At 45.1% G+C, this 144,179-nt stretch overlaps 1 long non-coding RNA gene across 1 annotated transcript; it reads right to left on the minus strand.

Moving 5' to 3' along the window:
- Positions 1-7,207: 7,207 nt before the first annotated feature.
- LOC307218136 lies at positions 7,208-115,444 on the minus strand. Its single transcript, XR_013839812.1, has 3 exons — positions 111,889-115,444; positions 16,083-16,180; positions 7,208-7,528 (listed from the first exon to the last, which is right to left on the minus strand). It is a non-coding gene; the product is annotated as an uncharacterized lncRNA (long non-coding RNA).
- Between the last annotated feature and the right edge of the window lie 28,735 nt (positions 115,445-144,179).

Here is a 144,179-nt window from a genome sequence, read left to right on the forward strand (position 1 = left end):
AAGCAGACACAAGAGTTTATGCAAACATTCTTTCAGCCAAACCAGAAACAATCCCTACAATTTTTATTTATTTATTTGCTGCATTTGCTGTTGTTGTTTTAAAAACAAATCAGTGGACATTGATTTTCAGTGGTTAGTGTGAGCATCAAGAGATTCTGCAGACTTAAATTTTCAAACAAGAGTGAGAAGCATGAAAGTAATTTGAGCCTAATATATGGAAACATTGGGGCGAAATAACTGTTTAGAGGATACACTGAGACACAGAATATCTGCAAATAATAATGTAGTAGTGGTGGTGGTGGAGGAGGAAGAAAATTCTGGTTCTGGATATGGATTTCTAGCCAAGATGAATTGGGTTGTCTAGTTCACACATTCATGACCATCACTTGACTTCTCAGAATCTGTTAACTCAATACCTGGGCCAGATTCCCACATGGATGCCTCTTATTTGATGACTCCAGCCTTCATTAGCTGTTTCAGTAGGCCACCACAGATCTAACATCACAGATGTGAAACCAGTGAAGTTGGTCAATGGGCAATGAAGTTGGTGATGAAGTTGGGAAGATCATTTCTCTGAACTTTTCAAGGGATGGAGAAAGATGGGGGTCTGCTCACGTGTAGCAGTGAAGTGAGAAGATTCAGTTTTTCAAATGAAAACCGAACCGAATTTCCCCTCCAACCAAAGTATCCCCATATTTTTCATCTTGGAATGCCCTGGTTGCAGCACCATTTTAGGGCTTGAGAGAGAGAGAGAGAGAGAGAGAGAGAGAGAGAGAGAGCGCTGTTTCCACAAAGCATTGGAGATCCCCACTGGTCTCTTAATTTAGAAGAAGAAGAAGAAGAAGAAGAAGAAGAAGAAGAAGAAGAAGAAGAAGAAGAATAGTTTGGATTTGATATCCCACCTTTCACTCCCCTTCAGGAGTCTCAAAGCGGCTAACAATCTCCTTTCCCTTCCTCCCCCACAACAAACACTCTGTGAGGTGAGTGGGGCTGAGAGACTTCAAAGAAGTGTGACTGGCCCAAGGTCACCCAGCAGCTGCATGTGGAGGAGCAGGGAAGCGAACCCGGTTCCCCAGATTACGAGGCTACCGCTCTTAACCGCTACACCACACTGGCTCTATTTAGGTTTAGTTTATGAGGTTCACTTTCCTTTTGCATCCTCTAGTCCACTTGCCTCCCTGAATATATCTTCAATCAGATATCAGGGGTGGACTTTCGTCTTTCAGACTTCAGCAGTGCCCTCTGGGAGGCCAAAATTTGGCACCCCTCCCGCCTCTCACCTTCCATTCTGCTCAATTCACTATGTCATAGCTGCAGCACCCTGCGGCTCCCCTTAGGCTCAATTCCCAGTGTGACGGAACTGGTTGCACTGCCCTAAATCTGCCTCTGCAGATATCTTGGCTTAGATTGCCCCCGATAAATAACTTGGTTGTATAACAATAATCCATCAGTTGAAGGCCAGTGTACTAAATTGCTATGATCTCATTTCTTTGGGAGAAATTTCTAGAAGATCTTTGGAAGATTTCAGAACATGTTTTTGTTTTGCTTGTTTGTTTTGTTTTTAAAAGGGTGGGATTATCATGGAACACATAACTGAGTGCTTATTGCTGAGACAAGCTTCAGAACAGAAGTTTTGTGGCACTTGATAGTAAGCAACTATCCAATCAACACACATTCCCTGTTTGCCACTCTTAGGTATCTATCTCCACAATTTTGCCATTTTGCCCATAATTAATTTTATGGCATACTGAGTACCCTGACAATGTTGTACTGCTTGCAGCCAATTAATTGGGGAATGATCTGCAAATTAGTAACGATTAACAGAAATTACAAGGTGAACCATCTTAACAGAACATCAGGCTAATAAGCCTCTGATGGGCAATTTCCATTCAGGTGGAAGCTGTGAGTTTCTTTTGTTTATCACAAATGACTTATTTATTCATTAGCACTGTTATTTATAAAGCTGGTCAAAAATTCCTGCCCTAGTTTCCTCAAAACATTCTCCCCTTCCTGCAAAACATCAGATTGACTTTCTGCTATTTTCTTCAGGACGGAAAAATAAATTTCTCAGGATTTTCAAAAGTGAGTTGGTAGTTTTCACTCAGGAGTGCAACCAGTACTGGAGTCTTGTACCATCAACCCTTATTGGAATGTACTGGGAAAGATGCAATTCAGTGTCATATGGCACCACTCCCAAGGCATTCCACCTCAGTCTACCCTCAACCCACCCAAGTGTCAGGGACTGGCTAGATGGTGAGGAGTGGTGGGAAGGGACGCCTCAGAGGAGGAAGGACCAGAGCCAGCAGATTGGTGGTGGGACACTGAAGACAGGTCAGAGGATGAAGATGGGGCAGAGTGGTTGGATGCTGGACAAGCAACAGGCTTAAGTGAGAGAGAGGAAGAAGAGGCAGAAAGCACTGCAGATGCAGAACAGGCAGCTAAGGAGGAGGAGGGGACAGAGATTGCAGCAGAGTCACAGGAGCCATCCAGTCCTACTGCATCAAACTATTCTCCTCCCTTGTCTCCAAAGGGATGGAGGACCTTGCATGTAGCAGAACAAAGAGCACAGGGGCCCCCTCCTCGATGGAATTTAAAGCTGCTTGGAAAACACCTGGATGAGGAGGACATGTAGAAGGACATGGGAGGCACAGATCATCAGTTCTGGCAACTGCTTTACTGGGAGCCAGCCTTGCTGGTAGGTTTTGCTGTTTGTATTCTGTTTCCTTGAATAAAGAATTAACTCGTCTCTGAGAATCTGTGCTGACCTGCAGCTGAACAAGCCCTATCAGCCTGCCTTCTTATATTCAGCCAACCCAGGGGTTGTCAACATCTTCCTCCTCCTTAGTCTCAGGGTTGCCCTTGTAGAACTCAGCAGGGAAGAGAATGGGGACAAAACTAGAATTAGTTGGCTATTGGCTCTGGCTATTGGCTCCGGCTCCACTGTTGGTCTCCCTCCTTCTACCCTGCCCACGGAGTCCACCTGTTGGACGCAAGCCCCACACTGCCGTTTTGGGCAGCGAGGGGGTCCCAAGCCACCACATCACTCCCAGGAGAGACTAGTGGTTTGGGCATGCTGCAGGACAGGCCCCTCAGTAAGTGCCGCCCCCCGCGGTGTGCCATTTTGTCACCCTCTCAGGGATGACACCCAGGGCGGACTGCACCCCTGCACCCCCCTTCCTACTCCCCTGCCTGCTAGTCCCAATGGGTTAAAGTGGCCACTGGCTGTTGGGAAGCTGTGGAGCCAGCCATCTACTAATGTGAGCAGAATTTTTTAAAGGTTTTCAAAGCAAGCGGGGAGGGAATCAGGAAAAAAACCTTGGCCACTTTGTGTGGTCAAGGAAGGTAAGTGTGATGGCCTGGGACTTGGGCTCGGGCTCGGGCTCGGAACCAGAGGAGACTCAGTCTGCAATGGGTCCTTTGCCTCAGGCATCACTTGAACCAAGTCTGGGGCCTGATCCTGAAGAGTCCTAGTCTGCACAGGTTCTCCTGCAACAAACACCAGCTGGGCCGAGTCAGGGGCTGGAGCCTGCCCTGGCTCCAGATGTGGGGATTACCTCATTGCCTTCAGCTGAGCTATCACTTACAGCTGCTCCACTACCGGTTTGGTTGGGGAGGCTGAGGCGGCCCCTGGGTCTAGTAGCCTACTGACGTCTCCCTAGCTGCAGAGACTAAGGTCTGAGAGAAGGAGAGACCTGAGTACTTGCAGGAGGAGTGCTCGCCTTTGGGCAAAACAGGGAAGTGAGTCACCGAGGATCAGGACAGGCCACTACCCCAACAAAGATAATAGGCTGTCGGACTCCGCCCCAGGTTGGGGGAGCAACATTGCTGTATGCTAGATCCTGCCTGAGATCCTGTACCTGTCCTTGCCTTGTGTCCTGCCTTGGCTCTGTCGGACTGACTCCTAGCAGAATCTTCAGATTCTGGACCAGTCCTGGACTGCGTTTCATGGGTTACCCCTGGGCCCAGCACCTTAAGCAATAACCCTCTACTGAAATTTTCCAAAAAATTATTTTCCATCTGCCTGATTTTCCAGGAGGGTTTCATTCTCCACTACTCCACCCCCCCCCAAAAAAAAAACCACCCCTGAATGGTTGAAAAAGACCATCTCTAGTTATTTAGAACTGGGACAGGAACTGGATTATTCAGTGTTAGTGGTGCATGAGTAAGTCCCTCTGCCCTACAACACTTCACATCCAGTAGTAATGCAGCATTTAAAAATAACACATAAACATCCCACAACCTCTAAGGTCCCTTTATTAGGAAAAAATGACTGGATAAAGGCAGTGGGTTATTTCCATTTCAGCTGACCACAGCAGTTTACAGACCGATCTCCTCTATTACGAAAGCAAAATCAACAAGAAAACTGGGACACTTTCCATCCAAGATGGCGTCTTCATGGTTTCCATTCAAATCATTTGAGTTTCCATGGGGATCCAGCACAAGCCCCGTTGAAATGAATGAAATATGTGCAGTGCTTAATGGAATATTCCTTTGCTGAGTAACCCACCTGATAATACACTTGCAGATAAAAACAAAGCAGTTTGTTTTCAGAAAATGGGCTTAAGCTAGTGCTTTGTTGGCCTTGGTCCCAGTTTTAAGGTCAGCGACTGGGACAAGCTGAAGCCTTCAAACACCCCTCAGCATCTTTAAATAGTCCATCTCTGTCCTGCACCTGAAACATCACTGGTCTTGTTTTGCTGCCATTTGCTTTCCCCCCTCACGTCGCCATCCAGTGATATATTCCTCCCTTAATGGTGCAATGCTCATAAACCGCCTTGCCCCCATCCGCCAAGCAATGTTTTCGACGGGGATTACAAATTACATATTGCCTTTTGCATTAAAACCAAATGAGTTCATCACCGTTTTTAAATAAGGATGTCATTTGTAAATGCTTTATTCATAATTAATGGAATTATTACTGGATGCAGACACATTTTTCATCTCTCTAATATCGGATACGTTGTAAAACGCATTAGTAGAAAGTTTTACTGACTCGTGCTAGCACAACTCTGCTGCAAGATGCATTATGCAACGTTCTGACATTGATCCTATTCTTAGGACAATGTACATGCACGGATGTAAAGTTATCATTCTGGCAATGAAGTGATAATTGGTGCCAAAGGTATTAACAGTTGGACAATGCTGGAAATGTACAAGTCAGCATTTCGAAAAAATAATATGGAGTCTTCTTGAATCATTCAAGGTAAGCTTGCTCTTCAGTGCCAATTCCTGTGTGTGTGTGTGTGTCTTTAAACCTCTTTTGTTGACCACCAGCATTATGCTTTCCATTTTTAAGTTCAGAAAAGAGTAGTTGCTTTGGAAGACGATAATCAGGTACCCGCACAACATGAGCAGTCCAACGAAGGGTCAACTCCCACCCCGAAACCAATGTCCCCACTGTGGAAGGACGTGTGGATCCAGAATTGGCCTCCACTGTCACTTGCGGACTCATTGTAAAAACTGTGTTTATGGAAGACCGTCTTACCCAGCAATGAGTGATCACCAAAGACTAAAAAGAAGTGTGTGTGTGTGTGTGTGTGCGTGTGTGTGTAGGTGCTTAGATGGTTGGAAATAGCATAGAGGACATTATATTCTGCCCCTCCAGCCTGCCAAATCAGGCCACAAAAATTACCCCTCCCAGGCACCATCTTAAATATGGAAACATTCAAGTTGCTCTCTAGAAGGTCCTCTGTGTGGATTTGCATCTCAGATGGTGCTTCAAATATGGAAGACGGAATGAGGCAGGAGGAGCGACCCCATTGTTTTTGTGACACTCTCTTAGTAGCTACTGTTTTGAGAAGACAATGACTAAAACTAGCGGGACTCAATGGATAGGGATAGGGATTAACCCTTATCTTTCCCCCCATGATTTGAGCCTTTCAGAAGATGCAGATCCAAGATGGTGCTGCATGTAAGGGGTAAGGCTTTTAAGGAGCAATTTGAATGGTCCCATTATCTTGACCACTTCCACAATGTTTTTTCCCTCTTAGAAATCCATGCATAGATTTGATAGAAGCCTGTGATGGTTGATGATCAGGCACCATCTTGAATTTGGATCCATAAGGTGGGCAGACTTTCAGGTTTGTGCAATCTACTTCATTTTTTGCTAGAATCCCAAGATCCACCAACCAGGGCCAGGTGCAAAGACATAGAACTAAAGTGTCTGAGCCCAACACTTTGTTCTGAATACCAGAACTGGTATTCCACTTCCATGCAAAAATCCATTCCTGGCTACCCCAAACCTTCTTAATTTCAACAGTATAATTTAGAGCAGAGGGGTCATTTTGCTCCTGCCCTTTTCAATTTTTTGGGAAACATTAATCCATGGATAGGCAAACTAAGGCCCGGGGGCAGAATCTGCCTTCTCAATCTGGCCCATGGACGGTCCGAGAATCAGTATGTTTTTACATGAGTAGAATGTGTGCTTTGATTTAAAATGCATCTCTGGGTTATTTGTGGGGCATAGGAATTGGTTCTTTTTCTCTCTCCAAAATATAGACCATCCCACCAAAAGGTCTGAGGGATGGTGGACCGGACCCCTGCTGAAAAAGTTTGCTGACCCCTGCATTAATCAATCAAATATCTACCAGTGGATCCCAGTCTCACCAGCACTGTTCTAGGAAACTTAATTAAAATGGTACAAAGCACCAGATAACTTGTTGCTGTAACTCCGCAATACCTTCCCTTCCAGAGGAAACCTGAAATTATCCCACATATCTTTAAGGGGAGAAAAACATGGTTGACTTGACCCAGCCTTGTTATTAGAACCAGGACAATTATGGGGATTCAGAATCAGACCTGGAGTGTCCATTATCCAGTGGAGCAGCTCTGTAAGAAGTTGCTAAGCAAAGATGCGGGTGGTACTGTGGGTTAAACCACAGAGCCGAGGGCTTGCCGATCAGAACGCCGGCAGTTCAAATCCCCGCAACGGGGTGAGCTCCTGTTGCTCGGTCCCACCTCCTGCCAACCTAGCAGTTTGAAAGCATGTCAAAGTGCAAGTAGATAAATAGGTACCGCTCCGGTGGGAAGGTAAACGGCATTTCCGTGCGCTGCTCTGGTTTGCCAGAAGCAGCTTAGTCATGCTGGCCACATGACCTGGAAGCTGTACGTCGTCTCTCTCGGCCAGTAAAGCGAGATGAGTGCCGCAACCCGAGTTGGTCACGACTGGACCTAATGGTCAGGGGTCCCTTTACCTTTACCTATGCCATTCCAGAAGTTCATCTGGAATATCTGCCAATTGTAGTGGCCAGCAGTGCCCAAATCTATTTACCTTTTTTTTTTGACCTTGTTCATTGTTTCCTCTGTCTGAAGCTTATTTGGCACTTCCTCTCCTCCATGACATCTTCTTCTTTCTCTTTCCCAGATTATTTGCACGAGGGATTTCACCTCCATCAGGAATCACCTAGCGAACAGGACAGCACCACAGTGCTAAATGGCCAATCAGATTTGATTGTGCAATGACTTCAGTGAGGGTGAATCAAGGCGATGGAGAGTGAGAGCAATTTCAACAAACAAATGTTTGTTCAGACTGCTGAAAAAAACATTTAGAAAATGAGGTTTTGGTTTTCTTGTCCTGGTGAGAATCTTCACGAAAAGCAATCAGCTGGTTTGGGTCAGCCCATATGAACACAATTTGTAACTAGGTGTCTGTGAATCTGTCAATTACAGTTTCTCAATAAATTATCCCCATTTCTACAATGTGTGATTTTTTTAATAATAAAAAGTCCACATGAAAATTCAGAGTTTACTACAAATTCCTTGTAACATACAACTTTTGCATGCAATTTTACCGAGTATACTTTTTTTGGCAGAGCAAATTTCCTTAATATAATGCATCTGTTGTAGTTATTTTTACCAATATATACATTTTTATGTAAACACTACTTGGCTGGAGGACCACACTGCCACATTCCAAAAAATGTGAATTTTGAGAGATGGCTGTGCTTTGGTCTGTGGAGTCTTTAGGATAGTGTGCATTAGCTAGGCTCTCCTTTAAATATAATGGTTGCCTTCTGTTTCAACTTTTTAATTCCTGCTGAAAACTTTCCTATTCCTTCAGGCTTTTGCAGGCAATTAAGAATGCACCTTTCCATAATCGTCAGTTGATTTTCACATTCTTACATCGTTTCTGTTGTATGGTTTTACATATAATTGTTGTAAACATGCCGATACTTTTATGATATAAAATAATTATATATATATATATATATATATATATATATATATATATATACATACAGTGGTGCCCCGCAAGACAAATGCCTCGCAAGACGGAAAACTCGCTAGACGAAAGAGTTTTCCATTTTGGAGGTGCTTCGCAAAATGAATTTCCTATGGGCTTGCTTCGCAAGACGAAAATGTCTTGTGAGTTCCTGCGGGGGGTTTTTTCCTTTCCCCCCTGTCAGGGAACTGCCATCGGAGCCAAGGGCGGAGGTAAGGCTCCCCAGTGATGCAGGGGAAGGACCCAGTAGAGGGAGAGAGAGAGAGAGAGCACTTCCTCTGGGGAAGGAAATCAGAGCCACACCAGGAAGAAAGGGGAACATGAGAGGGCTTCGGAGGAAGGGCTCCGAGACTCTTCCACCGAGACCAGCGGGGAGAGCGCAGGACCTCCACTAGGCATGCCCACTCTGTGCAGAAAGCTTCCGCGCAGAGAAGCCAGGCGGAGACTTGGGGTCAAGGAGCTTTTATGTTGGAAGAAGTTCAGGAAACGCCCACTGACGGATTCTGCCAGCGACTGACACAGCCACGGAGTAAGGGCTGTGCAGCCAGGGAAAAGTTAGCCGGACAACGCTGTCTGGAGCAGTGGCTACATACGCACAAGCAACCATAATTCCCATTACAGCAGGGCGGTGGGGGGCAGTCCAGTGTTCTTTGTGGACAAAAAGGACTCCAAACAGCCCAGATTAGTCGTGGATTTTGGGGCCCTCAACTTGGTATCGGAACCAGTGACCTTCCCAATGCCCAGGACCTTCCCAATGACCAGGGTAAGGAAGGGGAAAATTTTCACCAAGTTGGACCTTTGGGGGGCGTACAATTTGATTAGGATGAGGGAGGGGGGTGAATGGAAAACCACAATGTTCACCCCTCTGGGAGCCTTTGAGTACTTGGTTATGCCTTTTGGATTACAATCAGGCTTTGCCTGTTTTCAATCTTTCATGCACCACGTGTTGGGATCCCTACTGTACAAGAATTGCGTGGCCTTTTTAGATGACGTGTTGATCTATTCGGAGAACGAGGAACAACATGTCAGAGACGTCCGGGAAGTGTTAAAGAGGCTACAGGAGCACCAGTTGTGGGTCAAACTGGAGAAGTGCCAGTTCCATGCCCGAGAGGTCGAGTTCCTGGGATACAGGTTGTCGAACAAGGGCTTAGCCATGGACCCAAGCAAGGTGCAGGCAGTGCTGGAATGGAAGACCCCCAAGACCCGGAAGGACGTGCAGAGGTTCCTGGGGTTTGGGAACTTTTATAGGAAGTTCATTAAGAATTTCGCCCACTTAACTGCACCCATCACAGATTGTCTCAGTAGCAAAAGGAAATTCATATGGACAGAAGAGGCACAGCAATCTTTTGAAGCGCTAAAGAGGGCGTTTGCTTCGGAAGAGCAGCTCTTGCACGTGGATCTGCAGAAGCCAATGAGGCTGGAGACAGACGCGTCAGACAGAGCGGTGGGGGCCGTACTGCTCCAGCCAGGAGACCAGTCCGACTGGAGGCCGTGCGCCTTTTTCTCGAGGAAGCTGAGCAAATCAGAACAGAACTACACGGTGTATGATCGGGAATTGCTTGCAATTTATGAATCATTCCAATGCTGGAGACATTTGTTGATAGGGGCGCAGCACAAGATCCAGGTGTGCACGGACCATAAGAACCTGGAATACTGGAGGACTGCACGGGTCCTCAACCAGAGACAGGTGCGATGGGCTCAGGAGTTTTCCAAGTTTTTTTTTTTTTTTGAGATTAGGTACGTACCGGGAGAGGAAAACGTCAGAGCAGACGCCCTCTCCCAGAAGCCGGAGTACATGGAGGGAGAGGGAGCGCCGGAAGCCCGACATGTGATACCCGAGGACCGATGGGTGTGTGGAGGAGTGTTGGTAGGGAAACGAGAACTAGCAGGGTTGACGAGGGACGACGAGTACGCCCAAACCAAAATCAGGGAGCTCGGGGGAGGAGAAAACCATGGGGATTTTGAGGAGGAGGGGTACTGTATTACCGGGGGGCCCTGTACATACCAGAGGGGGACTTGAGGAGAAGAGTGCTCAAACAACTACATGACAACCCGATAGCGGGGCATTTTGGTCAACACAAAACCATGTTGCTGGTCACCCGGGAGTTCTGGTGGCCCAGAGTGAGGGAAGATGTATGGGAATACGTATGGGGGTGCGACCGCTGCCAGCGGGCTAAGGGGGAGAGGGCAGCTCCTGCGGGGCTACTGGAACCCTTACCCACACCAGGAAAACCATGGGACGTGGTATCCATAGATTTTATGACCGATTTGCCCAAGTCCAGGGGGAAAACAGCCATCATGGTGGTAGTCGACTTGTTAACCAAAATGTGCCATTTCATCACGTGCTCGCATGCGGTAACGGCAGAGGAAACTGCCAGGCTGTTTGTAGATCACATCTTCCGGTTGCATGGCGCCCCCTTGAGGGTTTTGTCCGACAGAGGAAAGCAATTTACTTCCAGGTTCTGGAGGAAGCTCATGAGCTTGCTGCAAGTTGAGGTGAGCTTCTCGACGGCCCGACACCCGGAGACCAACGGGCAAGCAGAAAGAGCTAATAGCATACTACTACAATACCTACGCTGCTATGTCAGCGAGAGGGAGAACGATTGGGTGGAGAAACTAGCGCTGGCCAAATTTGCTTACAATAACGCAGACCATGTGTCCATGGGAATGAGTCCGTTCATGGCTAATTATGGGTGTCACCCCAGGGCTTTCCCAGGGGAAGGGGAGGAGAGGTGGAGTGTACCGGCGGCAGAGCAGTTTGTGGAAGAAATGGAGGCCTTACACCAACAACTTAAGATGAACCTGGAAAGGGCCAAGGAAGTGTACAAGAGGCAAGCAGACAAGCACCGTAGGGAAGGGGAAACCATAAGGTTTGGGGACCGGGTGTGGTTGTCAACCCAAGGGTTACCGTTCAAAGGAGGTTGTAAGAAATTACGGCCAAGGCGACTGGGACCCTTCGAGGTAATACAGCAGGTGAACCCCATGGCCTTTAGGCTCAAGTTGCCGACCAACATGAAGCTACACCCGGTGTTCCATAGGTCCTTACTCTCACCATACCGGGAGGGAAGGGAATTTCGGGGTGAGAGAGAGAGATCCCCATACACCCACAGGTGGAGGAGAGGGAACTCAGCGGTCAAGCCACGGAAATTCTTGATTCAAGGTGGAGGGGGAGACAGGTGGAATATTTGGTGTCTTGGGAGGGGGAGCCAGAGTCGGAAAACACGTGGGTTCCTGCGGAAACTATCAGAGACGAGTATCTTCGGGAGGAGTTTCACAGCAGGTACCCAAGGAAGCCCAAACCATTAGCGAGGTACTGGGAGGAGCAATTTGGCACCACGGATGAGGAAGAAGACTTTTTGGGGTATCCGACCTCCGAAGAGGAGGGAGGGGAGGTATCCGAGAGAGAGGAATCGGACTGGGAGGATTATCCAGTGGGAAGAGATAGCAGCAGGTGAAGAGCTATGTTTGAATCATCTGAGGAGGGGGATAGCTCTTTCCGGGGATTTCCCGCATCACCACCAAGGGAATGGGCCGGGGGTGAGGAGGGCCCTGGGGGGGAGGTGGATGTCAGGGAACTGCCATCGGAGCCAAGGGCGGAGGTAAGGCTCCCCAGCGATGCAGGGGAAGGACCCAGTAGAGGGAGAGAGAGAGAGAGAGAGAGAGAGAGCGCACTTCCTCTGGGGAAGGAAATCAGAGCCACACCAGGAAGAAAGGGGAACATGAGAGGGCTTCGGAGGAAGGGCTCCGAGACTCTTCCACCGAGACCAGCGGGGAGAGCGCAGGACCTCCACTAGGCACGCACACTATGCGCAGAAAGCTTCCGCGCAGAGAAGCTAGGCGGAGACTTGGGGTCAAGGAGCTTTTATGTTGGAAGAAGTTCAGGAAACGCCCACTGACGGATTCTGCCAGCGACTGACACAGCCACGGAGTAAGGGCTGTGCAGCCAGGGAAAGGTTAGCCGGACAACGCTGTCTGGAGCAGTGGCTACTTACGCACAAGCAACCATAATTCCCATTACACCCCCCTTTTTCTAAGCCGCTAAGCCGCTTATCCGCTTATCCGCTAAGCCGATAAGCCGCTAAAAGCCGCTAAACCGCTAATAGCGCTAATCCGCTAAGCCGTCAATGGGCTTGCTTCGCAAGATGAAAAAAACGCTAGACGAAGAGACTCGCGGAACGGATTCTTTTCGTCTTGCGAGGCACCACTGTATATGGGACGGGGGTGGCGCTGTGGGTTAAACCACAGAGCCTAGGACTTGCTGATCAGAACGTTGGTGGTTCAAATCCCCACGACGGGGTGAGCTCCCATTGCTTGGTCCCTGCTCCTGCAAACCTAGCAGTTTGAAAGTGCAAGAAGATAAATAGGTACCGCTCTGGCGGGAAGGTAAATGGCGTTTCTGTGCACTGCTCTGGTTCGCCAGAAGCGGCTTAGTCATGCTGGCCACATGACCCGGAAGCTGTACGCTGGCTCCCTCGGCCAATAAAGCGAGATGAGCGCTGCAACCCCAGAGTTGGCCACAACTGGACCTAATGGTCGGGGGTCCCTTTACCTTTATTATGTAATTTTTTTATATAAATAAAATAAAATGTGAACTAAATGCTTTCCCTCCCCCATCACGATTTGTGACTATGAATCCCTCAATGCCAAGCAGTTCACAGCCGCGAGGAACTGAGTTTTATGGCCAAACACACATACTTCTTCCTACTGGACTGGAGAATAAAGTGAACCCCAGTCCCTGATCTACCCTTCTGATTTAATGATTGCATGGGAGAATAGCTGGGACTTTTTCCTATATATATACACAGTATATTAAATCTGGAAATGTGGAAAATACACCCCTCTCAGACTACTGCCTTGCCGTCGCAATGCCATCTTCTCCTCCACATTCACAAATGCATTTCTTTCCCTTTCCCGGCCTTGCATGTAAGATCAGCTGGTTCGATGGCTCTCAGATCCCAGCTCCATGCTTTCTGCTGCATTTCCTCCCTTCCAAGAGGAAAGATTGAGAAAGAAGCCTGCAGATGCTGATTGATGTTGGTTCAGAGGCTTATATATTATTATGAGAACACTGACAAGTCGTTTGACTGGGGGAACATGAATTAGTCAGATTTGTCATCCTCACTATGGACTGTGACAAGAAACCAATGCACTGAAGTGGCCTCCACGAGGAAATGCCTTAAACGCAGAAATTGCCTTCATACATTTTATTGGCAGCCTGCCGCAGTCATTGGTTCCCACTCCCCCCCCCCATTTCTTGTACCTCTGAAAAAAGAACAGCTTCTCATCCTTATATAACTATTTGCAAGAGTAAAGGGACGATTCAGTGATCCTCCTGCACTTACGGAGCTTTAAGGGCAATCAATTCCTTTTCCAAGGGAACTCTGGGAATTGTAGTTCTGTGAGGGGAATGGGGAAAGGTCTCCTGACAACTCTCAGCACTCTTAACAAACTACCGTTCCCAGGATTCCTTGGAAGAAGCCATGGCTTTTTGAAAGTGGTGTGATACTGCTTCAGGGGACAGTGCAGATGGAGTCCTGGTCATGCAAAAGCCAGGTGTTTCTAAGAGCCTCACTACACACACACCCAGCTTTCTCCAGCCAGGCAAGTAAGCAGCATTACCACAGCTCAAGGACACCTTCCACCCAGGAAAATGCATTTGAGATGCGGGTTGAGAAGAATCAGTGATGGAGGTGGTGTGGAGAGAGGGTCAGATGTCCTGGGGAAGGGTGCAGCTAGGAGACAGTCCCGAGGACCAGAGAGAGAGGTTTGGAGGGCTGTATTCTGTCCCTGAGAGCTGGACCATAAAGAAGGCTGATCGCCCAAGAATTGATGCTTTCGAATTATGGTGCTGGAGGAGACTCTTGAGAGTCCCATGGACTGCAAGAAGATCAAACCTATCCATTCTGAAGGAAATCAGCCCTGAGTGCTCAGTGGAAGGACAGATCCTGAAGCTGAGGCTCCAATACTTTGGCCACCTCATGAGACGAGAAGACTCCCTGGAAAAGACCCTGATGTTGGGAAAGATGGAGGGCACAAGGAGAAGGGGACGAGAGAGGACGAGATGGTTGGACGGTGTTCTCGAAGCTACCAGCATGAGTTTGACCAAACTGTGGGAGACAGAGGAAGACAGGAGTGCCTGGTGTGAACTGGTCCATGGGGTCACGAAGAGTCAGACACGACTAAACAGCAACAACATTTTGTCCCTGGACCTGAGGTTCCCCACCTCTTGCTTCAGAATAAACTAAGGACGGACACACACACACACACACAGAGAGAGAGAGAGAGAGAGAGAGAGAGATGTACACAGATTTCTGTCCACAAGGAGCTGACAATCTAAATGTCATTTGAGGGGGAAACACAAGGAGAAGACAGGCAGACATACGAGGAACAGATAAAGGATATGTGGAAATGGGCCTAGGCTCAGCTTCAGAAGGCGAATAGGACAAACTTGCCTTTCACCGAGGGCAAACGTTTCTGTCAAAACAGAAAACTGGCAAGGAGTTCAGAGGTTGAAGCAACAGTTCACAAGAACCTCCATTCCAGCGACTCCCTAGAGCCCGGGCAGCAAGGCAGCCTTGCAGTTAACAGAAATGAGAGGATGATTTTGTGACATCTCCAGACAATGCCAAGATCAGTGGTCTATGAATCACTTCCTAAGTACCGGCGGGAGGGAGAGAATAAGCAAGAGGGAGAGGGAGCAAGCTCTTTAAAAGACAGTGTGTCCTTTTAAAACAAGACAATGTTTTCAGAATTTTCAGCTGACATTACACTTTCTGTGATTTGATATATGGCGCTGCATCTCTCCAGCCATTACATGATGTTGAGTGAAATGCACGTACATTTGCCCTTGGGTCTACGCAGCTGCCTTGCAGGAACAAGTGGCTGCATTTGAATGCAGCCTCCCGGACTTCATGCATCAATGGGGGAAAGCAATGGCGTAATGCTAACGAAGCGCTGCGTCGTTAAACGGTGGCTTCTGCAGGAGGCAGTAATGGCCACCAACACGGATGGCTTTAAAAGAGAATTGGACAAATTCATGGACGGAAAGGCAATTAGTGGCTACTAGCCACAGTAGGTATACTCTGCCTCTGCAGTTGGAGGCATCAAAGCTTCTGAAAACCTCTTGCAAGATTGAATGTATTGCCCTCGGCTGTACTTGAGGGACGATTCCTACAGATTCCACATGAAAAACGCTTATGTCCCTGTGGAGATAGCAGTACCGAATCAGTGGCACATACCCTTCTGGCTTGCACTCTTTATAAAGACTTGAGGAATGAGATTATCACTCCTCTCTTATTGTCTATTCTGGGTCGCCCAACCACTGCCGCAGTGTCCTTTCTTCTGGCAGATCAAGAGGAGCAGATGACAGCAAAGGTTGCAAGGTTTTTAGCTGGGGCAATCAGAATAAGGTCCACTATTTGACTGCTGACCCTAAAGTGTGTTTTATATAATTGACTTTTTATTTCTGTTCTTTGTATACTGCATTGCTGTTTTGTTGCCATGGCCAATGGCTGATGCAAATAAAGATTCATTCATTCATTCATTCGTCTGAAAACCAGTTGCTGGAAGCCATAGGAGGGCAGAGGGTTCTCATGTTTGGGTCCCACAGACATCTGATTGGTTGCTAAGAGAACAGGATGCTGGACTAGGTGGACCACTGACCTGATCCATCCTGCTCTTCTTACATTCTTAATATGGAAAGCGGTGCTTTCTTATGTATAAGGGATACCTTTGAAGGAGACTCAGGAACTACAGCTAATCCAGACGGTCCCAGGTTCAATCCCTGGTATCTCCAGGTAGGTTTGGGAGGAACTCATCCCTGAAACCCTGCAGAACTTCTGCCAGTCACCACAGACAATACTGACCTCAGTATAAGGCAGCCTCATGTGTTCCTGGTCTTGGAACTTGGTATATATTGCAGCAGAGTGCAGAAAACAAATAGTCTAGTAAGACTGCTGGCTGAAAAAAACCAAAGAAATTTAGAGTTTACTACTCCTGGGAAACAAATCCATTCTGATTATTACCTTATATGTGGTCATCATGGAGTCAGGAGGTTAACGAAAGATCAAACATGAACCAACTGGAGGAGGAGGGAGGCAGTAAAACCTGAGATAAAACAATCTACAGGTATCTACAACCTGTCTTTCTCTCTCTGCCTAATCCCCTTTCAAAGCCATCTACAGTGCTAGCTATTATCTTCATTGAGGGGGGAGCCCCTTCCCTTTTTGTGCCCTCCCTCCTGCGTAGCATCTAGTTTGGCTCTCAGTCACCTGCATGAATAATACTTAGCATTTACAAGGTGCGTTTCTGACATTCAAAGTGTTTCATGCAGATTAGCCAAAGGAAAAAGAAAAGGATCCTGTTTGACTCCAGACAGGAAGTTGAGGTTGCAATATAACACACACACACACACACACACAGAGAGAGAGAGAGAGAGAGAGAGAGAGTTTTCATTTGTGACAAATAAACAATTCAAACAAAAACAAAATGGTCATTACATATCATAATTCGACTTCCCTGCCCCTCTTTCTGCCGTTCCTTATATTTACTCTTTCCCCCCTGCATTTCCATATTTTTCCCATCTGTTTCATAATTTTTTTAAAAAACTGCATGTTTTTACATTAATCCTGCTAATGTCTTGATTTGTTTACAATAAGTTTGTAAATATTCAGTAAACGATTTCTATTCCCTATTAAAGACTTTGTTGTCTTGAGTTTTAGTAAGTTTCGCCATTTCTGCATAGTCCATTAATTTCTGTAATCAATCTTCTCTCGTTGGGACTTCTTCTTCCTTCCATCTTTGGGCAAATACCATTTTTGCGGTCATGATTGCATACATAAATAAGTTTTTATATTGTTTAGGTAACTTTGATCCCACAATTCCCCAAAGAAAAGCTTCTGGGGTTTTTTTATATAAAAATATTTCCCAGTAATCTTTTGCCTTATTATAAATCCAGCGTTGGCCAGTGTATTCTCAACACGTCTAAGCACTGGCATAAAAACTTGCAAGCATTATATATGTGTGTGTGTGTGTGTGTGTGTGTGTGTGTGTGTGTGTATCTGAGGTCTGCCCAGGAAAATTCTTCTTGGTGATGACAGAGGTATGAGGAGAAGCAAATAAAGGAAAGGAAGGTAAAGTAGATGAAGGCAAATTTTAGTGGTGAACCTCATATCATCCTAACTCCTTATTTTCTCCATAAAACCAATGGGATGAATGAACTCAAGGTCTGTGTTTCCAACCACAGCTAGGATGCTAATAAAATAGCAGAGATTCAACCTTAAATATTATCTAGCACAAAAAATACGGTAGATGACTGAGGGCCAGTTTTCTAGTTACTAGAACTGCTGTAGCCTGGGTTCCTTCTGTGCTGTTGGGGCAATAGCATTGTCCTTTCCACATCTGTTCTCCTGAAAATGGGGCAATGGTAAAGCTGGGTCAAAAAGTTCTGCTGGATCTTTTGGGGAAAAATTGAAGTTGGTGGCAGAAAACTGGGATGGGAAGTTTTCCTAAAACACCTCTTGGCTTAGCAATTTCACTGCTACTACATGTTTCAATGTCTTACCAGAGGCAGCTATGGTGCTTCCAAGAATCTTGGTCTCTGGCACTACTCTTTCCTTCCCCAGAGTCCCCTAAGTTAAGAACACTAGAAGGACTCTGCTGGGTGAGGCCAAAAGCCCTTCTAGCCCAGCACTCTGTTATCTTTGTGGTCAACCTGATGCCTATGGGAAGCCTGACAGCAGAACCTGAACACAATTTAAGATTCCCAATAACTGGCATTCAGAGGCATTGGCTCCAACAGTGGCAGTGGAAAATAGCTCTCTCCAGAGACGCTTTCCTGAATTTTGGGTCTCTGGGGATTATTGGACCATATGTCTCATTAGTTCTGCTGGCTTAGGATGATGGGTGGAGGGTGGGATGAGCAGCTAATTTTGTCCTATTTCAGTATCATTGGTACTTAGTCATGGGCCCAACAGCTTATAGGAATCCAAGGTTGGAGAATGCTGCCCTACACTGAGGGCAGGAGGCATTGCCCTCATTCTATGATTGACTTTGTGATGATGCTACATTACCATGCGGCAACACCATCTATAGCTTTAGCACGAAGCCAATCGAGAGTGAGGGCAACATTTCCTATCCTAATTTAAACCAGGGGATCTGTGAGTTGCCAGCCAGCCAGCCTCTAGGGAACATGGCCAGTGGCAATAAGTCCTTGGCTCCCAAACTTTTCAAAATGCTCCACTGCAGGTGGTGCTGTGATCTAAACCACTGAGCCTAGGGCTTGCTGATCAGAAGGTCAGCAGTTCGAATCCCCACAACAGGGTGAGCTCCAGTTGCTCAGTCCCAGCTCCTGCCAACCTAGCAGTTTGAAAGCACGTCAAAGTGCAAGTAGATAAATAGGTACCACTCCGGCGGGAAGGTAAACAGCATTTTCTTGCACTGCTCTGGTTTTGCCAGAAGTGGCTTAGTCATGCTGGCCACATGACCCGGAAAAACTGTCTGTGGACAAACATCAGCTTCTTCGACCAATAAAGTGAGATGAGTGCTGCAACCCCAGAGTCGTTCGCAACTGGACTTAATTGTCAGGGGTCCTTTACCTTTACCTTTAGCATGGGAAGAAGTTTCATGTGTGGACTTCTTTTACCTGCTTTAGTGCTTATGATATTATTCCAGGGAGTGTGCAGGAGCTGCTCTGCAGCAAACTCCAGTCAAAACTTTGCAGGAATGAGAGATCGTCTTGTTTTCATTCTCTGCCAAATACTGCAGATCTCAGGTGACTTATTTCAGAGCAGTCGATGGGGCTGTTCTAAAATAAGTGCTCTAAAGATTGCCTCCAAAGTCCTATAGGTCAATCCTTTGCATTTTTTAAGGCTTATAGCCAGACAGCTTGAGGAGAAAGAGATGCAGGTGTCTTTCAAACATTTACCCTCAGCTGGGGTGGATGAGACTGGCAAAGGCTGAAATCCTATCCACATTTAGTAGTAGTAGTAGTAGTAGTAGTTTGGATTTGATATCCCGCCTTTCACTCCCCTTCAGGAGTCTCAAAGCGGCTAACATTCTCCTTTCCCTTCCTCCCCCACAACAAACACTCTGTGAGGTGAGTGGGGCTGAGAGACTTCAAAGAAGTGTGACTGGCCCAAGGTCACCCAGCAGCTGCATGTGGAGGAGCGGAGACGCGAACCCGGTTCCCCAGGATTACGAGCCTACTGCTCTTAACCACTACACCACACTTGAGAGTCTAAATCAATACATGTTTACATAGAAATAAGTTTAACTGAATCTAATAGGATGTACTCCATTTAAACTCAGTTGAACATATTTCTATGTAAACAGGCATCAGTTCAGACTGTAAGAGCATTTTTGTACATGAGACTCATGGAGCAATCATATGCATGTATATATCATTGAGTTCAATGGAGCTTACCGGTACTTCCTGATAAGAGTGCATGGGATTGCATCCTTAGACCGGAGACAGCTTGTAGAGTTGAAAAGGGTTGACTTGAGAGAGTCTCTGTTTCCTACGATATACAATATAAAAGGTAAAGGGATCCCTGACCATTAGGTCCAGTCGTGGCTGACTCTGGGGTTGCGGCACTCATCTTGCTTTATTGGCCAAGAGAGCCGGCGTACAGCTTCCGGGTCATGTGGCCAGCATGACTAAGCCACTTCTGGAGAACCAGAGCACTGCACAGAAACGCCATTTACCTTCCCGTTGGAGCGGTACCTATTTATCAGCTTGCACTTTGATGTGCTTTCGAACTGCTAGGTTGGCAGGAGCAGGAACCAAGCAACAGGAGCTCACCCCGTCACAGGGATTCAAACCACCGACCTTCTGATCGGCAAGTCCTAGGCTCTGTGGTTTAACCCACAGTGCCACCCATGTCCCTCGATATACAATATACATACCTGTTTATTTGTCATGTTGCTTCCAGTTAAACAGGTTTTTCAGGCTTTGGAAACAATATAGAAACCTGAAACACCTGTTTTCTAGAGAGAAAACTTGGATGACTGTATACGACACCAGCAATGATTCTTCTTTCAAATTCCTTCAACTCTGAAGAAAATATGGTCAGTCTCCATCTTTAAATTGCCTCTGAGGTTTCAGATGATGATATGTGAACAGTGGTTGTTCATGCAGAAAAGTGCAAATCTGTAATGCAAATAAGCATTGCAACCAGCATGTTCCATTCACATTGCACTGAATGAAGCAAGACATAAACCTTTGAACCACATATGTATGTGAGAAGACCTGGCAGCACTGCCAACAGATGTATTCTCAGACATTACATAGAACATTGTCCAAGTTGAAATTCATGTCTAGATTTATTTCTTGCATTTATATCCCACATTTTTCTCCAAGGAGCTCAAGATGGCATACATGGTTGTCCCCCTTCTCATTTAATCCCCACAACAGCTCTGTAGGGTAGGTTAGACTAGAAAGCAGTGACTGGTCCAAGATCACCCAGTGAGCTCCATGGCTGAGTGGGGATTGAAACCTGGTCTCCCAGGTCCCAGTCTGACACTCAAACCACAACACCACACTGGCTCCCAGTGGTGGATGGGAGAAAGGGGGAGAAAAAAGATGGGGAAGAAAAGGAGGGGTGAAATTAGATAGATTCATAAGTTACACAAAGGATCCAAGAGTTACACACACACTGAATGTTGTTCTGTTGGGTGGGTGGTGGGGAATCCCAAAGACATTATGTTAATATAGTGGTACTTTGGGTTAAGGACTTAATTCGTTCTGGAGGTCCGTACTTAACCTGAAACTGTTCTTAACCTGAAGCACCACTTTAGCTAATGGGGCCTCCTGCTGCTGCTGCACCGCTGGAGCACGATTTCTGTTCTCATCCTGAAGCAAAGTTCTTAACCTGAAGCACTATTTCTGGGTTAGCGGAGTCTGTAACCTGAAGCGTATGTAACCTTAAGCATATGTAACCCGAGGTACCACTGTACTTTTATTAGGCTCAAAAAGACACAAAGCCATGCACAAGTTTTCAATTTCCCCAGAACTTCTCATCAAGCTGGATGTTAAACAAAATTTGGAATGGGGTGGGGAGAGAAAGCATGACATGTTTCTGTCTGTAATTGATAATAGTCTTGTGATAGAATTTAGAACTTAACTGTGATGGAATATAGGACATTACTGGATTGACCTCACTAGGTGCAACACATTATGGTCCCTGTCCTGGGTCCTGAAATGATGAAGCTTGGATTAGAAAATGGAAATTTAGGAAGCTGCCTTATACCTAGTCAGATCACTGGTCCATTTTGCTCAGCAATGCCAACACTGATTGGCAGCGGCTCTCCAGAGTCTCTGACAGGAGTCTTTCCCTGCTCTACCCAGACACACAGAGACACCAGGGATTAAATCTGGGACCTTCTGCATGCAAAGCATGTGTTCCAACACATAGAGCCCTTGCCCTCTGTTGGCTTTAAATATTAACTTCCCAAAAGGAGGACTTATGGTGCCAGCTACAAACAAGCACCTTATATAGCTCAATATGAAGGTTTTCTCTCTCTCTTAATGATGCTTATTAATATAAGAGAGACAAGGGTTCACATCTCCTCATATTGCTGCTATTTTTACAACATACTGTTCACCAGTATTGTTTATACACTGTTAGTACCTCTGGAGGGGTCATGTTTGCTGGAGAAATTCAAAGCAATTCCCCCCCCCCCAAGGAAGTCTAGATTTGCATCAATCAAAAAACAGTTTCATTCCAAGGCACTGATTTGCTCCTTTTCCATATTTCCCCTGCATAGTCCAGCACATCATTAAACAACCCTATTGCTTCTTGGTCCAGCTACGTCAGCCTCTTTCACCTCTCCTTGCTTTGGCCAAAATCTACGAAGCATGCTAATATGTGTTTTTTTTAACAATGCCTGGCACAGTCTCTTGAGAACAGGTATTGGTTTGCTCATGTCCTGCTTTCAGCATCTCCACCTTCAAATGGAAGCATCAAATCCAGATCCCATATGGCCTTTAAAACAAATATTTGTACAGTGCAACCCTTTTCTTCTCTCTGAGTCATTCAAAGAGATGTATGGTCACAGACAGCATACGAGAAGGTCAAATCTTCTCATGCTCTTCAGACAGAACTGATTGAGGGTGCTCTGAGCCCAGCTTCGGCTGGGGAGGGCGGGATATAAATAATCTATTATTATTATTATTATTATTATTATTATTATTATTCCAGACTCTTGCTATTTTGGGGTGGGAGTCAGTCACATACTGGCAAATTATGGTTGCACAATCTTAGTTGATTGTCTATAACAAACCTATTTTCCCTGAAGGAAAGTGATGGGTAAATGAGCTGGAAACTGTGGGATAATGCATCTTAGGAGACCGGTCCATTTGATAATCATATCTGATAATGCCTCAGAATGGGTGGAACCTAAACAGAACTCTAAAGAAAAGTAACACAAGAGATACAAGCTTTCTGCATGGAAAAGGTAGGAGCTGGAAAACATAGGAATGAGGCAGGCAACCATGACTGCTTCAGATATTAGAAGTGTATTTTATTGTGTATGCTTGACAGTGACACTTTGTATGTGAGTTGTAGTATTGTTGGGTATCTGTGGTTGATAGAGGTAATGTTTGAGGTAGTGAATTATAGTAGTGGCTGTGTGAAATGAGTGAGACTGGTTGGATGACCGTATGTTGTGGTGCTTGAAATTTTATATCACACTGCTGATTTCTCAGTGATGGCTCCGACCAGGTGGAAAGCTCTGTCCCATGAGACCAGGGCCCTGCAGGATTTAACTTCCTTCCGCAGGGCCTGTAAGACAGAACTATTCTGCCTGGCTTTCAATTTGAACTTAGGCTGATCTTTTATTCCCCTTCCTTCCCTCCCCCTCCTCTTTTTATGAAGATTACCCGCTCTGGGATCCCACAGCTAATTCTCCCCTGGTCTCCTCGCTGGCCCAAATAGGACCAATTTAGCCAGCTAGCCCTGGTGATCATCTAACGTTTATTGGATGGATTTCCCCCCTAAATTGATTATTGGATTCTGAATTTATTGTTATTCATGTTTATTTTATGCTGTTTTTTGTTGCATCAGTTAAGAGTTTTAAATTTGTTGTTAGCCACCCTGACCCCGGTTTTCTGAACCAGGAAGGGTGGGGTATAAATAAAAAAATATTATTATTATTATTATATTCATTTTATATTATGTGTATGAGCCGCCCTGGGAACCACCCTGAAACCTGCAGGTATAGGGCGGTATATAAATTCAATCAATAAATCAATTTTTGGATATGGATATTGGCTATGTGTTTTGTTATGTGAATAATATGATGTGGGGTTTCTTTTGTTTTTGTTTTTTGGTACTTACTGTGTATGTGAACAGCTTCAAGATCTTTTAGTCTATAAATAGAATTTAAAATTTAAAAAGCAAATTTTAAAAAAATAACTTCTGGATTTGCAAGTACAGATGTGTTGTGCGTGACTTCATACAGTTTCGCAGCAGAACCTAGCCTTGATATCTCAAATGAACAATTCACCCCATTCCTGCAATTATTGCTGGGATTATTGTTATGCCATATGAGAGTACCATCGTGAAAGTCTGAAACCACTAACTGCACAGAGCACCTTCTACTGGAATTAATAGGGTTTTGTATCTCATAAACAAGGTGCACTCCTTGAAGCCCACTTCTGCTCTCTTGTTTAAATAAATGGACTTGGCCGTCACGGCAGTGATTTAATGCTCTGGGAGACGCAGGATGTGAATGAGTGTTTGCGTGCAAGCTTTCCATTAAAAACAGCAATGTGCAAAACAAATAAAAGGCTTCCTTAATTAAACAGCAAAGTGTTTCCATAAAGTCTGTTGTTATGAAGGGCTGCATCAGCCTTCCCCAGCCTGGCATCTTCTAGATGCCTTAGACTACAAGTCCCATCAGCCCCAGATAGCATGGCTATGCTGGCTAGGGCTGATGGGAGTTTTAGTACAAAAAAAAATTCAAGAGCCCCAGGTTTGGGGAAAACTGGTCTGTAATGAAAATAGGCTTGATGCTGCATATGTTAAGTACATTTTTAAACCTCATTGATTTCAGTACTAAAGAGTTAAAGGTAAAGGTAAAGGGACCCCTGACCATTAGGTCCAGTTGTGACCAACTCTGGGGTTGCAGCACTCATCTCGCTTTATTGGCCAAGGGAGCTGGTGTACAGCTTCCGGGTCCTGTGGCCAGCATGACTAAGCCGCTTCTGGTGAACCAGAGCAGTGCACGGAAACGCCGTTTACCTTCCCGCCGGAGCAGTACCTATTTATCTACTTGCACTTTGACGTGCTTTCGAACTGCTAGGTTGGCAGGAGCAGGGACCGAGCAATGGGAGCTCACCCCATTGCAGGGATTCGAACTGCCGACCTTCTGATTGGCAATTCCAAGGCTCTGTGGTTTAACCCACAGCATCACCCACGTCCTGGCTGCTAAAGAGTTAGGTAAATGCTTATTTATCCCATTGAATTATTTGTGATGTAAGAACCATGAACCAATCTTGCTGACCATGGTGCAGTTAGGTAATTCTGGACCCTGGATTTAATGGTCCTACTGTGGAGATTGGGAGAGCTCTTTGGTGGTAATGCATATTCAGAATATGGCAAGACAGCTGTCTTTTCTTCATTTGGGGATCCTTCAAGGCAGCCTGAGGCTGTGGATGACCAGTGAACCAGTTGACCCACATAACCCTGTGGCAGCCTTCACCAACATGGTGACTTCCAGATATTTTGGACTACAACTCCCCTCATCTGCACGTGGCTGAGGGTGATGAGAGCTCTGGTCCAAAACATCTGGAGGGCACTAAGTTGGAGTACCTAAGAAAGAAGGCCTCCTGAGATATCTCTTGAAGCAGCAGGGCCATTGTAAGGTAATGAGGCCTATGATTCTATGACTGACACACAAGAGAAGCTCTACCATAGCACTGTTCAGTCAGTTATGTTTTTGTCTGCTGAGATCAAAGCATTAGGTAGCTTTCTTCATGAATTAGCAACCCATTTGAGGGGTATGGAGCTTTGAAAACATCTCGTCTCCTTACCTTTGGCACAGTGTGGTGCCCGATGCCCTTTTCAATAATGTACAAAGACTTTGGGGGCATGTACAGTTTCCTTGTTTGTAAACTGGATTGCTCTCCAGCTGGGGCCTTAAGGCTACCCATGATCTGTAGAGCGTATACCAAGGCCTGGAAGGAACTGGTCACGTGATAATGTCTTACTTTCTTTCCTGCCCCCCACCAACTCAATACAGTTCGCTTTCTAAGTTGCATAAACTGTGCCTTCAGCTCCCTTCTCCAATATTGTTGCCCAGCCAGCAAAGAGGTCTTGTGAAGTCAAAACTCTTCATGGGAAGATGGGGCCGTTACGTCGAAAGATAAAAGCCATACAATGGAGCTCAGTGGCTTGGGGGGATTCCATGACCTCAGAAGGAGGACAAGCTCTGATGGGGGTGGGGAGTTTCGCTTTCAGCTGGTTGCATGTGTTGCAGGTGATGTGATTTAATAAAGACATGGTTTTGGTGCAATGCATGAAACGGAGGCGTAAGGAAACTCGAGCACGGGGACTGAATGTGGCCCTCCAGACCTTTCTATCTGGCCCTTGAAACTCTTTACAGGACATGTCCCCACTTCCAAGACAACAATGCTCTCCTGCCCTGCTCAATGTCTCATACTCTCCAGCATTTCTCTGATGAAAGTATGGACGTCATTAATAATAATAATATGGGACGCGGGTGGCGCTGTGGGTAAAACCTCAGTGCCTAGGACTTGCCGATCGTATGGTTGGCGGTTTGAATCCCGCGGCGGGGTGAGCTCCTGTCTTTCGGTCCCAGCTCCTGCCCACCTAGGAGTTCGAAAGCACCCCTAAGTGCAAGTAGATAAATAGGTACCGCTTTATAGCAGGAAGGTAAACGGTGTTTCCATGTGCTGCGCTGGTGCTGGCTTGCCAGAGCATCTTCGTCATGCTGGCCACATGACCCGGAAGTGTCTCCGGACAGTGCTGGCCCCCGGCCTCTTAAGTGAGATGGGCGCACAACCCTAGAGTCGGACACGACTGGCCTGTACGGGCAGGGGTACCTTTACCTTTACCTTTAATACTACTACTACTACTACTAATAATAATAATAATAATTTGTACTATTTATACCCCAGCCATTTGACTGGGGTGTCCCAGCCACTCTGGGCAGCTTCCAACATTTATTATTATTATTACTATTATTATTTTACAAATAATGGCTGGAGAGTTGGAGAGTTGGATAAATCCATACCCTCCAAAATTTCTCTGTTCAAAATAGGGATATCCTAAGGAAAAAATGGACATTCTGGGATCAAGTCAGAAACAAAGATGGCTTCTGTAAATCCGGGACTGTCCCTGGAAAATGGGGACACTTGGAGGGTCTAATGCTTCCCTTGAGTGTATTGGTCTGGCTGGAATGTATCATTGAAGTATGATAATGCTTGGATGGATGATGAAGTGGAGTGAGCCACTGTATGCAGATTTGCATCCACTACTCTGGTTCCCCAGCACCATCACCAATGTCCTGTGACCCTCAGAAGGTTGCACATTAGGGAATGCAACCCTTGGGCTGAAGGGGGTTGTTTAATTCTGTTTCGGCACATCTTGTTCCTTCATTCCTCATTAGAGGGACAAAAAAGTCTGTGTCTAGAACCTTAATCCAGAACCTGTTGCAGGTCACACCAGTCTTGGAGGGAGAGTTTGAGAAGAAACGAGTGCTTGGTTTTTGAATGAAATGGATTTGTGCCTTTGTGAATCCAGCCTTCCGACACCAGGTTTCAATGACCCCCTCACTGGATCCCTCAGAACTGACTGCCTCTCATTTTGTCCAGTCTCTTTGACTCCCTTTCCCTCATGTACATGAAAAATATCAAGGGGAAAGACCATAGCTTAATGGTAGAGCATCTATTGTGCATGCAAAAAGGTCATTGGTTCAATTCCTGGTGCCTTTGGCTAGGGATGGGACTCTAGCTGTATGGAGCATTGGTAATGGAGAAATTCATTTCAATGTGGATTTTAATGTGAAACTACATAATTGGCAGTTTCTGAAGCAATATGCAAATGGAAACACAGGTATCCTTCTAAAATCTGTACAGTGGAACCTTGGTTCTTGCACACCTTGGTACTGGAACATTTTGGCTCCCAAACACAGAAAACCCAAAAATAAGTTTTCCAGTTTTTGAACGTTTTTTGAAAGGTGAACGTCTGATGCGGCTGTCGGCTATTGTTTCCGGGATGCCTGCCCCAATCATAGCTGTCAAACTTCCCCCTTTTTTGCGGGAAATTCTCTTATTCCAGGGCTGTTTCCCGCTGCTTCCCACGGCTATCTCGGATTGCTAGATATCCTGTAGACTGTCCCCAGGACAGGTGAGGCTGCTGATCCCTTATTTTCAAATCTGAAAGTTGACAGCTATGGCCCCAATAGGAAACCACGCCTTGTTTTTCAAATGTTTCGGAAGTCAAATGGACTTCCAGAACAGGTTATGTTTGAGAACCAAGGTACCACTGTACTTCTTTAAATTTTGCTGTCAGTTCTCAAAGCAAATAATGTGTGCATTAGGGGAAAGTCTGCATAAAAATCCATACATTAGTGAACATAACATATAAAATACATTACATTAAGGAAAACTCCTTGTGGAAATGTGTATATTAGGAGAAAATTGGTGGTGAATTTTAATGAGGACATTTTTTAAAAAAACACACTCGTGCACAAATGTTCACAAATCTAAGATGGAAAAAGGAGAAATCAACACTGACAAATCCATTCATCCCAAACCATTGATCTTACTTTGGATAAGGCGGCTTGTATCTTGGGCTGGCCTTAATGTTTGTAGTTACTAAATGCTGATGTTTGCCCTCACTTTATCCTCAAATCTCATTTTTAATTTAAAGCTTTCTCCCTCTCTCCCCATCCCTTTAAGAACAAAAACATTTTTTTTTATTTCATTACTTGGCATTTAAAATATATTTGGCCTCACCTGAGAGAGCTTTCGGCAACTGTGTCATCAATTTTTCTGCAAGCACCGAAGTAGCTCTTGTCTGTCATACCTGGCACCATGACAGAAAAACACTTTAACTATTGTAACTTTGGCTGAATCAAAGGGGAGGGGGTTGTCACAAAGACTGGTCTCAGAATTGAAAAGCACATCACTTTCAGTGATTTTTCTGGAATTGCTTTGCTGCAAAAAGGATTAAAGTGCTGGCCTATTCACAAAGCTGTGCTTCCTCTCATGTTCCTGGTTGGCTAGTATCACTTGTGTGACCTGTTCAGGAAATATTGCCCTCACTCTAAATTAGCTAAATTAGCTCCAGCGATCTGCGCCCTCACTCTAAGCTAGCTTAATTTAACCTACTGCGAACTCAGGCGGTAGCCAAAGTGTTTGTCCACAGACAGCTGCACACGATAGCTCAGCTGGTTAGAGTGTGGTGCTGATGATGCCAAGGTTGCAGGTTCGACAGCTACATATTCCATATTGGACTAAATGAACCTAAGAGTCCCTTCAAATTCTACAATTCTGTCATTGGGTTTTGGCATCTCCAGTGAGGTTTGATCATCCTATGAAGGAGAATGAAGTCCTACTCAGGGCTGAAAGTGCCACCAAAGAAACAACAGAGTAGTTGGGGGGAGGGGGGGAGAAAATGGCAATAGAAGCCTGAACGTTCTCAGCAGTACGAAGTTATTCTCAGGAAAAAGCACTGCTGAGCAGATTTCTTTTTAACCTGAAAAGCAAAACAAGTGAATAATCAAAGCATCCCTAATTGTAACCTGGTTGCGATATCATGAGCAAATTGGAAATTAATCAGTGCTTTCCAATGCCGCAATGACGAAACTTCAGATTCGATGCTTTAAAAAATGCATGAGTGGATTCTAACTTTAATTCTCCATATTGTCTCCTTCTCTCAGTCGTGTGTCACTAAAGGTAAAGGACCCCTGGATGGTTAAGTCCAGTCAAAGGCGACTATGGGGTTGCGGCGCTCATCTCGCTTGCAGCTTTCTGGGTCATGTGGCTAGCATGACTAAACTGCTTCTGGTGCAACGGAACAATGTGACGGAAACCAGAGTGCCTGGAAACGCTGCTTACCTTCCCCGCTACAGTGGTACCTATTTATCTACTTGCACTAGCATGCTTTCGAACTGTTAAGTTGGCAGGATCTGGGACAGAGCAATGGGAACTCACCCTCTTGTGGGGATTCGAACTGCCGACCTTCCGATTGGCAAGCCCAAGAGGCTCAGTGGTTTAGACCACAGTGCCACCTGCGTCCCACTATGTGTCACTAGCAGACTCTGAGTGGCAGGAAAATTGGAACGCCACTCCTGACTCCCAATGGTACCTATCAGTGGTGTTTGAACAATCCATCGCTGAACCTCTTTGGATGAACAGACTGCAATTTCCACTGAATGAAACATTTGTAAAGAGAAGGAGGGTTGTCTGAATCCACGCTGAGCCAGGCTTAGAAAGAAAAGCCCCCAACAAGTGGTCTTGAAGGCCACCCTAAAACATGACTGGCTCCTTTAATAGGCTTCAAAGTTTTATTTATATCCACTTTGAATAAGTGCAGCTGAGACTTAAGATCGACAGATTTAATGACAGCAAGCTGGCACTCGTCCAAATCTGCAAATAGAGCCACTAAAACTCTTTGCAGCTATAAAATTTGTTTAATGCAAGAAATCATAACCTGCCTCTCTTCCCCCACCCTTCCAAGCCTGGCATTTTTATAATTAGCATGAGGAGAAATCTCCGTTTCATCCCTCCAGAGCAGCCAGTGTTTTATGGATCATTCAATGAAAAATGGAAGTAAAGATTTAATTTAATTTAATTTTTTCTTTTTTCTTTTCTTTTTTAAAAGGGAGTTTTAAAAGCCGCAACTTTGGGTGACATTTAAATCAGATATAGGACTTTTATTTCTTATGTACTTATTGCATTTTCTACCCCATCCTTCCTCCAAGGAGCTCAATATGGTGCATACTTCTCTACATCCTCACAACAACTCTGAGGTTGTGAGACAGCAACTGGCTCAAGGTCACCCAGTGGGCTTCATGACTGAGCTGGGATTTGAACCCAAGTCCCAGTCCAACACTCTAGCTCCTAAACTACAAACCACCTCCCGCCAACATTGTATCAGATTATGTACACTCATAAATGGGGGTATACAATTATTCCTCTCTCCACTTAGATACATGGGTTTGGGTACTGCAAACCTTGCTATCTTCCCCAGAACAGTTGAACCACCACTTCTTGAAACATCCATGTCATTGTGGTATGCATTTGCCTTTTCATGTGACTAAGAGCCAAAGATGTGAGGTGGAGGTAGGGCAAAGCACAGCAAACCAATGCCATGTGTGTTCTGCACGAGGCTGTGAGAAAATGGTGATGGGAGGCGAGTTATATCTTTTATTTTATTTGTAAATCTTTATCGAGCACTCAGTCAGAAAACTCTTAACAGGTACTGTAGCATCTTAGTCAGAATTCCCCAAGGCCAACTGATGCAATGGGGCAGCCACTTGGATTTTATCCAGGTGGAACTCAGCTACAGTACATTAATAAAAAAAAACCCAATGTTTTGAATGCATTATAAACATGCAACACCAGATGGCACTGGAGAGAGAGAGAAAATTGATGCAATTTTTACATAGTGTTTTTTTCTCTCTTTTGTTCCTGTGTACAGATCCACCTGTGGTTGCCCCATTGAAATATAAACCTGGGATGGAACATGAACTGTTTGGGGCAGTGGCCAGCCAGATCACCATGGGAAGCCCACGAGAAGGACATGAGCACAATAGCAACTCTTGTCTCCCCACTTGTGATTTTCAGCAACTGGTATTCAGAGGCACGCTGTCTCCAGCAGTGAAGGTAGAACACAGCTGTCTTGGTTAGGAAGTCATCAAGTCTTCCAGGCCAGAGCAAAGTGGTGAGCTGGAAGTAGGGATAGAGGAGAAATTTGATTCTGTTCATATTTAAAGGCATACCTACCTCGTTTGTGCTTTCCGACACAACACACAAACCTAAGCACAGACATCCTTTGAAATTTTGAAGCACAGTTCTCTAGCTAAGTAACGTGTACAAAAATGCATATATTGGGGTAAAGTGTGCATTGAAATGCATGTATTAGTTTTTTAAAAAGTGCAAAAACTTCAGGGAATATTGCATGCAAAAATGTATATATTTGGAGAAACTGGCACTAAAATCCTGATGAAATTTCATGAACAAAAAAACAGCAAGGAGATGTGGAAATTTGCTGAAGTGAGCTTAAGACTGGAAACATGAGAAACAAGAGAGCAACCAAAATTGACAGATTTCCCATCCTTGATTGCAAGCATTTTTTTTAAAAAAAATCCACTTCCAAGTCAGACTAAGTTTTGATTATTAGGGCTCTTGCTTGAATAACAGTTGATGGCTCTTGTTTCTTTGGCTGATGGAGGTCAGTGCAGTGCAAATACACCAGCAAGGTTGGCTCTGCCAGTGCTTTTGCACCTTGCTACCCTTCCTCCTAAAGGTTCGTATAGTTGAGCTATGGTTTTCCCAGTAGTGATGTATGGAAGTGAGAGCTGGGCCATAAAGAAGGCTGATCGCCGAAGAAGTGATGCTTTTGAATTATGGTGTTGGAGGAGACTCTTGAGAGTCCCATGGACTGCAAGAAGATCAAACCTATCCATTCTGAAGGAAATCAGCCCTGAGTGCTCACTGGAAGGACAGATCGTGAAGCTGAGGCTCCAATACTTTGGCCACCTCATGAGAAGAGAAGACTCCCTGGAAAAGACCCTGATGTTGGGAAAGATGGAGGGCACAAGGAGAAGGGACGACAGAGGACGAGATGGTGGGATAGTGTTCTTGAAGCTACCAGCATGAGTTTGGCCAAACTGTGGGAGGCAGTGGAAGACAGGAGTGCCTGGCATGCTATGGTCCATGGGGTCACAAAGAATCGGACACGACTAAACACCTAAACAACAACAAGGAGGAGATTTCACCCCTCCCATATCCAAGAATCTCCTGACGAGTCTGCTGATTCTCCAGAGAGGAGGAGCAGTGTTCTGCTTTCTACTTATTCAGCTCCAGCACCAAGTCAGTCAGTTAGTGTGTTGGAGAGAGAGAGAGACTGAGTGTTAGAGATCGTGTGTAGAGATAAGGTTGCTGCTAAGAGCAGCTGCAGACACTCAGTGCAGCATTCATTTATGCTTAGACCTATTTAGCTCTGTATATAGTTTTGTATTATAGTTGTAGTTATAGAATACAAGAAGATATTCTACAGAGCTGCTCTCCGAGTTGTTTATACACTGCCAGACTCTGCTATACTCTGCTGTGCGACGACTGTATTGTGGAAGTGAATCCGGTGCTCACAACTCTAAGCTGTGAGTCCACAGCACTTTGACCTGGTGGTCTCTGGAAGTGCTACCCAGCTCGCCTAGCCCAGTCGGGGTTGAAGTGCATGAGTCCAGTTGGTGACACTGGCTCAAGGGCAATGCTGACACAACAACCTTCCTCTTACTACTGGTGCTGCTCCCTCCCAGTAAGCAACAGAGAACTAACTGCCAGGAAAGTGGCAGAGCAGGTCTATCCTACCCAGCAACTCACTTCTGTGTATGCCTCACTACATCCACTGAGCCTGAAGGCTATATGATAAATATTGCAATTTAGGCTGTATTCCCAATCCCATTCACCTGGGATCAAGGTGCATTGAATTCAGTGAGACTTACTATGTAGACATAATTAAATTGCAGGTTTAAGAAACAAAACAAAAATCACCATAGAATCATGGAGCTGGAAGGGACCATGAGGATCATCTAGACCAACCCCTGCAATGCAGGAATCTTTTGTCCAATGAGGGGCTCAAACCCACAACCCTGAGATTAACAGTCTCATGTTCTGAGCAATCTCTCATTTTAAGAAAAAATGGCTGTGTGTGTTACAATCCTAACACACTTACTTTCCAGTGAGCTAAATTAAATTAAGTGGAGCTGACTTTTGAGTTGCCATGCATAGGATTGGGCCTTTAGAGTAACATACTGGTGCCAAAAGAGCCTTGGAAAAAATCAGTGTATTCTCAGCTGTCAGTCTTGCTGATTAAAATTGGCTTTAGCTGATTCATCTACTGATTAAACCGATTAAAGCTTCTAGCCCTACTTAAATACTCAACACTAGATATAAGAGCCCTGCTGAAACAAGAATTAAATTCACAGCGTCTCATCAAGCGGCAGCAGCAGAGTAACCAAAAGGGGGGGATGGGAAAGGAATATAACTGGATTATGATAAGCAAAGGGAAAATGCTGACTCTGTTTTTTCCCCTCTCTCTTATTCTTTTAACTCCTAGGTTTATTTCCTATGCTTTGAACTCTTTCCCCCAAAGAGGCATGAAAAATTGAGAAGTGTGGGGAATACACAGGATCTCCTCTTCAGATGCAGGTGAAAAATACATATGTAGTCATTTATTTACTGAAACCAGGAATAATCGTAATGAGACGAGGGAGCTGGTCTCGTTCAATTGCCTCTGTCTACAAATGAAGGTGGGAAGACGCAGGGAAGGTAAAACCTTCTGTACCAGGTTGTTGAAAGCTGTGTCTGATGCATGAATGGGATGGGGTGTTGGAAAGGCAACCAGATATAGGGGTGCCTACTTTTTCTGCCAGTCCCTGTCATGAACAACGGCTTGATCTGCAGATATTCAGAACGTAAGAAGTAAAGTCACTCAGAGAAGATTTGCACTGAAGGACAGCCTTGCAAATTCATCAGTTAAGAAGATCGCTGCTAGATTGGGTCACCAATTACATATCTCCCCAAAAAGAGGACGCACCGTGCCAGAAGAAAGGACGCAGATTTGCAAAAACTCTGCACGTGTTAATTTATATGCAAAGCTGTAAATTTAGAAATAATGGCTAACAGAAATTCGTATTGCCATTGTGGGGAAGACTGCAACCAGGGGTGCTTCCAGACAGTCTGCTATTTTCAGGTGGAATTCAATCACTAACTGACAAATCAAGATTCCATAAATATACTTGATTGGGTGGTCTTGTGCAAGAAACCCAATTCCTCGAGAGGCCATACTTCTTGCAGTATAGAAACTGATGGGAAAATCCAGTGGAAAGTGTGGGATAACATTTGGTTTGACGTGCCATCTAGCCTCCCCATGAACAAATCCTCACTAAGTATCCAATGTTGTCTAATTGCACTGTAAACTTATCAGGATGAATGTTCAAGAAGTAGCTTGTCGAGAAGAATCCCAGGTGACCCGTGCTCTTACTCACTCTGGTTTGCAAGTGTGAACAGCTGGCTTGAGGCCTCAAGACTCACCCATCTTAGGGATCTTTATCTTTAAAGTGGAATTGGGTCAAATGACTCTTTTGAACAGAGGACGGTTGTCCGACAGCCCTTCAAATAGAGGACTGGCCTCCACAACATAGGACATCTTGTCACCCGACAGCTGGCTCAGACCAAAGTCCAGCTTCAGTGAAAGTCCAGCTACAGTGAAATTTTCTTCCCTGATTTTTTTTTTTAATCAAGCATTCTCCATCAATTAATAAAACTGCAATGGAAAATGATTCAAAGAGAAGGGTGAACAGCAATGGTGAAATTCTCATCGGCGGGATGCAGAGTTTGGTTTGAACTCCCCTTACTTTTGAGGTGGCTAAGGAGCATTGTGAATGCCAGTTCTTCCATTCTGCAAATAATGGAGCCCTGCACTCTGCAACCTTCCTGAGTGCCACACATCCTGAAAACTTGTGATGTTCCTTGGCTGTGCTTTCCTGTCAGCACAGTAAGGTGGGGAGACTGCGCACTGTATGCCTGGCAGCTGTTAGTTGGAAAGAGACATATTTGTTACTTTTAAAGAACTGGGCACATTTCTTCTTCTTCCTTTTTTAAGTAAAAGAATCATAGAATCATAGAATCATAGAGTTGTAAGAGACCACAAGGGCCATTGAGTCCAACCCCCTGCCAAGCAGGAAACACCATCAGAACACTCCTGACATATGGTTGTCAAGCCTCTGCTTAAAGACCTCCAAAGAAGGAGACTCCACCACACTCCTTGGCAGCAAATTCCACTGTCGAACAGCTCTTACTGTCAGGAAGTTCTTCCTAATGTTTAGGTGGAATCTTCTTTCTTGTAGTTTGGAGCCATTGCTCCGTGTCCGCTTCTCTGGAGCAGCAGAAAACAACCTTTCTCCCTCCTCTATGTGACATCCTTTTATATATTTGAACATGGCTATCATATCACCCCTTAACCTCCTCTTCTCCAGGCTAAACATGCCCAGCTCCCTTAGCCGTTCCTCATAAGGCATCGTTTCCAGGCCTTTGACCATTTTGGTTGCCCTCCTCTGGACACGTTCCAGTTTGTCAGTGTCCTTCTTGAACTGTGGTTTAAGGGAGGACTTCTTCTAAGCCCAAGTTCAGCTGCCATCTCAGGCACTTGGAATTGGCCCTCCCAGTGCATCACTGATAGCCCAGGAAAGACATAATAAAGAAACATAACCCATGAGGCTTCTTCATATCAGGAAGGACAGGCAGCCAGGGAGGCTGCAAGCACAGGAGAAATGTTGAATGGAAACGAAAGCACATACACCACCCTCAGCCACCTGGAAATGCTAAGGTTTGCATAACCTCACTCAATGAAATGCTAAAGAAATCCTGTAAAGGTAAAGAGACCCCTGACCATTAGGTCCAGTCGTGAACAACTCTGGGGTTGGGCGCTCATCTCGCTTTATTGGCCAAGGGAGCTAGTGTACAGCTTCCGGGTCATGTGTCCAGCGTGACTAAACCGCTTCTGGCGAACCAGAGCAGTGCACGGAAACGCCGTTTACCTTCCCGCTGGAGTGGTACCTGTTTATCTACTTGCACTTTGATGTGCTTTCGAACTGCTAGGTTGGCAGGAGCAGGGACCAAGCAACGGGAGCTCACCCTGTTGCGAGGATTCGAACCTCTGACCTTCTGATCGGCAAGTCCTAGGCTCTTTGGTTTAGCCCACTGCGCCACCCGCGTCCCTTAAGAAATCCTGCAGTTCTCTATAAATGAAGAAGAAAGATGGAAGCCTGCTTCACAGGGGAAGAACTCATGGCTGGCAGGTTTTGACAGCTCTGTCCTCCCTGAATTTGCCTAAACCTTTTTCAAGCCAGCTAAGCTAGTTGCTGCCAACACAACTTGCGGCAGTGAATTCCAGGCTTGACCTCATCATAGTATGTCCTCCAAACGGATGGGAAAATCTGTCAATATTAGCTTCTCCCAACCTCTCACTTTTTCCATTCTAAAGTTCATTCTCCCCATTTCGACATCAGTTTGCAATGGGGTTGTATATGCGCTGCCACTGAACCAACTCTGACCCAGCCTCGAATTAATTGGGGTGGCAGTGCAGCTAATGTTTAATTAGGGTTTAAGCATATGATCAGGAGGGGGCGAGTGGCAAGTGCAGTCCTTATGGGGTCTGCTTCCCCCAGCATATTCCCCCCTGGGAAATGCAACCAGGATAATTGCACCCTCTGCTCATCAGCTGGAAACAGCTCTCTGCATTTACCAGATCACCTTACCTCTGAACAGATTCCTGGGAAGAGATACACACAGCTTGAGTGCAGTGTGGGGCTGTTTAACTTCAGTTGTAGGGCAGGTGTAGGGGCTGGCTTGGCTGAAATGGCCTCATGGGACAAATGGGGATGACTGTTAGACCAGATTAGGCAAATGGGCTGGAGGTGCCTGACTACTGGTGTATAAGATTGTAAAAGGTAAAGGTAAAGGGACCCCTGACCATTGGGTCCAGTCGTGACCGACTCTGGGGTTGCAGTGCTCATCTCGCTTTATTGGCCGAGGGAGCCAGCATACAGCTTCCGGGTCATGTGGCCAGTATGACTAAGCCGCTTCTGGCGAAACAGAGCAGTACATGGAGACACTGTTTACCTTCCCACTGGAGCGGTACCTATTTATCTACTTGCACTTTGATGTGCTTTCAAACTGCTAGGTTGGCAGGAGCAGGGACCGAGCAACGGGAGCTCACCCCGTGGCAGGGATTCGAACCACTGAGCTTCTGATCGGCAAGTCCTAGGCTCTGTGGTTTAACCCACAGTGCCACCCGCGTCCCTGTATAGGATTGTAGCCTTTATTTATTAGATGGCCCATATATATGCAGCAGGCACCACTTTACAATAAGTGAGATTTCAGTGAAGGGAAAATACATCTTCTAAAAATCTACCATCTGCAAATCTATCTATCATCTATCTATCTATCTATCTATCTATCTATCTATCTATCTATCTCTATCTATCTATCTATCTATCTATCTATCATCTATCTATCTATCTATCTATCTATCTATCTATCTATCTAATCTATCTATCATCTATCTATCTATCTATCTATCTATCTATCTATCTATCTCTCTCTCTCTCTCTATCTATCTATCTATCTATCTATCTATCATCTATTGTTAAGTGTGTCATGCTATTCATCAGCTGGATGCTGTTTTAATTGATTAACCCAGGTAAGCAATCTATTTGATTGTTGCAGACTTTATTTTCTGCAACTCTAAATCCAGGGCATCTGGTATTACCTATACTGCAAAAGAAGGAGCCAGCCTGCAGTGGCTCCCATGCCATAAACGCTCCATAGGAAGGTGAGCCTGAGCTTCTGCAAAACAGTAGGCAAAATGCCAGGCCAGAAGGATGCTGCGATTTCCAAGAGCAGAGAGGAAAATGATGACTGCACCTTTAAAGGCAATAGTTGCCACTTGTCCCCTTCCAGGGTAATCACCAGTTCATGTGGAAAAAGAAGCACCTTGTTTGCAATATACGCATATAGACATAAATTTCACACTTCGTTAGCCTTAGGGTTCCCAGAAGGCTCCTTTGCATTGCTGGGGTGAGAGAAAGGAGAGGGGGGGGGGAGAGAAGGATATGACCTTGCAGAAGCTTTGTTGGTGTCTGTCCGGGGATGAGGCTGAGAGGATCCATCTTCTATTTCTTGTTCTGCACAAGAGATTATTGTCTGCAGCTGCACCGAGCAGCCCACAGGGACATCTTGACACTGTTTGTGATCTCACGAGGAATGCTAGGGTCAAGCGTAAAATGGCTGTCAGGGAAGGTTAGAGCTATGTCAACACAGAGAGCATTTGGCTGTACCCAAGGAATGCATCCCCCAAAGGTGGGTGGTTTCCGCAGCCCCGTGTAAGCCTGTGTACTACAAAACAACATTTCCCTAGTCTTAAGTGTCATTGCAACAATCCTTTTGCAGAAGCTCTTGTTTCTAGGGTGAGAACTTCAAGCCTGCTGAGAAATCACACTTTTGCCCAGAGAAACTAGTGAAGGGACAGGTCATGCCCTGCCCATGCCTTGTCTTCGGCTTGGCAAATCTGGTTATTTTCCATAAATACAGGAGGATAGGTCGGTTCATTCTAAGACCACATATGACCTCAAATTGGACGACATCATGCTCTTGATGACATCCTCAAGTTTCATGATGTAAGAGCTGCTTAATAGTGGAATAAAGGTAAAGGTAAAGGTACCCCTGCCCGTATGAGCCAGTCGTGTCCGACTCTAGGGTTGTGCGCCCATCTCACTTAAGAGGCCGGGGGCCAGCACTGTCCGGAGACACTTCTGGGTCACATGGCCAGTGTGACGAAGCTGCTCTGGCGAGCCAGCACCAGCGCAGCACACGGAAACACCGTTTACCTTCCCACTATAAAGCGGTACCTATTTATCTACTTGCACTTAAAGGTGCTTTCGAACTGCTAGGTGGGCAGGAGCTGGGACCGAAAGACGGGAGCTCACCCCGCCGCGGGGATTCCATAATAGTGGAATAGACTCTCACAAAAGGTGGTGGACTCTCCTTCCTTGGAGGTGTTAAAGCAGAGGTTGCGTGGTCATCTGCCAGGTATGACCTAGCTGAGATTCCTGCATTGTAGGGGGCTGGATTAGATGACCCTTGGGGTCCCTTCCAATTCTACAATTCTCTGATTCTATGATGGCATCTCTTCTCATGAGCTCACAACCCACCTTGCCTGGCTGCTGCATTAGTAGATACATTGGTCACAAGGAGGAAATCTGGATGGGTTTTTTCAACCTCTCTGCAGTGTAGGTTTTGGTTGCCCTGGGAAAATGGACCACAGCTTGGATTACAATACTTACTGGAGAAGGGCTGTGAGGAAGTAGATTGTGTCAGTCTGTGGGTACAGTGCTGAACTAAAGCCAAGCTCCGATTCGAAGTGGCCTTTTTGTTATTAAGAGAGAGGCAAATTCTCTGCTTACCTCATATTTTAAAAGTAAGAACTCTGAATTTACTTAGTTTGCCCACCCCACTACCCAAGTTACCAAATACCGTATTTTTTGCTCTTTAAGACTCACTTTTTCCCTCCTAAAAAGTAAGGGGAAATGTGTGTGCGTCTTATGGAGCGAATGCAGGCTGCGCAGCTATCCCAGAAGCCAGAACAGCAAGAGGGATTGCTGCTTTCACTGCGCAGCGATCCCTCTTGCTGTTCCGGCTTCTGAGATTCAGAATATTTTTTTCTTGTTTTCCTCCTCCAAAAACTAGGTGCGCCTTGCGGTCTGGTGCGCTTTATAGAGCGAAAAATACAGTACTTCCCCAACCTTTAGAGGGAGTCAATGGTTTCACCTAGTGAGATGTGTTTTCGAATATGCAGATAAATCTGAATTTCCATGTGGGTGTTTTTTTATTTAAAAAATCAGAGTGATGCACTACAGACTTACTTGTGATCACTTTCGAAACTGTCATTGGCCAGGAATAGACTGATTACCTATATCTATACCTAAGCATTCACCTCACTCAGGTGAAACAGTATTGACCAATCAAGTGCATCCTTGGGTCCAATGGAGAGAGCCATGTTTCCTCTGCAATTTCTCTTCCTCTGATACTAGTAATGTGTCATAAAATAAAACATGGGGCATTCTCTGTCCCTTCACTTTATTGCCTGCTATTTACGGTGGTGTGGAAATTCGGGACATAATGGTATTGCTCTAATTGTTTTATTTCATGCTACTGGGAGACTTCAGGTGGCAGATTTTAAATTTTGTTTTATTTGCTTTTGACATCAGCAACAGCTCCTGTAATGACGTTTCATTCCATCCTCAGTCCCTGTGTTCAACGGGACAGAAAGTAGGTGTGCAAAGGGTTTCAGGCTGCATTATAATCTTATCATCTTTGGCTGGGAAAGGAATCCTAGAGCCCAAAATGGGTTGTGATAAGTCGGGGTCTTATCATTATACTGTCATCCCTTCTGAGTGAGAATGTTTTGCTTAACGTATCCTGACAGGCTGGGTGGAGGGGGGATACCTCCCCAAAACAACAATGTAAATCCGAAAGGGAATTGCAAGCAGGATGCAAATGGTCGAAGGATGAATAGGGCAAAGTCAAGAGCAGTGGTGGTTACCTGATCTTGCACTTTATTTGCTGGTAAATGGCAGTAGCGGGCTAATGGCATACCCTCTATGAAGCATTTTTAACAGGTGGGTGGGGCGACACGCCACTCACACTTCAAATGAAGCATTGGGAGCACACTCAGAATGGTGAGAGCCATGACTGCAGAAGAAGAGCTTTCTACCACTCACCCTGCCAAAAGCAGGGCTTGCATTCTGTGACTCATTCAGTGCAGAAAGTGGCAAGGATTTGTGCAACCAGGAACTCCCAAGGTGAGCTCCTGAATGGGAACTCCCCAATGCAGCCAGTCCTGGCAGGAAGGAGGGGAGGGTTGCATTCAGGACGGAATTCAGTGCCAAAAGCAAGCCCCACTTATGATAGGGGTCAGGGGCTCTCAGTCGAGAACTTCTGTGTGTAGCCAATCCCATGACAGGTTTGCATTTGGAAGTAAATTTAATTTCACCATAGAATGCAAGCAAGCCCTGCTCACATCAGGAACTGGCTGCTAGGTAAGATCTCCCAAGTAGAAAACAATGGTGCCCAATTTAAAAGAGGCTGAATGCAAGCCCAGCTTGCAGAGGAACAATTGAGTGTACACTGTAAGGATAGCTGACATTGTACCTGCCCCACAGCTGATGTCAAATGATATTAGGTGTGGAGCAGATGGAAAGGACTAGAGATAAATGGCTTCATGGGTGCAACTGGGAATCCTCATATGAGCCAGAGGTTCCCCACTTATGGTACCTTTGAAGATACTCTCTCTCTCTCTCTCTCTCTCTCTCTCTCTCTTTCTCTCTCTCTCCCTCCCTCCACAAGGCTGGCTCCAGGTGTGTGTGGCTTTTTTTGGCAAGGGAGACTGTCAGCAAAGTGTCTTCCATTGGCCCCACATATTTGCATGCGTTGCTGGGAGGCTAACCTTGTAGAGTGGCAAAACAATGGCCTGTTTTTTTCTTCTTAAAATGGATGCAAAGAACTACAGAGCATCTTCTCCCCTCCTGTGCTCCAAACACCTTCCCCAAATCTGCTCCAGAGGGTTGAGGAAGAAAGTGCTGAACACGTTTAGGGGGTGCACGGTGGAAGAAGTGTGTGTGGGGGGGGGGAGAAGTCCTACTGAACAGGTATAAATCCTGGCATTGACATGGAGTTTGCAGGAATGACAAGATGGTTACAGAATGAGGACAGAAAGGGCAAATTCAAAAGATGGGTGTGCTTGTTCCCACTCACCTCTGATTGGCCTAGAAATAAAGTGAGCTTGCTGTTGAGGGGTTTGGAGGGGATGGCAATTATTTTCTGAGCCAAACGGAGGCCCTTCTCATCAGCTTTCCTTGACTATGAAGTACCCTCCCCTTCCTCTTTAAGTCTTACCTGGTTGTGCAGCGATGGCAGGAGCAAGGTCAGCATTCAATTGCAGTAGTCCTCATGAGAATCCCATCTCCAACAGATCACCAGGCATTCAGGGTGTACTATCTATTAGCACACTCAGGATGCCAGGACACCAGGAAAGGGAGGCAAGGGCAAGGGGAACAGACCTCACTCCACAGGTACACCTATACAGTGGTACCTCAGGTTAAGAACTTAATTCGTTCTGGAGGTCCGTTCTTAACCTGAAACTGTTCTTAACCTGAGGTACCACTTTAGCTAATGGGGCCACATGATATCTGTTCTCACCCTGAAGCAAAGTTCTTAACCCAAGGTACTATTTCTGGGTTAGAGGAGTCTGTAACCTGAAGCGTCTGTAACCCAAGGTACCACTGTATAACTATCTGCCAAATCTTGGCCAAGGGCAACTTTAAGGCGGAGGTCATCAGCATTTTGTCTTGGGAACCACCCTGAGATCTTCGGATGCAGGGGGGTATTTAAATATAATAAATAATAATAATAATAATAATAATAATAATAATAATAATAATAATACATAACATTTGAGGTCTATAGGCACATTTGGGTTTTTGAATGAGTGCTGTGGATGCCACCTTCACTGGTCATTTCTCTCCTTCTTCCCTCGATCACCCCCTGCTCCCATGTGACAAAAGAGAGAAAGCACACATGTATGTACACCTCATTTTTCCAAGGGATATGGGTAAAAATTGGATCCAATAGAATTGAGCTGAGCTTTGAATAGGACATAGAGCTACAAGAGGAAATAGGGAACACCCACTCTTCCAACTTCCTACTTCAGCTCTATGTACATTTTAAGGGAGATAAAGACAAACATTCTCACCCTTTCTTGACTAAGGAGTGAGTAAGGGGAAGGGATCTCAGAGGCTTCATGGGCACCAAGGAAAGACCTCAAGGGCACAATTCTACCCACAGGTGAAATGTTGGTGGTACCTGTCTTAAGGGTAGGAGGAGGAGGCTGTCCAACAACTCAGGTTCAGGTTCTCTGGTTCAGATTTCAACCCAATACAAAGAATCTCAGTTCCTCTCTCATTCATGATGGGTTTTATACAGCTCCCAATGTTTGTTTCTGATCCTCAGCTCAAAAAGAACTTCACCCGCATCATGTTCTGTGGTCCAATCAAAGATACTGTATGATATGCGCTCTTCTGAAAGTAACTTTTAGGAGGCTTGGTCAAAATGAACCTGAGCAGGCATCCTATCACAAAAGGAAACTCATTCTGCCTCGGATCTCCAAATACGAGCCGCTGCACACTGCCCTACAAACCATCTGACTGAAGGCATTGCCAGATTTAGAATAGTGTTGCGGTGGGACATTCAGGGAGCTTGTTTCAGGTCTGGTAAAAGGAGAAGATAAAGGATAAAAGAGGAGAAAGCTGGCTGAGTTTAAAAGCCATTAGTCAGATTGCACCTGATGTTCTTAAGTGCTAGTCCCCTTACACTTCAGCAGATATAACACTGTGTTCTGAGCACGCCAGCCAAGTTTGCATTGCCACAAGCAAAAACTGGATCAGTCACCGAAAAGGTAGCATTTCCGACTCATCCACCTTGCTGTGCTTTCTGTCGTCAGTTCAGCTGCTAGAAGTCTCTGCAGAAAGAAGCATTAACCGAGATGCAATTTTATTGTGTCCTCAGAAGGAGAAAGGAATCTATTTTTTTTTATAAAAAAAACCCGAAACCCACAAATAAACCATCTCAGGGTCAGGAAAGATTTATCCCAGCCAAGAGTTTAATCCAAAAGCTCTGACTTCAAAGCCCGGCAGATGCATGATGTGGACAAGGCAGGCAGACTGCCTGATGGTCGAATCATCAAGTTGTGCCTGGGCAGAATCCTTAATAGTTTAGCTGCATGGCAAGAAAAGGGCTTAAATAACATGGAATAGGAAACGAGAGGAGAAAAAAGTGCAGATTTAAAAGGGTGAGTAGCAGTGGACTTGGAGGAATGGCAGAAGGGATTCTGTGAACGCTTGGAGGTAGGTTTCACACTCACCATTTCACCTAGTGGTAGGGATTTCCAGGGCAGACTTTTACAGGATCATTTTGCTTGTCAGGAGAGAGAGAGGGGGGGCAGTGTGTTGGTAGTTTTTGTAAAGGTAAAGGTAAAGGGACCCCTGACCATTCGGTCCAGTCGTTGCGGGGTTGCGGCGCTCATCTCGCTCTATAGGCATGACTAAGCTGCTTCTGGCGAACCAGAGCAGCACACGGAAACATCGTTTACCTTCCCACCGGAGCAGTACCTATTATCTACTTGCACTTTGACATGCTTTCAAACTGCTAGGTTGGCAGGAAGAAGGACCGAGCAACGGGAGCTCACCCCGGTGCCGGGATTCGAACCACCAACCTTCTGATCGGCAAGTCCTAGGCTCTGTGGTTTAACCCACAGCACCACCCGCGTCCCCGGTAGTTTTTGTAATAAGCATTTAATCCACAAATATATAAATTGAATAAATGATGAAAATTCACTGCAAAAATGCATTATATTAGACAAAGCTGCTTTGCAAAAATGAGTATTCTAGGACAAATTAACACTCAAATGCTGATGAACTTTCATGATCTTTTTTTATTATTTAAACAAAGAGTGCAAACAGATCTGGAAATGTGGAGAACTCAAGTGTGGGAAAAATGAGAAACTGAAATTGACATCTTTGCCCATCTCTCTTCTCATGACTTAAACAGAAGGAAGTAAAGACGTGTGCTCTGGTGTATCATTGGCGTGGAAGGTAAAACCCTGCTGTTAAAGGGAACAATTTAAAAAGTAACATCACAAAGACAGACCCTGCTCAAGAAATGCAGGATTAGCAATTAGACTGTAATTTTGTCAACCACTGACCCTTACCAGATTCCTTTTCTTGGTCAGCCCCCTAGATTAACCTTCACCAACTTGGTGTAATTCAGATGTTTTGTGCCGGCAGAGACTGATGGGAGATGTAGTCTGAAACATCTGGAAGGCATTGGGTTAGCAGATGCTGGTCTAGACTCTAGAAAAGTTAGCAGCTGCCTTATCTCTACAGAGAACTGGTTGTGTGTTGTCTTTCTAACGTACATGAAACTGTGCTAAACTGCGGAGCACAGCTGAGAATCAGAAATGGCAATCTTGCCAGAAGTTTCACGTGTGACTTATATAGGGCTGGTGCCATGGTTCAATATGCAAGGGTGAACTTCTCTCGATTCTCACAGTGTTAGGCAGTTTACGGTGCCATACGCATTTTATGCATTTCTTCTCGGAAGGGAATATATATATATATCGGCGCGCAGTTAATCAGTTCTCCATCAATAAGTGATGCTTCTGGAAATGTAACTTTACTGCAGATTTCAGGGAGCTGTGGGGCAGCCTCAGATCATAAACCAATGGGATCTGTTCACACACACACACACACACACACACACACACAGTATAGCTCAGTCTGCATTCAACAGGCACTGTTGCATGCTGATCATGTCAGTCAGGGTTCATTTGCATATTTGGCCCTTCCCACATGAGCAGGGTGCCTTGGTTTGCTAAGCAGTCTGCTTCTTCCAGACAAATTCCAGTGTGCTATTTTTTGACCTTTGGGGTTTTAATTTAGATCTGCTGTCCTCACCTGGCATTTGTTATTAAACCGCTTGAAGATCAAGCAAAGGTCATGGCCATCCTATCGCTTGTGTTTTTCCGCCTTCCAGGATAGTGCTGAATCAAACTTATGGGTCTGTTGTTCTCCCCCTTGCTTTTTTTTATTTTTTTAAAGAAGGAAGCATTATCATATTCTGAGGCTGTACAGAGCCGCTGACAATAAATCCAAGGGAAGTAGGTCCCGAATTTTTAAAGAGGTTTCCCTCCGGGAATGTCAATTACTTTTCTCTCCCAACACTGCAGCCATTGTCTCTGCCATGAAATGCAGCTGCTGTTTGAAAAATGCAACTGCTTTGATATCATCGTTCATTTTGCACTCAGAGCTTGACATGGAGGGAGGGGGAGCCTTTGGAAAATGACTTTTAAGCACAGATCCTGGCTCCTCAAGCTTGCATAATGCACGTTCTGATCACAGGTCGGCAAGAGCTGATTCACATATCGGGAAGGCTGAGGGGGAGGAGGAAAACTAAAGGAGAGTGGCTCATTTGCACAGTCAGTTTAATGCATCATGGAACTCAGGATATTAGATACATGAAATCTGCAATCCAATATTTGTGGGGCCACCCTTGAAGACAGTTCAGAAGCTGAATGTTGCTGGCAGGTTGTTCAGTAGCTGGTCAGAATCCCATCACACTGGTTCTGAAGGATCTGCACTGGTTGAATATGTGTTACTGAGTCCAATTCAAGGTGCTGAAGTCCTAAATTACACCTGAGGGAGTGACTTGAGGGATGCATAAGTGGCCACCCCCACAGACCGACATAATTGGGCTGGTGGAATGCCACCAGGCAGAGCAATCCTAAGCCAGTCGAACTTACACTAGGTTACATGAAGCTAGTGTAAAGTTATCCCTATTCCAGACTCCATTCAGGAGTGGGGTATGCAATCCACTGGGTGGCCTTGGTCATACCACCTTCTCTACCTCCCAGGGTGGTTGTGATGCTATAGTGACTATTTCTCAAAGTCTTCAATGCTGATTATCAAATTCAAAAGGTGTATCAGGAACATTTTTGGCCATCTAGGGGCTATTTGTCATCAAAACACACAGGGTAGAGTTGAAGAAGGACTCAAACTTGCTATATCCCTAGGATACAAATAGCAGGAATGGGATATATATGTTATGATGTGGACTAGGCTCATAGTCTTGATTTGGCCAGACCACACCTGGAATACGGGTGTCCAAATCTGGAGACCACAATTTAAGAAGGATGTTGAGAAGCTGGAATGTGTGCAGAGGAGGGCAACCAAGATGATCAAGGATCTGGAAACCAAGCCTGATGAGGAACGCTTGAAGGAGTTGGGTATGTTTAGCCTGGAAAAGAGGAGACTGAGGGGAGATAGGGTAGCCATCTTCAAATACGCTCAGATTAGAGAAGTCTTTAAAAATGACAAAAAGTTAGGGTTCCAGGTGGAGAAATCGAAGTTGGAAACAGAACTGTTAGAGCCTAAGACTAAGGTACTTTCAAGAATGTATAACTTGCTGTTAAAATGGAATACACAAGACGAAATGGTTAAATCGGTTATGATAAAGTGGGCTCAGGATATTGGGCATAATATTATGTTTGAGGACTGGGAAAGGTTGTGGACCACTGGGCTGAACTTCACTGCATGTAATGCTTTGAAGGAAAATGTAATGAAAATGATATATAGATGGTACATGACCCCAGTTAAACTTGCCAAAATATACCATTTGTCTGATAATAAATGTTGGAAATGTAAAGAACACGAAGGAACATTCTTTCACCTCTGGTGGACTTGCCCTAGAGTGAAGGCCTTTTGGGAAATGATATATAATGAGTTGAAAAAGGTATTTAAGTATACCTTTACTAAGAAACCAGAGGCCTTCCTTCTGGGCATTGTCGGCCAGAAGGTGTTAAAGAACGACCGAACATTTTTTATGTATGCAACAACGGCAGCAAGGATACTCATCGCTAAGAGCTGGAAAACTCAAGATCTACCCACACTGGAAGAGTGGCAGATGCAGCTGATGGACTATATGCAACTGGCCGAGATGACTGGCAGAATTCGAGACCTGGGAGAAGAGAGGGTTGAAGAAGATTGGAAGAAATTCAAGATCTATCTACAAAAGTATTGTAATTTGGTTGAATGCTAAGAAGGATGCTAGATCATAAATAATTGCCTACCATTGAATTAGATTTGAATTTGATGATAAGTGAGATTGAGGGAAACACAAAATCTTTGGAGACTAGATTAAACTAACTGAACAAGATTTAAGAATATAAATAAGATGCTAAATTGCTGGAAAAAATTTATAATGATGTAAGCGGGAGTGGGAGACGTGAGGGAGTCCAAAGAAGTTCTGAAAAATGTGTTATGATCCATGTTATATTGTTTATTATTTTTGCATTTGGTATTTAAAAAAAAATCTCAATAAATATTTATAAAAAAAAAACAAATATCTTAAGGGCTGACACACTGAAGAGGGAGCAAGCTTGTTTTCTCATGCTCTTGAGGGTAGGGAGTGGATTCAAGCTACAAAAAAGGGGATTCCAACCAAACTTTTGGAAAACACTTTCTGACAGTAAGAGCTATCTGGCAGTGGAACAGACTCCCATGGTGGACTCTCCTTCCATGGAGGTTTTTAAGCAGAGGTTGGATGGCCATCTGTCATGGATGCTTTAGCTGAGATTCCTACATGTGGGGGGTTGGATTAGATAAGCCATGGGCCCCTTCCAACTCTAAGATTCTATGATTTTATCCTTGTAGTACCTGCACAAGAATATTCAGCAGACTGATATTGGGATTCAGATGTCAACAGAAACAGCACCTAGTGCCCGTGATATATGGCCCAAGGAAACACACTTCAATGTACATGCATCACATTTGTTACCCTGAGTAAACAGAGTTGTCTAAGGCACATTACAATTGCGCTCTTATGTATAATTTAAAGTAGCAGAGCTGTCTTAATTTCTCTAAATTGCAGTGACAATCAGAACGCTCGCAGGGATATTGCTAATCTTTTTTTTTTTTTTTTTTTGGCCCTGTTGTTGATCAACAATGAAACACTTTAATTACCTGTTCAGAAACAGCATTGTGTTGATGGATTAACAATAGACGGGCATATTTAAAAATGCAAAGGCAATCTATCTGTGTGTATTAACACTGGTTAGACAGTATGGTTGAGAACGAGACCGGGCTCCTATTGGATGTCTTCTGTGCGATGGTTTTTTTAAAAAACCCAACCAGGGCAACAAGCTTGAATTGATTTAGTAGTTGGCAGGAAATTGCATGATACCCTGCAGTCTATCAAAAAGGGGGAGAAGAAATAAGTGCAAGGCTATCTTCTCTCACCTATGTGTTTATTTCCGTATTCCTTTAAAAAAATAGTATATCAACTGCCTTGTATTGCCCATTGAACAGATTTGTTCTCTCTACAGGGTTTCTATCAGGGGCTTGAGCTTGTAGAAACATAAGAGCCTGAAGGATCAGACCAATGGCCAACCTAGTCCAGGTTCAAGCCCTGGCATCTCCAGTTAGATTGCCCCTACCTGAAAGCCCAAAAAGTCACTGGCAGGAAGTAGATAGTACTAAGCTGGATATACCAATCGTCTGGCTCGGGACGGTTATGTTCCCATGGTATATTGACACTGGAGGCCCAGACCTTTCCCAAGGTATCTCACCCAATCTTCCTGTCTACCTTTAGTTTGCCAGTAACCTCATCTGTCCTCCTGCAACCATCCTATTCCAACCCCTCTGTGGACTGTTGCGATGTACGAGAGCCCCACAGGAAGCATTCAGGAGTCAAGCTGGGTTTTCGGTAACGCTTTATTCGGCTGCAGTCAAAGCAGTCTTGTTACATTCAGGATACACAGCATACAGGTGGAATTACATTCGGGGAGAAGCCGTCATCTCTTCCAGCCCCTACCAACTGAAGCGGGAAGTCAAGCATGCCTCTTTATACCAGCTGGCAATGGATCAGTTAGGCAACGCCCCATGTCTCTTGATGCCTAGTCATCACGTGCTGCTGAGTTAGCATTCCTAATTAGCACAGAGCGTTTAACTCTTTGATACCCACAACACTCCCAACATGGGCTTCATGGTTCTGAAAAACTACAGCTCTGTCTCTAGCCACCTTTGGAGTTCTGCCCTTGGTCCAGGAACACAGTGGTGTTGCATCCTTTATTGGCACCCAGGGCATAAAGGTAAAGGGACCCCTGACCATTAGGTCCAGTCGTGACCGACTCTGGGGTTGCGGCACTCATCTCGCTTTATTGGCCAAGGGAGCCAGTGTACAGATTCCGGGTCATGTGGCCAGCATGACTAAGCCACTTCTGGTGAACCAGAGCAGCGCACAGAAACACCGTTTACCTTCCCACCTATTTATCTACTTGCACTGGTGTGCTTTTGAACTGCTAGGCTGGCAGGAGCAGGGACCGAGCAACGGGAGCTCACCCTGTCATGGGGAATCGAACCGCCGACCTTCTGATCGGCAAGTCCTAGGCTCTGTGGTTTAACCCACAATAGGCGGGACCAAGGGCTGAATGAAGAGGGTGAACAACATCCGCCATGCCAGCTGAGCCCTCGCTGCCACGACTGCCAAGTAGGCACAGGGCATGGGTCACACTGTGCCACCTGCCCACCCGCCCGTGCAGGGGGGAGCCTGGCCGACTGATGCGGCCCTCGGCGAGCGCACCCCCCCCCCAGTGCTGGCCAGGCAGTCATTCAACAAGGGGGCTAGGGGTGCGGCGGCAAGGCCAAGCCAGGCTCTGGGGCCCAGAGACCTCCGGTGGCAGGCAGGATGGGGATACCTTTATTGGGGACACCTAGTTTGCACCCCTCCCTGGGAAAGATGGAGGGCACAAGGAGAAGGGGATGACAGAGGACGAGATGGTTGGATAGTGTTCTTGAAGCTACCAGCATGAATTTGACCAAACTGTGGGAGGCAGTGGAAGACAGAAGTCCCTGGCGTGCTCTGGTCCATGGGTCACGAAGAGTTGGACATGACTAAATGACTAAACAACAACAACAACAGTTTGCACCCCCTCAAAATCATGCACTACGGGCCCCCTCGCCCTCCCCACACTATGCCCCTGTCCTGACAGGAATCACAACTGATGGTGTGCTTTGCTGACTCTGGCCCAGTGTTCATATTTGCAAATATCCCACCTCCCCCACCACCCATAGGCCGGGCGCCAAGTCTGACTGTGCTTTACCACTCAGCAATGGCCCCTCTCTAAATGAGCCCAACAAACAAGGTGATAAATGAGAGGAGTGCCGTGGTGGATTCAGAAACTAACTAATGAGACCTCTGCTTGATACATAAGACCAGAGGGAGCATCTGTAAAGAGAATACAAGGAATAAGGCTGTGTTTGCTTTTGTAGATTTCAGGAGTTGATAGTCAGAAGGAACGGACTGCTGAGGCTGCAGTGAAATTCAACATGCCAAGATGTATTTTTGCTCATTCTAAGCACAGGAGGACATGATGATTTGCTTGTGTCTTTCCAAATGGAAGAAAGCAAGCCTCACCTTTGATTTACTGTACTATGGGGTGGGTGGATGGGTGGATGTGTGCGTGCACACACACACGCACGTGCACACACACACACTACATCTTGAGAAAGAAGTTCACAAGAGTCCTCATTTCATTTTAGGGGAATTTGGGGTTCATTTCACTCATGGACAATTTCCTACACTGGGAAAATGGCCCAAACCTTCTCCTTCCGGCTGCTTTTCACCAGAAACTTCTCCTTGACCACTTCCCCTCCCTTCTGCAGGGTTGTGGGCTTGTTTGTGAGGCAAACTCAGTTCCGGAACACTGATGGGATAAGATGCAGCTGAAGGGAGGGAAAAGCAGCTGGCAGCAGAAGGGTTAAGCACCCGAGTGTTCCCCCCTCCCCCCCTCAACTGCAAAGTGATCCCTCCTGAGGGTGCTTTTCAACAGGAAACAGGCTAATGTTGCATATGGCCGCAATATAACATTGCTGTGCAATTCATCATGAAAGCAAACAGCAGAGATTCTATCTCCTCTCCCTGTCTCTAGCCATATGCTGTTACCCACTTGCCACTTCCTGATTCTGCCTCCCATTAATAGAATTTGCTTGACTTGGTGGATGGTTTGAGGGGGATAGACAAGACCAGGATGGAAGTATCTGAGCAAATCAATTTCCTTGTACTAAGACTTCATGTTGGTTGGGGGGTAAGGAATGGGAGTCAAGGAAAGATTTGCAGGATGAACGAGAGGTGTTGAGCTGAAAGTTTACCCACAAACTTCATATCTGAAATTTCTAATGGAACTTGGCCATCACAGTTTGAAGATCAACAGTCACAAAATACAGAATCAAGGTTCAAGATGGCTTCATAACAGATTGGAGAACTGGGCCAAAACTAACAAAATGAATTTCAATAGGGACAAATGTATGGTTCTGCACTTAGGCAGGAAAAGCCAGCTGCACAAATATAAAATGGGTGACACCTAGATTGCCAGGAGTACATGTGAAAAGGACCTACAAGCTTAACGTGAGTCAACAGTGTGAAGCAGCAGCAACGAAAGCTATTCTAGGCTTGATCAACAAAAGTATAGTATCCAGATCAATGGAAATCATAGTACCTCTCTATTCTGCCTTGGTCAGACCACACCTGGATTACTGTGTCTAGTTCTGGGCACCACAATTTAAGAAGGGTATTGACAAGCTGGAATGTGTGCAGAGGAGGGCGATCAAGATTATCAAGGGTCTGGAAACCAAGCCTTATCAGGAACTGTTGAGGGAGATGGGTATGTTTAGCCTGGAAAAGAGGAGACTGAGAGGAGATATGCTAGCCAGCTTCAAATATCTCAAGGGTTGTCAGATGGAAGATGGAGTCAGCTTGTTTTCTCCTGCTCTGAAAAGTAGGACCGGAACCAATGGATTCAAGTTACAAGAAAGGAGATTCCAACTAAATATCGGGAAGAACTTTCTGATGATAAGAGCTGCTCAAGAGTGGAACAGATTCCCATGGGAGGTGGTGGACTTTCCTTCACTGGAGGTTTTTAAGCAGAGGTTGGGTAGCCATCTGTCATGTATGATCTAGTTGCACAGCTGGGGGTTAGACCAGATGACCCTCTTCCAACTCTACAATTTTATGGTTGTATGATTTGCATGGTTTCTATCTATTCAATGGGATGCATTCAATGGGTTATACAAATGAATACAGTTAGTACAAAAATTATTAAACGCTACTGCATGCCAGTTGTCAGACATCACCAAACACCAATTACTTGCTGTTCTGTGTGCTCACATGTCACCAAATGCTGATTGCCGCATATCCAGTGCCATCAAAGATGGAAATAACTGGATGTCAATTGCTGATGCTGAATATTGAATTTCCACCCAATACTGGGAAATATTCACGCCTTCAGAGAATATCTGGTCAGAATTCACAGAAGGTAACTAGCTGAAGATTTCCATTCTAGAGAAATGGCTCCACATATGTGTTGGGATGGGGTTTGTTCCAAGAATATGGATCTGCTCTAATGATAGCATTGGATTTGAGATAAGATTGCCGCTGGAAATATACTGAAGAAGACCCATAGCTCAATGGTATAGCATTTGCTTTCCATGTAGAAGGTCCAAGGTTCAATCCCCCACATCTCCAGTAGGGCTGGGAATGACCCATTGCTGAGACCTTGGAGAGTTTCTGCTACTCAGTGTAGGAAACATTGAGTCAAATGAACCCATGGCCGTATAAGAGAGCTTCCTATGTTCCAGCGTCAAGTACAAATCCCACACTTTGAAAAGTTGTTCCAGTTAAAGAATAATAATGATGATCCAGGAATAGAAGAATTGTGGCAGTGCTTCCCCCAGTAAAATGAAGGGGAAATTGGCAAGTCTCTCAGTAAAATTCCTTCAATTTGAAAGACAATGATTTGCAAATGATCCTGTGATCTCTAATGGCAGTTTCTGCAGTGGTTTTATTCACTCGATCAGTGCAAAGCATAATCATTGCTGGAAACATCTGCAGAAGCGTGTGCATAATGGAGAGGCATCAAATCAATGAGTCAAAACATTAGAAAATAAAAAGCCGGCTGAACAAAGCATACCAAAATTGTATCGTCTATCACCTAATACTAGTTTTCCATCCTCCTTATTGAAATAATATATCTGCTGGCTGCTTAGTACGCTTCTGCCTGCTTCTTTTCATGTTCTCAAAGTGTTTTTAGGGAAGCAGTCGGAATATAGCCATAGAAACACATCTTTGAAGTGGCCAGCCATCAGTCCTGGGATGGAATGACAGGTGTCAAAACAGCCACTGCAAAAAGAACAAAAGGGGGGTTGCAAGAAAAATAATAATCCTTGCGTCAAGCTTCTCTTTCCACCATATCTAGATGAGTCTACCCTACAACATGATAGCACTACAATGCATGCTTTTCAACACCTGCTAGTTCTTCTTCTTCTTACATTTATATCTCACCTTTCCTCCAAGAAGCTGAAGGTGGGGCACATCATTTTGCTCCTCTTCATTTTATCCTCACAACAACCTTGTGGGGTAGGTTAGGCTAAGAAAGAGTGACTGGCCCAAGGCCACCCAGTAAGCTTCAAGGTTTTTGGGGGTTTTGAATCCTGGTCACCCAAGTCCTAGTCCAACAATCTAATCACCACACTGACTATCGTATCACTGGAAGCTGCTGGCAGGGGTGTGGAAATTTCAGGAAGACTTAGGACAAATTGAGTAGGACATTATGGGGACCGAGAGTGCAGGAACACCACACCCGCACACCCACACTCCATAATGGTTGGTTCTCCCCTAATCTAAAGCAGCCTACCCCAGCAAGTTGTCCTCTAACCGCTTTGGACAACAACTCCCATAAGCTCCAGCTAGCATGGAGAAAATGGTCAGATAAATGTTTTTCTCCCTCTCTCATAATACCCATAATTGGGTACAACCAATGAAGCTGTTGGAAGATTCAGGACAGAGAAGAGAATGAACTTCTTCACATAGCGCATAGTGAAATCATGGAATTTGCAACCCACAAGAGGTAATGATGGCCAGCAACTTGGATGGCTTTAATAGTGGACTAGATAAATCTACGGAGGCCATCAGCAGTTACCAACCTCGATGGCTAAGTTCTACCTCCACCATCAGAGACAATGTGCTTTTGATTTTCAGTTGCTGGAAACCACAAGAGAGGGAGAGCGATGTTGCATACTGGCTTCCCAAAGGCAACTGGTTGGCAACAGTTAGAAGAGGATGTTGGACTAGGTGGGCCTCTGGGCTGATCCACCAGGGGTCTTCTTAAGATGATACAGTGGCAAATGACAGGGAGGGAGAAGGTGTGGAGGTGGGAGAAGATCAGGGTGCTGGGGTGGCACTTGGGAGTGGCTGCGATGGCAGCAGAACATATTGTGCTTGCATCTCTTGAGCACCCTGGATTTCTGCCTGACCATGTCCCAGATATTGGCACCCCACCAGGAGGTATCTATATTTCTCATTTCCTCCTGTTTTGCTTTTTTTTAACCTGCACCATTGGGGGAAAATGATTGCTGGCTTCTGGAAATAGAAAGAGTGGCAGGAGGCTTGATGAAAAAAGTGATACCTTCATCCCGATGACACATAATGCATTCTTCCCCTCTCAGGAATGTGTAACACCTACATTCTCTCCCCTCCCCCAATGGCTCAGCTATTGAGTTGGGCTTTTTGAAAACAGAAATCTGACTCCAGGAGAAGAGACATCTGAAGCTGTCTTTCCCACCCCGCCCTTGCATTTTCAATAGCTCGCCCTCATTTTTACATACCATTTCGCTATCGATTCAATATTTTTATACACCATAAGGGGCACTTTGCAACCAAAGACTGAATTAGCAGATGAAGTATTCTTTATTAGTGGCTATCTGATGGAAAATCATGTCAGTTTTCCATTTAAGAGATGGATCATCGTTATTCGGCAACTGACTCAATTTCGTCATGATTAAATATCGCCAGCGTGAGGCCTGCTCTCAGTAGCTGCGATCCGGAACTCAGCTGCAGCTGACAAGGCTGCTGGGTATAAACCACAGAATATACCAGGTGAATGACTTGGTACCTATTGAGCATCTGCCTCTTGGCAAAGCTGGATTTGCCTGTACACAATGTGGGAAATGGATTTGACCTCTCTGCTAATCCCAGTCAAAATGCATTCTTTGAGAATTTGTTTCAGCTTGTCTGGAATAAAATATGGGTGACATAGGATTGGATTGCCTTTACGATTTGTTTTGTTTTGTGCTTCTTGCTTGTATTATGTAGAAAGCCACGTAATACGTGGCAAAAAGAAAAAGCTGAAACCCTCCACAAATGTGCCGTCCTGGGCAGGGCGGCACCAGTGTGAGAGTTTTCTCAGTAGGAAAGGACTTTGAGTGTCCCACCAGATGGTCTGTATATTACGCATTCATCATCACTTGTCTTCTTGATGGTTGTTGGCATCTATCTATCTTGGGAGACAATGGAGTGGCCTTCAGGAGTGAAATCAAACCACTGTGTTAGCAGCACCAAAGTGACAAACTACCTCAGAAGGAGTATGATGTGTCCCCCACCAGAGGTACTACCCCTCCCCGAACACCCCATATGCCCCTCATGATGGTATTGGGTCAGTTATACAGGACAGTGATGATATGCATGGGTTAATTAAGTAGGAGTGGCTTGCCTGTATGTGTGTGCATGGGGAAGAGTGTGTGGTGTGGCCTCATCCACGTCTGGCTGGTGTCCAATTATGAATACTACTGTCAAACTGATAAGTGTTAGCCACCTTGCTTTAGAGCAGCATGGGAACAAGGAAAGGAAGTGGTCACAACCAGGCCATTCTATTTAATATGTAGACAGCGCCGTAATCCCAATTGCTGCAAAGGAATTTGGAATTCAGCCTCGCGTCCCGGAAAATTAATAATGCTGAGAACATCCTGATGGCCGAATGAAGTCAATGGACGGCTCAAGTCTTCAGCTTTTCTTCGAGTCCATTCCTGAGCACCAGCTGCTTGCTAATGCAACCACGCAATGCTTTATGACAAGATGTCAGCTGTGCACATTAAATGGAATATCTGGCAAGGTGACTCCTGAGCAGAGTCCCGGACACTGGGCACATTCCGCAACAGGACTGCATGGCAATCGATAGGAGAAATTCAGCCATACTTATGAGCGATTGGGTCTGATGCAAACTGAACTCTCAATGATGCCGTTGGGGTTTTTTTGTTTGCTGGCAGAACATCTGCAACACCAGCACACTCAACTGAACCAAGCACTATGTTTCAAGGAAGCATCAGTTGGCAATTAAGTGCGGGTCTCAGCCATCCCATCGTTTTAAGAAATATTTCAAATTTGGCACTTTGCACTCTGGCATCTGCTAAAAATATCGTTTTTTTTCCTGGCCCAGCTTTCTGAGCAGAATGAGGCTGTTCTACCTAGCTAGCTAGCGTTTTTTATTATTATTATTTCTGTCCATGTGCCTGAGCCATCATTACTCTGAGGTAGGGCTGGGGAATATCTAGTTTTCAACATCATGAAACACTGTGATATACCAATATATCATGGTATCTGAAATGAGGGTGGGGCATTAGCTGGCTTCTCATGGTTTTTCCCACATTGTGATTTTTGCATCACACACATATCATGATTCACAAGCCAAGTCAGAAATTATGAAACCAATATTACGAGATGGACTTCAAACTGGTTTTGGTCAATATATCTATATATCCCCCAGGCGTACTCTGGAGAATTGTAGGAAATTAAGAAGGTGCCTAGACTGAGCTGCCCAGTGTTACTTGGGGCAATGTCACTAAATCAAGCCCACCACAGCCGGTTAACAGAAGAGGGGACCCACTAGAGAATACTTTGATCAGGGCTACCTGTCTGCATTTGAGTCCTTATTCCGGTAAACCTGAAGAATTTTAGATACTACCAACCTGGAAAAACATTTCAACTTAGGATTTGCTTTACATGTTCAGTTGTGAATGAGAGGTTGAATTTAGATCGGGGGCAGGGAACCTCTTTCATCTTAAGGGCCACATTTCCTTCTGAGCAATCTCCCAGGGGTCACATGTCAATGGTGGGTTGGGCCAGAGGCAAAATGGGTGGAGCAATTAATATGTGGGATCTCCCTTGGGAGGTTGTGGACTCTCCTTCCTTGGAGGTTTTTAAGCAGAGGTTGGATGGCCATTGTAATGGATGCTTTAGGTTAGATTCCTGCGTTGCAGGGGGTTCAACTAGATGTGCAGGGGAGGGCAACCAAGATGCTTACGGGTCTTATGAGGAACAGCTGAGGGAGCTGGGTATGTTTAGCCTGGAAAAGAGGAGAGGAGATAGGCATCTTCAAATATCTCAAGGGCTGTCACATGGAAGCGTGAATACGCTTGTTTTCTTCTGCTCTAGAGGGTAGGACTGAAACCAAAGGATTCCAGTTACAAGAAAAGAGATTCTGACTAAACATCAGGAAGAACTTTCTGACAGTAAAAGCTGTTTGACAGTGGAATGGTCTTCCTTGGGAGGTTGTGGAGTCCTTCCTTGGAAGTTTATAAGCAGTGGTTGGATGGCTGTCCATCATGGATGCTTCAGTTGAGATTCCTGAATTACAGAGGGTTGGACTAGATTGATCCTTGGAGGTAACTTCCAACTCTACAATTCTATGATTCTATGTATTTTTACCTTTGTACAGTAAGAGACATCACCTTGCCAACAAAGGTCCGTATAGTTAAAGCTATGGTTTTCCCAGTAGTGATGTATGGAAGTGAGAGCTGGACCATCAAGAAGGCTGATCGCCGAAGAATTGATGCTTTTCAATTATGGTGCTGGAGGAGACTCTTGAGAGTCCCATGGACTGCAAGAAGATCACCCTATCTATTCTGAAGGAAATCAGCCCTGAGTGCTCACTGGAAGGACAGATTGTGAAGCTGAGGCTCCAGTACTTTGGCCACCTCATGAGAAGAGAAGACTCCCTGGAGAAGACCCTGATGTTGGGAAAGATGGAGGGCACAAGGAGAAGGGGGCGACAGAGGACGAGATGGTTGGATAGTGTTTTCGAGGTTACCAGCATGAGTCTGACCAAGCTGCAGGGGGCAGTGGAGGACAGGAGTGCCTGGCGTTCTCTGGTCCATGGGGTCACGAAGAGTCGGACAGGACTAAACAACACAGTAAGCTAGTACCCACTCACACACACTTCTCTATTCTCCATCAAGGCAAGCAGAAGCCATTCTCAGAGATCAAAGACAAATTCCATGCAGGCAAAGACCTGTAAAGATGATGTGTCTGGGTAGGGTGTGTGGCCTGAGTATCAAGGTCCAGAGAGAGAAGCTGGTGGGCCACATTCAATTCCCAGACCATCCCTGGTTTAGTTGAAGGAAGGGATCAATAACTCCTTACAAGGTCAGGGACACTTGATTCAGTTGTGGTGTGTGTAATATATATGTTTCCACGGCAGCTCACAAAATTTGTGTAATCAGCATGAATAAAACATTTCGATTAACTGTTTAAAAAATGCAGGCCATTTCTTTTTAAGGGCAGATGAAAGCAGCAGGCTAAAAACTAAAATATAAGAAAACCGACCCGCAATTTAATCTGGCAATCCAGATCAAGGCAGGCATTTTTGGGCAGCGTCTAAAAGCACCTCCCTTTGGAGTAATTTTCGGTGATTGCTTTGAAAGGGGTCAGCAGCGCCTGGTTATTCAGGCAGAGCTGCCATCACTCTGAATAGCTTTGTTTATCTCCAGTGACATCAGCACTTAGCCAAATTGAGGTGTCATCACATTCATCGCATGATCCCTAATTGGCTGGGATCGTTTGTGTGACTAATTGAAAAACTGATGCAGGAATGACACACACAATATAATAATAATAATAATAATAATAATAATAATAATGGTATTGAAGCAAGTGTGGATAGGTGAAGTAGTAACAGAAAATGTGGGTATGAGTATTCAACTAAGTCCTATTCAGAGTAGACCTACTGAAATTAATGGGTGTGATTCAATGTTGCACTTTTCCTATTGTTTCATTGTGGCTTCTCAGATGGATTGATCCCTCTTTCTTCACCCTGTGTACTTTTCTGGGGGTTATCCCAACCCCCTCCTGAGCCAATTTCAGGGGTGCAGAGGAGGAAAGGCAGCCAAAGCCCCATTCTGCCCATGGAAGCCCTTGTGCTGGGCTTTTGCTGACAAGGCTGATTAGATGAATGAAGGTTGGTGGTTCAAATCCCCGCAACGGGGTGAGCTCCCGTTGCTTGGTCCCTGCTCCTGCCAACCTAGCAGTTCAAAAGCACGTCAGTGCGAGTTAATAAATAGGTACCACTCTGGCGGGAAGGTAAATGGTGTTTCCGTGCACTGCTTTGGTTCGCCAGAAGCAACTTAGTCATGCTGGCCACATGAACGGAAGCTATATGCCGGCTCCCTCAGCCAATAAAGCGAGATGAGCGCCGCAACCCCAGAGTCAGCCACGACTGCACCTAATGGTCAGGGGCCCCTTTACCTTACCCAATGAATCTAAGTTAGTCATATCCATTAACTTCAGCAGGACTACTTTGGGTATGACTAGTACTGAATAACACCCTATGATGCAAAAAGTATATATATATATATATATATATATATATATATATATATATAATGTAAGAGGTGTTGTTGTTTATCCCACCTTCACCCAAAGATCCCAAGACAGGCTGTGACAATGTAAAATGCGACATTAAGAAACGTCTCTGGAAATTACAAAAAGCGCAATCACAAAACATAGGGGAGGCCTCAAAAATATACATCTCAGGCGTCAAAGGTGTGGAAAGAGTGTAAAGTCGCATGTTTTCAGGGTTCACTGAAAACTGTATAATGAAGCTGCCAGGTTCACCTCTGTGGGGAGGGAATTCCACAACTCTGGGCTTCCAGAGAGAATGTCCTGGACAGGGGCATAGGAAGGGGGGTGCAGGGGGTGCAGCACGCCCCAGGTGTCATCCTTGAGGGGGGTGAGAAAATGGCACACCGCGGGGGGGGGGGCGGCACTTACCGTGGGGCCTGGCCTGCAGTGCGCCTGAGCCACGCGTCTCTCCTGGGAGTGATGCGATGGCTCGGGGCCCTGCGATGCCCAAAACAGCAGTGTGGGGCTTGTGTCCACCAGGCGGACTCTGTGGACAGCTTGCCACGCCACCCCCTAGATGGATCACCACAGTGCCCCCTTGGGTGGCTCGCCCCGCCCCTGCCGCCCCAGGTGTCGGAGCAGCTAGCTATGCCCCTGGACCTGGGTGGTCATGAAAGTATTTAGAAGTGTTTTGTAAAAATCTATCAGAGTCCCTCTTTACCAACTACCACTGATACCATGGTAGATTATTTGTACATCTGGTCCAAAGTTGTTTACTTTGACTGGAAACAGCTCTCCAGGGTCTCAGGTCTTTCCACATGACTTCTTTACCACATGACTTCTTAAGCTTGAGATGCCTGGAACTGAACCTCGGACCTTCTGTACCCAAACAGGTCCTTGACCACAACACTAACATACCCTCCAACATCTCTCCTATGAAAATAGGGACGTCCCGTTCCAGAATGATAATTTGACTATTTATACCCCACACATCTTATTGGGTTGCCCCAGCACTCTGGGAAGCTTCCAACATATAAAAGTAAAGATAAAGGACCCCTGACAGTTATGTCCAGTCACGAACGACTCTGGGGTTGTGGTGCTCATCTCACTTTACTGGCCATGGGAGCTGCCGTTTGTCTGCAGACAGTTTTTCCGGGTCATGTAGAAAGCATGACTAAACCACTTCTGGCGAAACCAGAGCAGCGCTTGGAAACACCATTTACCTTCCCGCCAGAGTGGTACCTGTTTATCTACTTGCACTTTGACGTGCTTTCGAACTGCTAGGTTGGCAGGAGCTGAGACCGAGCAACGGGAACTCACCCCATCACGGGGATTCGAACCGCCAACCTTTTGATCGGCAAGCCCTGGGCTCAGTGGTTTAGACCACAGTGCCACCCACGCCCCTTCCAACACATACAAAAACATAATAAAACATAAAACATTGGGGGGGGGGAACCTTCCCTATGCAGGATTGCCTTCAGATGGCTCTGGGGTTGGATAACTCCATACCCTCCAACATTTCTCCAACATGCCTTAGGGACAGCCTAAGGCAAAGTGGGACATTCCGGGATCAAATCTGAAACCGGGACAGCTTCTCTAAATCAGGGACGTCCCTGGAAAATAAGGACACTTGGAGGATCTGTACCTGGGACCTTCTGCACCCAAGCAGGTCCTTGACCACAACATTACAGGCCCACCCCTTGAAGTTATGTGCTGTCGCTACACCATTATTTCCTGCAAGGGCTGTGTGACATGCAGGCGATACACACTAGTTCCCCAGAAATCACACCTTGGGAAACTGTGTCCATTTGAGGCTTGTCAGAGTATGAACATGTCCATTCATTTATCTTTTCTTTTCCTAATAGGAACACTGGTGTTACACCAGTATTCCGCTGCAACCACAATTGCCGCTTGAAGCATGAAGCAGTTCTCAGAAAGGTTGCTATTACCATATCCTTGAAGACATGTGAAAAATTACATCTACCAGGAAGTGGTGAATAATGATCTTTACCACATGACAGGCCATTCCCGAGACCATTTGCAATGTAAAAGCAGCTGTGGCCAGTGAGGTGGTGTGCTAGGACACAAGAGACTGCCATCACTGTGCATAGACTGACCATGAATAGGGCTGGCAGCTCCTGGTCCATGGCACTTTTGCATACTTTTACCCTTACTTCCCTTCCCTTCCATTTCTGCATTGATCTTTTTTAAAAAAAACCCAAAACAAAACACACACCTATTTTAAATGTATTTAAATGTTCTCCAGTGACGAACATACTGGTAAAGCAAAGCCCCACAGCCAGCAGGATTGTACTCTCTGCTCCGGAGTTGGTGAGCTGATGGTTCAGTCCTGCTCAGTTTGGCTGAAAGCCCTTTTGCAAGACACTCCATGCTGTTCTTTAAACGTCTGAAAACTGGAGGTTCAATGAGTAGTGCGAGCTGTTTGAGAGCCCTTTTTGCAGACAGCTCCTCTGAAAACTGGAGGTTTAAAGAATGGCATGGGGCTGTTTGCAAAAGGGCTTTCAAGCAGCCTCACACTGTGTGCCAAAGTCCCAACAGTTGGGCTGTCAGAGGGGAACATCACCTGACATCCCTATGATGTCCACCTGTAAAAACTGGCTTTCCTGTGGGTAGAGAGAAAAGGATCTGGCCCACTGACCAGAAAAGGTCCTCACCCTCAGCCTAAAGCAAAACCAAATGACACCAACGACACAACATAAAAACAAGATGCAGGCTTCAAAATAGGCATGATGAGGAAAGGGGAGGGTGACACCTTTTCCAGATCAGTCTAGCAACCTGGTGGAATATGTGCTGGCCCAAATAAGTTTTGTGAATCAAACTCTGTTTTAAAGGCTTGTTTCCCACCCCCACCCCCGCCAGGTTCGGGTTAGCTGAGCCAGCAGTAGTCTCACTCCTAAACTCAAGTGAACTTAAGCCACCATACAGTCTGTCAGCTCCCTAATTTAGGATCTTTCATGGTCACAGGTGGCGCTGTGGGTTAAACCACAGAGCCTAGGACTTGCCGATCAGAAGGTCAGCGGTTTGAATCCTCGCAACAGGGTGAGCTCCCATTGCTCGGTCCCTGCTCCTGCCCACCTAGCACTTCGAAAGCACGTCAAAGTGCAAGTAGATAAATAGGTACCACTCCGGCGGGAAGGTAAACAGTGTTTCCGTGCGCTGCTCTGGTTTGCCAGAAGCGGCTTAGTCATGCTGGCCACATGACCCGGAAGCTGTATGCCGGCTCCCTCGGCCAATAAAGCGAGATGAGCGCTGCAACCCCAGAGTCGGTCATGACTGGACCTAGTGGTCAGGGGCCCCTTTACCTTTAAGCCAGTATTTCTCAGAAGAGAGTTTTCTGAGAAGAACTATTGGATAATTCCACAACCCTCCAAGAAGATTTGGTGAAATGGCCCTGCTCACAGCTGCCCTCCTGAATGCACCACCCAGAAATAGCATGAAGAATTTGGGGAGGCCACTTTCGCTGAACCCTAATCTGGAACAAATGACAATATAATGCACCGATATGGAGAAATCACTGCTGTAAATCATCCTGTTGGAAATGGGCTTCTACAGTAACCTCTCCCACTCCGGAGTTCATCGCATCTGATACATAACAAATAACCACATGCCTTATTAAAGCATTTGGTTAGCACGGAGTCCATTTTCTGCCTCCACAAGTAAATTATAGACTTACAAAGCACCAGTGTCGCCCAGTAGAAAAATGCAAATTGTCCCAGCCTTGTGGCAAGATTTACAACCTTCCTCTAAGTGGGATATTTATTATTTAGCCTAACGGAGCCCATGAAGGGACCTTGCAATCGCCGCCAGTCCAGAGGCACAAGAGGGATATTCAGCAGAGTGCTGGGAATGTAAAAAAGCCCCGCGCCGAGAAGATCACTCATATGATCAGTCCTATCATCACATTTGGTGATGAATGCTCCCAAAGGAGTCACAATTCAGCCGGAAAGATGAAGAAGCCCATTATATTTACTGGTAATTTTTTAAAAAGAGAGAGAGGGAGAGAAAAGCAAACAGAAACCAAAAAGAGACAGCACATTTGCCATATCCAGATGGGCAGTGTGCATGTTTCAGTAAATACATATGCACCTTATGAGCAGCTTGTCAAGCTATGTATATTTCATGGCCTGTTAAAACCATCTTTGACCGGAGAGCTGCAATATGTAATGTCAGCAGAAACTCTCTTTTGCCCAATGCATCACAATGCATCTCCCCCTCTGATCATGCGCCGAGCGTAGATGGTGCTCACATCATATAATTTTTAATGTCTTTAGCCATCTCCAGCTTTGTATTCTGATAGCCCCTTCAGGCTATATGTGTGTCAATGGCAGCTGTGAGCAAAGAAGGGAGGAACTTCTGTTCAGGCTGTTTCCGTCGCTCGGCATGGAAATCTGCTCCTGTTGCTGGGTTAAACGTCCCCCTCAAACAGTGCATCTGGTTGCACTCTGTAGTTTTATTTTTTTCCCTTTCCCTCCCCACCCCCCGAAATGGATTTATGAGATGCAAAAAGAGGACATGTTTTTTAACAAACTAAACTACCCCCAAAAAATGGCTGTTCTTTCCCAGAAATCTGGTGCAAGGCATAAGGCATAAAAGCTATAGCTGAAGACCAGATCCCCACTGCAATGGCCACAAAACTTATTTCATGTGCCCTGTTTAAGAGAGCTTAGCCAATCAGCCATCCACACCTCTAGTCCTGGTTCAGCAGTTGCCCCCCCCCCCCGCCATGCTGTCCAACCATTGTATGTTCAGCAGAATTAATAGTTTCCATGTTGAGACCAATGTTTAAGGAAGTAAGAAAAGCCTACTGGATCTCCTCCATGGATCTGTCTGATCCTCTTGAAAGGATATACACACACACACACACACACACACACACACACACACATATATATATATGTCCAGTAGCACCTCAGAGACCAACTAAGTTTGTTCTTGGCATAAGCTTTCATGTGCATGTACACTTCTTAAGATACACTGAAAGAGAAGTCACCAGACCCTTATATATAGAAGAAGAAGAAGAGAAGAGTTTGGATTTGATATCCTGCTTTATCACTACCCTAAGGAGTCTCAAAGCGGCTAACATTCTCCTTTCCCTTCCTCCCTTCACAACAAACACTCTGTGAGGTGAGTGGGGCTGAGAGACTTCAAAGAAGTGTGACTAGCCCATGGTCACCCAGCAGCTGCATGTGGAGGAGCGGGGACGCGAACCCGGTTCCCCAGATTACGAGTCTACCACTCTTAACCACTACACCACACTGGCTCTTATAGTGGGAAGGTGGGGTGGGGTTTTTCTCAGAAGGGTCATAGGAGATGGGTGATTGACTCCATAGGTAAACCTGTTGATGACTGTTAACCACTGCAATTAGGCCTACAGGAAAAAGCAAGGGATAGCATGCAGATGGTAGTGGAAGACAGGAGTGCCTGGCATGCTCTGGTCCATGGGGTCACGAAGAGTCGGATACGACTAAACGACTAAACAACAACAAAGTATGCAGATGATTAGCATATGTAATGAGACAGGAATCCAATATCTCTATTAAGACCAGGTCTCTCCATAGTTTTCAGCCTTGATAAGTTGTAATTCAGCAACTTCTCTTTCAAGTATGTTTCTGAAATTCTTTTACCAAGACAAACTTAGTTGGTCTCTAAGGTGCAATTGGACAGTATATATATATATATATATATATATATATATATATATATATATCAGCTGCGTCAGATCAACACAGCTACCTACCTGCCTCTTCAAAGATATCCCTGCTTCCTGTGGAAGTGTGTTCCATAGTTTAACTATGTGCTGTGTTAATAAATTAATAAGAGCCAGTGTGGTGTAGTGCTTAAGAGCGGTGGACTCGTAATCTGGTGAACGGGGTTCGCTTCCCCGCTCCTCCACATGCAGCTGATGGGTGACCTTGGGCCAGTCACACTTCTCTGAAGTCTCTCAGCCTCACTCACCTCACAGAGTGTTTGTTGTGGGGGAGGAAGGGAAAAGGAGATTGTTAGCCGCTTTGAGACTCCATAGGGTAGTGATAAAGCGGGATATCAAATGCAAACTTCTCCTTCTTCTTCTTCTTCTTCTTCTTCTTCTTCTTCTTCTTCTTCCTTTTTTTCCTGTCCTGAATCCCCCAATCTTTCTTAACCCTTCAGACCTTGCCCTGACTGTACAAAGGTCTGAAGAGGGGGCTGTATGGGTTATAGAGGAAGGGCTTTTCTGTGCCTCTCTGCTTGAAGTTCTCATGTGTTCGGGTTGCCAAGAAGACATAAACCCCGAAAGTCCCTGAAAGCTGGTGCTCAGAAACATGCATTATGTTGTGCCTTTTTAAAGTCAATATTATTCTTATTATTAGCTTTTATTCTGTTTCCGTTTTATGTTGATTTTAATTTCTGCACTCCTTTTTTTGAAAGTCACTTTGCGGCATAATGACTAGCAAGTGCAATAAATAACCATTCTTTTCTAAAACTTGCCTTTCTCAGTTTGGCTTGGTTTCACTTTCTGGGAAAGCATTTTGGCTTCCTCTTTCTCTTCGCTCCCTCCAGCAGTCAAAGAGGGGGCCGGCTGAAGTTTGCCCCAAACACGCAATGCCGACTTCACGGAAAACATTAGCAAACTCTAGTTGGAAACATAATGTGATGATAGGAAAATATGGGCTGAAGAAGAAACCACAATACTTCTTCCCCAGCCACAGAAAGACACTCTTTATGGCACACCATAAAGGTAAGAGACTGACTCAGGTAGCAGGATCCACTGGAAGATCTCAATGTTGATCTTTCTCTCTCTCCCCCCCCCCCATTGTTCATGATATAGCTCTTCCCTCATCCCTTCTCCTCTGTTAGTGAAGGGAGCATCATTTTGGGGTCTGCTTCACGGGCCGCTGTGGTCTAAACCACAGAGCCTAGGGCTTGCCGATCAGAAGGTCGGCGGTTTGAATCTCCGCGACGGAGTGAGCTCCCGTTGCTCGGTCCCTGCTCCTGCCAACCTAGCAGTTTGAAAGCACATCAAAGTGCAAGTAGATAAATAGATACCACTCTGGTGGGAAGGTAAGCGGCATTTCTGTGCTCTGCTCTGGTTCACCAGAAGCAGCTTAGTCATGCTGGCCACATGACCCGAAAGTTATCTTGCAGATAAAAGCCAGCTCCCTCGGCCAGTAAAGCAAGATGAGCGCCACAACTCCAGAGTCGTTTGCAACTGGACTTAACAGTCAGGGGTCCCTTTACCTTTACCAGGGGCCAAAATGTCTTGAACCAGCTCTGTGGGACACTTGGCAATGGGAAGAAACTGTGGGGATTTGCCAAGCCTTCCTTGTAAGAACAGACCAATGCTTAGCTCCATCTGCTCCAAGTTTCTGGACAGGTATCCCACAGTGCCAAGCCCTGACATTGGGCACTGCCAGTTTTGAAGGGTGAAGTGTATTTTTAATTATTCATTTTTTTTTTAAATAATGCTTGCATGTTTCCCACAGGCATCTGGTTGGCCACTGTGAGAACAGTATCCTGGCCAGATCCAGCAAGCTCTTCTTGTGTTCTTATTCCAGGGTCCACTATTAATGATTTTGTCGTTTTCCCACAGGGATGTGAAACTTCAGGCCTGGGACTTGAATGTGGCCCTCCAAACCCCTCTAACTGGCCCTTGGGAATCTTCCCATACCACTCCCTCACCAGCAACACCATCTCTCTACTGGGGTACTCCAGCCCTGCTTCTCACCATCCTTGAATGCTTTTGCCTGGCTGGAATGTGCCCTTGATCTCTGCTAATGCCTTTTGCTAACTGGTTGGAAGGTAGAGAGGGCTGTGTGTGTGGAAACTAGCCTGTGGTAGAAATGTAATATATGCAATTTTTGTTATGCTCACCGTTCCCTCTGGTCATTGATGTGTTACCCAGAACAGAATGTAACCCTTGGACTGAAAAGAGTCTCTCGTTCCATATTTTCAGCAATACTTATAACAGAGCAGAGCTCTGTGCATTTGGGTGCCGCATACTGCACCAAGTTCAGGAACTTAAGGGGAAATGGCAGGGGACAGTGGAATGCGTTCTTAAAATCCTGGAGGACTGATGCCAATATTGTCCTCCTTAAGGCTACTGAAGCTAAAATCCACACACACGCCGTATGACTTCAAACCAAGGATGGCGTTGCATGCCTGCCCTGCTGTGCCAACATGAACATGAGGACAAAATAAAAAAAAAATCCTTTCGGTAGCACCTTAAAGACCAACTAAGTTTGGTCTAAGTTTCAGGTGCTACTGGAAGGAATTTTTTTATTTTGTCTTGACTATGGCAGACCAATCGATCGAAAGGTCGGCGGTTCGAATCCCTGCGGCGGGGTGCGCTCCCGCTGCTCGGTCCCAGCGCCTGCCAACCTAGCAGTTCGAAAGCACCTCCGGGTGCAAGTAGATAAATAGGGACCGCTTACCAGCGGGAAGGTAAACGGCGTTTCCGTGTGCGGCTCTGGCTCGCCAGAGCAGCGATGTCACGCTGGCCACGTGACCCGGAAGTGTCTCCGGACAGCGCTGGCCCCTGGCCTCTTAAGTGAGATGGGCGCACAACCCCAGAGTCTGGCAAGACTGGCCTGTACGGGCAGGGGTACCTTTACCTTTACCTTTATGGCAGACCAACACGGCTACCTATCTGTAACATGAACATGAGGAAACGGGAAAGGAAGGAGGATGCAGCAACCTAATGATGCTCTGCAAAACATTGCCAGTGAAAAGATCACTTGGCAGAGGAGACCTGGAAGTTTAGAAGTCACAGGAAGTAGAGCAGCACAGCTTTATGTTGCAGCTCCCCCTGCTGGGTGGGAAGCTAACATAATATGCTGCAGCTGAATCCTGTCTGCATTGTTTACTCAGAAATCTCTCTCTTTCTCTGGGTTGTATTCAACAAAATTTTACTCGGAGAAGAACCATTGCAGTTAAGGAACCTAAAAAAGTCATGTTCTTTAATTTCCATGGCTTTGCTCTGAGTATGACTAACACTGGCGAAAAACCCCTGAGTTCAATAGGAACTATGGGTGCAGCCTCAAAATGTTGCTCCCATGTAAGCCAGCACAGATGGAGTCCCCGTGATTTTATTTTCCTTATGCCAGGAGAATCTAGATTCTCTTGCTTTCCAGGGGAACTGCAGGTGTACGGCACATGCTAAAAATTAGGGCAGTTTCTTGGAGGCTAAATATAGCCTTTGACTGCTCCAATTTAGGAACCCAAGTCTAAGCAACATGCCTGCCTACTCATCTTACGGTAACGTGTATCTTTTATTTAAACACCTTTTCCCCCTCCATGTGTTTCCAAGCTTATATCAGTGATTCTGAGACTGTAGAGTGTGTGCGGGCTTCCCCATAGATGTGTAGACACTGTAAAGAAAAGTGGACATTCTTCTTGACTGCAATTGGACAAAATATCTATGAGCCTCCTACATTCATGGTTTCGGGCAGCCACACAGGTGATGCTTAACATGACAACATAAGAAGATCCATTGCCTGGACCAGGTCAAAGGCCCATCCAATCCAACATACTTTTCTTGCATTGACCAACCAACCCAGATGGCCAAGTGAAGTCTACAAGCAGGGCATGAATGCAACAGCACTCTCCGGAGTTAGAGTTGCCAGCAACTGGTATTTAGAAGCATATTGCTTCTGACTGGAGGTAGACCATAGCTGTCATGACTTGTAGCCATTGAGAGACTTCATTAAAGGTCCATCCAGGCAAAGGAGGAGGTTGTGGAGCCTGCATAGCCAGCAATCAGGGATGATGGGAGTGCTAGGATATTGGAGCTGTTGTATGTCACATGTCTGTTTACATTCCAGCACAGCTTGCTGGGAACTTCTGTTTGTGTATAGCTTTTGCTTATGCTTCTTGCTTGGACATGAAGGAGAGCAAACATGTTTTATTTGTCCTGATCGATGCTGAATAAACTGCTTGTAAATATGCTTTACATATGCCTCTGTCTGCCCTTCCGTTGTGAAGAGTTTGTTATGGCTTGCATGCTCAGCTTCTGAAAGGCTTCTGAAGCTCTGAGTCACAGATTGGTGCAGAACTGAGAACCGGAGTTCGACCGGCTTCCCGCTGGTGGGCTGGAGCCAGTTGGAGGCATGCCAATTGCCCCCATTCTCTTGGACGCATCGCTACAGGGAGCTGCAACCATTTTTACAAGTGTAAGAAGAAGGCTACTAGATCAGGCCAAAGGAACATCTACTCTGGTATCCTGTTCTCACAGTGGCCAACCAGATGCCTATGGGAAGCTCACAAGCAGGATTTAAGTGAAACAGCACGCTCAGCTGCTGGTATTAAGAGATATATTGACTTTGATACTGGAAACGAGGCCTAGGCATCATGTCTAGCAGCTATTGGTCCTCTTATCCTCCACAATGTGTCTAATCCGCTTTTAAAGCTATCCGAGTTGGTGGTTAGAGATGTGGGTGGTGCTGTGGGTTAAACCACAGAGCCTAGGACTTGCTGATCAGAAGGTCAGCAGTTCGAATCCCCGTGACGGGGTGAGCTCCCGTTGCTCGGTCCCTGCTCCTGCCAACCTAGCAGTTCAAAAGCACGTCAAAGTGCAAGTAGACAAATAGGTACCACTCCGGCTGGAAGATAAATGGCGTTTCCGTGTGCTGCTCTGGTTTGCCAGAAGCGGCTTAGTCATGTTGGCCACATGACCCGGAAGCTGTATGCCGGCTCCCTTGGCCAATAATGTGAGATGAGCTCCTCAACCCCAGAGTCGTTCACGACTGGACCTAATGGTCAGGGGTCCCTTTACCTTTTACAGTTGGTGGCCATCTAGTGGTTCCATAGCCTAACGATGCACTATGTGGTGAAGTGTGCCTGTCTTGAGAACACTGCCTCTTTGCTGTGTGTGACTGTCACATGGACTTTATGTCTGCAGACCATCTAAGTGTCCCTGTTTTCCAGGGACAGTCCTGGATTTACAGAAGCCATCCCAGTTTCCGATTTGACCATGGAATGTCCCGCTTTTACCAAGCAGTTTCATGGGAGGCTAGGGACTAAAAAGAGGGTGTGAGAAACTGAGCCCTTTCTCCTTCACCACAAAAAAAATAAATGGCCTTCCCAACTGGAACCCTGCTGTTGTAAACATGTACTGTGGAGCAGAGGAGTCTTCCCACAGATGGACATTTTATCTGCTCTACCTGGGTTCTTTGTATGACCTAACTTGTGTGTAGTGAGCTTGCCTAGTATACTGCAAGGATGAGGAACCAGTGGCTTTCTAGAAATTGTTGGACTCCAACTCCCATCAGCCCCAGACAGCCTGGCCAGTGACCATGGATGATGGGAATTGCAGTCCAGCGGCATCTGGAAGGTCAAAAATTTCCCCCTCCAGGCCTCCCATCCACTGTGGCAAGATTGCATCTAGGTTACATTCATTCATCCAGAGTAAAATCTATTATAAAAGCATCGTCAGATGTTGATGTTACAAAGTGTTTCATCTTCAACACTGTAAAAAGGAAACGAGCTCGCTCTTTCTTTTTTAGACATTTAGGAAATATAACATTTCTCGAGTCTGATGAATGTGCTTCCACATGGGTTTAGATGTATTTCTTATAAGTAAGCAAGTTCCTCATCCATTCTTCATGTGCCTCCTTCTCTGCTGACATGATTATTTGCAATTAGCAGCTAGTTATGCATAAGAGAGGACATACTAACTTCAACATCCCTACTTTTGAAAAATGTTTCCAGGGTGATTTCATCTCACATCACCCCGTGAATGTAATAGGGTGTTTCTGATATACTAAGTGAGCATGATGAACCAGGAACCTCAACACAAACTTCATTGTGATGAATGGAATTAGCTCACCTGGCAAACAACTGTGTAGGAAAGACCTGGGATTTGTTGCTGTCATCATGTGGTTGTTACACACACACACACACACACCCCTCCCATAGCTGTCAAGCGTCCCTTATTTGGCGGGACAGTCCCTTATCCCAGCGCCATGTCCCACTGCTGTCCCTTATTGATGATGTCCCTTAAATTTCCCGGGTTTCAAAGGAAGGAGCTCCTCTCCCTCCCTCCCTGCTGGCCAACTACAACTGTGTTGCTTGGCTGTGTTGCTCACCCAATAAGGAGTCTAAGAACGACTGGGGGTGGAGCTTGCATGCCTTCTGCTGATCAAATCGGCCGCGTTGCCTGGGGATTCGCCTTTGCTCAGCACTTCCCAGCGGAGAGGTGACGGTGGTTTTCCTTGTTGCATCCCCTTTGCCGGGTTGCTGCACTGTGGGAACCACCGCTTGAGGCTTCGTTTGGCTGCTGGTTGATTAAAACCCCTTATTTTGGCTGCTGATCCCTTATTTTCGAGGCTGCTGGTCCCTTATTTTCAAATCTGTAAGTTGACAGCTATGACACCTCCCTATATCAGGACATTTAGTTATGGGAATTCCTTCTAACTGGGGGGTATTCAATGCTGCTACTCCACTTGCACAACCCAACTGCACCCTCAAGCTCTCCAGAGGACTGGGCGATTCCCTGAAATTGATTGTTTTGGGAAGAGCACAGGGAGAGAAGGAGGAGAAGAAGAAGTCTCGTTGCACAAGTGGAATTTCATTCATACAACACTGGATACAAACTCACTGTGTTTTGTTAAGACATAGCCAAAATCCCCCTGCTCTGGGCATACAACTGGCTTCAGTGATGGGTTGTCTAGGGGTCCCTCTAGGTTGGCACCAGCCAGGTAATGAGCTACACAGAGTTCAATAGTCATTGTTTCAACAGAGATCCATTCCCTAGATACAGCTCCTCCCACATTGGGCAAGGGGAAGGAGTCATCGCAGCAGACATGGCCTTTGTTGAGGATTGAGCCATAGCCACCGAATCCCTAGCAAGGAAAAGAGGCCTATAAGCTGGGATTCGTATTTGCATTCCGATGGCCTGTTACACCAACAGCATTTGTAGCTTGTGATAGTTGTATGGATTTACGATAAAGTTAGGAAAAGATGACACTCGGTTTACTTTCCCCCAATCATTATAACATGAGAAAGTGAGTGATTTTCTTTAAGCCATTAACATAACATCAATGCTTATTACAGCCAAACAGGGTTTTATGCCTTATGCCAGGTCCCTATGAGTACCAGGTCCACTTAAAGAATAACAGGGAGAAAGGGAGAGACTGATTTTCGGAAGAATTTTTTCCTGGAGAAATGCCCCAGGTGTTCAGTTTCAACAGCATCCCATTGACTGGATAACCTATGGATCTTAAACCAGCCCACAATACTTAGAAGCTGTATTGTTCTACTAAGTTAAGAAAGCATCAACTGGTGGTCCACTGGTGAGAGCTGTGAAGTTGGTGAGGGTCAGGGATGGGACCTGTTCTGTGGTGGCCCCACCTATCTAGATGAACCTTCCCAGGGAAATCCACATACCCAATTCTTTGTTGCCTTTCAGGAGAGTCTTGAAGACTTTCTGGATCTTTCTGGCTCTTATGTTCTTGTGAAAATTTTAATGTTGCTCTATTGTAGTCACTGCTTTAATTTGGGGTGGTGGTTTTTGTTTTCTGGATAGTGTAAATTATCATTGATCAAGTTCTGAGCTCCTTTGGGAGAGCAGATACCCCAAAATGCAGGCTAGTATAGAAAGATAGATAATAACCAACAAACAACATTGCTTACATGGTAAGAGCAAGGCTCCTTCTAGCCAACCTTCCCCAATCTGGTGCCCTCCAGCCAGCGACATCAATGGTCAGGGAGTATCCAGTCCAGGAGTTACCAACATGGTGCCCATGGGTGCCGGCCTGCCCACCAGCATCTCCTATGGCACCTGTGAAAGGTCTCAATAAATAGCCCCTCAAAACTCCACAATGCACTAGAGCAGGCATAGACAAACTCGGCCCTCCAGATGTTTGGGGACTACAACTCCCATCATCCCTAGCTAACAGGACCCGTGGTCAGGGATGATGGGAATTGTAGTCTCAAAACATCTGAAGGGCCGAGTTTGCCTATTCCTGCACTAGAGTGTTTGCTGTTCCTGCGCATTACAGTTTGCTCAGCTTTCTCCTCTCCTACACTGACATGCCCCCCCCCAAGAAAGAAAGCTCGCATTTCATTGGAGGACAGGATTGGACACCCACACTCCTTTCCATTCTGATAAAAGGTGGGGTACAAAGAGTCTCTGTGTTTGTATGGCAGTGGGTGGTATAGGTGCCTTTCCCCCCGTTGATGAAGGGCAAGTTGGGGGTATGGCTGCACTGTTTTGTGATCAAGTCTCTTTTTCTGGGCCAGACTTTGTGTGTTAGCCCATAACCCCACAGCAGCCATTTTGTATTGTGGCATGCCCCACTTATGGCAGCCATTTTGTGACTCACACCAAACATTCCAAAGAGTCCCCCAGCTCCAGAGGTAGACCATTCCACTGCCAAACAGCTCCTACTGTCAGAAAGTTCTTCCTGATGTTTAGTCAGAATCTCCTTTCTTGTAACTTGAAGCCATGGGTTCCAGGCCTACCCTCCTGATCAGGAGAAAATAAGCTTGCTCAATCTTCCATGTGCCAGCCTTCATAATATTTGAAGATGGATACCATATCACCTCTCAGTCTCCTCTTTCCCAGGCTAAACATACCCAACTCCCTCAACCATTTCTCATAAAACCTAGTTTCCAGACCCTTGATCATCTTGGTCACTCTCATCTGCACACATTCCAGCTTGTCAATATCCTTAAATTGTCAGTCATAAGTACCCTTCCTCAGCAATCTCCTCCCCCCCCAAAAAAAAAACCCCCCCTCCTAAACATTTTCGCTTTTCCTGGTAAAGAAGCTTTGGTTATCCTTTTGTGTCATATCTGTATTGGCCAGCACTACTCACAGTGGTGGAATCTACACACATATAAAAAAACGCTGTGAAAATGCTTCTTTAAAAAAAGTTATGAAAAATAACCTTGAATTTTGCATAGCCCAGTGTCGCCATCTAGTCTCGCATTTGTATATTGCACTTTACAACACATTTAAAACGTTTTATTTATATAGCTGAGTCTAATATCCCAAATGTGGCCTTATCATCTTACCATATATTTTATATAAAGGTTTTGTGATATTTGCAATCACATTTTCGTCCCCTTTTCTGATAATCCTCAACACAGAATGTGCCTTTGTTCCTCTTGATTTCACCCCATCATTTTGTTAAAGTGAGCTTTCCACCATTATATTTAAAAAAGGCAAATCCTATGTCTTTTTGCATGGTAGCCACAGTGGGCTTTTGACTTCATCAGTATCTAATAGGAATTTTATTTTATTTTTTTTGCTCTGTTTTCCATCACACACTGAATCTTGCCTGCTGCTTCATTCCTCTGTTGTGCTGAATTGCTGATTCAACAGTAAAGACCCCCTTTTTGGGAGGTGGGGCATTGTTGTTTTAGAGGGGGAAAAACATTTTACAGAAAGGGAGCATTGCATGAAAATGTTTCTTTATTAATCATTTAAAAAGAATCAAGACAGAAACAGTGTAGCACAGAGAGCTCTTTTTTGAACAGAGCGCTTTAACACGGCATGGAAACTTGCAAGCATGTGCTGTTAAAATATACAGTTCTAAATTACCACCCAGATCAATAACAGTAGGAAGATGGAGATTATCAATCTCTGAGTGGCCTCAGTTACATGGAATTGACTGGCAACCACATAATGACTTTGGGCCCAGCCCACCCGTTTAGAGCTAGGGTGATAGATCTGTAGGTGCCACTCATCATAATTTCCTTATCGACAACGTCCATAGGAGCCATTTGTCTTCTGCTTGTCTCGGTCCACTTGGAGCACTTCATCCTTCAGAGCCGCCTCTGAGAGCGTGATCAATGCGCAGCTACAGCTGGTTGAAGGGGACCAAATCCATTGAACAGTTGATTTGGTTCCATTTTACCAGCTTTAGCAAAGCATTCTGGGCCTCGTCACGGGAAGCTTAGAAGAGATGGAGGGGGGTTCCTTAGCGCCTCCGAAGGCGATCCAGCAGCTCCGTCCTTTAGCAACTGAGGCTGTGCTTCAGTGGGAGAGTTGAAACGGATAGTGCAGACTTAAGTTCAGTAAGGCAGACCAGTAGGGAAAGTGATGGGCATGAAGGTGGCACCTTAGCTCAATCCGGCGCATATGAGGTCGAGGCTCCCCAGCCAAAACATTTGGAACAGAGGGAGTGTGGCTACTGTGAGCAAAAGGAAAGGGTGTCCATATTCCCCTTTGGGGTGAATATTTGGTGCATAGCCATAGCCTTTAGCATGAAGCACTCTGAAGCCGAATGGTTAACTCCGCTCTCCCAGGTGCAGCACATTAAGTTCATAGGAAATGTAGGTGAAATATATGTTGAGAAGCGTTATGGCCAACAAAGGCCGGAACACAGGATAGCCCGCTTAGGGTTAATTCCAGTGACCTTTCAGTTGCTATTATGGAAAATGATTCCAGCAGTACCTTGTGGTACCTGAGATGTAAAATCCATACCTTACAGCTGCTCCTGCCACACAAGCTAATACAGCATGGCAGACTTCTCCCTAATTGCTCCTCATATACCATTTTGGGTGCAGCAATGTGAGGTAGACTCCTAGACTCGGCCATATGTATTAATGAGGCTGGATGCCAAGCCACAAATGCAGATCAATGCCTCACAACCATGTGGATGGTTTAGCTGGGGGAAAAACTGTGTTGTTGGAGGTTACACAAAAGTGTGTGTGTGTGTGTGTGTGTGTGTGTGTGTGTGTGTGTGACCTGATCTTTGTTGTGAGAGTGTGCTGCGCTCGCTACTGATTTCTGTAAGTTTGCTGTGGTGGAAGGGATAGTATGACGGACTTAACAAGGCAAGCACATTCAAAGTGCATGACTTCCCCCCCAAAGGATCCTGGGAACTGTAGTTCGTTATGGGTGCTGTAAATTGTAGCTCAGTGGGGCGTAAACTACAGTTTCCAGGATCTTTTGGGTGAAGTCGCATGATCTAAATGCTTGTTGTATGCACAGCCCTGGATTCAAAAGTGTGTCTGGATAGGAATTTATTTGGTGACCTTCAGCCAGTTGCTACCTCTCTGGGCAAACTATTGTGAGAATAAAATGTTGCATGGAGTGACAAAGGGTGGGTATCTCCAGTTGTTGAGAAAGTTGTGTGTGTGTGTGTGTGTGTGTGTGTGTGTGTGAGAGAGAGAGAGAGAGAGAGAGAGAGAGAGAGAGAGAGAATTTGCCTTCAGTCCCAATGAAGCCACTGGTTCAGATCCTAATATTTCTTACTAAGCTGGGATGCAGATCAGACAGAGGGTTTTTTAAAAAATGCATTCACACCAATGTTTCCATTCAACAAGTTTAATAGCTCATGGCTCGCATTTGCTATATCTCCCCATGCCGAAGGTTAAGAAGGAGCGGGGAGAGGTGAGCGAAAGAATGGAGGGAAGGGAGGAAAAAGGGAGGGAGGAGACATTGCATTTTGATACCGGCATCCTACTTTCTCTGATTTGCGGCTTGGAGGGAGAGGGGAGAAGAAAATCAAGACGTGATTAATCGCAAATAAAAAGTTTAAAAGAAAGATGTGTGAGCTTTCCTAAGCATAATACGATACATGGCACACTGCTGAACTCAGGTTGCTGAAATTGCAGCCAAGGCAGTTTTTTATCCCTTGTACCTGGGAACGGCTTCTCTCCCAGGGCTCTGCTGAGTTAAACCCCATTACTGGAAATAAATGGTTTCGTCATCGCTTTTGTGTCTCCCCCCCCCTCCTTGCAGGAAGTGGGGAGGGGGGACACACAGCAGCATTTCATCATTTCTGCCATGCTGTTCAATTAAAGCCTGACTTAATTTCATCCAGGACTGTCAACAACATATTGTAAAAACTAGTGAGATATGTAATTCTTAAAAGCCTGTTGAGGATGCAAACAGTATCAGTGGGGAGATAGCATGTTGGGGGGGGGAGTCATGTAAATCATAGAATTGGACAAGGTCTAGCTGATCCTCTTTTCCGTAAGTGGAGCCTCCAGGTAGACTCCAAATTTCAGGTAGGCTCCAAATTACAATCCAGCAACATCCTCCAGTCCTCCTACCCCTGCTCTAATCTAACCTTCTGTCCTGGAATAAATTTCCTCCATCTAAATTTTTCCAAGTCTGCTCCCTTCTATAGCACTTCTGTGGTGTGCTAACTCTCGCTTCCCCCATGTACAAATTCGCCATTTTCAGTTTCTTTCAGCTACTCATTTTGCCGCCCCTAAATTCAGTTTTCCCCACCTCCAAACCAGCTTGCTATTTATTTATTTTTTTAATCTGCACAAAAACACATACATTCTTGTGCCTTATATAGACATTTTGCTATGCAATGAGCATGTTTTGAAAGCAATTTCCCCTAACAGTTTCGTATGTTATTTCCACCGACATATACATTTTTTCACACCATTTTCCCTAATATGCACTTTTATGTACACATTTTTGTTGTTGTTGTTGTTGTTAGAAAAGTACCTTAGAAAAAAACTGAGAAATGCAAAAATTCAGAGCAGCATTTTGATTCATGAATTGGTTTGGGAAATGCAGATTAGGTAAATTTGCATTCAGCTGCAAACCAAACAAATTTCTCTTCCCTCGATACTTTGAAGTCAATGATTATTTTTATCCTCAACTGCACTGAAGTCTACATACGTAAAATTCAATTTACTCACGTTCATCTTGCCTAGTTTCTTTCCATCCCTCCTGCTGTCTCCCCACAAATAATTATATATATATATATATATATATATATATGAGTTTCCTTTGTCTTTTTTCAATGCACAATGGAATATACTCTACCACTGTTACACATCACTGCTATTACCAGTACTAACACTACTGCCAGTACTACTAAAAGTACTACTACTAATAATCTGCAACCAGCAAAGTTATTCTGATGCTTATCTGCTCTTACAGGGAAAAGCGAAACCGAGAGGAGATATAATAGCTTTGAAAGGAGAGCCCTACAATTAATTGAATCATGGTATTTCTAGATACTCTTTCAAGAGAGGCCCAAAGTCAAGGAATGAAATGAAGACCTAGCCGCAGTAAAGATATGAAACAATTCAGCCTTTTTCTCGAGTCGTTTGGAGAACCAAAGGATTTAATTAATCACATTTCCATGCAAGCAGAGTGGTAATTGGAAGCATGCGGCCTGAATCGTAAAAAAGAGGACATGGAACGTGGATGGGATGTGCCTTGGAAAATGAGCAATTACTGGTCCGTGATGGTCGGATTAACACTGTGAAAATGCCCTGCCATAGGCTGGGAATACCTGGATGGCCTCAGCATCTTGCAGGCGATCTAAGAACTTCACTCGGAAGCTACAGCGGGAGAGAATTGTGAGGACACAAGGCTGAGGTGCCGAGACAATCCTGGTAGCCAATGAGTTAGCACCAGTTCTCCACTCTCATAAGGAAGGACAGAAGAGGGCCCACGTAATGTATTTGAAATCAATTGCAGAGTTGGCGAAAGTGTGTGTATGTGTTGTAGCATTTGTTTAGCTCTCTGCAATGAGTTATGGTTGGAGGTTCCATTTTTGGAAAAGCAGTCGCGCACCCCCCCTTGTTGTTCACATTAATCAAAAATAATAATGTGCTTTCCACCAGGGAGACCTTAGTGGCAAAACTGCAAATAGCCACTGAAGGCTTTGCAGTTTGTTACAAAGAGCTTCCGTGCTGCTACCTTTTGCCTGCAGGCTGAGCATTCGGACCAGAGAATGTTCCCTTGGGGCAACTATTTCCTTATTACAGTTTGCCAAGGTATCAGGAGGGGGACAATATATATATATATATATATATATATATATATATATATAATCGCCTACTTTAAACAAATACAGTATATAACAAGCCAGCTCAAGAAATATCACCTGAATGGAGACAAAAAAAAAAAAAAGACACAAATACACACACAGACGTAGCATAACCGCCTATCTGTAAGTAATTAAAATCCCAACAAAAAGCCTCGCAGAACCCCTGGAAGAAGGTGGAAGGCCCTTAGCTCAGTAGTAAAGAATCAACATTGCAAGCAGAAGATCCTAGGGTTCTATATGTCAGCTCCCTATGTTCCTAGATTTCGATGAGGTTTGAGGTTTTCTGCAATCAAGCTGTAAATATATATTTTCATGGGGGAAAAAAATTAAAAGGCATTTCTGTAATTTGGGGAGAGATGGCCAGTGCTTGCCCTCAATGGGCTTGTTACACTGGTCAGAAGGTTTTATATTTCCCCTTTTTTTCTTTTTATTGATACACCCAAAAAGAAACAAAACGAAAATACAAATGGAAATATCGATAAACACAATATTAATTACAAAACAATAAAGCAAAAAATGGTCTTTAGACTATAGACCCGACCTCCCGTCTATTCCTTATTTCAATTATATATTGCTTGTTTCCAGTAGTAATAATAATAATGATAATAATAATAATAATAATTTTTTATTTATACCCCACCCTCCCCAGCCAAGACCGGGCTCAGGGCAGCTAACAACTGATAATAAAAACAAGTTGATTAAAATACAATTTAAAAGATTAAGGTACAACATTAAAACATTAGGATGCAGCCTCTTCACAGGAGGAGAAAGGAAAAAAGGGGGAGGGAATCAAACTGATTCTGAGCCAAAGGCTAGGTGGAACAACTCTGCCTTACAGGCCCTGCGGAAAGAGATCAGTACACACTTTTATTTTAAACTGACTAATTCTTAGTTTATCTTAGGTCTCGTATCTTTCTCAAAGCTACTACTGAAGGTGTTCATAGGCCATTACAGAGACTGCAATGGCAAATGGGTCTCTCTCTCTCTCTCTCTCTCTCTCTCTCTCTCTGTGTGTGTGTGTGTGTGTGATCTCTTCGTGGTTTGGAGGCCCAAAGTACTGGTTAGAGTGTTTTGCTAGGACTGGGGAAACCAGGTTCAAATTCCCCCTCTGCTATGAAGCTCATGAAGCCCCCCCCCCTCTCTCTCTCAGCCTAACCTACTTCACAAGGTTGTGAGGAGGATAAAGTGGAGGTGGGGGGAAATGATGCACACAGCCTTGAGCTCAGCCTTGAGACGGGTGATAAATGTAATCAATCAATTAATCCAAAAAAGCTGAGGACATAATACCAAGGACTGGAATTCACCCAGCATAAGCTGGAGAGAGTCATCTTCTTTCTAACTTAGGGCTGCCACATGTCCTCAGCAACTTTGGGGTATGCCTAACAAAAGCTCAACAATTTTGGCGTTTTCCAAACAAAAGCTCAATAACGTCGGCAGTTTCCTTAAAAAGAAGCTCAACAATTTTGGGGTTCTCCTAAAAAAAAGAAGCTCCACAACTTTTGGGGTGTTCTGGTTTTTACTTTTTTGAAATGTGGCAACCTAATTTCAACTTTTGGGTAAAAATACAGAAGAAGAAACAGCTCCTTTTGCCAAGGAGTGACAACATCCCGTTTCACACACCAGCAGCTTGATGCCCTTCTAAGCTCATTTTGAGGCCTTGATGATGAAAAGCAAAATGACATAGGTGGTGATTCTGGAAACGAACGTGGGCACATCTGATGGTGCAGGAAACAGAGCAGAACATTCAGGTCTAGAAACCTTCACAGAGACAATGCATATACCGTATTTTTCGCCCTTTAGGACACACTTTTTCCCCTCCAAAAATGAAGGGAAAATGTGTGTGCGTCCTAGGGGCGAATGCACGCTTTCGCTGAAGCCTGGAGAGCGAGAGGGGTCGGTGCGCACCGACCCCTCTCGCTCTCCAGGCTTCAGGAAGCTATCCGCAAGCCTTGCGTGCCCGGCGGGAGTTCCCGCGGGCTCGCAAGGCTTGCGGGCAGCAGCCTGCAGCCCGAAGCGCCCTCCAGAGGGTGCCCCATGCTTCTCACAGGTGTCCTCAAGCCTTGCGAGCCCGGCGGGAGTTCCCATGGGCTCGCAAGGCTTGCGGGCAGCAGCCTGCAGCCCACAAGCTCGGGGGACAGCGGGGAGGCGCAGCACGCCTTTCCGCTGTTCCCCGACCTGGTTTGGAGGCTGGCGCTGGGGAGAAACGCGCTTCTCCCCAGCACCAGCCCCACAAGCTCGGGGAAAGCGGGGGGGGCGCACCTTTATTTCCTTTATCCCCCCCCCAAAAAAAACTGGGTGCGTCCTATGGGCCAGTGCATCCTATAGGGCGAAAAATACAGTACATATAGCTCCACAGCCACCCCATACATACACAAAAAACAATCTGCTGTTGACCTGCAACCCAGGAAATTAGCCCCTGTGCAGCATTGCAAACAACTCTAGGAGATCTGCATGGCTGAAAAAGTACAAAGCATTTTTATGCAACTGTTCTGTGGTTTTATGCTGGAGTGCAGGAACAACATATGTGCACTGGTGGTAGAAAACACAGCAAACTTCCCTCTCTGGACCCACCTAAAAGTGTAATGGCAAATGTAGGCCTGAGAATAGGACCACGGATTCTCCACTGCAAAATGCTTCGGGGAGAGAAGAGGAGGATTGTACTTAATCCTCCCCATCACAACAACCCCTTCCCCACAGCTACTTTTCTCCCAACGAGGTTTTCCAAAGCCATGATGATCACATCAAGTGGGGAGGGAGGGATATGACTGGTGGAAGCAAAAAATTTAAGCCCCCCAAGCCACCATTTCTCCTCCAGCAAATCAACCCCTCCTTACTGCTTCTGTGCAGTAGCTCAGGTTCCCAGCCCAAAGCTTGCTTGCAAATATTCAGAACAGCCCTTATTCTCTTAAGGCGACACATTATTTTATTCTATTGCCTCTTTGGTGCTGCAGCAAACAACACCCACATTTCCAGAGCTCACCATTAAAAGAATTCCCAAGAACTGCCTAACCCAAATTCCCCAGAAGGACTCAAAACCTACACAACCAGTTGTTAGAATACAACCATCTTCGCAAACCTGGTGCCCTCCAGAACTACAACTCCCATCAGTCTCAGTCACCAAGTTGGTGAAAACTAGGATAAAAATATATATCACCTTAACTGTTTTGTGTCTTTGCCAAACAGGTCTGGCAACATGTATTTTAACCAGGGATGAGAAACTTGGTTAGTTCCGAGGCTCTCATTGGAAATCTATAAAGAGCTTGATGGCTGCACCTCATTTGCACATCGCAGCTGCATGTAGTCAGCATTATTTGCACACTCTTTTCACAAGCACACCACATGCTGCGCGACGGCGAGCGAGCGCACTGTGCCTATTCCGCAAAATCCTGCAGTTGCCACTCTCAAATGCAGAAACTGCAAGCGGCTAACACGGTTTGCCTTCTGAAACCTTTTGTCATTCTGCTGATGGTAAGCGCATGTGTACATTAAAATACAGAGGTGACCGGATGAGGCTACATAGACTAATACAAAGACCTGACTCAGTGCAAAGCAGTGCCTTGCATCTTCTTAATATAGCCTCCATATTGCAGGTGGACGGGGGAGGGGCTAATGTTCATAGCTTGCCTATGGTCACCTCATGAGTTTGAGGCAAAGGTAGCTTTGAGGCTTGGGCTTCCAAGTTCTTAGCTGACGTCCTATGTGCGTCAACAATGTTTAGGCAACACAATGACATACGTAATAGACAATCTTTATAGAATTCCTTCAAACAATAACATGTACTCTTTTTCATTACTGTTTGTATTGCAGTTTATAATTTTTGTAAACTGATATGTCATGCAGTCTGTAAAATTTTATTTTCAGTTTATGAAACAATTCTATATTCTCCCACCACGCTGATGAAGATCTATGAAACAGCAGTCAATATCCGGAATCTCTGTTCAGTGTTGGACATTATATTTGCTGAATACACAAAGCTTCACAGCTTATCTTCCATCGTACAAAGTTTGGTACCTCGCTTCATTTAAAGATTTTCAGAGACTTTGAGACTAAGATTTCATTTCAAACTTGTTATTGATTGAAAGAATTCTATAAAGATTGCCTATTACATATGGATATGGTCATCGTGGCTCACTGGAAGGACAGATCGTGAAGATGAGGCTCCAATACTTTGGCCACCTCATGAGAAGAGAAGACTCCCTGGAAAAGACCCTGATGTTGGGAAAGATGGAGGGCACAAGGAGAAGGGGACGACAGAGGACAAGATGGTTGGACAGTGTTCTTGAAGCTACCAGCATGAGTTTGACCAAACTGCGGGGGGCAGTGGAAGACAGAAATGCCTGGCGTGCTCTGGTCCAGGGGGTCACGAAGAGTCAGACACGACTAAACGACTAAACAACAACAACATGGTCATCGTGTTGCCTAAACATTGTTGACATTCTCTTTTGCAACACAGGGGTTTGTTTGAAGTGCTATGTGCAGCTTCCTAGGAGGAACACTGACTTTGAATAAGTATGCGCAGGGTTTCTCTGCAAGACTTTTAGCCACTCTGTGACAGTGACTCTCATGATATCAGCATCAGCAGACGAGGAGATTCATTTCTGCTTTGGACTTGCATTAGTATCCCGGTGCTCTTATCTTCCTCTCTCTTTCCCTTTTCTCTCCACCGCCCCGTTTTTTTTGTCTTCAAGCCAAAGGATCACAAATTGTCATCGCAAATCACAACATGTCAATATCGCTAATGAAGCAGAAGATTCCCAGCATGCAGTAGAATTAAAGAACATTGAACCACCAACCTGATGTCTTTCTCTCTGAATAAAAGGAAAGGGAACCTGCCTCCCATACCTGGAGGCTGTTTTTGTGGGGTGGGGGGAGCTGTGAAGGAACAAAACTGCTGACCTTCAAGCTACTATTCATTTCAAGCACAGATGCCTCACATTTGAGGCAGTTCTGATATCCGTCATTTGGATAAAGAGATCATTTTTTCCCCTTCCTTTTTGGATCAAACCCGTTCACAGTTTATCATTGGGGGAATCCAATCAAAACAACAATGCTAAATATTGATTCTTTTTTTACAGCTTTATCTTAATGAAGTGCACGTTCCTTTAGTAATTAGCTTTGAGAAGTTTTCTCCAAGTTAATGTGGTGTTTGATGCTGCTAAATCTGAAAAAGTCCTGCCACAGATGAAAGGGTCTTTGATAACCCAGCCAATCTCTTATCTCTCCCTTGTCCAAAGAGACAATTCGCCAACAGAACTGTGAATGCAATGCAGATTATTCAGCCAGATTGCAATGGCGGTGCAGTAAGATTCTGCAGAAACTGCTGCAGGCCACACTTAAGCCCCACTGCAACCCTTTCCAAGTGTTATTTCCATGTAAGTTAACATTTATGGGGTAGGTGTGGTGATAGGCACGGTAGCTTGGGATGGGGAAGAAATCTGAGGTAATTTGCATTTAAAGGTGAACCCTCCCACCTCTTAGAAACTTCAGTGATTAACTGGTATATGAAAAGCCGTGATAAATAATAGAATTAATAATAATAAAACAAACAAACCCCAGCACTTTCCAAAGCAATATGCAACCTGAAACACACCCCTTCTTTAAAATTCGCACTTTTACGAATCTTGCAGTGCCATTCCCCAGCCATGCGATAGGTACAACAGATGCATATACTAGGATATAAAGTGTGCATAGAAATGCATATATTAATGAAAATAACATACAAACTGCATTAGGTAAAGGGAAATTGCTTTGCCAAAATGTGTATATCGAGAGAAATTCACACTAAAGTGCTAGCCATTTGGTTTCCAGTGTTGCATTATTTGTAGATATAGCATGCTACTTGTTATAAGAAACTTTGAATCCAACACAGCTGGGGGGGGGACAGTAAATTAAATAGATGACTTTTTGTTTTTGTTAATGGGAAAATATTGTTGAGGTTATTTTTTTTTAAAATAGTTAAAATTATTTTTAAAAAATCTAGCAGCTGCATCTTTTTCTGATCCCATGAATAGGAAGTTAAGCATCCAGGTTTTCTGTTTGTTTGTCTTTTAAAACACCAACTAACAATCTAAATAACCAGAATAATATTAAGCTTCTGACTACCATGATGATTAAGGTTTGGAAGTATGGTCCTCTCTGTTGAACAAACTGCCCACTTCCAGAACAGAACAGATTTGTCCTGGGATAAATAGCTTGCATTCAATGTTGTGTAAAGCAGGTCATTCCGTCATTGCAGAGACTTCTCCCAGCACAATGGAACAATCTCCCTCTCTCCTCCCTCTGTGCACCTCCTAAATCTGTTCTGGGGGCTCCAATCTCCAATCCTCCAGAGCACATTTGGGGGTGGCATGGGGTAAATGTGGGAAAGGAGGGAGGAATTCCATTGCATCAGTGCTAATCCTTGGACGAGTGCAATTTATAAGAGCAGCTTGACAGTGGAAAGGACTATGGTGAAAAGTGGTAGACTCTCCTTCTCTGCTGGTTTTTAAACAGAGCTTGAATAACCGTAAGTCAAGGTGTCTTGTGATTCCTGCATTGCAGGGGGTTGAAATAAATGACGCTTAGGGTCTCTTCCAAGTTCTATTATTCTATTTCATACATACCACTTAATACCTCCCAAACATACATGCAGTGACTGAGTGCTTGGGTGCTTCAGGGTATACACAGAGCTCCTTCCATCACAAGTGCTTTCCCACTAATTCAATGGATCGGGTCTGCATGATTGTCCATTTTTAAGTTTATGACTCACCAGAACACACAGAGCTCTGGATCAGGGTGAATGGGTACATAACCTGTGAATTTATAACTGCAAGTCGCAGGCATAATTTGTCACGTCCAACCGGGAGTTCTCAGCATGATGGGGAACCATTTTTCAAAAGGCACAGAAGCACACCAAAGCTATTTTAAAGGCCCTGCACACCTACATAATTAGATAACGCTTAACATGTGTGCATCCAATGGGCCATCGTTTATGTGATAGGATCCATCAGGGCCAAGGAGCTGTCATTGCAAAGCCATGCATAAGCTAAGCGGAGAGCATTTCGGGCAAATACATCTTACTCTGGAACTTTATCTACATCAACATTTGCTCCAATTATAACTAATTGGACACATATTGCATTTTCATAGCATCTAATTTTCTATTGATTTTAACGGGGCTGCTGCTGTTTTGTCGAATAGAGCAGTATCTGGTATCAGTTGCTGTTTAAAAATGCTGAGTACACTGCCCTGGATGGGATTATGCAGTCAGCAGATGTTTGAAACCCCTTTAATTGTTTGCTTTATCAAATGCAGAAACTGTAGTGGCAGTGAACAGTTCCTTTGCTTTTATCGTACCTTAGCTTTTACAAGGGAGGGGCAGAGGCAGGGAGGAGAGAGAGAGAGAGAGAGAGAGAGAGAAAGAAAGAAAGAAAGAAAGAAAGAAAGAAAGATGTTTCAGCAAGTCATTCTTTGCAAATTCCCCTACAAACGGAACTGACCCACACCCTCTCAACTAACGGAATTGGACTGCAATTATTCTTCAGATTTCACATTTCACTGTATTTTGTGATGCACTCCTTGGCTCGGAAATATACCAAAATGTTTTTAAGTGTATATTAGATTTAAAAAACATTTATATGGATTAAAACAGAATTAAAATATAACCGTAACACCTCAGTCAGCCATGAAATACACTTGAACAAACAAAGTCACTTACGCTGTGTTCCAAAGTCCGGCAAGAGCAGATGTAACTTAAACTATGAATGAACCTAAAGTGGAGGAGATACATCTATCTGAAAGCCTTGGGTAATAATGCTCTTCAAGGTGCTTCCCATTATTATTATTATTATTATTATTATTATTATACCGCCCTATACCCTGAGGTCTGAGGCCAGTTCACAGAATAAAATCAAAATATAAAACCATAAAATACATAACCAAAATACAGTCATACCTCGGGTTGAATGTGCTTCGGGATGAGCACATTCGAGTTGCGCTCCACGGCAACCCGGAAGTAACAGAGCGCGTTATTTCCGGGTTTCACCGCTTGTGCATGTGCAGACGCTCAAAATGACGTCACGCGCATGCACAGAAGCGGCAAAAAGCGACGTGTGTGTGTGCAGACGTGCTGTCACTGGTTATGTTTGCTTCTAGATGCGAACGGGGCTCCGGAACGGATCCCATTCACATCTAGAGGTACCACTGTGAAAACAACAACACAATATTTATCAGAGGATCTGGGTCCAGGAAATTTTCCTTACGGACTTTGGATGGAAATTCATGACTTTGTTCCTGCCCAGCTTCCCCCAAGTCCAACAGGGCTTAGAAAGGGGTGGGAAAAGATGGACTGCAATTTAAAGGGCTAGCAAACCTTTCTGCCACAGAGCCAGAGAACCATATTGGCCACTGCCCTAAGAATAATGGCAGCTGGAATTCCATGCTATGCTTTCCCTAACTTGAACATTCAACAGGGAGTTCATCGCTTCAAGAGATCTCCAAAATTACTTTGTTGTAGGGGAAAGATTCAGGATGCAGCCTCAAGCAACCAGTTTGAGGCCTCAGACTACATAATACAGTATCTTTTTCTGCCCTTAAGCCATGGGCTTCCTCCTTCACTGCTTTCATTTGCCCATGGTCTCCTGTTCTAGGAATCTGTTCTGCTTATTCTTTCTTGCTGCTCCTTATAGCTAGAACACATTCAAACTACACCACGGGGTACCACTTATTTGCTCTGCTCAGTCAATCAGGAATAGGGCAGAAATTTGGTACATTTCATATTTTGATGCCAATAGACCCGATTCCTTCTTCCTAAGCCAACGTGCAAACCGAAATGCAGCTGTCCCCTGGCATCTTTTGCTTTCCCAAATTCGGTATCTTTTGCTTTCCCAACTCAGAAATGTGCACCTCGAAAGCATGCATAAAAATGCAGCTATTGGTGAAAATAACATACACAACGTTTGTATTCTTGAGAGGGAGAACTGCTTGCAAAAATATGTGTATAAGCAGGCAAAATTGCATTCAGAAATGCAATGCTAGGATAAACGTGTACTAAAATGCTGGTGAATCTGCTTTTTTAGATATATAAAAAAATGCAAACTGATGCAGAAATGTCATGAACTGAACTTCAGAGTGGGAAAAAATGAGAAACAGAGAGATTATGAAATTGACAGATTAGTCCATTTCTATGTTCAAAAGCCTTTCTTATTTATTTATTTTTAAAAAACGCTCTATGGTTTAATCCCAACTCAACCGAAGCAAAAAAGACATTTACTCATATTCATCACTGGTCCCCTCACTGCAAACTGTCTGTCGCTTCTCTCTCTGTCTCACTACTGTTTCCCCCTTACCGAAATATATTCTGTAACCTCCATGGGGGCAGAGACCTCATTATGCTGATGACACAACAGCAATTATAATCGCAACAAGTTAACTCTGAGTAGTCACCCAATTAATTCAGTTACCTCTCATTCCAATCTAGAGACCCATTTCAGAAGCTCTCTCTCTCTCTCTCTCTCTCTCTCTCTCTCTCTCTCTCTCTGTCACACACACAAACACAAAATTGTGACAATTATTAATTGTTTCTGGAGACCTTTCTCAAGTGCAGAGTACAGCAATTAATTGCAGTTTTTAAATGTAAACGGCTTCCTGCTGATTGTATCAGAATGGCTTCCTGCTGATTGTATCAGAATGACTTTTAAGAAGCGGTGATTTGCCACCTGATGAATCTTTAAGCCCATCTTTTGGTTAATTATTAAAACGAATAACAAAATATCTTGGCCCATAACAGAAAGAGGCATGCGCTTAACCATGCTGACTAACAGCCTGATCCTAAGACGTGTCGCACCAGCAGAAAAGTCTTCCACATGATGCGAAACAGCTGCTACACTCACAGATGGAGAGCGCAAATAAAAAGCCTCTATAAGTGTTTTTGTTTTTACAGTGGTACCTCAGGTTACATACGCTTCAGGTTACAGACTCCGCTAACCCAGAAATAGTACCTTGGGTTAAGAACTTTGCTTCAGGATGAGAACAGAAATTGTGCTCCGGCGGTGCGGCAGCAGCAGGAGGCCCCATTAGCTAAAGTGGTGCCTCAGGTTAAGAACAGTTTCAGGTTAAGAATGGACCTCCGAAACAAATTAAGTACTTAACCTGAGGTACCACTGTATCTTGTATTTTCATGTTGTGAACCTCTCTGAGATCAGCGGAAGAAGGGCGGTATATAGAAAGATAAATAAATGAAATAAACAATGGCTTTAGCGTGATGTCGAATTCCACCCATTGAAATTAATTGACCCAAGTAAGTATTGTCTATTAACTTCCATGGGTCTACTCTGAGAAAGACTACCATGGAATACTGTCCTGTTAAGGTTACAAGAAAAGGTACTTGAAAACTGCAGATTCCGGGGTCCGAACCCTGAAGTTTCTGCAGCCAAAGCCACTGAGCTATGTTACCTTTTCTCAGAGGGCAAAGGCAACTGGTGCAGGGCTTCCTCTCTGTATGCCGATCAAAATGCAACATGCAATCTCTGTTAATTCCACTGGAGATTGTGTGCAAATAGAAATCCACTGCACTGTGATTTGATGCTTTACCTCTACATCAGCCCAGCAAGACCCATGCAAATCAAAGAAAATTTTGCTTTTGACTTCGTTATTATCTGCTTTGCTTAAGGACAAATGTCTGGAACAGAGAGGGGGGGGGGAGGAATCAGAGATGACTTTTCAGTGCTGACTCAGCCAAGCTGCACAACAAGAAGAGCTAAGACCCAACCCATAACTTCTGAATCTGTTCAAAAGGCTTATTATTCTTCAACGCCGATAAAACTTTAATACCAAGATGCTCAGCTTTTTAATAAACGTGTCAACAAAAGAGCAAAGCAAATTGATGGGGGCCTTCCCAAGGAATAAATTCCCATTTCAAACAGTCCAGAGGAATGCAGAGCATGAAGTCAGGAGGAGCCTGGACGATGGTTTTGCTGCCCTTTGCAAAAATGGCCAAATGGACGTTTCGGTCTCATTACTTCCAAGAAAGCACCTGCCCTAGTTAAAAAGGCAGTGTGATGGAATAAAATGTATCTGAGGTCACAGCTTTGAAAGAATCATAATCACAGGAAGGAGCGTATCTTCTGACTTTAAATTAATTAAGAAGATGTGAGTTTTCATTAAAATGATACATGCAAAAACCTGCCCCCATACTCCTGCCCATTCAATAATTAGTAGTTAGACATTTTTCAGCAAGGAGTGTACAAAACTGTGGGTGGTATTCAACTAACACTTCCTAACAGTGCAAGGATTTACGTTTGCGCAACAGGACTTCCACCCCTTGCTGCTTCCTCCCCAAAATCTATGCACCCTCCCCAAATCTACTCCAGAGAGTTAGGGGAACCCCTATAACAGATTTGGGGGTCATACATGGGAAGGGGGAGAGAATGGTGTTGTACAAGCAGAAATCTTTGCTCTGACAAAACTGTGCTCTATTTTCACATTTCCCTTGAGGTCTGCATTCTCCAATGCGCTTTGATTGGTTATCCTGATTTTTGGGGAGAGACCATACCTAGAATGCTAGGCACCAGCTTAGCTGATCAGCAACACCACAAATTAGATATTTTTTGCACAAGCCACAGCAAACCTTGAGCTCACAGACTACCTCTCCTCCTTCACTGCAACATTTCATACGTTGGTATGTTAACTTATGTGAGGTGAGTGGGGCTGAGAGACTTCAGAGAAGTGTGACTAGACCAAGGTCACCCAGCAGCTGCATGTGGAGGAGCAGGGAAGCGAACCCGGTTCACCAGATTACAAGACTACTGCTCTTAACCACTACACCACACTGGCTCTGTTGAAGAACTGGCTGTTCTTCATCTTGGAAACAGCTGGTGTTCAGCAGCAGTTGCTCAGACCTGGTCGCCCAAATGCAAACGAGGATGCACATGGCGTACCCCTCAAATTCTGACATCTCAAACGTTTGGAAAGGCATTCAGGACTTAGAGCTCAGGCATTAGATTTGAAAAGCCGAGATCTTTGGTCTTTGAGTATCAGCATAGAGATCTGCAATGTGAATAGGAGTGACCAATGCAGTGAGGCAGAGCTGCAGATCTGCTCTTCAGACACTGGTCTTGGATGGGAAGGGGCAAGCAGTCTGGAACTCCCACTAATATGCCCAATGCAATCTTGACCATGCCCTTGCACTGCGCTCTCTGAAAACACCACCCATGTAAGTGGCGATGGTGCCAGTGTAAGTAGGGCAGCTCTATAACCAGTGGCTTGAACTGTCATGGGGGTCCCTTCACAACCAGCAATGAGGTCTGGGTAACCACTGTTATCTTCTTCAATGGGGTCAGTTCACCGCACCTTTACAACATCAGCGCTACTGACTATCAAGCTTTGGGACTGTTGATCTATAAACAGCAAAAAATAAATCAATTTGAGTCGTGTGACTCTAACTGGGTCTACTAGACCCCCAAAATTTTAAGCAATGTGGACTGAAGTCACTTCTGGGGCCTGTCTGGAATTAGAGCCCCTGAAGCTGAAACTTCATTATTTTCATATTAGATCCACCCTTCCTATGATGCTGTCCTCAATGAGGCTGCTCCTGTATTTCAACAAGTCACCATGTCCTGCAAATGCATTTAGGCTCTAATAGGAACATAGGAAAGGGCTTTATCTTTGAGTTAGACTACTGGGCCATCGAGCTCAGCAGTGGCTCAGTCTTTCTGATGCACAAGCCTTCTGCACAAAAAGCATGTGTTTTACCACTGGGTGTAGTTGCCTACAATTTCACCTAGACCAGACACAGTCCTCCACTATCTTTACTCCAGCAGACTAGAGGCTCTACTCCCAGCTCCACCCACGTACACAGAACAAGTTGAGATTCTACATAGGTCAGCAGGATACCACCATTGTGGTGCTCTTCTGGCTGTGGTGGTGCTGCCACTCGCTGAGACCAGGATGGAGTAGGCAGTGGGGCAGAAGAAGAAGAATTTGGATTTGATATCCCGCTTTATCACTACCCGAAGGAGTCTCAAAGCGGCTAACATTCTCCTTTCCCTTCCTCCCCCACAACAAACACTCTGTGAGGTGAGTGGGGCTGAGAGACTTCAAAGAAGTGTGACTGGCCCAAGGTCACCCAGCAGCTGCATGTGGAGGAGCGGAGACGCGAACCCGGTTCACCGGATTCCAAGACTACCACTCTTAACCACTACACCACACTGGTTCTCAGGGCAGTGGTGAAGGTGGAGGGAGCCACCAGGGTAGCGGCAGGTGTAAGTGCACGCACCTATGTGCCCACCACTGCTCCCCCAGTGCTTCCCCACCTTTGCACCGCCCCATTCCCAACCTGGTGAGTGGCAGGGCTGCTATATCCAGAAGAGCCACATAGCACTGACAGCTCACCTTGCAAACCAAAACAGACACAACTGGCACAATACAGAGTTTTCATTCCACTACAGTGCAAACTTGCTCCTTGTCTGCATCCACCCAGAGGCAAAAAGGTTCAGTGGTGCATGCTCTAGTTATCTCCCGCTTAGACTACTACAGTGCACTCTACGTGGAGCTACCTTTGAAGGTGACCCGGAAACTACAACTAATCCAGAATGTGGCAGCTAGACTGGTGACTGGGAGCGGCCACTGAGACCACATAACAATGGTCTTGAAAGACCTACATTGGCTCCCAGTACATTTTGGGGCACAATTCAAAGTGTTGGTGCTGGCCTTTAAAGCCCTAAACGGCCTCAGTCCAGTATACCTGAAGGAGCATCTCCACCCCCATCATTCTGCCTGGACACTGAGGTCCAGCTCTGAGGGCCTTCTGGCAGTTCCCTCGCTGTGAGAAGCCAAGTTACAGGGAACCAGGCAGAGGGCCTTCTTGGTAGTGGCTCCTGCCCTGTGGAACACCCTCCCACTAGATGTCAAAGAGAAAAATAACTACCAGACTTTTAGAAGACATCTGAAGGCAGCCCTGTTTAGGGAAGCTTTTAATGTTTGACACACTATTGTATTTTAATATTTTGTTGGAAGCCACCCAGAGTGGCTGGGGAAACCCAGCCAGATGGGTGGGGTATAAATAATAAATTATTATTATTATTATTATTATTATTATTATTATTATTATGCTATCATATCTTGTCTTCGTCTCCTCTTTTCCAGGCTAAACATACTCAGCTCCTTCAAACACTCCTTCAAACACCCAGCCAGATGGGCAGGGTATAAATAATAATAATAATAATAATAATAATAATAATAATAATAAAAACCATGTTGCACTTTATTATCAATGGTCAATTTTCAAAGAACTGTGCAATGTTCCACATTTCCTTATAACAGAAAGGCAGATTTGCAGGGACACTATGATAGTGTTGACAGTTGTTCTGCCATACTGCTTCAGGTGGAAATGACAGCCATGCTCAAATACAGAAAATGCAACGTAGTAATCAAATAAGGAGCTGCCATATACCGCATTATGTCATAGGACGGTCTAAAATATTTCTGGCTATTCAGTGCAGCAGTGGCTCTTCAAAACATCAGCCAGACACCTTTCCTACAGAATCTTACCTGCTAGCTAAGATCTGGGGGTGCTGCAAATTTAACCCAAGTCCTCCTCCGTGAAAGCATGTATTCTGCCTCCGAACTTTTATCCCCAGTGGCAGTGATCTTAATACAGAGAACGCCTCCCAAACAACCAGCCTTTTCAAAAGGTTATCCAGCACAGATCTAACATCAAGACAGCCAGTTTCATGAGAACAGGAACCAGAGTTGATTTATGAAAGTGTTTTGGACGCAGTGCAGTCAACATTGATTGACTTCTCCAGTGGATTTTGATAGCTTGACTCGGTCTTGTAAATTATCCTACGTATGGCCATGTTACCATAAAATACACTGTGTCCTGAAAACGCTTCAGAAAGTGAGTGGAAGGAGTGGCTGGAGTTAGTCACCATCTGTATTTGTTTTGCAGCATTCAGGAGAGCAGCCCGAGAACACGCCGAGAAATCCATAGGAAATGTCAGTCGCGTAAATCAGCCATGGGGCTACCTTCCTTCAGTGACAGCTCTCCTTGACATCTTCACTAAGAGCCATGTCCTGTGTAGGCTGCCTTGTTCGGAGGAAGGGCTATAGCTCAGTGGCGGAACATCTGCTTTTCATGCAGAAGGTCCCAGTTTCAATCCCCATTATCTACTGGTCGGGCTGGGAGATTCCTAGGGAGCCACTGCCAGCACTCAGTGTAGACCAGGTATCCCCAAACTCGGACCTCCAGATGTTTTGGGACTACAATTCCCATCATCCCTGACCACTGGTCCTGTTAGCTAGGGATGATGGGAGTTGTAGTCCCAAAATAGCTGGCGGGCTGAGTTTGAGGGTGCCTGGTGTAGGCAATACTGGCCTACATGGACCATTTGTCTGACTTCATGGCAGGCAGATTCCTGCTTACAGATGTGCAGAATCTCCTCCCTCCCCCTGGGAAATTTCACCAGCCCTTTTGCATCCTTCAAAGCCTCTCATGAGACTTCTCCCATCCTAAGCAAAGCCCTATGAAGCTCACTGTTGGTGAAGTTCAACCAGAACTTTAGTCCCAGGCCTCACCAACATTTCCTGCTGCATGTTAGCATTTCTCCTTCAGCCCTGCACTTGGAAATGAACACCCTAGTGCTGGTGAGATGATGATACCCACCCACAGCACTGGTTGAATAACAGCTTGCTGTAATGTTTTCTCAAGGGGGGATATTAGCTAGTATTGGGCATGACTGTAGCAGCCCTCTGCAACTGGCAGTCAGTGGGACGCTGCCTCTGAGCATAGGGCTGGGCAGCCCAGTCCCACATCCTTCTCATGATAAGGTGCCAGGGATGGAGAAATCTGTCAATTTTGGCTTCTCTGTTTCCCACCCTTAACTTCAGTTGTCCACATTTCCACATCATTTTGTTGTGTGTGTGTGTGTGTGTGTGTATTAAAGCCCTCAAGAAGATTCATCAGCATGTTAGCGCTGTTTTCTCCTAATATACATAATTTTTGCATGCAGTTTTGCCTATGCACGTTTTTCCAAAGCAATTTTCATTAATATAATGCACGTTTTTGCAAAGCAATATTCATTAATATAATGCATGCTTGCATTTTATTTTCATGGATAAATTCATTTCTTTGCACACTTTACCTGCTTACATGCATTTTTGTACACATTACTTGGCCAGAGAACTGCGCTGCAAAATTCAGACAAGTGGAAATTTCAGAGGATGGCTAGCGTTTCAGTTGTTTCGGAAAGTTGTTTGGGAAAGTGCAAACTGGGTTAGTTAACCTTCAAATACGAACTGAATTAAATTTCTCCCCCCTGTGTGGGTCCCACTGCAACTACTATGGAGCAGGCAGAGGATTATCTTTGAAGCAGGGTCTGTGCACCTTCCTTTGCTGACGTCACTTCTGCAGGGCTTACACACACACACACACACACACACACACACACACACACACACACCTCCCTTTTCCCTGCTTAACTTTTGCTTGGACTTATGCTCTTTCCAAAGACTGAACCTCTAACTTTTAACATCTCCGCCGAAGAAGTTAAAAAAAGAACGGCCGATCATCCCAAGGCTCCAACTGAGAACGTGTGACTTTCACAATCGGGCTCTGGTGTCCTGTCCTTTTGGAAATGAACTTTATTCTCGGTCGCTGTTAGCTCACCGGATTCCTCAGTCCCTGAAATGCCTCTGCTGATCTGCCTATGTAAGGCTTTGGCAGGAGTGGCTCCCGTCCCCACAGCTGTTTGGTCACTGATCACATTGCACTTCGACACTCGGTTATCAAGAGGCAGCCTTGCCCTACTTGATTGCCCGGATGCCTCCTGAATACAGTTTCACCAGAAGGGCAGCTGAGAATGAAGACTATTTATATCAGCTGTTCCATACTCCCCTTTGGACTCATCTGAGGGACTCTCTGGGCTTTTTTAGATAGGGTGAGACGCTCTGTCAAATACTGGCCATATCTGGGCATACAGAGACACTTGCAAATCCAACACCCGGGTTTATTAAAAAACCTAACATCTGTTCAGGATGTCAGTTGCCTTGACAATACAGATAGAGAGATAGACAGACAAACAGATAGATTCCCTTCTCTCAAATCACTATTTTTTCTAAAGGGCTGGTCTATCTAAAAAAAAGAAATTGCAAATAAAATAAATCCCTCCCCACTACTCAATTGCTTTGAAAGTAATGTTTCCCCTCCTGTTTAAATACTGCTTGTCAACCCACTTCATTCCTATTTTGAAGGAAAGAGGGGTCCTCAAATGCCATATTTGTACATATATCTAACAACTTTCCAGAGAGTGGCTCTGTTAAGCAGGTGCAAATAAAGATATGCGGACTAAAAGCCCGGATTTGGTTAAAGGGAGCTTGCAATAATGCGCTAAAAGCTTGCTGCTGAAAGGAAGAAATTGTGAGATCTAAGGCCAGATAAAAATAAGATATGGATTTTGACGCATCTGTATCTGTCTGGAACATACAATCAGGCTGTGCATCGTATATAGCAAAATTGCACATTATGCTATTAGCCTGGCTTTCAGAGTGACACAGGGTGAAAAGGAGGGTTATTGTACTGTGCACAAGCGAGCAAAAAAGAGATTGTGCATGTAGCCAAACTGCATCTTGCTGACTGATGCAACTACAAGAGAGTCAGTTCTTCTCACCGCATGGATAATTCGCCCCTTTGCTAAAGTTTGCCAACCCCTTCCCTTCTGAATTTTCTCTCCTTTTGTGAAGGAGGTTCCTTGCCCTCACCCTAGACTACCACCATATATGTTCTGATAGTCAGTTTTCTGTATTACTTTTCCCTGCCTCGGTTTTTATAAGGCGCATGGCAAAAAAATACTGGCGATACAAGTCTTTGTAATGTCGGAATGGCCAGATCTGAATCTGAGATCTTAAGCTTCTCAAAGTCAAGTCCACCTTACACCTGTTTATTGCAAAGGCTCACCCTCCACTGAGGAGCAATGGCCGATACCACAAGGTTGCAAACTTAACATGCGATGGGAGATGTCATATAACCATCTTATCTCATTATAATACAATTATAATTCTATATATACAAAATCTGCCTGCTGCACCACCAGTAGCATGCCCATATACAGTGGTGCCTCGCAAGATGAAAAGAATCCATTCCGCGAGTCTCTTCGTCTAGTGGTTTTTTCGTATTGCGAAGCAAGCCCATTGACGGCTTATCGGATTAGCGCTATTAGCGGTTTAGCGGCTTTTAGCGGCTTAGCGGCTTAGCGGATAAGCGGATAAGCAGCTTAGAAAAAGGAGGGGAAAGGGGAAAAAACCCGCAGGAACTCGCAAGACATTTCCGTCTTGCGAAGCAAGCCCATTAGAAATTCATTTTGCGAAGCACCTCCAAAACGGAAAACTCTTTCGTCTAGCGAGTTTTCCGTCTTGCGAGGCATTCGTCTTGCGGGGCACCACTGTACATTCTCTGGATTTTGCTCATATTTAGGCCCAGTCCACACACAACTGTACACCACCTGATTAGCACAGATCAAATATTCCAGATCACTTTGATATCCCCTCATGTCATCTCAAGCATGATGCTTTTCAATTGATTTGGCTCAAAATGCTCAGTTGCAAGTTGTCCGGAGCTGAGTAATCAAGTGTGAAGCAGTCTCTCTGTGACATTCTGGACTCAGTCTGTGTCTAGCAGTCCTATCCTCAGAGCTAATACTCGCATCGAACATTTACTGCGAATTTTGTATGGATCGCACAGCCAGGTACACTGACTTAGTCAGGCAGCCTGTGTGATCATGCAGTACTTTCAAACACCGCGGAGGAACCCATGACAAATTATCAATGCAAACAGATATGGGGCACAAGGTTACATCTAATGGTGGTATTGTACTAGCAGGAAACACTAGACACCTGGCTTCCACCCGTTCCCACCTTCATCTGCTGCAGCCTTCTGCAACCCCCTCACAAATAAAGCTGATCCTAGTGACTGGGGAACTATGGGATATGACACAGAGGGCTGCTTTGAGTAAGGGGGAATCACCAAAAATTGGGTGCCCTACCTTGGGTGGTACTGTGGATTAAACCACACAGCCTAGGACTTGCCAATCAGAAGGTTGGCAGTTCGAATCCCTGTGACGGGGTGAGCTCCCGTTGCTCGGTCCCTGCTCCTGCCAACCTAGCAGTTCGAAAGCACAAAGTGCAAGTAGATAAATAGGTACCGCTCCAGTGGGAAGGTAAACGGCGTTTCCGTGTGCTGCTCTGGTTTGCCAGAAGCGGCTTAGTCATGCTGGCCACATGACCCGGAAGCTGTACACCGGCTCCCTCGGCCAATAAAGCGAGATGAGCGCCGCAACCCCAGAGTTGGTCACAACTGGACCTAATGGTCAGGGGCCCCTTTACCTTTACCTTGCCCAAGCAAAGGCACTTTCTGTTTGTACAAAGCCACTGATGGATACAGCCTGTTATTTCATCTTTCCCCCTTTTCTAATTTGCCCTTTGATCTTTGTCCCAGGAAAAGTTTGACAATCCAGAGCTATTAAGCAACATAACATAAACTAAAATTCACACGCAAACAGAATTAAATCGTGATAAGATAATTTGCTATTGTCTTCCTAGAAATAGCTAGTTGCCTTTTTTCTCTCGCAAGAACTGGTGCTTCTAAGGACTACACCATAATATTACCAAATAACCAGATGAGAATCTACACCACCACCCCATTATTTATTTCAGATGTTGATACCCCTCACTTTTCTACCGAAGGCATGTGAGGCAGCTAACGAAAAAGATTAATAATGATTGAACACATGATCATAATCAAGCAAATAACATAGCATAGCTCTCACAAGTTACTGCTAGGGGTAAGGACCATGGTTAAGGGGCTGGGATAAATGGCCCTATGATCTGACTGAGTACAAGGCAACTTCCTACATTTCTCCTGAAATGCTCGGCCAAATGAAACCACTTGCCACCCAAGTTATAGAAAACTGGGCACCAGTGGTTGATTACAACCAAGTTTTACTCAGACCTAAGTTAGTTATTGGGACACGGGTGGCGCTGTGGTCTAAACCACTGAGCCTTTTGGGCTTGCCGATCAGAAGGTCGGCGGTTCAAATCCCTGCGATGGGGTGAGCTCCCATTGCTCGGTCCCCGCTCCTGCCAACCTAGCAGTTCGAAAGCACGTCAAAGTGCAAGTAGATAAATAGGTACCACTCTGGTGAGAAGGTAAACAGCGTTTCTGTGTGCTGCTCTGGTTTCAGTCATGCTGGCCACATGACCCGGAAAAACTGTCTGCGGACAAATGCCAGCTCCCTCAGCCTGTATAGCGAGATGAGCGCTGCAACCCCAGAGTGCGACTGGACTTAACCGTCCGGGGTCCTTTACCTTTTCTCTTTTTTAAAAGTTAGTCATCTTCCTTGTTTTTAGTGGGTCTGCTCTGGGTTGGAGCAGCACTGGATACAACCACAGATTTTATGGGAGAGTGCCCCCCCTCCAACCGGGTGACTCCTCTGAGAACACTCAAATTACATATGGCTTTGAAAGGGGATTTGCCCAATTCAAGGATGACGAAACTGCCAATGGCTATTAGTTAGGATGGCCCTATGCTACCTCCAAGATTCGAGACAGCATGTCCAATGACTATCCAACTGAGTAGGAGAGTGATATTGCTCTCATGTCCACCTTGTGAGCTTCCCAGAGGCATCTGGTTGGCTACCATGAGATGCTGGACTAGATGGACCTCTGGTCTTCTTCTGTTCTCACGTGTGGTAGAAATGCATTTGCTGCTCAAAATGGCGGTGTGCCCTCTTCCTCTATACCAGGGGTCTGCAACCCGCGGCTCCAGAGCCACATGTGGCTCTTTTACACCTTTGCCGCGGCTCCGGGGCAGATACTAGCGAGGGGAGGAGGCGCATTGTGCGCCCCGACACTCCCCACTGTGGCGGGCGTTGCACTGGCTGTGACGTCGCATGGGGGCGGTGCGTGCGTTAGTCATGCACCGTCCCGACGTCACCTTCCCGCCCGCCCGCTACATTGTAAGGGGCATGTATGCTGGTCACTGCATTGAAAGGGGGCATGTACGCTGGTCACTGTTTTGAAGGGGAGTGAAGAACACACATACAAAAAAAAGGTAACTTGTTAATTTAACGTTTATTTCTATGAGGAGGAGTAATTCTGAGGGGTCAAAGAAATAATAAAAAAGTGACAAAAAAGTTATTTTTATAATGACGAGTTTTGCGGCTCCCAGTTTTTTTTTCTTCGGAAACGGGTCCAAGTGGCTCTTTTTGTCTTAAAGGTTGCAGACCCCTGCTCTATACCATAATTTGGAAATGCAGCGTATGAGAACATGTAGTGCATTCCCCCGCTTTCAGTCAATAGCAGCTGGTGTTGCAGAAGGAAGCACCCAACACAGGGAAGACATTCTTCCCTAACTAGATGTTAAAGAGAGAGGAGGGGTTAGGGCTGGATGAGAAACGTAGCTGACATTTCCAGCAGCAAAACGAGCGTTTCCCATAACATTTTCATTTAGAGCCTGGGAATCCGCAGTTCAGCAAAGAAGCGAACTCACACAGTCAGCGCAGGAGTCCCATTGATACATTTTTGTTCCTCTTCTAGAAGCAGGAGAAAAGGAGAAGCGGGTGGAGGCAAAAAATTGGAGAGCAGAGGAAAGAAAGGAAGAAGATAAGGAAGAATGTAAGCTCTTGAAATAAGGAATGAAAGGAAAGCAGAGAGGCAGGAGGAGACAGAGAGGAAAGACAGGGAGAAAATGGGAACCAGCAGAGGATTCTGCTAGGTGATTAGCTAAAATGGTTTTCCCATGCCACATGGAAGATCTTTTTGAAACTTAGTTATCACAAAGATGACTACAGAATCCAAGATGGACTGATCAGTTTGTTTCTGGTCTGCCTCAGTTTCATGCGTGTTCACCAATAAGCTCATTCCATCCAATTCCCACATTAATATGCATTTTTTGAAAACATACACAAGAAATCATATTTAATTATGTGTTTTATCGCAAAATACATATTTAAATAGGCAGTTAATCTTGGTGTACACATTTCCAAAAATATTTTATTCTAAATTACACATCTTCAGCCAAGGCCTGTACTGCGCAATTCGGACAGGTGCAGAAGCTGAAGGATAAATAACGTTCCCATCTACGCTTCAACCCAAAAGCTGCAAATCAGGTGGTTTCACAGAAACTGAATTCCCCAAGCATACCTGCACGCTAGTAAATTTTGAGCTGCAGGTTCTTTAAAATAATTCAGCAAATCAGTGTGAACTAATGTTTAGCCTTATCATTCCAAGTTCCACCGGCCAGTTTTGTGTGTGCGTCGAATTCACAGTGCAGTCATTTATCAATGTGCAATATGAGGACTACCAACTACTGAATATTGTCAGCCTGTACTTGCCAAACAGAATCATAGGACAGATAACAAAAGTTAGAATGCACTGTGTTTTAATTTGTAATAGAATAAAGCACTGTCCAGGTTTTTGCTTAATTTAAGCACCACCATCATCCATTTTTGCAAAGGCAGAAACTAACCCTCCTTTGGGGGGACGCAGGTGGCACTGTGGGTTAAAGCCTCAGCGCCTAGGACTTGCCGATCGAAAGGTCGGCGGTTCGAATCCCTGCGGCGGGGTGCGCTCCCGCTGCTCGGTCCCAGCGCCTGCCAACCTAGCAGTTCGAAAGCACCTCCGGGTGCAAGTAGATAAATAGGGACCGCTTACCGGCGGGAAGGTAAACGGCGTTTCCGTGTGCGGCTCTGGCTCGCCAGAGCAGCGATGTCACGCTGGCCACGTGACCCGGAAGTGTCTCCGGACAGCGCTGGCCCCCGGCCTCTTAAGTGAGATGGGCGCACAACCCCAGAGTCTGTCAAGACTGGCCCGTACGGGCAGGGGTACCTTTACCTTTTTATCATCCATTTTTGCAAAGGCAGAAACTAACCCTCCTTTCCTCAGCATACTTCCTGAGAAATGAAACCCACAAATCTAGTCACACATTTAGAATCAAGGTATGATAGGAAGTCAGTGATATGGCAGATTGTGAGGTCACCTTTGTACGCTAATAGTATGTATCCTTTTTATCTTATTGCAAACATTTTTAAATGTCGTTTTTAGACTTTTTTTTAGGGGCTTTTTTTCTTACGACTTCATGAACTTCAAAAGCAACCTGCACACTGCCCTATAAAGCTGAACAGTTTGAAATGAAATTTCGACTAAATTCTGCACACTATTTAGGCAAGAAAACACTAATGGGACTAGTTTGCTGCCATACCAGTTTCTGCCTGAATGTTGCAGCTTAACCGGTTTGAAAAGCAAAGTTCGGCGGGATCAAGGCAGAGGAAATGGGGATCAACGCAGGAAAACAGCAAGCCATCGTTTGGTCTTCTTGAAAAGGTTTAAATGCACCACGTGATAATACCATCTCATTTAAAGGCATGCCATCTCCACACACACACACACCCCAACGTATGAATGGCTTGCATCAAAGCCACAGTCTCTGCTAGCTCGGAGGAAGGATATGAACCAAGACATTAATGGCGGGTGGATGGAGTCCAGTCCTTTCGTGCGGCCTTCCTCTTCCTCAACCTGTCTCAACACGAGGGAAGCCCTGCCCAGTTAAGTTGGACTCCAGAGCAGAGAGTTTCACTGCACTGCAGTGCTGATCTATTCTGCAACCAAACGTGCACGCGAGCCCAAACCCTGAGTCAGCACAATTCTCCCCCCCTCCCCTCCTTTTCGATTGGTTGGTCTGAGTCCCACATTTTCCATTTCTGCTAAAGTGGCAGCAATTAATACATCCCTACAACCCCCCCCCCCAAAAAAAAAATACGCCAGACACCTCTTTTCCAAAGAAAACAACACTATCCTTTCCCCCTTCGAAGAAAGACACAGATATCCCCCCCAATCCTCAAAGACCTAAACATTCCAAGCTTCTTTCATTATAAAATTAATTTATTATGTGTCTGTGTACGCGCACATGCAATCCAAGCGGTGCTCACTGTGATCGACTTATGCTGCAGCAGCTAAAATATCTGTCCTTCAGGTCAATCTAATCATGCTTAATAGCAGTTTAGTCCTCAATGCAACATTTTTCACATTCGGTCGACAGTTTTAAGTAAGACTGCTGATGCACTCCTTTCTTAGGCTTGTTTTTTTTTTTAAAAAAAAAAAAAACCAGGCCGGCGCATGCACAGAGATACTTGCGCAATAAAATGCTTTATTGCTCTTGATGAACGCACTATTAAACTTCAATTGCAAGCTGCCATCTTCTTTATTATTATTATTTATTTAGAAACAGGGTGTGGAAGTGTATTTATCTGGTCACCTGATTCCCAAGGGCTAAGAAGAAATAAAAACGTCTGCACACATATTGTGTCAGCTTAAACAAACAAAACCATTCAGAAAGTTGCACCGAAGAGCCGGCAAAATAGCCACTGTATATTCAAGGACTCTCTCCCCCTCCAACCTTACATGTAAAATGTTCATTTATGGATTTTTTATTTTTTTATTTTTTATACTTATAAAAAAAAAGTCTGGATTTTGTGGGGCATAGAGTATGAAAATGTAACTAATTTGGTTCAGTGGATTTACGGCTTTTTACAATCCTCGGAGCTACTGTTTTTCACAACTGCCTCTTAAAACAAAATCCTCGCTTAGCTGTTTGGATGACAGCTCTCGAATTTCTCAACTTGTCCTGATGGAATGACTTGCCTCGCGCGGCTGAGCTGCGCCAAAGAACTTCAGGAACGACACCCATGATAAAGTGATCAGGACTAGGTGCCTGTCTTTTGCCTGCTTGCTTTATTCCATTATTTTTTCCTGAGTGGCTCCTCTCATAATTATTTCACAGGGGAAGGAGTTTGGAAATCAGCTGCATTTTGAACAGCAAAAGGGGGGGGGGAGGAAATCCAATGAGGTGAGATCAGCAGATCTACAACGGAAGTCATAAAAAGAAATTCAAATCCCCCAAATGGGCCATTAAAGACAATGATAAAACTTCACTTCGGTTCAATCCATCCCGAACATTTGTTTTAAAATTACCCTGTATTTATTTTTTTCAATTTCATCCTAATGCATCCCTTAAAAAAAAAAAAGCTCATAATTAGAGGGACAGAAAACTAAATAAAAATACACACAATACGCGCAGGCTTCTGTTAAAAATGTTTTCTACCTAATTACACCTTTCAGGCTTCCTTCCTCCATCCTCTTTAACCCAGTTGTTAAAACACCTAAAAAGGCAAGCCCCCCAAATTTGCAGCTGCCAACATATTTACATACACATTTAAATCTGCATGGTTTAGTTACTCACTTCCTAATGCAATTCCCTTTGATTAACAAGCATATTAATTCAGAGGGGAGAGAATTAAAAGTAAATCAAAATGGCATTGAAGATGCATTTCGCTCAAGTAAATCAGCCCTGGAAATCGAGCAATCCTTAAAAAAAAGCGAAATGAATATGTCAGTGAAACCTACGTTAAAAGGGAAATGTGACCATCAGCTAGGGTGCATAGAGAGGTCCCCTGAAAGGATTGTCCCTTATTCCAGAATAATTGCAGTTCATGAAGAACATAATGGACGTCTTTCAGCACTCTACACAACAGAAGTCCAGAGCTCTGCAGTTTTCCTCCTTTTCAAACATTTTGCACCTATATCTCATGGAACAACAGGCAGATTCCCACCCCCCAAAGCAAGGTGTGTCCCAGAGGGATGAGTCTCATTTTATATTTGAGACAGTGACAGCATTTGTCCCCTTTTTAAATTTAGTGTGCCCAGACAAATGTCGGTGATTTATAGCCCAGGGAAAGCTGCAAACTTAAGCCTAGGAAATATCATTTTACTGCTCTGCCAAGGCTAATTCCAAAACACTAATGCTTTAATTTTAAACACCACATCATCCCATAAAATGTTAATGCTAAGCAGGGACTAGGGGTCTTTTATCGCCCTGAAATAGTTTAGCAGGCTCAAAGGTCTGCTTCTCCATCAGTAGCAGATGACTTCAGGGAAGAAGAAATAAACATTTTCTGGAGGAAAGAAACCAGCAATATGTACGGTATATGTTCTAAGGGGTTATGCAGAACTACAGAGTTATAGAATTTGAATCCAAACCAGTTTAGCTGGATCAAATCTATCCTAAAGTTAAATCCAACTAAGTCATACTAAGAATAAAAGGTAAAGGGACCCCTGACCATTAGATCCAGTTGTGACCGACTCTGGGGTTGTGGCACTCATCTCGCTTTATTGGCCGAGGGAGCCGGCCACTTCTGGCGAACCAGAGCAGTGCACGGAAATGCCATTTACCTTCCCACTGGAGCAGTACCTATTTATCTACTTGCACTTTGACGTGCTTTCGAACTGCTAGGTTGGCAGGAGCAGGGACCGAGCAACGGGAGCTCACCCCGTCGCGGGGATTTGAACTGCCGACCTTCTGATCGGCACGTCCTAGGTTGTGTGGTTTAACCCACAATGCCACCCGCGTCCCCATACTAAGAATAGGCCCATAGAAATCAGTGGGCTGATTTCTCAACCCTGTTTATTTCAGTTTGTCGACTCAAAATATGACTTGGATACAACTCTTCATTTTTCTGCCTTAACTTAACTGGTGTATAAATCAGAAATCCCCCCTCTGCCCCCTAAATTATCTCATTAGGCAATCTTAGGCAAGCTATTCACTCTGTGCTTCAACCTTCCCGTACGCAGTAAGATATTCCAACCTGCCTTACTAAAGCTGCTGTCATGCATCTGTAGTGTTTTTAACAAACCCACACACCATATAAATCCCAAACATTATTATTGATTCCATGCAAATCTACCTAGTAAGAAAACTCACTGAAATTATTGGACCTTACTTCCACATTATAGGCATGATTCGGAAAAAGTTGAGGACTTTCCAGGGGTCTTAAGAGCAGTTAAATTATTTGGATCTGTGCTTTCTTTTATTGGAAGTAAGTCTTCAAAATTAAGGCCTGTGCTGATCCACATGCATATGTGTGTATGAGAGGGAGAAAGACACAGAAAAAGCGTGGAATCCAACTAAAATGTCCCATCAGTCCAGTGATTTCTATTCTGTGAAACTTCCCCCGTCTCCTTTCCTCATGCATGGCCATCCCAAATCTGTTCCAGACAGTCGGAGGAAAACCCGGTACTCTTTAGGGCAGGCATAGGCAAACTCAGCCCTCCAGATGCTTTGGGACTACAATTCCCATCATCCCTGACCGCTGGCCCTGTTAGCTAGGGATGATGGGAGTTGTAGTCCCAAAACATCTGGAGGGCCGAGTTTGCCTATGCCTGGTTTAGGGGGCAAGTGGGGAGAGGATGCTTGGGGAAAGAAGGTGGGGCAAGTTCCAGAGATACTTCCACTGACTGAACACAATGCTTAATGCTAAAATAGGTACAACCCAAAGTTCTGGGTGGGCCACTGTGCCAGGCTGGTGTTTTGCATCCACCATAGTAGATCACAAATTAGGTTGCCCTGTCCTAAAATCAGAAGGTCCTGTTTCCATGACAAGTGTAGCCAGGGCTGCCTCATCCACAAGGCAGACTGAGGCAGCCGCCTCAGGTGACAGAATCCAAGGGGCTCCTGCTGCTGCCACTGGAGAAGCAAAGAGAAGCAGCAGCAGTGGCTTCCGGGGATATCTTGCAAGAGCCCTGTGCGATCTTGTAGAGGCCTTTGCGCAGTCTCAAGAAGAAGAAGAGTTTGGATTTGGTATCCCGCTTTATCACTACCCAAAGGAGTCTCAAAGCGGCTAACAATCTCCTTTCCCTTCCTCCCTCACAACAAACGCTCTGTGAGGTGAGTGAGGCTGAGAGACTTCAGAGAAGTGTGACTGGCCCAAGGTCACCCAGCAGCTGCATGTGGAGGAGTAGGGAAGTGAACCCAGTTCACCAGATTACGTGTCCACCGCTCTTAACCACTACACCACACTGGGTCTCAAGGGGTTCTGCTGTGATCTCCCCTGAACCTGGAAACTGCCGGAAGCCACAAGACCTGAACCTGGAAGCCACACAACCCCGGTAAGCAAGGCTTTGGGCCAGGGCCTCAAGATAGGGCAGGCAGGTGTACAACAACTTCCTCTTTTTTTGCCTCAGGCGGCAAAACAGGATCGGCCGCCCCTGAGCATAGCTCAGAGTGTTAAGCCCTATTAATAAAGTGCTTAATTGTCTCAAGAGTGGGTCAATGGCAAGGAAGTAAGCAGTGTATCTAGTCTGGGCTGCATCAATAGGAGTATAGCATCTAGATCAAGGGAAGTAATAGTGCCACTGTATTCTGCTCTGGTCAGACCTCACCTGGAGTACTGTGTCCAGTTCTGGGCACCACAGTTCAAGAAGGACACTGACAAACTGGAACGTGTCCAGAGGAGGGCAACCAAAATGGCCAAAGGCCTGGAAACGATGCCTTATGAGGAACGGCTAAGGGAGCTGGGCATGTTTAGCCTGGAGAAGAGGAGGTTAAGGGGTGATATGTTAGCCATGTTCAAATATATAAAAGGATGTCACATAGAGGAGGGAGAAAGGTTGTTTTCTGCTGCTCCAGAGAAGCGGACATGGAGCAATGGTTTCAAACTGCAAGAAAGAAGATTCCACCTAAACATTAGGAAGAACTTCCTGACAGTAAGAGCTGTTTGACAGTGGAATTTGCTGCCAAGGAGTGTGGTGGAGTCTCCTTCTTTGGAGGTCTTTAAGCAGAGGCTTGACAACCATATGTCAGGAGTGCTCTGATGGTGTTTCCTGCTTGGCAGGGGGTTGGACTCGATGGCCCTTGTGGTCTCTTCCAACTCTATGATTCTATGATTCTAAGGGTGCCCTGCTTGCTCAAGAAAGGGATGGTTTGATTTGTTTAGAAAATGAGGCCATTTGTGTCTTTTAAAATGGGACGATCCACTGCGGCCAACCACAGTCCCTAGATTTCAAAAGAGGAGGGCTTATGCCCTCCCGCTTTATGATAGACGGCCCACACCCCTCCAAGAGAGAGAGATAAATGGTGGCTTGGCCACATGCAATTTGCCTTAGACCTTCCTGAAGCTGCTAAGAGAGTGAAAGCAGGGTAGTAGATGGAAGACTGTGAGTCAGCCCTCTCGTCTCTGCCCCTCTCCTGCAGCCTCTACCACCATTTGCCAATTTAGCTCCCTAAACTTAGAGTGAGAACTTGCTATTCAAGCCAAAGGTCACCCCTTTTGGCAGCCTAGCGTTAACCCAGATTACTGCTCCCTCTTCCACCTGTTGTAGGCTCCAGAGAGGCTGGCATGAGTGGGATTCTCCTAAAGAGCAAAGGGCACATGATGCCAGGATCAGCAAGGCCATTTGCCTTCCCTGGTCCACTGCCAGCACATCAAAACATTTTTAAAAAAGAAGAAAAGAAAGAAAGAAATGTACTTTCTAGATCTCTGCAGTAGCTCAAGCTTTGGCTCCGGCCCAAATTCATGTTCTCATCCAAATCAGTGCATTAAACAAAATCTGATTGGCTGCCGTTAGAGATACCAGCCTCACTATTTCTGCAGTCACATCATCGATACAGAATTTGCAAAAGAATGAGAGGGATGAAAGAAAGAAAGAAAGAAAGAAAGAGAGAGAGAGAGAGAGAGAGAGAGAGAGAGAGAGAGAGAAGCCTTTTCACAATATTTGTTGAATGAACTATAATATAAAACCAACTTCTGGTGTATTTGGGGAAACATTTATCTAATTTCAGCACCAACACCCACTTATGATCGAGTTTCTGCTATCCACTTAAATCCCCTTCCACATAAGCATGTAACAAGTGACAATGGGACTTCCATTGAGTAGATCTGGGTAAGGATTTGGGGGGAGGGTGAGGGGGGAGGGTGCCCTTCAAAATCCTGCTTTTCTCTTTTAGCAGCACCAAACAACGCACAGAGCTAAGGTTTCCAAAGACAGCATCTGTCTGATGCTTGATCAGCATCTCAGAAATGGGGCGGGGGGGGGGGGGAGAGGAATCAAGACATCAGGACTCTCATGGCTTGTCAGATGGCTGTGTGGTGTGCAGCATCTTGGCAAACTGAGAATAACTTGACGTCAGACCTGCAGGCATTCCACCTGAGAACACAGTACGGTGCCACTGGTGAAATAAGTTAAGGAAGAGTTAATGTGTCACACCAGGGGCAGGTGGACAGTGGGGCCTGTCACTTGATTCAATTCACAAAATACAGTTCTTTGAGGATTTTAGGAATTTTATCGCATATGACAGGGGTCCTTTTTTGGTTGTGGCGGACAGGTGTTAAGACATTAAACAGACAAGAGAGTCATAATATCAAAGGCCCAGCAAGATGCATTCAGCCCTTTTGACATCCCTCTTTTAAAAAATAAAAAATAAAAATTTTGCAAATGTGTTGTGGTGACAAATAAAGCTGCAAAGCTCCGTCGGCCCCTGACTATATCCTTTTTAAATACCAAAACCCCCCAAAATACCAATGGAATAGATGGGAAAACCTGCCTGAACCACACATATGCCCACACCCTCTTAAAATAAGAGGCATGTGTGTAATCATGCACCTACTCAATATCCTACATTCTAAAGCAGAAGAGGTTGGTATGAATTTGCTTTTTACAGGCTGAAACAAAAATAACTTTTAAACCCAGCAAAGGCAGAAGTTTCTGAACTCTGATTAGCCCTAAAAATGCCATCCGTGTTTCCAAAGCAGTCCCGTTGCTCAATATGCCTCTATCACGCAAGACGCATGCACATATCCGCACATATAGATTTGGGGTGTGTTTTCTTTCCTATAGGATATCGAGGTCCGTCTTCTATGTGGAAAGGGAGCCTTGCAAGCAGGCGAGGAAGGAAGCCCCCTAAGCCTGCTTCTTTCCCCTCTTCTTCATCTTCTTCTTCTTCTTTAAGGAAAAGAGAGCTTTGGAAAAGAGACCGAGAGGCCACAGAAGTGGACAGCGTGCTTTCCTCTGCCGTTGCCTTTCAAAGCCCATACCGCAGTCAGCATATTGAATATTTAATGTCCTCCTGATGAACACTTCCACCTGCTGACACAGGCAAAGTGACAGAACAATACACGCGCTGGAACACGACCATCAATTGACTCCCCAGTCAGTCTGCCATGTCAGGCATTAAATTAAAAAGAAAGAAAGAAAAAAAGAAAGAGCAAACCTTTCTCTGTCTTTTAAGATATCCACACACACACACACACACGCGCATCCCCCACATTAGCGCCATTGCGAAGGTCCGTACCTGAAATACATACTTCTTTACATTCCATAGTTTGCGAGGTTCATATGGGCATATAAAGAAGTATGTCTCTCAAGCAGGTAGTTTTCGGGATGGGCATCTAAGAGGCTCGCCAGGTAGAATCCACAGAGCAAGGAGGTCTGAAAAAGAGCAGGCTTCTCCGCCTCGCCTCCCCATCCCACCAGCTGCCAGCTTGCACAGACAGAGATGTCCACCTACCTTGCCTCTGACTCATCTCTGACCATCCACAGAGACCTCTGTAGAGGCACCTTCTACCCCTCCTCCCCCCACAAGAACAGGACAGGACAATACAGTGTGCAAAAATGGGGTTTTCAAGCAAATTTTGCAACAATTAATTTCCCCACATAGTGGCACAGTTTATTTCTTTATTTCTTTTTTTTTAAGCAATATGCAATTATAAACTGTTGTCTGTGTTAATCCAAAAGCCAGCACAGATTTGCAAATCCACACACCTCAAGAAGGATTTTTTCCCCCTTTTAAAACCATAGTCTAGAAACTTTCAGCTATCATAAATATGCCCAATGCACATTATAAGGGAGTGAAGAAAAGGTTTAATTTCTTTGCACACGCACTCAAGTAGAACATATTTCTTCCTTCCCTGTCGGCATATTATATATAAATACAGTCCGTGCTGACTCCCTCCTCCCCACCCCCCACAACACACTTTTAAACAAAAAATTTCAGCACATCCACAGATAAAAACCAAAGAGTCCACTTTATATACGTAAGAAATCAACACATTCCGTACAGCGGGTGTAAGACAGCTCATCAGAAGGAAAGAAGAGGAAAAAAGCTCACACACTCAAACACAGGATAGATACCCCCCCCCATTTAGTCAGTGTAAAAATAAACGATAAGAAAAAGGAGGGAGTTTCTTTCTTACCTCAGGCGTCCACTGATATAATTTCCCCCCTTTTTGTAGGTCACCATAAATGAGTCTCAGTCTGAAGGATAGGAAACCCATAAAAGGAAAGGGCTCGGGGGTTTCCCCCCCCTCTCTTTTTTTGGTGTGGAGGGGGCAGTGGAGAAGAGTTTTTTCCCCCACTCTAAAGTATCTTCTGGTTGAACTTCGTGACATTAGAGGATGCCCGAAATAGACCTGAGGACAGGCGAAAATAAGACAGAGAACAGGAGAAGCCCAAAGTGGATGGATGGATGGATGGATAGAGCTGTTGAGTGTAGGCCAGAGTGGAAGTCGGAAGAGCTGCTCCCTGGAGGGTGTGTGTGTGTGTGTGTGTGTGTGTGAGTGAGTGTGAGTCTCCATGTGTGTGAAACCTTGCCTCTCCCTCCTGTTTGCATCAGGCGGTCTATCTCTCTCTCCTCACTGGTTACCTCACAGCCACTCTGAGCTTTAAAGCCCCCTTAACAATGAGGTCCGAGTAGCACCACTGAGAATGACGAGTGCACTGAATAGGAGACTATTATGAGCAGGATTTAGACATCCAGCAAAGCAGGAGGTCACACTGGGTGCATAATGCTCATTCAGCATTGCTGTAATGGTGCGCTTCGCTTGCCCACTCACCTGCTCCATCTGACGGCTACCTCTCTCTCTCTCTCTCTCTCTCTCTCTCTCTCTCTCTCTCTCTCTCCCTCCCTCCCTCCCTCCCTCCCTCCCTCCCTGCCACCAGCCTGAGCCATGCAGATCAATACCAATTTACAGGCAAATGCAGAACGGCTGCCTTAATGTTAATGAATTTTACCATTTCTCACAGTCTTCTAATGAACCCTTTAAAGAGGGTTTAAGTAAACTTAGCAAGTGGCAAACTAAGCACTTTGGAATACTTAATTGTATTGATGGGTCTTTGCAACCCCACCCTCACAACCTCCACGGTGCATTTTAAAAAACGCAACTGTGTTTTTTTAAGCATCCCTGTTTTCTCCAGGGATCTTCAAATCAGTGGTATATTATTATTTTTTATTATTATTATTATTATTATTATTATTATTATTATTATTAAGCAAAGCAGGCACCCTCATTCCACAAGTCAGCTAAGGCAGGAGAGTGGTTTTGTCTTGCTCAGATACATTGCATCATTTCTGTTTGAATATCTTCTACTACTACTATTCTTTTTAAAAAAGAAAGCAAGAAAGAAAGAAGCAGTAACAATATAGCAATTTGATAATTCCTTCATTTCCCTAGCTTTTCTTCTACACCTTCCCCGCCCCCTACCTGCACCCCAAAAAAGTATTCATTTCAACTGCGGCCAATTTCCTACAGTCTGGATTCAACAGAAGGGAACTCCCTCTGGTCTAAATGCACCAAGGCAGTGGAATTAAGTTGACTGAGATGGAGATAGCGAGAACGTGTCCTTTGCTCAGAACCCAGCAACAACTACCCAGGGGGCGTGGGAAAGAATCACTCTTATCCAGAGCCACAGAGGCCTTCGTGTGCCTTTCTCCTTAATCCAATAATAAAAAGTGCCACATAAAAAATAGCCACAAGTGGATGGCGACAACCCACTGTGTTTATTTGTCTATTTGTTCCCCTCCCTCCCTCTTTAAAATTACTGCAAAGGACACTTGGTTGCCTCCCTGACTCTTCCCTTCCTGCCTATACCGCTTTCTCCTCACAAATGGAGCATTTGCTAATTGGCAACTAGGGGAATTCCCTTTGCAAAAGTGCAAAGGGAAAGAGCAGAACCCTCTAGATGCAAAAGGGTTAGGGGACGACAGTTCCTCTTTATGAAGCAGCACAGAGGCTTCATAGAAAAGTCACCTCAAAGTTTTCAAGTCTGGCTTTGGATTAATTCAGGAGCCATTTGCTGCCATTGCAGAGGTGCTTTTGTGGGGTGGGTGGAGAGATGGGCAATTTGTGTTACGTTCACTCTTTGCACAGGGTTTATTATTGCCCAAAGTGCTTGTCTCTAGGTCTTTTTCCTTTTCTTTTAGCACAGCAGAATTATATAGCTCAGCTGCTGCTTTTACATTTAGTCAGGGTTATTTATCATTTTCACACCCTCAAGGGTAACGGAGGGCAAGTGTAGTTCCTCATGTTCATCTGGAGTGCTCAGTTCATTCATAGTGGGGAAAACCCTGCATGATAAGAAGGCGAAGGAGTGTGCAGAATATCTGGGGAAGAAAGGCACACTTTCTCTCTTCTAAAACAATAATTATAAGAAGGAGAAGGGCTGGGGAAGACACTAAAGTCAGGGTGAGAGTTGGCTCCTTGTGGGTGTGGTGGCATAAAGGCACCACACGCCCACCTTCCATTCAGAGCTTAGCTCCTCAACCCCCAGAGAGCCGAACTGCCAACCTCCAATATTTGCAAAATGGCCATCTGCGTCCAAAGGTGCAACATTCCGGCGAAAGTAACCAGTGGGAAAGTTGCAAGCGAAATGGAAGGTTACTAAACCTGCCCTGAAATTGAGTGCCTGATTCTTATTGGATTGGCTCGGTTTTCAACGTTAACAATGGTATTCTGAGCAAAAGGAGGAAAAGGGGAAAGAAAGAAAAGGCGTGATAGAGCCAGTTCTGGAGAAACAGAGCAATTACAGTGACAGCTTCTCTGACTACGCAATTGCACATTATTGCTGAGTGTTAGAAATTCATTCTTCCTCTTGCACACATGTACAGAGAGCACACTACAGAGGAAGAAATGCAGGGTGGGGAGAGGAGGGAGGGAACATCGAGAGATAGAGGCTGCAATCCCTTCATGCATTAACTCAGGAGCAGTCCCGCTGGAGTGGATGGGGCTACTCCCCAGTGCACGATCCAAAGATCACAGCCACAACGCATGGAATAAGTAGTCATTATATAGACATAGATCTGGAACACATGCATATCGGTGTGCTGAGATAACAGACACACAACTATGGCAACACAAATACATATGCATGAAAACACTCTCTCTGGGGAGGCAGCGATCCTGCACTCGCCTCCTTTTGCAAAAGTAGTCTTAAGTCTGTGGCGCTGAAGCATTAAACACTGCACATGCTTTTTAGATATTTATACAGATGATCACTTACATCCACGACATCAAATCCATAGTGCATTCTTGGTTATTGTGTGACTTTAAAAGTATGCATGGGGTGCCATCTGACTCCCCATACGAAAGATCATCTTCAAGGCCAAGGAAGAAGAAGAAGAAAAACCCAAAACTACCTAGGAGGTGCTTTTAAGTGTAACTTGCATTTCTGTATCTTTGCCTCACCAATGTACCTTTCCTGGCTACGGGCGTTTCTCCCTTCACCTCAACCTCCCATTTTGATTACCCATAAATCATGCACAGGTAATTAATGATCACAACCTTGGCATTTCAATGGTTAATCACCGCAGCATTAAGATCATGGCAAGTTAGGCTAAGTTTAACCACCTTGTATCTCCTCTCTCTCTCTCTCTCTTTCTCCCTCCCCCAACTTTTCCCCTCCCCTGGCTCAGTATCATTACAGCTTACAGCCACTAGCTTTTAATATCAAAAGATTTCTCTTCCTCCCCCCTACCCCCCCCCCACCCGCACCACCACTTTCTCCAGCTGTCATTAGCCGGCTCATATCTGAATGAGGCATTTAAAAGGTTGGTTTAACCTTGCAAAATGACTGCATGTCAAAGTTCTAGCATTTCAGTTCTGATTATTCTAGTCCACTGCTTGCTCTGCAGTTTAGCCCCCCCCCTGTGCTTTTTTTAAAAAAAAATGCGGAGTGTGTGCTACAGCAATAGAATAACAACAACAAGAGGAAAGAAGGGAAGGGACAGAAGAGAGAGAGAAAAAAGAAAGAATCTGAAAAATGCCCTAACGCTAACCCACCCCCTGTCTGAAAGCATGCACCGATTATGCCCCTTCTGCCAGATCTAGAAAGCATGCATTTTAAGTGCACAGAGAGAGAGGCAAGTTGGACGCATGCACAAGGAGAGTCCTGCAGCAGGTCTCTTTAAAACAAAGCTAAGCTTGGTGCAGTTGGAGGGGGGGGGAGAGAAAGAAATAGGGGGGGAGAGAGAGAGAGAGAAAAGAGGGGAAGGCAGATAGCAAAAAGGGGGAAGGGGGAATAAAAAAAAAAGACATACCAGTTAGAAGATTTTCTGTTGCAGCAGTGGAAGTCACCAGAGCACTAGCTGAAAGCTGAATCAGCTTTCGAGAGTTAGGGATGCATAGAGGAGGGTCATGGAATCACAAGGTAATAATGCGTTGCATGCAGCAGCCGTCAGCCTTTTCCTTAAAGCTAATCTCTAATGCAGGAGGGGAAAGGGAGAAAGTGCGGCCCTGTAATGGTATTAGACCTCACTTGAAGAGAGAGAGAGAGAGAGAGAGAGAGAGAGAGAGAGAGAGAGAGAGAGAGAATTGAGGCAACCCCACCCCACCCCCAGCCATCTTCCACCCTCTCTCCTCTCGCACACAGAAACACCCACACCCCACACCCCACCTCACCCCACAACAGGCACTACTACAACATCACTATTCCTCCTGCAGCATCTCCGGTTAAAGGTAGAGAGGGAGGGGAAGGCTTGCAAGCTTACAGCTGAGGCTGGAGAAACAGAGAGAGAAAGAGAGAGCAGGAAGAGAAGGGTGAGCAGCAGGAGTTAAGAAGAAGAAGAAGAAGAAACCTCCCGTGTGCAGGCAGTCGGACACCTCCAAGTAGGGTGGGGGGGGGAAGGCTGTCTCGTTTCCAGAAGTCTTTCCTGCCCTCTATTCCTCTCTCTTCTCTCCCCCTCCACTCAACACACCCTCTCGCTTTGCCCACCCACCCCAATTGCCCTTCCCTGAAAGGTCAGCCTGAGGTAGAGGTCAGGATGGAACAAAAGAAAGGAAAGAGGATTTGGGGTGGGGGGGGAAGAGAGATTTGAGGGGGGGGAATCTGACCCACTCGAGAGGTGCAGGGCAAAGCAAGCTGATCAGGAAACGAGTCCACCTTTCTAGTGCTTATATACCCGGCCAAGCATCTGAAACATGCACTCACTGCAAGTGGTCCCTTCCCTTGCCATTCCCTCCCTGACCATATTTAGTCAACCATGGCAAAAAATAGCCTGCCAGCTGGGGATGGCCGAGCGGGGAGTATTTGCAGTTCAATCCCTGCTCTCAGCCCATTGACTACTAGCCCTGCAGGGTCCTGACTCTGCCTCTTTTTGTATACCCCCCCTTACCCTCTCTCTCTCTCTCTCTCTTCTTCTCCTCCCCCCACCCCCACCCTCCGCCCTCCACCAGCCCGACGTGCCTATTTTTAGCTAGGCCAAATAAAGAGCCCACTCGGCTTACCACTCGCAGTCCATCCCATGGCATCACTAGGCCCTGGCTATGTATGGTCAGCTGTTGCTCAAAGGCTGATATGAACAAGGGACAGGCCAGTGCTTGGCAGTGGGGGGACGACGACGACTTTGTGGTGACCAACTGGGGCTCCACCTCTTCCTCAGGTGACCCCCACGTGGCGGAAGGCCGGACGCTTCTACAGTTGCTTGCTTTCTGTGGGGGGGGGAGGATTTGGAAGGCTTCCCCCCATCGCCGCATCGCTGCCATGCGTCAAAATGAATATTCCAAATGATGGCACTGTTATTTGCGATTAAAGACGCGAGGCTTTTCCCCTCCTCTGTGGCATATGCACAACCTTATCCTGTCCTGGCTCCTTCATTCTTTCCTTTTTCTCTGCCTCTCCTGCCTCCTTCCTGGATGAAAACATCTCCGGAAGATGTGGCAAAAGAATTGGCAAGGCATGGCTAGACAGGAAGGCCATGACTTTTATTTCTATGAAAATTACTTGTGTGTTTTTCTGTTTGGTGTTAAGGACCTTTGAGTCAAATGTTGTCACATGAAGGTAGCCTACTTAGCAATGAACAAAAATGTACTCGTGTATACAAAGACACGCACAAACACAAAGCTTTTTCAGAAGTAACATTCCGTTTCTACTCGCAACCGGGAATAGGGATTTGGATGGATCTGTCAATTCTGGTTCCTCTTCATTTCTCTTTTTCGTTTTCAATCTAAAGTTCAGTTCTCCACAATTTGACATCATTTGTGATTTCTTTCAAAATAAGTCCTTGTGAAAATTCATCAGCATTTTAATGTGCATTTCTAATAATAATAATAATAATAATAATAATAATAATAGTTACTTCTGCCACGCCCATCTGACTGGGTTGCTGCAGCCACTTGTGGGCAACTTCCAACAGAACATAAAGAACACACGATACATCAGATACATCTGCTTGTATGCATTTTTGCCCAATATACACATTTTTTTTGCAAAGCGGAGGTCTCTAAAATAATGCACCTCTCTATATTATTTTCACTTAGGTATGAATTTCTGTGCACACCTTACCTAATTATATGCATTTTTGTATGCTTTACGTGGCTGGAGTACGGCTCTGCAAAATTCACTACGAAATTCAGAGAAGTTTCAATTTCAAACATGTGAATTCGGTAGGTTCACCTTTGAATGACTAGGACCTCAGAGAGCCGGGTTCAAGTACCTCTTTAGCTGAGTTATTGGGTCAGTTGCTATTCCTCAGCGCAGCCAATCTTGCAGGGTTGCTCGGGGGACAGAATGGGAAGAGTACCATGTATGTCGCCTCAAGCTCAAAGGAGGAAAGGCAGGATATAAATGAAAGAAATTAATTTCCTCTTACTCCTGGCAGGTGTACTTACAGGTTAACCTTTTTGCCATATTATGTCCTACACAAAATGGGAGGACAGAGTAAGTATCAGAACACTCTCCCTGATTGGTTGAGCTGTGCAAGCTGAACATCATTTCTGCCTATCGCAGTTATTTTAGCATCAAATGGTGACATGGGTGGGCATCTACAAAGGGCCCAAACCATACCTTACCAGTGGGTGCTCTGGACCTGGTGCAACAAACAGGGAGACCCAGAAGGTGGGTCATGGAGGGTATATTGCCCAAGGGCCCTCCAAAACCTGGAGATGACTTTGCTCTCATCTAGCCAACAAACCAAATGGTACTGTACAGGGGGTAGAGCAACAGACCAGAGAGGGTCTTCTCATGGGTAAGGTAAAGGTAAAGGGGACCCCTGATCATTAGGTCCAGTTGTGGACGACTCTGGGGTTGCGGCGCTCATCTTGCTTTATTGGCCAAGAGAGCCGGTGTACAGCTTCCGGGTCATGTGGCCAGCATGACGAAGCCACTTCTGGTGAAACCAGAGCAGTGCACGGAAACGCCGTTTACCTTCCCGCCATTTACCTTCTACTTGCACTTTGATGTGCTTTTGAACTGCTAGGTTGGCAGGAGCAGGGACCGAGCAATGGGAGCTCACCCCATTGCAGGGATTTGAACCGCCGACCTTCTGATCGGCAAGCCCTATGCTCTGTGGTTTAACCCATTAATTCTCATGGGATTAATGGTATATTTCCCCAAGACGCTTCTACTGTAATGCATTGCATATCAGGTGGACTATCAATGTCTCACTAGCTAGGGAAGAAGACCACCAAGTCTTCCTGTCTCTCACTGATGGACAAAGAACTGGAACTATGGCTTTGGTTTCTATACTTTTATCAATATATGCATCCAGGTATTGCCATTATATGGGGCAACCGCATTGGAATGCTATGTACAGCTGTGGCTGCATCACTTCAAAAATGGTGTTTTATTGCTGGAAAAGATACAGAAAAGGGCAACCAACATGATCAAACAGATGGAGCAACTCCCACATGAGGAAAGGTTTACAGCATTTGGAGCTTTTTAATTGAGAAAAGAGGGTAAGTTAAGGGGCAATATAATAGAAAGTTGTATAAGATTATGCATAGTGAATGTGGAGAATTTCTCTCCCCTTTCATAATACTTGAACCCATTCAGACCATCCAATGAAGATGATGGTTGGAAGACGCAGGACAGAGCAGAGTTCTTCTTATGTTTTTATATATATCCTGAATGAATGTATGGAAGCTGTGGTCAAGCAGTTATGGGTTCACAGATCCGCACTGAAGCCAAACGAGGGTAGTGTTTGAAAGTTCTCCATGGGTCCTCAAGGAAGCTGGTTTACTGTTTCGTCCTCTAAACAAGTTCAGAGTTGGGTGAAAAAATAGCCTCCCCAAAATTCTCCATTCTTTTTTGTGAATGGAGAATGCGTGCGAAAGAATTGCAGAATATTTAGAATATTATCTGGCGGTGGGGGGAATTCTTCAACAGCTTTGGAATACCTGAAAAAGTTTTTTCTCCATTGAGAAATTGAGGTCTGCTTTATGGAACTATTGCCAGTTCATATTGGTGGCTGAAGGAAGTGATGGGCTGAGAACTCGAAGGAGTGGGGGCCAAGTCCATTAATTCCTTCAACAATATTAAAATAATACATTATTATTAGTATTATTATTCTTTGGTGATCACTCGTAGCCAAGTAAGATTGTCTTCCATGAACACAATCTTAACGATGTATCCATAGGTGCCTGTGGAGGCCAATTCTGGATCCACACGTCCTTCCACAGTGGGGACATAGGTTTCTGGGCGGGAGTTGATCACAATGAGGGTTTGCCAAGCATGCCTTCCTCTTAGCACGTTTTCCCCTTTCATTCTGAGTTCGATCGTCTTCAAAGCCCGTGACTCCTTTGGTAAAGGCTGTTCTCTAATTGGAGCTCTCGCAGGCCAGTGTTTCCCAGTTGTCGGTGTTTATACTACAATTTTTTAGATTTGCCTTGAGAGACTCTTTCAACCTCTTTTGTTGACCACCAGCATTACGCTTTCCATTTTTAAGTTTGGAATAGAGTAGTTGCTTTGGAAGATGATAGTCAGGCATCCAAACAACATGACCAGACCAACAAAGTTGATGTTGAAGAATCATTGCTGGTGATCTTTGCTTCTTCCAGTACACTGGCATTAGTTCGCCTGTCTTCACAAGTGATATGTAAAAATTTTCGGAGACACCATTGATTTAATCTTTTGAGTTGGAGATGGCATTTATAAGTGGTCCATAATTAAAATTATGCTAGTTTATCCACAGGCAGAGAAGTGCACCCTCCTGCCCTCTTATGCTCTGTAGATGGGGGCTAAAGGGGAGGCCTTTCCCGTTTTGGTTCCCCACAATTGGAGCACCCGTCCCAGAGAGGCTCACCTGGTGCTCGGTATCTTTCCAAAGCCTTTTTATTAGCCTAGTCTTCCTTGCATATCAGCTGTGTGGTTTTAATCTGATAGCTTTTATTGCTTCTGCTGGTGTCAGTCTTTTGACTGCTCTGCTATAATGTTTTACATCTGATTGCAAACTGCATATGTGTGTGTGTGTGTGTGTGTGTGTGTGTGTGTGCTGGCTACTCTGAGAGCTGTTGGCTGAAGAATACCATTTCCCCCCACTAGGAACAAATCAGATATGCTTATGGAGAGCATCACAGAGGGCCAAGGAAGGAGCATTTCCCTGAACGGGGGACGAGATTATGTATTGTGGAGCAATGGGGTAACACTCCTTGTCTTTACAATGCATGCAATGAGAGCAGTTTCTTTTTTTTTATAAATTTTTTATTAAGAATTTTGTTAATACGATAAAGAAAAGAAAGACAGAATAAACAAAGAACAAACAAAGAATAAAACAAACATAAAGTTATACATCTTGTAATAACCATCTTTTCTTCATTTTTTCCTTTTGGACTTCCTCGCGTCTCTCGCTCCTACTTTCCAAGTTAATAAAACTTTAGCCAGCAACTTATCACCTTATTTTCATTCTTATTGTACAGAATTCCAATATTTTATCCATAACTTTGAATATTTTTGGCAAAATCCTAAATACCTAGTTTTAACATGATATTCATTTAAAATTTATCTTTCTCATGAAATTCACTCATTCTCATATTCTTTTCAGCTAACTTTATGGTGCCCTATTGTTTTCAAATCTCTCATCCTTCTTGACACTCATATAATTTACAGTATTTTTGAAGATAGTCCTTAAATTTCTTCCAATCCTCCTCCACTGCTTCTTCTCCCAGGTCTCGGATTCTGCCGGTCATTTCTGCTAACTCCATGTAGTCCATCAGTTGCATCTGCCATTCTTCCAGCGTGGGCAAATCTTGAGTTTTCCAATATTTGGCGACAAGTATCCTTGCTGCTGTTGTTGCATACATAAATAATGTTTGGTCCTTCTTTAACACCCTCTGGCCAACAATGCCCAAAAGGAAGGCCTCTGGTTTCTTAGGAAAGGTATACTTAAATACCTTTTTCAGCTCATTATATATCATTTCCCAGAAGGCCTTAACCCTAGGGCAAGTTCACCAGAGGTGAAAGAATGTTCCTTCAGTTTCCTTACATTTCCAACACTTGTTATCTGGCAGGTGATATATTTTAGCTAGCTTGACTGGGGTCATGTACCACCTATATATCATTTTCATAATATTTTCTTTCAAGGCATTGCATGCCGTAAACTTCATAACTTTTCCCAGTCAGCAAACATAATATTATACCCAATGTCCTGTGCCCATTTTATCATAGCTGATTTAACCGTTTCATCCTGTGTGTTCCACCTCAGCAGCAAGTTATACATTCTTGAAAGTAATTTAGTCTTAGGTTCTAACAGTTCTGTTTCCAATTTCGATTTTTCCACTTGGAATCCTAACTTTTTATCCAATTTAAAAGCCTCTTTAATCTGAGCGTAATATAACCAATCTCGCACTTTATCTTTAAGTTTCTCCATGCTCTGCAATCTCCATTTGTCTCCATCTCTTTCTAATATTTCCCAATATTTCGGCCATTTGACCTCCATATTGGGTCTTTTCACAGCCTTAGCTTCCATAGGTGATAGCCACCTTGGGGTCTTGTTTTCTAATAAGTCTTTATATTTTGTCCAGACATTAAACACTGCTTTCCTTACAATATGGTTCTTGAAATTCTTGTGAATCTTAACCTTGTCATACCACAGATACGCATGCCATCCAAAAGCATTGTTAAATCCTTCCAAATCTAAAACATCAGTGTTTTCAAGAAGCAGCCAATCTTTCAACCGGCAAAAAGCTGCTGATTCATAATACAACCTTAAGTCTGGCAGGGCAAACCCCCCTCTTTCTTTAGCATCAGTTAATATTTTAAACTTAATTCTGGGCTTTTTGCCCTGCCAGACAAATTTAGAGATATCTCTTTGCCACCTCCCGAAACACTCCATTTTGTCCACAATCTGTAAAGTCTGAAAAAGAAACAGCATCCTTAGCAATACGTTCATTTTTATAGCAGCAATTCGGCCCAACAAGGAAAGTTTCAGTCTTGACCAACTTTCTAAATCTCTCTTAATTTCTGACCAACACTTTTCATAATTGTCCTTAAATAAATTCAGATTCTTTGCTGTTATGTTCACCCCTAGATATTTTACTTTTTTAACCATGTTTAACTCTGTCTCTTTCTGAAACCTTTCTGACTCCAATGAGAGCAGTTTCATTGCCCCTCACAGGTGCCAGAATCCAAGGGGCATCAACCAGCTACCTTTGCAACTGGGGCATATTCCCTGTCTTGCAATTAAACTTCCTGCAATGGGCCGTGAAGGAAGACCACACGCCACTCATGTCACTTCAGAATTGACTCCACACCCCCTCCTTTCCAGTGGCTGCATCTGTCCATTTCTTCACCTGGAGATCTTTCATAAGTGTGATCCACTCATGTAAGCCACATAACTTGTGGATTTTGTATCCAATTAAAGCATTGCAGCTGGTTTGCCTGGGATTTTAAAGGATCCTGGGGCATTTGAGTTGATAGAGGAACTCAGAGCAAAAGCCTTGCAGACTTACCTTCCAATGTTTTATCTTGAGGCTCTCTAGTGTGGTGTAGTGGTTAAGAGTGATAGACTCGTAATCTGGGGAACCGGGTTCGCGTCTCCGCTCCTCCACATGCAGCTGCTGGGTGACCTTGGGCCAGTCACACTTCTCTGAAGTCTCTCAGCCCCACTCACCTCACAGAGTGTTTGTTGTGGGGGAGGAAGGGAAAGGAGAATGTTAGCCGCTTTGAGACTCTTGAAGGGGAGTGAAAGGCGGGATATCATATCCAAACTCTTCTCTTCTAGTTGTTTTGGTCTACCATGCTGACTTCTTTTTCAGTCTAACCTTGATCGGAATTTATGAGCAGAGTAGAATACTGTTTCATTCTACTATTCTGCCTTGAAGCCTGGCAACCATATATGACTTATAGGGTTTTCTAGCTAGTTTTACCCTCACTCCTTTAATTTAGCTCCTACTTCATTCAGTTCTCTTCCTTGGTTCCACTTCCCATGCCCCCTGATTCCTACTTCCCAGAGCCCCCAATTCCACCTTTCTATGGACCTCTTGAGGGAACGTTCAGGGAGGCAGGAGAGGATATATTGTTTATTAATATCCTTCCTAACTTGTGCTAGCAAGTTCCTTTACGTAGCAGAGTTTCACATTCCCCTTTTAAACGTGCAGCAGGGAGCTGCTTGCAGGCTTGTGTAAGCCTCTCACTATTAGGTTCTGGTAAGTTCCCTTATATCCCTCTTAAAAGAATAAACACACCACAATCTTGTGTAAAGTAAATAAAAGTAGTTTACTCACATTCAGTGCACAGCTGGATTCCTGAATGCAGACTTAGTTACAAAGTACAGTATATACATGGGGAGCTATCCCATATGGGGATAATCCCAATGTCTTCTGTTGGCTGGAAGCCGACAGAAGAACTTCCTGACATTAGGAAGAACATTAGGAAGAACTTCCTGACAGTAAGAGCTGTTCGACAGTGGAATTTGCTGCCAAGGAGTGTGGTGGAGTCTCCTTCTTTGGAGGTCTTTAAGCAGAGGCTTGACAACCATATGTCAGGAGTGCTCTGATGGTGTTTCCTGCTTGGCAGGGGGTTGGACTCAATGGTCCTTGTGGTCTCTTCCAACTCTATGATTCTATGATTCTATTCTATGATTCTATGAAAGCATCTCTAGCTAGAAAGCTTCTCCAATGACGGAGGAAGTCGAAAGAGAGAGAGAGAGAGAGAGAGAGAGAGAGAGAGAGAGAAAGTAGCATGCCTTGTCCTTTTGTTACCTGGACACGTAAGGTCATGCCCACCTCTAGTCACATGCAAAGGTAGCATGTCCTAGCCAGGAGGAGACAGGAAGTTTTCGACTGGCTGGACCGAACATTCTCCTGCATGTCCACTCTAGGAAAACAAGGAATGTTGTACTTGAATGCTACTTATGTATCACATCCCACACCTCTGACCTCTGACCACTTTCAACTTGGGCACCTCCACTGCCTTAACTTCTGCTTCTTTTCCCCTTCCCTACCTTGCCCACTTGACCATGTCTCTGCTTCCCTTTCTCCTCATCCTGCTTTCTCAGCACCTCCTTTCCTTTGCCTAATAAATCTCCTGTTTGCTTTCTCATAGAATCATAGAGTTGGAAGGGATCCCCAAGGATCATCTATTCCAACCTGCTGCAATGCAGGAATCTCAGTTACAGCATCCATGACAGGTAGTCATCCAGCCTCTGCTTATAAACCTCCAAGGAAGGAGAGTCCACAACCTGCCAAGGGAGACCGTTCCACTGTCAAAAAGCTCTTACTGTCAGAAGGTTCTTCCTGATGTTTAGTTGGAATCCCCTTCTGGAAAAAACGGTTCGAGTCCTACCCTCCAGAGCAGGAGAAAACAAGCTCACCCCATTTTCCATGCGACAGCCCTTCAGATATTTGAAGGTCCAATATACCTGAAGGAGCATCTCCACCCCCATCGTTCTGCCTGGACACTGAGGTCCAATGCCGAGGGCCTTCTGGCGGTTCCCTCGCTGTGAGAAGCCAAATTACAGGGAACCAGGAAGAGGGCCTTCTTGGTAGTGGCACCCGCCCTGTGGAACATCCTCCTGCCAGATGTCAAAGAGAAAAACAACTACCAGACTTCTAGAAGACATCTGGGAAGCTTTTAATGTTTAATAGACTATTGTATTTTAATATTCTGTTGGAAGCCGCCCAGAGTGGCTGGGGAAACCCAGCCAGATGGGTGGGGTATAAATAATAAATTATTATTATTATTATTATTATTATTATTATTATTATTATTATTATATCATATCTTGTCTTCGTCTCCTCTTTTCCAGGCTAAACATACTCAGCTCCTTCAAACACTCCTCATAAGGCTTGGTTTTCAGACCCTTGACCATCTTGGTTGCCCTCCTCTGCACACGTTCCAACTTGTCAACATCCGGAATACAGTGGTACCTTGGGTTAAGAATTCGTTCTGGAGGTCCGTTCTTAACCTGAAACTGTTCTTAACCTGAGGTACCACTTTAGCTAATGGGGCCTCCCTCTGCCGCCACACTGCTACCACACAATTTCTGTTCTCATCCTGAAGCAAAGTTCTTAACCCGAAGTACTATTTCTGGGTTAGCGGAGTCTGTAACCTGAAGCGTCTGTAACCCGAGGTACCACTCTAAATTGTGGTACCCAGAACTGGACACAGTATTCCAGATGTGGTCGTATTAAGTTTCTACTCAATGATGTGTTTAAATCCCCCACCTCATGTCACTCTTCTAGGGTAGACAACTGCACAGCCAACCTTGGATTACGTTGCAGTCCACTGATGGCTAGGTAGACTTTTGAACAAGGATTGCAGGCCATCCCTCTCCTGTCCATAGGAGTTTGGAATCTGTAATCATGCGAATAGGGAAGAGACCAGAAAGAGGGGATTCATCTAGCTGCTGCTATTACTTTTTAAAATGCTTCTGCACGCTAAGGTAGCACTGCTTGTAATTTCCTAGAGCGGGAGGGACATTGGAGAAGACTCACCCCCAGGGAAAGAAGTTGCAGATTCCTCAAACACAGCCCTGCACTTTCCTCTTCCTTTCTTGCTCTCTCTTATGCTTCCCAGTGATACTTCCCGCCAGTGCTGGCAAAGCACTTCTGGAGGAGAAAGCAATCAGACATTTGCTTACGCTCAGACACGTGGAACATCATTATAGAAGATAATGAGAGATGTATTATGCCTCCAGTGATGTCGCAGTTCCATTCTGTCTTGAATTTATTGAACTTAGGTAGAGCTTCTTAGGAGGCAAGGGAGGCGATACAGCTTCACTGTCCCCAGAAATCCTTGGAGCAGGTCTCCGCCACAACCAAGTCCCAAGTGGATCTCAACCTCCTCCCGAGCTTAAAAGCACTTTGGAGATTTTTGTTCGCTTGTCATTGAATACCCTGCGTTTCCAGTCCCAGGGGATGCCCAAGGCAGCGTGCGCAAATGCGGAACACTACAGAACAACCAAACAATTTCAAAACACCCCAAAATGAAATGAGAAAATCGCAACAAGAAAAAGAGGGGGCGGGGAATGGAACATTAAAACCTCCACGTGCATCTTCCCAGCACCCGGCAGACTCATGTTACCATGCTGAAAAAGCCCAACTGAAGCACAAGGTTTTCAGTACTCACCCAAAGGAAAGCGGTGATGGAGCCAGGCAGGTCTCCTCCAGACAGGCATTCCACAACTGTGGTGCCACATCAGGAAAGGTACCACCTGGAGTGGTGCAGTTATGGAATTTTAGACTGTGGATCATCTGTTGATGGTGAGCATGTATTATATCACATGAAATTATCTTATATGGCTGTCTTTTTTAGGTGGGAGTGTGTAATACAGTGGTACTTCTGGTTGCGAATGGGATCCGTTCCGGAGGCCCGTTCGCAACATGAAAAGAGCGCAACCTGCAGCGGCGCATCTGTGCACGCGCGGGTTGCAACTTGCCGCTTCTGCGCATAACGTCATTTGGCACTTCTGTGCATGGCGAGCAGCAAAACCTGGAAGTAACCCTTTCCGGTACAGTGGTACCTCAGGTTACATGCGCTTCAGGTTACATACGCTTCAGGTTACAGACTCCGCTAACCCAGAAATAGTGCTTCAGATTAAGAACTTTGCTTCAGGATGAGAATAGAAATCATGCTCCGGTGGCGCGGTGGCAACAGGAGGCCCCATTAGCTAAAGTGGTGCTTCAGGTTAAGAACAGTTTCAGGTGAAGTATGGACCTCCGGAACGAATTAAGTACTTAACCTGAGGTACCACTGTACTTCCGGATTGCTGTGGGACGTAACCTGAAAGAATGTAACATGAAGTGGACATAACATGCGGTATGACTGTACCACACCTCAAAATGTGCTTAAAGAAATTTTAAAAAATTAGGGGGGTGGCCACCAAGACACACACACACCCTCACTTTCCTGACTGAGCCTGTTTATAAATCACTTGCACTTTATGGACTATTCCTGTGGGTTCGCTGATGAGATGCCATTTATTTCATTTGTTCATTTTCAACAATTTCTATACTGCTTTATATATAAAAATATCTCTAAGAGGCATACAGAAAACAACAACAGACAACTTATACAACCGCAGAGAGAGAAAGAGAGAGCTCAGACAGTAGAGCATGAGATTTTTAATCTTGGGGTCATGGGTTCAAACCCCACATTGGGCAAAATGGGGTTGGGCCAGATGACCCTCGTGGTCCCTTCCAACTCTACAATTCTATGATCCCATGAAATACTACAAGACCTCACACTGTAGCATATACAAATGCTGCAGTAATGCAAATTTTGAAGAAATACAAGCCAGTATCAATTCTTTCTCCCTCTGACGCACCTCCCCTCCTAGTCTCCTTGAGATGTTCTTGGTCTCCAGCTCTCAACAGCCCCAGCCAGCATGTCTAGTGGTTGGGGATGGTGGGAGCTTTAGTCCAGCGCCATCTAGAGGGCAGCACGTCAGCTAACCTGTGCATTAGGGTCTTGACGGTTTACTCTGCTGTAATAGCGAAACTTTGGGCAGGAGAGCAAAGCAAGCTGGGGAACGCAATTCTTCTGCTTGTTCAAGGCACCGAGGAGCTGACAAGCCAAATAATAACAGCTCCTCTGGAATCTTTAAGAGTACATTAAACAAATATAGTGGTGGATATTTATAGACTTTTAAGAACTGCTGATGAATAAAGAGGCATTTATAGCCTTCTAAGCTGTTAGACTTCCATAATGTAAATGCTCCGAATAGTAATAACAGGGTGTTGGGTGGCTGTTTGGTGACCTCAAAGTCCAAATTGCACACCCCGGTTAGAGAAGACCGTGGACTCTTCTTTGTTTTCTGTGTCTTGCTTTCCTGTTGACCTTGTGCCTAGCTAGGTTAAGCTGGGATGATCAGGTGCGGAGAAGAGATGCCACCCAGATTCATCACATCTTGGAACGGGATCTCGATCTTTGGGCATTGGGAGGCTCACCTCATATAGGCAGTAAGCAATGGGAAACACCATCACATGGGTTCTCAGGAGTGACTGGTGTCATTGTGACTTATCAGGAGAGAGAGGAGTGGAGCAGTGTTGGGGTCAGCACTGTGTGAGTGCACTGGCAGAGCTCAATCCTACATTCCCACAGGGTACCGATTTCCCCTTCTCCCCTCCTGGTCAGCAACTGCCTGTGTTCCTTTCTTCTGTCACTTGGCAATATAGTCATGGCAGGGACAGCATCAGTTTTTATGATTGTGTCAACTTAATCCGCCCCACTTAAATGTGGGGAGGAGTTGTGGTGGACCACTTGGCTACTCACTCCCCTCCTGGGGCGGGGGGCAGAGTTCCGCATTGCAAGGAGGATCCCGGCCACGTCATCAACCAGCCAGCCAACTGGGGAGGTGTGGCCAGGACCCATTTAAATGGAAGCACGAGCCGGAGAGCCTCCTCTTGGCTCGCTTCCTTATTCTTCCACCCGCCCTCCCTAATTTGCGGGTTTTCTTATCTGGCCTTGCCAGGGGACGCGGGTGGCGCTGTGGGTAAAGCCTCAGTGTCTAGGACTTGCCGATCGTATGGTCGGCGGTTCGAATCCCCGCGGCGGGGTGAGCTCCCGTCGTTCAGTCCCAGCTCCTGCCCACCTAGCAGTTCGAAAGCACTCTTAAGTGCAAGTAGATAAATAGGGACCGCTTTATAGCGGGAAGGTAAACACCGTTTCTGTGTGCTGCGCTGGTGCTGGCTCGCCAGCTGCAGCTTCGTGACCCGGAAGTGTCTTTGGACGGCGCCGGCTCATGGCCTCTAGAGCGAGATGAGCACGCAACCCCAGAGTCGGACATGACTGGCCTGTACGGGCAGGGGTACCTTTACCTTTACCTATGGACCTGGTTGGTCACAGTTGAGGGGCCTGGTAGGAGTTTTTCCACTTGGCAAATTGGCATGGGCCATTTGGTTTTCGCCTACCTCATAGCAATCGTCACAACTTTGTAAGGTTTTACGGTTAGGCATTGGTTGATCACATGATGGGGGAGGGGAGGTGTGGCCATCGCCTGCCCCTCCAAGCTTAAGGGTATTCTGTTAAAGGAATCCGGGAGTGTGGATCTTGTCCGAAGCCCGGGGCAGGGTTAGGGCCATGACACGACCCTATTGGGAACCCTGGGGGAGCTTGAGTTGGTTTGCATTGATGGTGCTCCCCCTTCCAGTGGTTTACCCTTATCGGACTCCCTGCATAACGGGCAGGAGTCAGATATAGTCGGGTCAATCCAATGCCTAAGCCAATACCGCTTACATTCTGTAACCAATAAGGTAAGGTAAAGGTACCCCTGCCCGTACGGGCCAGTCGTTGTGCGCCCATCTCACTTAAGAGGCCGGAGGCCAGCGATGACACTTCCGGGTCACGTGGCCAGCGTGACAAAGCTGCTCTGGCGAGCCAGCACCAGCACAGCACCCAGAAACGCCGTTTACCTTCCCGCTATAAAGCGGTACCTATTTATCTACTTGCACTTAGGGGTGCTTTCGAACTGCTAGGTGGGCAGGAGCTGGGACCGAAAAACGGGAGCTCACCCCGCCGCGGGGATTCGAACTGCCGACCATACGATCGGCAAGTCCTAGGCACTGAGGTTTTACCCACAGCGCCACCCGCGTCCCTTTTGTAACCAATAAAGTTGTGGCCAAAATTTGCCCAATACCCATTAACTTAATATCCATGTCCTTGTGTCTTATTAATCAACGAGGGGGTGGTTACGGGGTCTCGACATGCAAAGGGATGCCTAGTCTTTGTTCTTTGTGAATTCTGGTATTTTATTCATTACGTTTATCGGTCCCTTACAATATTATAAGCATACAGACAAACACATGCCTGCATTAAAACCAGCATTAAAAAGAAATTTTAAAAGTCTAAAAGACAATTGTGCTTCTAAAAAAAACTGGACCAAAGCATCCTACCTATGCAAAAAGACCACAGATAATTAAAAGCCAAAGGCCTGGTGAAAAAGAAATGTTTTTGCCTGGTGCCTACAGGTATGTAATTATGACACTAGGTGAACCTTACTGGGGAGAGTATTCCACAAGTAGGGAGCCAGCACTAAAAAGGCCCAGTCTCATGTTACCACCCTCTGGACCTCCCACAAATGTAGCACACAAAGAAGGGCCTCAGATGATGATCACCAGGCCTGGGTCTGCTCAAATGGGGAGAGACAGTCCTTGAGGTATTGGGGTCCTGAGATGCATAAGGATTTATAGGTCAAAACCAGGATTTTGAATTGAGCCCAGAAACTAATTGTTTTTTTTTATATATATACATATTTATTAAAGTTTTTTGAATACAAATGCATAAATAATAAACAACATTACTTATATCATAACATAATTTCGTCACTTCTTTGGACTCCCTCACGTCTCCCGCTCGCACTTACATCGTTACAAAAAAATTTTCCAAGCAAATTACCCACTTGTTTGCAATCTTATCTCCGCTCATTTAAATAAAATCTAGCAATTCTCCAAAAAGTTTGTATTTTCCTTAATCTCACTTATCATCAAATTCAGATCTAATTCAGTGGTGGGCAATTATTTATGATCTAGCATCCTTCTTAACATTCAACCAAATTACAATATTTTTGTAAATAAATCTTAAATTTCCTCCAGTCTTCCTCAACCCTCTCCTCTCCCAGGTCTCGGATTCTACCAGTCATCCAGAAACTAATTGTTGAGCAGTGCCATTCCAATATGAGCAACACGCAGACTGGACTGTAATTAACCTTCAGATTTTGCACATCTCTGAATTTTGCAATGCAGTTCTCAGCCCATAATTCTTTTCTTTTAAGTACCAAAATGCATATGTTTGGATAAAATATATTTATAAATGAGTATCTGGTGAGAAAATAGATTCCAGAAAATAGATTTAAATGCAAATATTGAAATGTTTATTTTTTAAAGGAAAAATTCAGATAACTACGGAAACAGGGTGGAAAGGACTTTTGAATGGACATACTCAAAACTGACACATGCCAGGAACAGACATGTCCATCCATCTATCCCCAACTCCTAGACGCTTTTGGTCTTAGGGTCATAGTGGAAGTGAACTGCTCAGCCTCAGCCCAAATACCTTTGGATCAGCAGTCTGGCATCACGACAACCTCTAAGCCACTGAAATGCTAAAGCATTAAAATATATAGGCAAGATTGAACTTTAAACATATTACACACAAGATTTAAAAAAGGCGGAGGAATGAAGAGGCGTCAGCGTAAGTTGAACAACACACAGCTTTATCTCCCCGTTATTTGTTTTCACTGTATTCATAAGAGACTAGTATCATAGTGCTGAGCACATTTACCACTTATCACTTTCAAAGAGCTGTGCAAACAGTAGTCCACCTTCACTCCATTTTTTGTGCAGGATGTGACGCTGTACATGACTGGCCTCACTTTTGGCCAGAGGAGAGGGAACCAAATGAGGCAATGTACCAACAAAGAGCTTTAAAGCCCTTTGTGGCGTAGGGCCCTCGTATGTATGGGACCGTCTCTTCTGGTATGTCCTGCAGAGGACCTTAAGGTCCATGAATAATCATAGTTTAGGAAGTCAGATTATCCTCCACCAGAGCCAGGGCCTTTTCAGTGATGGCTCCGACCTGGTGGAATGCTCTGTCCCATGAGACCAGGGCCCTGCAGGATTTAACTTCCTTCTGCAGGGCCTGTAAGACAGAGCTATTCCACCTGGCTTTCAGTTTGAACTTAGCCTGATCTTTTATTCCCCTTCATCCCCTTTTTATGAAGATTACCCGCTCTGGGATCCCACAGCTAATTCTCCCCTGGTCTCCTCGCTGGCCCAAGTAGGACTAATTTAGCCAGCTAGCCCTGGTGATCATCTAATGTTTATTGGATGGATTTCCCCCCTAAATTGATGTTTGAATCCTGAATTTATTGTTATTCACGTTTTATATTGTATTTTATGCTGTTTTTTGTTGCATCAATTAAGTGTTTTGAATTTATTGTTAGCCGCCCTGAGCGTGGTTTTTTGAACCGGGAAGGGTGGGGTATAAATAAAAATTTATTATTATTTATTATTATTATCTCGGGATCAAAACTATCTCATCGAAAGAGGTAGTGTGCCTCTGAATATCAGGTGCTAGGAATCGCAGGTAGGAGAGTGCTGTTGTGCTCAGGTTCTGCTTGCACCAGAATTGCCCAAATCCTGAACAGAAATGCTCTCAACGGAGGGTGGGGGATGGGAGCCAGACTTCGGCTAAGTTTGGACCACCCTGAGCAATCCAGGGTTGTCCAGGACAGGGCACTGGGTTGAAAGGAGAGACAGGTGTTGGGTGGGACACTGGAAGGACCATCAGAAGGGGAGGAAGGTAAGGAAAGATGGGAAGCTCAGGTGAGAAGGGGAAGCTGCAATGCAGAGGCCTGCTTTGTGTAAACCTTCCCTGCAGCAAGTTACAGGTTCAATCTCTGGCATTTCCAGGTGGGGCTGTGACTCCCCTGTGTACGATACAATAATCTTTATTGTCATTGGCCCATACAGAACAACGAAATTGAAAAAATCTACATCAGACATTCAAAAAACCAACAAGCCTGCTATCCCAGCTATCCCAGCCAGGTTAACCCCCTAGAAACTCTGATACCCCATAATTAAATACAATATACTCCCATAGCCAGTAGTGATGTATGGAAGTGAGAGCTGGACCATAAAGAAGGCTGATCGCCAAAGAATTGATGCTTTTGAATTATGGTGCTGGAGGAGACTCTTGAGAGTCCCATGGACTGCAAGAAGATCAAACCTATCCATTCTTAAAGAAATCAGCCCTGAGTGCTCACTGGAAGGACAGATCCTGAAGCTGAGGCTCCAATACTTTGGCCACCTCATGAGAAGAGAAGACTCCCTGGAAAAGACCCTGATGTTGGGAAAGATGGAGGGCACAAGGAGAAGGGGACGACAGAGGACGAGATGGTTAGATAGTGTTCTCAAAGCTACCACCATGAGTTTGACCAAACTGCGGGGGGCAGTGGAAGACAGGAGTGCCTGGCGTGCTTTGGTCCATGGGGTCACGAAGAGTCTGACATGACTAAATGACTAAATAACAACAACAACAATACTCCCATAGAGACTACCTTAAAAAAGTTAAAGGGACCTCTGACCATTAGGTCCAGTCATGGCCGACTCTGGGGTTGCACCGCTTATCTCTCTTTATTGGCCGAGGGAGCAGGTGTACAGCTTCCGGGTCATGTGACCAGCATGACTAAGCCGCTTCTGGCGAACCAGAGCAGTGCACGGAAATGCTGTTTACCTTCCCGCTGGAGCGGTACCTATTTATCTACTTGCACTTTGATGTGCTTTCGAATTGCTAGGTTGGCAGGAGCAGGGACTGAGCAATGGGAGCTCACCCCGTCGCGGGCATTCAAACCGCCGACCTTCTGATTGGCAAGTCCTAGGCTCTGTGGTTTAACCCACTGCGCCACCCACGTCCCCTAGAGACTACCTTACACTGCATTTAAAACAAAAATCGCATTTGAATAGAAACTGTTTCTCAGGCGGCTAGTCCTAGTCTTTATAACCTTGTACCTTCTTCCAGAAGGCAGAAGCTGAAAGAGATCATCAAGGGTGCGCACTACCCTGCACTATCTCTGCAGCTTTCTTATGACAGCTGGAAGCATAGATTTGATCCAAGGTGGGAAGAGTGCACCCAATTATTCTCTCTGCAGTCTTTACAACCCTGGACAGCATTGTTTTTTCCCTGACCGTGCAGCTCCCAAACCACACACACAGACCATGTTAATACAATATCAACAGTACAATGGTGTAAAACCCAGCCATTGCAGACAATACTGATCAATTATCTGAGGCATATTCCTATGCACCAAAGAGCAGAAAGGTATGCTCCTAGGTTATTGTGGTTGCTACTTGTAGTAGTCCTTTTACCAGGAGAAGTAAACTTACAGGGGTGTGTCTTATGTACACGATTCATGTACAGAGATCTTTTCCCCCGGTCACAGGACTGGAGGAAGATAGATGACGAGATTGGAACTCAAAACCCTTTAAATAGTTGTGATCCTAAGGATGTTTCGGATGGGGTTGGGAGCACCATCGCTACTGACATTTGGTTTGTGATCTGGTCCACCCTCTTCCCCACCCCCTCAAAAATTGCTGGAATGCCACCAACACCTTGGCATTGTGCTCCAAAGGTGGCAAAATCAGGAGGCAGGTTTTATTTTTCAGCATCTTAAAGTACGATATAAATGCTGGTCATTATCGCTCGGGGAATCCTTTGCTCTCTTTGTGAATCTGTGTAAGCACGAGATAGTTTGAAGTCCTGGATATTTCTCTTGGCTTTTGAGGACTGGGGGGGGGGAATACTCTATTGACCACCTTTGCTTTTGAACAATAACCCATCGAGGGTCGTGGGTTATCAATGGAAGGGAGTTTAGCCTGACAAAAGGTTTTAACAGTCTAATCTCCCATTATGTGTTCATTATGCACTTGCTACCACACCACTGGGCTTTTGCTTAAGAGATTATTACTCCATCATACTATAAAATAAGAAACAAAGGGCAACTTACAAATAAAAAAAGGGTTTTTTGGGGGGAGAGAGTGTGTATTTCAATCCGGATGATCTTTCCAAACCCCAGTCGCCTTTTGTGCGAGGGCATTTATCTTTTTGCCAATGACCTTCAACAATAAGGCGAAGCTCCGTGGTTTGGATGCTGGAGATGTCGGCTTTTGTTGGTGGGAGAACAAAAATCAAATGAGGACATAAATTACTTCAGTGACGGAGGGATGGTGGGGTGGGTGGACTGGGGAGGGGGAGAGGTGGGGGGGGCTTATTTCCAAGACAAATAATTAGAGGTAAAGCATGCAGTCTGTTTGCATGGTGCGAGGCACACATCCCCCCCCCCTTATTTAGGAACAGGGGCTGCCAAAGTGGTGCCCGTGAGTGCAGTGTTGCCCTGGATTAAGTGCAATGCCTTCCCCTGGTGTTATTGAAGCCTCTGGGTGCCTCCCCTACACATAAACTCACATGATATAAACATACATTCACTGCACCCTTGGTCTTGAGGTAGCTGGGGTGGTTAGCTTCATCTCCCTTGAAAAGTTCATGGAGCTGAAGTGGTTTAACAGTCATTCCCTCTTCACAGGGAATTCTGGGAACTGTAGCTCTGCAGACCCTCCCAACATTTCTCCAATGAAAACAGGGATGTCAATAATAATAATACCCCACTTGGAATGCGGGTGGCGCTGTGGGTTAAACCACAGAGCCTAGGACTTGCTGATCAGAAGGTCGGCGGTTCGAATCCCCACGACGGGGTGAGCTCCCATTGCTTGGTCCCTGCTCCTGCCAACCTAGCAGTTTGAAAGCACGTCAAAGTGCAAGTAGATAAATAGGTACCGCTCCGGCAGGACGGTAAACGGCATTTCCGTGCACTGCTCTGGTTCGCCAGAAGCGGCTTCGTCATGCTGGCCACATGACCCAGAAGCTGTATGCTGGCTCCCTCGGACACTAAAGCGAGATGAGTGCCGCAACCCCAGAGTCAGTCACGACTGGACCTAATGGTCAGGGGTCCTTTACCTTTTAATACCCCACTCATATGACTGGATTGCCTCAGCCACTCTAGATGGCTTCTGACATATATAAAAACATAATAAAACATTATTTAAAAACTTCCCTATACAAGGCTGCCTTCAGATGGCTTGGGGACCAGAAAACTACATACCCTCCAACATTTCTCTGATGAAAAGAGGGATGTCCTAAGGAAAAACGGGACATTCTGGGATCAAGTCAGAAACTTGGATGGCTTCTGTAAATCCAGGACTGTCCCAGGAAAATAGGGACACTTGAAGAATGGAACAGAGGTCTCCTAACAACTCTTAGCACCCTTAACAAAATATAACTCCCAGAATTCTTTGGGGGAAGCCATAACTGTTTAAAGGGGTGGTGCTTTAAATACTTTGTGTGAATGTGGCCCAAGGCCTCCATGATGGCCGACTTTAAAACAGGAATTTTGGCCTGGCATTCCTTTTGAGCAGCAGTCCCCCTAACATTGTCTTCAAAGAACTCTGCTTCAGTATCAAAACTGAGAGAAACCACTAGCCCCACTTAAGGATGATTGCACCCTCCCTGTCTCCATATAGTTAAAAATACTTCCATGGCAGCAAGTTTCTTTGAGCCTTTGTTCTGGCCATGAGCTTCATTCATATGAAAATCGTTAAGTTATTGTGTCACACGCCCAGAGTTTTTTGCTGCAAATGTTGAGTTCTCCAGTTCTCTGACAGGGAACTTGTTGCTGTCCAGATGTGTGTTTCTTTAAAGCAACTTGCTTCCCACTTAATATATGGCCATACCCATACCATGCATTTAAAGCACTCGTAGTTTTTGGAGAAGGAAAACAAGAAAAAAAAAAAATCTTAATCTCAGAAGCCAGAACAACAAGAGGGATCGCTGCGCAGCAAAAGTAGCGATATCTCTTGCTCTTCTGGCTTCTGTGATAGCTGCGCAGCCTGCATTCGCTCCATAAGACGCACACACATTTCCCCTTACTTTTTAGGAGGGAAAACGTGAGTCTTATAAAACAAAAATATGGTATTTTGTTTTTCTAGCTTGATCAAAATTATTTATTATGTCACAACAGGTAGAAAGTTAAGAACTTAGGTGGTTTCAGCGGCGGGCACCTGGCACCCCTCCCCGAATTCGGCACGCAGATGCCCTGCACCCCTTGCACCTCCGGGTAAAGATGGCCCTGTTCTGCCTCATGCTAAATTTGACCATTCCATCAGCGCAGGCATTTCTGGCTTGTCTGATTGTGTGACCTCTCCTCCCTGCAATGTGCTGTTCTAGGGGTTCTCCTGACCCCCTACTGGGAAGCTTCCTTATGTCAAGTGAGACCACTGGTTCATCTACCTCAGTATTGTCTACACTGGCTGGCAGCAGTTATCCAGGGTATCAGGCGAGGGGCAGGGGCAGGCTTTGGTCCTTCCCATTTCAGGTGCCCTGTGTGAGCCCAAAATTCGGTGCCTGTCACCTCTTTCCTTCTGTTCTGCATGTGTACTGCATCATAGTTGTGACACCCTGCGGTGCCCCCCTCGGATTCAGCCAGGGACCTTCTGCCTGTAAAGCATGGACATTTGTCACTGAGTGTTTAGCTCAGTTGCTAGAGCAGGCTTCCTCAACCTCAGCCCTCCAGATGTTTTTGGCCTACAACTCCCATGATCCCTAGCTAGCAGGACCAATGGTCAGGGATGATGGGAATTGGAGTCTCAAAACATCTGGAGGGCCAAGGTTGAGGAAGCCTGTGCTAGAGCATGAGATTCTTAATCTCAGGTCTGTGGGCTTGTGCTCCACATTGGGCAAAAGATCCCTGCATTGCATAGGGTGGGAGCAGATGGTCTTCATGGTCCCTTCCAACTCTATAATTCTATGGTTCTGTTGTCCTCCTCTTCATGGCCCGGTATTTGAACCCAAGTTGTCTCCATCCAGACTGGCTCTTCTCCTGATTTTGTCACATGCCCTTAAGATATCCCATAATCTCAGGAGCATCAGGAAGAGTCTCCAACTTCCTTTGTCCTTGCAGATCTCAACTCTGCAGATCCTGGACAAATCACTGCAGATCCTAGAGTGTGCCGTTTTAACGAAGCATTCTGAAATGAGGTGTTCTCCTCCAAGTACCTCGCTAATAAGACACAATTAGCAATTAAGACAAAGACATTATTAGCCGTCGCATGAGACAGGAGAAATATTCATTGTGAACCTCGCTCGTGACAGCAAACGAGAGGGGCCAAGAGGGCTAAGAAAATATCACCGCAACAATGTCAAGGAGGTTATCAAGGGCAAAGAGAGAATGGTGGTGAAAGGAAGCCAACAATATCATCCATGAAAGATAGTAATGAGAATAAGCACAAGCCAACAATCTACGGCCTGCCTAGAGCTTCCAGTTGAATGTAATTCATCATTTGATATGGACAAGATTTCGCTTTAAAGAACTATGGGGTGAAGCCTATGATGATAGAAAGCAAAACAACAAAACAAAATCCTGCCCAGAAGGAGGATTTTTTCAGGAAGTTTTTGGATCTTTTTTGTTGTTAATGACTTAACGAAACATTTTTTCATCTCCGCCAAGCTAAGCAGTTGGCTCCTTATCTCTCTCGCCCTGACCTAGCCACTGTGATCCACGCGACGGTCACCTCCAGACTGGATTATTGTAACTCGCTCTACGTGGGGCTGCCCTTGAGACTGACCCAGAAACTCCAGCGGGTGGAGAATGCTGCAGCGAGACTCCTTATGGGGTCTTCACTGTGAGATCATATTCATCCGGTACTATACCAGCTGCACTGGCTCCCGGTGGAGTACAGGATCAGGTTTAAGGTGCTGGTTTTAACCTTTAAAGCCCTATACGGCATAGGACCCACGTACCTATGGGAGCGCCTCTCCTGGTATGTCCCACAGAGAAATTTATGGTCTGCAAATAAAAACATCCTGAAGATCCCAGGCCACAGAGAGGTTAGGCTGGCCTCAACTAGAGCCAGGGCTTTCTCGGCCGCGGCTCCAATCTGGCGGAACGCTCTGTCACAAGAGACTAGGGCCCTGCAGGACCTGACATCTTCCCGCAGGGCCTGCAAGACAGAGCTGTTCCACCAGGCCTTTGGTCAGGGCGCAGCCTGACCCCCTCCTCTGGCAATCTGCACAGAATTTTGCTTAATGGTTGCCATCAATTTGATTTTAATTAATTTTATAATGAATGTTTTTAGAATGTTGGATTATTTTGATTGTTGTTAGCCGCCCTGAGCCCAGCTTCGGCTGGGGAGGGCGGGATATAAATAAAATTTATTATTATTATTATTATTATTGTATTAGTGACATAATCAAGAGAAGGACGAGCGATCATTCCACTCTAATTTCACAAAAAGGCTGGAATTTGCCATCGGAATCGAAGTACTAAATGAAGCCTTTTTCAGTTTTGCCCGTGGCAAAAATGTTTGAATAACCTCTAATGCAGTCGCAAAACTGCAGGCAATGAGAACTCATTACTGCCACACCAGACCAGGCTCCCATTTGCTTAGTATGGGGGAACTGGCACTGAGATAGTCAATGTTGCTTGAAGAGCATGCCAGACGTGCTGGCCCATCTCTTACGTTTGCATCTGAGGGGCCAAAATATGAAGGATCCCCTTATAACATATCAGCTGATCAGGGTCGTCGCCTCGTTGTAAGTTCCCAGTACATCTTCGGAACTGCAACTTTACCTGCCAAACAGTTTGGGGATAAGTTGGTGTGGTTCAGAGATAACATCATTTGGTGTAAACCAAGACTCATGCTGGACCTAAGTAGGATGACAGGACAGAGGCTCCACATCCCTGCATGACACCATACTGGCTGTTTCCTAATTGTCATGGTGTATTTATTTACTTAACCAAATTTGCATACCATTTAAGTTTAAATAGAACTTCTGAGTTTACAACTACCTACAATGGCTGGCCACAGCTCTCCAAGATTTCAGACAGGTGTTACCCTCCCCAGCAAAACATTCCAGCTTGACAACATCCTTCTTAAATTGTGGTGCCCAGAACTGGACACATATTCCCGGTGTGGTTTTACCAAGGCAGAATAGAGTGGTACTATGGCTTCCCTTGATCTAGACACTATAGTTCTGTTGATGCAGCCTAGCATAGCATTAACTGTTATGCTGCTACATCACACTGTTGACTCATGTTAAGCTTGTGGTCCATTAAGACCCCTAGATCCTTTTCACATGTACTGCTAGGAAGCCAGGTGTCCCCCATCTTATATTTGTGCTATCAGGGTAGCATCACAGCAAGCCAATTAGCTTACATCAATGCAAGTGAACCTAAGTATATAGGAGTTCATTGTTACAACTACCACCAATTAATTATGGGATTATCTTGACTACCAAGATGGTGTTTGCAGAACTCCTGGAAGAGTTCACCTTTGGTTCAACACAAGGGACCTTTGGTGTGATCCAGCACTCTGATGCCCCAAGTTATCTGTGGCAGAGGCAGCTCAAGGGTTTTTAGTGAAATCTGTGCTGTCTGACCTGCTGGGGGTCCACATCCCCCTTTTTCGGTTTGGAGACTTTCTGTGCAATATCCATGGCAGGATTTGCTGGGTAGGGTTTGTTTCAGATTTATGGTGCGGCCTGCAGGGAGAAAAAGTGCTACTTAATGAGGCTGAATCACATACAGCAGTGCAACAGTGAGCAATGAGCACCTCCGCTGGAAGCCGAATCGGGGACTCGGGCAAATGTTAACATTTATACAACAAATCACCAGGTGTTCAGAAGCATTCATTTTTCACTAGGAGACACCAGCGAAAATAAATGCCATGCTGCTTATTTTCTCATTGTTTGGTATTATTTCAGGGGAACTTCGTGTTCTGGGTTTACTTTGAGAAATGGCTTAGGAGGACCAGATTTCTCAACGAGACAATCTCTAATGCACATCCTAAAGCAGCTAGCATTTTCCTGGTTTCCCAGAGCAAGTCTGAGCTTAACTCTAGTCAGTCCTAAAGGAGTGCCTTGCAGGGTTAATAGGAAGGCAGTAACATATTATATGGAAACTAGTACCTCTGGCTTGGATAGTGTGTGTGTTTTTTAAAGGAACATTTAACTAAAGGAGGTAGAATTCATTTATTAAAGTATACACACACACACACACATTTTGAAAACAAGTTACCGGAAGAATACTCACCAGCCGAACATTCACATCACTATATTAGCATCTAAAACATCTGAGGGACGCGGGTGGCGCTGTGGGTAAAACCTCAGTGCCTAGGACTTGCCGATCACATGGTCAGCGGTTCGAATCCCCGCGGCGGGGTGCGCTCCCGTCATTCGGTCCCAGCGCCTGCCAACCTAGCAGTTCGAAAGCACCCCCGGGTGCAAGTAGATAAATAGGGGCCGCTTACCAGCGGGAAGGTAAATGGCGTTCCGTGTGCTGCGCTGGCTCACCAGATGCAGCTTGTCACACTGGCCACATGACCCGGAAGTGTCTGTGGACAGCGCTGGCTCCCGGCCTATAGAGTGAGATGAGCGCACAACCCCAGAGTCTTGCAAGACTGGCCCGAATGGGCAGGGGTACCTTTACCTTTTTTAAAACATCTATATTGAGTTTTTCATCGGTTTATTTGAATTGGATTAATCAGGAAGCAGGTGGTTGATAACATAAAATAAATTCTACAATGGGGTACAGAAATCAGTCAAATTCAGTTTGTCTTGCTCATTTTCCAAGTCTTAAGTTCGGTTTATTCTCCCCCAAACCCATCAGTATTTTAGTTTACATGCCTCCCAATATACACATTTTTGCAAGCAGTTTTCCCTAATATTATGCATTTTTGTATGTCATTTGCATGAATATATCAATTTTATGCACACCTTCTCCTAATATATGCTTTACTCTTTTTTTCTGTTTTCTCTTTTTAGTTGGAGAACTGTATCACAAATGTTGAACGAGTGTGCATTTTGAAGGACTGCTGTGTTTTGCATTCCACATTTTCAGGAAGTGGAAATTTGATTCACATTAAATTGTGAACCGAACCAAATATCTTTCCCATTGCTAGTGATCGCCCTCTGGATTTATTATTATTATTTAATAGGAGGGGGAAGCCTGACTGAGATATTTTCCAGTGCCTATCTCTCCTTCCAAGTCACAGTTGTTTCCCCTATTCCTATATATTTGAGATATCCTTTTACTTGATTGCTCAAGCTGAATGTGTGGTCCAGCTCCATTAAAAAGCATTGCATTAGAGTTGACATCAGGAGATACGACAGTGATAGCTCTGTGATTCCTCATTCACACATGCAAATCACCACTCAGTGCTCCAATCTTTAACTCATGAACTTTCGAACCAAACAGTGGACTGGAGATCTAATCTTCTGAGTATTTTCTTGGGTATCATTCTAAAGCTCTCCATTTACAATCAAGGGTTAACCTACTGTACAACTATTTAATTGCTTTGTGTGTGTGTTTTTGGGGAGAAAGAACACTTACTGTTATTTTTCACACGAAGGCCAGATATATTCTAATGAAGCTGCAGAATTCCTGCAGATTGCCCTGTATTTTCAAAGGAGGCAGAAGCTCCATGCAAGTAAATAGATGCATGATTGACATTCCTACCCCCCATGATAACAAACTAAAGAGGTTGGACATTTCAGATGGTGATAGCAGTACAGTGGTACCTCGGGTTACATACACTTCAGGTTACATACGCTTCAGGTTACAGACTCCGCTAACCCATAAATAGTACCTCAGGTTAAGAACTTTGCTTCAGGATGAGAACAGAAATTGTGCTCCGGCAGCGCGGCGGTAGCAGCAGGAAGGTGCTTCAGGTTAAGAACAGTTTCAGGTTAAGAACGGACCTCCGGAACGAATTAAGTACTTAACCCGAGGTACCACTGTATGTAAGTTCTGCAGGAAATTGAGTGATCATGCTGGGTAGTTTCACGAGCTGCTGCAAACTTTCTTGAATAATGTTTTGCTTGCATATTTTGTCCTGTGCAGTTTAGCAAGCATTTTATTTCTCCCCCTCCCCATATGTCCTGAAGGATGTGTGTGGTTTTAATGACCCTTTTTAAAGATTAAATTGTGTTGTCTGAACTCACTCCCCTTCCTATAAAAATTAGCCTCTGTAAGACGCAGCCCCTGCAGTACAGCCAAGGGCTAATATAAAACGAAAGCTATCCAAGAAAAGACTCTTCCAAAGAATGATCAATACAGGGATATTTCTGCTTGTGGCCTATTAAACAAGTTCTGAAAGGAGAATGTCCGACTCTTGTTTTTTAAAAAAAGAAATGGCAAATCCTAATGAGTGAAGGATTCAGAAGTCAGAAAGCCCCCAATGAAAGCTTTACTTAAATTGTGCTTGAATCTTACCTCTGCCATGAACCCACTTTCTCTCACTCTGCCTACCTGCCTAATGATATTATCCTACATTTTTCCTACAGTGGATGCTCGTGTTGTGATCTGTGCGGGACACATGTTCACAACCCGCAGCGTTTGCAAACCCGCAGCTGTGCGTCTGTGCGCACAGGGGTTATGATTTGGCGCTTCTGCGCATGCGCAAAGCACGATTTAGCGCTTCTGCACATGCATGACCGCCAAAACCCAGAAATA

The sequence above is a fragment of the Podarcis cretensis genome (assembly GCF_951804945.1).
Source record: "Podarcis cretensis genome assembly, chromosome: 6".
NCBI lineage: Eukaryota > Metazoa > Chordata > Lepidosauria > Squamata > Lacertidae > Podarcis > Podarcis cretensis.